Source organism: Dreissena polymorpha, chromosome 2, assembly GCF_020536995.1.
Source record: "Dreissena polymorpha isolate Duluth1 chromosome 2, UMN_Dpol_1.0, whole genome shotgun sequence".
NCBI lineage: Eukaryota > Metazoa > Mollusca > Bivalvia > Myida > Dreissenidae > Dreissena > Dreissena polymorpha.
In genome coordinates, this window is record NC_068356.1 from 149,474,933 (window position 1) to 149,619,111 (window position 144,179).

Genomic DNA, 144,179 nt, shown 5'->3' on the forward strand with positions numbered 1-144,179 from the left:
TCTACGAAATGGATCTATATTTTTTTTATATAAAAGTTGGTATTTGTCTTTTAAAAACTTTACTGCTTTATGCCTCGAGTGTTTGATATTCACATAATATGAAGACATTTGCAAACAGAAAGCTGAACTCAAACAAACATTAAGCGTACACATTTATCAGAGTTAATAAAAAACAACATGTAGCCTTAAAAGATAGAGCATCGTTCCGTGAAACCTGGAGTAAATGCATTAATATTGAATATATGCATATGTGTAAAGTGCCGCTCATTTCCCGCCTAAACAGGATTTTTGCAAGAAAATTCTGTCTTTAAACGAAACATACCCTCAAAGCGGAATGTTTAAATTAAATAAACGTCTGAAGCAGCTAAAAACAACAACATGGTTTCAACTCGATCATCTGCGTCTAATTCATACTTAAGTAGATAAAACAAAGCAAATAGTGAACACCGCTTAAAAATAAATAAAACAATATCAACTCGCGTCTCTGTCTCGTTTCAGAAACGCTGAGAATGCCAAGAATGAGATTTTCCTACCTAGTGAAATATTAGAAGGCCTGTCCAATCACCATAGCGTACACGATCTTCATGAGCACGAGTCCACGTCATATCCGGTTGCGCGCGTCGTAGGTGATGACGAAAACGATTTCGTTCTATTTTGAACATGTCGCCTTGTTCCTGATTGCATCGTTATTGGGAAAAGAAAACAGACATAAGTGATGTTGAACTGATGTAAGAGTTGCCATAATAAAGCACTTGTTATTTAATCACGTTTTATTAAACGCGTACATTTTTCTTGAAAACGTTATGTATCATATTTAATCAAGTGTTGGTGTCAACATTTAAATTTGGTACGTACTTATGTCACTCTATGTAAATTGGTTAAGTCATTTAATGTCTATAGGGCTCTTCTTTTTTCGCTTAATTCAGTGCTCTAAAATCATTTCTAAATCAATATTTGGTATTGGTTAAAAGTTCGAAATTTCAGCTGCACAAATGTTTTATCCAATCATAATTATTTTCCGTTTAGTTAAGAAATGTTTCTACAATTGTTAATATCATCTCATTTAGTAATGTTTCAACAATTGTTAATATCATCTCATTAAATTATCTCTGTATTAACATTTAGTGATATTTCGTAATAGTTAATGGTTTTAATAAAAGTTTTCTTTTGTAAAAAGCTGCTATACATATATATCATTCTAGTATGTTAAATAGGTTTGTACCGCGCAACCACGCACCAATCTAAGATCGTTGCGCTTCACGAAAGCCAATGTCATTTTATAGAGCCTCGTTCTGAGAAAACTAAGCCTCGTGCATGTGCGTAAAATGTCGTCCGCACAGGCTTATAAGGGACGACACTTTCAGTTTTAATGGAACATTGAAAGTCTATTCTTAACGAAAATCTAGTTTAGGCGGAAAGTGTCGTCCCTAATTAGCCTGTGCGTAGTGCCAAGCCTAATCAGAAAACGCACTTAACGCACATGCATTAAGTCCAGTTTTACCAAGAACGAGGTTCAATTTTAGCATAGACTCGCAGTCGTTGCCTAGTCCTGACAACACAAGTTTGGAATAATACCCGTTGATAAAAGTTGAAGCCTATGTGCGTAAGCAAACATTTGCATTAGAACCTTTACATAGAATCGACGAGTGATTAAACTACGCCCGCGCAAAATCAATGCTGGATACATTTGTGAATTTATTGATTACGACTACAGTAAGGAAAAATCGAAAACAACAACAACACACCGTGTCCTATAAATACGTGTGGCTAGAGCTTAAGAAAACAAATTGTACAACTTAGTAAACAAAAGGTTACTTCTATTATCTTGTTTCATGACGCTAACATGCATACAATAACGTATTTACGACAAGATCTATATGCCTCTATGATCGTGTTTTATAACGCTAACATGCATAAAATAACGTATTTACGACGAGATATATGTACATGTACAGTGTTTTGCACATATGAACATATTGTGTATATACGTTAGTATTAGATTTTCCAGTTGTATGTGTTTGATCGTTTTCATTTAATTACAATACAATAACTACCGTCTTGAGTTTGTTATTTTCTTCAATACAAAACAATCATATACTCGAATATCTATGAATTGATAAAAATCCTTGAAATGGAAACCATAAGTTACACTGTTTATTAAAGCATGCACAGACAGTTGAGATAATGATAATACAATTTCATACCAGCTTGACGTCGATCGTTTTAAAGATGAGATTAAATGTTTAACACGAATAATTCATAAACTGGAGACACTATATGGATAAGACAAAGAGTTTTAGAAGCAACTTCTCTGGCTCCGTTCTCATCTTGTATGGCATGTATAACGAGCAATACAATGGTATTACATACAATGTATGACTAGGTTTGAAAAAACCCTTAATTTGAGCCTTTTTATTGCTTAATTCATGTGCGTAAAGTGTCTTCCCATACTAATTTATCCGCACAGGGTAATCAGACATGACACTTTCCGCATAATATTAACTTCGCTCAAAAAAGACTTTCTTTGAACGAAAAATAACATAGAAGCCGTAAGTTGCGTTCCTATATAGCCTGCACAGGCTAATCGGGGACAACATATCAATTATATCCATTAAGCCCCGTTTTTGCTGAGATAGGCTCATATAGATCGTATATCAGGTTTTCCACAGGCGGCACCGCTTGTGCAAAAGCAGTGTTGTCGCGACGCATGATTTTCTAAAAATGGTTATACAACGCTTGAATTTTCACAAGCGCTTCAAGCTGTGATCCGACTGTAATTTGCATTCTGCTAACGAGCAATATAATCACTAAAGCGCCACTCAGCTATTGAAGTGTAGGCGCTTATAAAAGACGTGTGTTAGAGAAATGGATTGCCTCACAACTAAATCCAAATTTGGTCAAGATTTTCGCTCCTTTATCGTATATCACATTCACGCTTGTATAGTGCGACATAAAATAACCGGACTTTTTTAACATCAACGATAAACCGTTTAACATCATTGCGCGTGCCATCCTTGACAACGTCATCTCTTTGAATTTGATATGATGATAGGTGTCAATCTATTCTGCTCAAGTATGTTTTCATCCGTCAGTGCCCAGGCAGACGTATACACGCTTTCCACACAAAGGTGTATACAATAACTGCACTTGTCACAGATCTACACTGACCTATCTCATGTTAGCAGTGCAGATACAGCATAAACAACTTGATTTAATTGAGAAAAAAATGTTTGCAATATTATGTTTAAATGCTCTACGAATGTCGAACCAAAAGTAAAGATCCCAACGTTTCCTGCGCTAAGTTTTAACTCAGCAATCAAATCTTAAAGCACACGCTTTCCATGAGGAGGGAGTGACTTTGTACATGAAGTATAATTGTTTGCATGCTTTTTATGACGACAGAAAATGTACATGAATTACATGGCAACAGTTTATTTGCAGGAAGAATTTGTAAAAGCCGTTCGAGTTGATATTTCTCACAACAATATTGTTTTCTCAGCTGACCAGAATTGATCAGTATTCGTCAGATACATTATACTGATTTTCGCAAAAATTGTGCTAAAATGCCAAAAGCATCAAAAATACGAAACCTTATCATGTACAAAACGGAATCCTCAAGACTATTATTAACCTGTGACGTATGCACGCTTTTTCCACGTGATTTCAACTTCCGCGCGTTTCAAAACAAAGAGGAACTACTTAATAACAACAAACGAATTATGTCTACGGATAGCCACAGGTGTTGGGCGCGTGGCCAAGTCACTTTAACACTATCAATATGTCATACAACAACATTTTTCATCATTTTGACAAAATAAAACTTATATATATACAAAGTAGGTATCTCTTGACACAGGAAAATCACCTACATCAACATTTTTCAGCCATTTGCGAAAACTATGTACCATTTTGTTTGGAAAGGTTGCCTCGTGACGAAAAATGACGACGAACGGCTATTTGCCAACATAAACTACAAGAAAACACTTCTTGAACTCGTAGACATGCTAGGTCGGCTCTCGTCTGACCGAACGTTCAGTGCCGATTTTTACAAGAGTAAAACTATCGAAATATTTGTTTATACCACATTTATATAGCTCCCGTTTCATACTCGAGATGTGCGTTCAGAGGGGGTTTACATTTTTCCCTGATCACGGGGTGATATGTCGTCCGTTAATATTCTGGCGCTGTATGCAGATGCAGCCACGGCACATTGGCTTATTTCCCTCACAGGAACCCATTTATACACCTGGGGGGAGAGGAGCAGATGTGGGATAAATTTCTTGCTCAAGGAAATTCCAGTGGTCAGGGCGGAATTCGAACCCGGGACCTCTCGATCCCTAAGCCATCGCCCTACCATTAGACCACTGAAATATCCCAGCTACCGAACATAATCCACATTATTAAAAATCGTTGTAAATCGGGAATTGTTAATCGGCAATTTCGAGTCCAGTTCTATGTCGATCAGACGCTCAAGGTAAATACGGTTCTCGGTATCAGGTATTCGGTAACTCTGAGGCGCGGTACCAATAATTGGATAAATAGCGTAAAGTGAAGGACGGATCATCGTACACGATTGAAATAAACATTCAAACATAACGATTATATAAGAGTTTGGTGTGGACAAAAAGACAAATACGTGTTGCTAGTTGATAAACTCCTATATTTGTCTATTGTACTAATGCGGCTATAATCTGATCATATCTGCGATATGACACGCGCCCGACACCTGTTGTTTACGAGCTGATTGTGATAATGTTTAAGGCCTACCTAGACCACAAGTGTTGGGGTCGTAGTCAAGTCACTGTAACACTATCAATATGTCATAAAAGAACATTTTTCATCATTTTTGTAAAATAATATCTGATATAATGGCGTTTTAAACAATGATGCAATGGGCACGCGGTTTTACATGTGACCCGCGCGCATTTAAATTTAGGTCATTTCTGTCCATGGACAGAATGCCGATACGGGCATTTCTTGACCGATTTTGACCAATTTGTTTGCACATCTTACATATATACCATCACATTTTGACATATAGTCACTTTTTGCCACAGATCACAAAAATGGGAAAATATATCAACATCAACTCGGCCGGCTTTAACGTCACATGAACAGTACACTTCAGCAATGCGTTTCGGAATTAAAAAAATATATGCATTTGAAAACACTCACATTGTCGATTCGAAGAATACTTACCATGTGGACATAACAATAAATGCAACACCAAAAAGGTAGGTAAATAACTTGTTTGAGATCGCATAACTATGCTCAGGCAAACATTTCTATCAAATCGCGAAACTTTTCGTTCGAGGCATGACCTATATTGAACATTATTTTAACTACAGTACCAAACGTTCACAGAACGTCAAGAATTATATTACTTGCCTGGTTCTGATTTCTAAAAGTATCACACGTTAGTTATCTGTATTCCAAAATGCTAGAAAGAAAAATTGAACTATGACAAAATGTCAAACGTGGCACCCAGTTACCTAATTAATAAAATTACATCGACAACACAGATATGCACATTTAAAAAAGGACTCTAAATAGAGCATACAAATATAAAAAACAACACTCAAGAACAAAACTGGGAAATTCTTTTTAATAAGAAATTGAATTGGGAATCATTATTTACTAATTATGTTCAAATCACAATCAATTGTTCATCAGGAACAGTTCATTATCTGATGAATATTGTTCCCAACAACGAAACTCTTTATAAATATGGCAGTGTAAGATTTAGTCTCTGTGCTTTATGTTCAATGTCTGTTGAAACAAATATGCATTTGTTTCGAAATTATGCAAGTGTTCAATTGTTTTTCACCAAGATTAAAAAATATATAGCAACACAACATAGCATTTCTACGGATTTCAAATTGTCTTATGAATGTGTTTCACTTTGTTATATTTTTATTAACAATAGGAACTGCTCAAACTGTGTAAATTTTATTAAATATTGGCAAGATATTTCAATTTAAATGCAAATATCAACGATGTCCACCAATGTTTGATAGATTTGTGGAATTTTTACAAACTAAAAATCGAAGTGATCATCGCAGTGTAAAACTGATAAACATACGCATACATGGGATAATATTGCAATATAATTCTGTATTGTACAATTTCAGAAAAAAAGGAAAATATGTTAAAATTTCTACTTAATATGTTTTTACTTGTATATGATTGTGTCCTTTAATGTTCAAACATAGATACGACCATTTTCATTCATGATTCATTACCATCGCATCATGCTTACCATTTATTATTCATTATTTAATGTATTATAATTTGTATTTACAGTATTTAAGTGTTATATGTATTTCCATGTTAACATATCAATAAATATTATCGCTATAAATGCCATGTCTGAAAATAAACAGTTAATAAAAAAGTTATATCTCATAGCGATGTAACGAAAATGTGTATGTGAATTTTATGAAATCCATAGAAGAAAAATAACGGTACTAAAAGGAGTTTGATTAAATAATCTGAAAACGGTCAGATAATGATATAGCACATTTTTTATATTTGACTCGCAAAAGGCTGTTCTAGTAGTGTTCTTGGGCGTAGATTGCAATCGGGCAAAACGGTCGAAACGACCCTTTGACATTCCGATCAAGTTCACCACAGTGCTATTTACCGTGACCACTTTGAAAGAGTCTGATGGTGAGGTTTTGGAGTTCACGTCTGGTGCCACCCTTGATGTCAATGTCAGCAGAAAACCTCAAGTTATTGATGGGTCTGCCACCGATGGAGGTGTGGAGGTGTAGGAAAACACCCAGCAGTATCTTATAAAGAACGAAGGAGAGGGACGACAACTGATACCATGAATAAATCACCCATATGTTCACTGAGAAGTACTGCGTTGCTGACGTTTCCGTAGAGGTATTGGATGACTTGCACCCGCCCTTCCTAACTGTTTAACCGTCTCCAAACATGCCATTAATATTTATACCACTCGTGGTCGAAAGCTTTCATAACGTCGATGAAGTTGTGGAATAGCTCACGTTGGTATTGCAGGTGTCTCTCAATGGTGAATTTGCAGTTAAAGAAATGTTCTTAGACGCCCTTTCCAGCATTGAAGCCAGTCTACTCCTCCACAGGTAGTTTATCGGCCTTTCGTTTCTATCGGTTTAGGATTATGCATTTGCATCACTGTCCTTGATTGGCTTATAAGGCTGATTTTGCGGTAGTTTTTATAAAGTTTGAATTGGCCCTTTTTCGAAAGGTGGATGACCAGAGACTGGGTCAACGTCTTTGGCCTCTTCTTTCCTCCAAAATCCCTGGCATAGTGCCGTTATTGTTGCAGATGTTTTTTTTACTCAATATAATACATACAATGTATACATGTATATGGTCATTAAACAAAGTGATACCGTGTAGCAGCAATACTTTTCAAACATGTTATACAAGATATGCTAATATATACTTTTTGACATTGTGGTTTCCTTTTGATTAAAAAAAAGAAGGTTAATATGTTTTTTTTTCTTTGGTTGTTTGTGATAGGTGTTTAAAAAAGAGAAAAAGAACAGAATTGTTATGAATAAGGATGAGTTGCATAATGTGGGTAGAAAACAGATATTTTGGTAGGGTTTTTAATTTGAAGTGTGTAAAATATTTTGTTAGTTGTTTTTTTGCTATTATGTTTTCTACAAATGTTTTTTGAGTACATGGTGTGTTATTTATATTGATAACAGCTTTAATATATATGGGTATACTTTTGATCAATATGTAATACATCAGGAAATTACTTGTAGGTATTCCAAATATGTAGCATAAGTTATCGAAAGAATAGAAGTCGTTTATTCTGTAGTTGTACAATTGATCTACATATTTTATGTTTTGTTCGAACCAATGTCTATAGAAAAACGTTTTATTGTTAGTAGGTATGTCTTTATTGTTCTATAAAATGATTTTACTGTTTATTTTGATTTCTAAATTATGAGTAACTTTACACCATGCCGATAGAACATTCGATAGAAATATGTTTTGGGTTGAAATTTCATATAAGATATTAATGTCAATATTACATTCAAAAAGTAAAGAGTCGCCATATGTTTTAAGGATTTTTTAGTAGAATAATTTCCATTTACTCGTGTTGGTATTATCTAAATACCTTTTAACCCAACTGCATTTGATTGCATTCAGGAATGAATCTATATCTGTTAGTTTGATACCTCCATATTCTACCGATTGAATTAATTGAGTTCGCTTAATTTCATCAGGTTTACCGTCCCATATGAAATTAAATATTTCTGATTTTATATCTCCAATGATATCATTTGTTGGGTTTGGAAGAACTATTAGCGTATAAATTAATTTAGGGAGTGGAAACGTTTTCAATACGTTTTTTTCCCCGATTAATGTAAGTTTACAATGCTGCCATGATTTTAAACAAGTTTTAAATTTTTCGGCGTAAGCTGTATTAAGCCAGCTTTTCACCTCTCCTGACCTTTGTAAGTGTCCAATAAAATTCAAATAAAATTTCCCGCGGCTAGGTACGAATGAATACACTTCATTTATTCCATTGGCTGATTTGAGAATTCCACCAGAACATTGGAAACATATCCGCGTCTTTGTAACACTGTTTTACTGCATGAAACAATTTTATTTCTGATGAAAAGGCTTAATAGATAGAACAGTTTTACACTGAATTCTCGACATCAATACAGTTTGTGCGTGCATCTTTTATTTTCAGAGAATTACCAGCGCAACGCGTTTATATTTAAAGGCTATGTTCTCATACTTAGTACTTACTTCCATATTCTTGTCAACATGTTAACATGTAAAAGTATAAAGAGCAGTGGAAGCGAGGCCTAACTTTAATACATTGCATTTCAACTCGGGTCAATTCGCGGCCAGTGTATGAATGTCCGAGTTTATATACAGGTCATCACCGGAGTTCGCGGCCAGTAAAATAATAGTTTTATAATAAATACGCTATCAGTGAACTAGGTGACCTGGAATTTTCTTTAGACCAGAAATATGTAGATTCTTAATGTGTTTTCAACAATACACTGATAAATATTATTTTTGATTAATTTAACAATAATTATTCCACCATATTGACCAATGTATTAAGCATGAGCGCGATGATTATCGATACTGTTAATAATCGAATCAAATAGCAATGCCCGACAAACCACTAAAACAGGTTTGTTCGAAGAACGCGCCTATAAATACGGATACTTCTCGTGTGGCCGGTTGACTCGTATGTTTTAATTTCACTTCCATTCTTCTTTTGGTTTTCTGTTTTGTAGCTATAGGTTTATGACCAGCAATATGTAATAATTGTAAAATAAGCCGCGAAAACTCCGCGTAACATCCCGTACTGCGTGTGATGCAGCTAAGAACTGCACAGAAAAAAGACATTCGCTATCCTTGATCTCATTCATTGAACTATCAACGCCGTTTATCTTTTTTAAAGATATTTCTTGTTGTAATTTAGGCAATATGTTTTTTATAATTGTTTCATTTTCATTGTTTTTAAGATGAATATTACTTTGTTTAAATTTACCTACTCTCCGCACAGTGCATTTACTTTTGTTTAGTTTAAGACCCGATGCCATTCAAAAAAAGGTTAGCGATTCTATAAAGATTATTGAATGAGTCACTACGGTAATGTTTATTTAATGTATTACATGTAAATATCATCCGAATTCATTCCTCATCCGAATATCGGTGCACATTACTTCTGTTGTTCCCATTGTGTCTATACAGTGCACTGCATTTGGCAAGATAATGTTCTCCAAAATCTAATATATTTATATATTTGTATTTACCTTGTGTTTAGTCCATTATATGTTGTTTATTGTGAGAATAATCCAGCATATTCGAAATTCCTGCACTGTCGAAATCGTGCAGCAATGTATATTGATGACGTCATACGTAGGAATATGGTGGAGTGTTATTGCATGCATTTGACTTTAAAATAGGCTGTAAAATTATAATATTCACTTATCTATTTGTATAAAAAAAGATATTTATTATAACTTGCAAACTCTTCATTTATATTAATTGTTAAAACATAATAGTTTGCAGGGAACTATTTGAGACGCTGACTGCGTAAGAATTTCTTAACTTTTCATGTTGCAGCATTTAACATTGTTTTGTTATACATGCATATTTAAAAATGTCTACTGTTTCAAGTCATCAAACTTATTGCCTTAATTCTTTGATTAAGATGTGATATTTATGATGATTGTCGATTTATTATAACTAGAAGTATATTCTTGTTTACATGTAACCGCATAACTTCCATATATGGTGCTGGATGCTTCAGGATTGTGATTGGCTGCAGCTGAATCTTTGGCGGCTGAAGCAAAATCTGCAGCATCCGAATGGTATATAAGGAGGTTCTCCGCACAGTTTTGGCAACAGTTGCTAACAACAAACATCACTGTTCGATCAATTGAAAACCCTTTCAAAAAGTAAGAAACAAACAGTAATACTTTATAAAACATTTTCATTTCACGAATTAAAAGTAATAATCAGAATGTGTTTGTTATATTAACTACTAACTACTGGTACATAAGTAAAACGAACGTTTTTAGTATTTCATCAGTACTATTTTATGATATTGACAACCTTAAAGCAGAGCAACTGTTAACCAAACGTCCATCCTGTTTAAGTAAACTCTAACAGTTTAGAGATATTATTGTATTATATAATGTTTAATGCTTGTCTGAATAAAGATGCATTATGTAAAACGTTAAACGGTCTTGCTTAGAGTTTGTTGCTGGACTCAAACTCAAACTACAATTGAGCGCATAGAGATAAGCAATTGTATCTTACATGTAAGGTAGTTTACACTACTGTCTTTTAAAAAATAAGTTGCATCGTCAGCAAAAAGGGACTGTTTAATTTCTAAGTCAGGTTCTAGTGTTATTCCCTTTATATGTTTATTTGATTGGATATAGTGTGATAGATACTCGATGCATATAATAAATAGCGAGGATGAAAGTGGACATCCTTGTCTTACTCCTCGTTCGATGTTTAAACTGTTTGAGAAAAGCCATTGTTAATAATTATACTGTTAATATCGGTATAAAATAGTTTAAACCATTTAATTAGACTTTCACCGAAATTCTAATTTTCTAAGCAAGAGACCATAAACGAATGGTTTAGTGAGTCGAAGTCTGCAAAGAAAATGAGACCAGAATTGTTTGGTTGGTTGAAATAATGTTTGCATTCTTGTATTAGACGTACGTTTTCACCAATGTAACGTCCTTTAATAAAACCAGATTGAGACCTTGAAATGTTTGATGGTAATATATTTTTAATTCTGTTTGATAAACTTTTAGTTGCAATTTTATAATCATTGTTCAGTAAACTAATCGGACGCCAGTTTGATGAGGATTCTAAGTTCTTTCCAGGTTTTGGAATGGGTGATATTATACCTTGTTTTTGTAACGTAGTTAAGTTTTCATTGCAAAATGAATAGTTGAGTGAAATAATCAAATGTGTTTTTATATCATTCCAGAATATTTTATAAAATTCGATTGTGATGCCATCAGATCCGGACTTTTGTTATTTTACATTTCTTTAAGTGCTACATGTAATCCACATTCATATTCATTAAGTTATCAGTCGAACAGTACTTTTTCCTCTTGATTTAAAGTATGATGTGTTTTTTTGAAAAAGGGTGTTATTTTCAACATGTTTTCGTTTATAGAGGGTTTCGAAAAATAAACATTGTTCTTCTAGTATTTGAGTTCTGTTTGTTATATCTTCGCCATTAACTACTAATTTTTGTACATTTTTTTGTTCACTTCTACGTTTTTCGATTTTTGCGAAGTATTTTGTATTTTTTTCATTGTGTTTTACATGCTGTGCACGTGCTCGTAGTCAAATTCCATTGAGTAGTGTATGATAGATTCCCTTTAATGTTTGTTTTTTTGGAGCAATTCGTCTTCAATGGCGGTGGTATCATTTGTGTTTGTTTAATGCAATTGGTTTTCAAGTGTTTCAATGATTTTGATGGTTTCAATTTCATGTTTTTTGTTTCTTCTTGTTTAAATGATGTGTATCTTATTGTTGTGATGCGTATATTACCTTTAATAATTTCCTATAAGGTATTGGGGTTTGCATCTTTGTTATTTTGAACTGTATTGGTTATTTCCTGTTTCAATTGCGTTGGGTATTGTGTATCTAATAAGATGCTGTGATACAGTTTAAAGTATCCTGGGCCTTTTTGAGGTTGTATTTTGTGTAGTTTAAGTTCAACTAGAGAGCGGTCAGTCATAAATCCTGGTTTTATGTTGCATGTATCAATAATATTGCAGAGCGACTCAGATATTAAAAAATAGTCTAATCTGAAATAAATAATGTTGGTTTTGTGTTTGAGTGCCAGGTGAATTTGCTCTCATTCGGATTAACTGTACGCCAGATGTCTATCAAATTGAAGTTTTCAATTATGTTATTCAGAATGTTTCTCTTTTTTGAGGGAATATAAAGGTTTCCATTCCTTTTATCTAATAATGGGTTAAGACAAATATAGAAATCACCTCCGACTATAATGTTTTTATCTTGGTTTTTTATTATAAAGGGTTAAAATATTTCGTAAAAAATAGATTCATTGATGTTAGGACCGTAAACGTTTATTAATGTTAATAGTGTTTCGTGTATTTTTATATTTATACTTGCTTGCCTACCAGTTATTATTTCTTTAAAGTTTTCAACTGTGATCCCTATATTTTTATTATTCATTAGAAAGGCAATGCCTTGTTTATTAGTTTGTTGTCCACTGAGATAGATGTCTCCATCCCATTCATCTTTTATAGTTTGTGATAAAGTATGTGTCAAGTAACTTTCTTGTAAAAGGCATATACTATATTTTTTCATCTAACCATTTGAAGATGTGTATGCGTTTGTCTTTATTGTTTAGCCCTTTTACATTCTTAGTAAAAAACTTTAATACTCATATGAAAAGATGGTTGTGTACATGATATTTCTTTGTGTGCGTCCAGTTGTTTTTTTATTATGAGACATAGGTCAATGAAAGTTTTCCATGTTGTGGTGTACGATGTAAAAGTGATGTGTATGTAAAAATATAGGAAACATTTCATCGTGGCATATACAATGGTATACATAGAAAAAAGACACTAGCAGAAAAAGAACAAAATAAACAAAAACAACAAACAATTTAAACAAAGAGATGCAAAAATGGATAAAGGTATACGGTAATGGTATGGGGTGTAATACAGTAATGAAATATCTGTCCGATTTACTGTTTAAATATCTAGGACGAGAAAAAATTATGTAAAACGTTTACCTATGATGTTATGAGTCAAGGTATATATATATATATATATATATATATATATATATATATATATATATATATATATATATAAATAATATATATACACACACACACACACACACACACACATACTTGTAAAACCTTCCAACCGGGGAAATGTGTTCTAAACCTACCAACCGGGGACCACCATTTCCACATATTCTAGAAAGCTTAAAGTGATAAAGAACATACAAGTTTCGAACCTAAAATACGATTTTGACATAAAAATTATGATAAATAGGGTAATAAATCAAAGAAAATTTTACATGCACACCGGGGAATTATGTGCGTACCAAATGAGGAACTGCGATGTGTGCCAACTGGGGAACGGTGTATACCAACAGGGGTACTAAGTGCGTACCAACTGTGGAACTTCAATGTGTACCAACAGGGGAACTTAGTGCGTTCCAACTGTGGCACTTCAATGTGTTCCAACTGGGGAACGGTGTATACCAGCAGGGGTGCTATGTGCGTACCAACCGTTGAACTTTAATGTGTGCCAACAGGGGAATTGTGTTAACCAAGAGAGGAACTTAAGCGCGCTATCACCGTGGAGCTTCAATAATGTCCAACGGGGAATTTGCGTTTACCAACAGGGGTAATTGTGTGTAATCTTGGTACCGTTGTTAATAGGACAATGGCGTGCACGTTCATGGATAATATTTAAGTTAGTACAAAAATTGAAAAGAATATGTATGAAACAATATTTAAATTAAATATGTTTATCATATGACCTTATATAAGTTATACAAAAATGCCTTATTTGATTGACTCAAATATTATTCACATCAAAATAAGAATAAGAGACAAAACGCAAATCAAACAATACATTAATGACTTCATTAGCTATAAGCCGACTACAAGCATGCAAGTGCTGCATTATACCATAACAATCATGGTGCAATTAATCAACAAATGAATACAATTCGTTCTTAAAACTAAAAAATAATGTTATTTTTTTCAGGCCACGCTATTTGTCAAACCGAATGAAGGAGAGGGGAGGCGGCTTATTTGTTTAATTCCTTTTTTCCATCAGAAAAAAGCATTCACGATTTTCACCTACTATGAAGTTTTTTATCCTAAAAGTAGAACTGCCCATATGCATATAGATTGAGTAGTGTAAATTTTCTTTGTCCTTACTCTGAGATTATAAAATAACTCATGCATTTAAATTAAATTAATCCCCTGAAACAGGTAAACATCAGAAAATTCATTCACACGCATGGCAACTTCCACTTCACTTAAATTGTTTTAAATACATTTATTGCATTTTTAAAAATAATAAAATCTGTAACTTTAAACAATCATGAACGTTTCACAACGAATGTGGCGAGGCCTGAGAAACTAAATAGTTAAGTAAACTAGCAAAACGACTTGATAACAATGCATTTTGACGCGACAGTAACTTAGTCTACGGCGGTAGGTCAATCTGAATAATGATCAGTAGTTATTGTTATAATATATGTATTCCAATTCTACAACTGTGATACCATTACACATGTGCTGTATTAAAAAATACAGTATGTATGCACTTGTTTGAGTAGAGAATGCCAAAAACGGGTTAACGTTAATAATGAACTTACATTTAATTCTACCTGTCGAAATAACAGATTATATTTTAAGGAAAATAGTCACTGGCAATCGCTTTGTTTTCCCTTGCAAACCAAACACCTTTTTTAAGATTTGAATTCACGTATTTTTTTCAAACTACCTTAATGTTAACCAACTTATGTACCTAATTTTTGCATAAAATATAATAGAAAGAGTGTATTTTAAGCACTGAAAAATTATGCCGATGTGTCATCCATATGTTATTTGTTGAAAACAATATAAAAGTAATAATTAATGTTGTTATACACGTATAATCACCGCTGACTTTGACAGCATTATCATTATATAAAAACACTAATAATTAAATATGAACCAAAGCAAACACTTATCAAACACGTAGTTTAATATTATTTTGAATCACTTACATTATAGTATATATACTTACTGGGAGTGCACATGTGGATCAATTGTTAAACCCTTGTTGGTGCCAACTTAAAAATAATATGTACCAACAGGAAAATTATAACAGTGTGACTCAATTCTGAATATACAGAACCAAATCGAACAAGATCAATTTCGCATACATGTCAAAACACTTAATTACATTTCAGATGGCAGATAACATGGTTAACATAATGACTAATCACTTAAAACAACCGACAGTATAGCATCATATCGCAAAGTGTATAAACATTATTAATTATTAGCTTTGTGCCTGCATTTACACATCACATATAAATATATGTTTCAAATATGTTGTGTTCTAGGTAATCTAAGTGTGTGTATATGAAGAGTATTCGAAAAAACAAGTAAATAGCTTGTGTTAGAATGCATAAAAGAGGTCAGTCGCAAACGCGATAAATTGTTTTAACAATATCTTAGTCTGGGAAATGGGTATGTTAATTGATCTTTAACCATAAATGAGAAAAAAAACATAACTAAATCTGGCATCTTAGTAATTTTCATCGTCGTTGAATTATAAACTTCAATAAAAACATGGGAAAAAATGCATAACTCCTCGCGAATTTTTGTAGATCAAGCAATTTTGATATGAAAATATATATAAACATACCAATTATATACACAAAGCAAATATGTGAATTGATAGCTAATGTGAATATCTACACGCAAAACAAATGCACAAAAATCTGTGTAGGAAATTATTGTAATATTTAACAACTATTTAATCAATTCTAGTGCGATATTTACGCAATAAGTTACATTTTGGTAAATGTTTACTTTAAAATAACTATTAAGTACTCAACTACAAGTCAGACACCTGTCATTCAAAACAAATTTTGTAAAATTGACAAAATATTCATTTGTATTCTTCATATTATAGCAGTAGTTTAGCAGTAGTTTTTTTATTTTATTTAAAATGTAAATTTTATCCGACTGAATTTTTTGTGTGCCTTCTCTGAACGTTTAGCCTTCTAGATTGATTTGTTATCATGTTTGCTATATTCATTCATATTCAACAAATTTAGGGTAAAAAATAACTTGTATAGTGAGTAACTCGTAGAAACTCGTAATAGAAAGTACAAAGAAACACTCATTGGCCGAACTATATACCAATCCTAATTTGTTCGGCGATAAGATTATGAACAAATATCGTTTTTGGCAGAACCGTATTAATAAAACATTCAAATACAATAAGCACACATATATCGTTTTCGAAAAGAGTATATAGAACAAGAAAACACAAAAAAATGTGGCAACTTCATCCTTTAACGTATTCTCCTAAACGTGCATTATATGTGTAATATTTTTTTAAGTTAAAAGTCCCCGTCGCTTTTTTGTTTCAATAAAATTTCTGCAAAAGTCTTTGACATTTTTCCAACTTCTGTTGCGAAGGTCATTCTCACTTTCAATTCATGCAAGTATTTCTTTTTTCTCTGGTAATTTACCCATTATCAAAAAACGATCAAAGTGTCTGTGAACAGCTCCTTTTTCGTTTTCACTCCATTGATTGTTGGCTGCTTGTTATGTTCTCCTGGTATTTGAAGTACTCTTTTCTGTACATGGATAATAAAACACAATATGACGTCGCTAACTGCCATTTGTAAGATATTCATATTAAATATATATACTTCAGTACAATTTTTCATAGCAAAATTACGACAAAAGCGTCCAGGTACTTACGGCACCTGATAATGACATAGATGTCACACGACAAATTTGGAAACATTATTTTGCCTAATGAATCAAACAATTACTTTTTTAAAAATTGGCTGAATACACCGACGTAGCATGTCATTACATATACCAGGTTGTTCCAAACATGTTATCAAATTTCGAAAAAGTATACAATGAATATTTTTTACAGATACTAATAAGACAAAATGTATGCACGGTTTAATGAAAGGTATTGTACTTCTCTGGACAAATGTGTTGGAAGAAAAAAGAACTGGTGAACGGACTGTGGTTCACGGTAAATCATGTATGTATTGTGCGGTGGTGGGTATAAAATGAACTATCTTTTCTTACCCATGTCAGAATGTATCGTATAGTAAAATATCGAGTAGACGCTATTGTTTTTTTGTTGTTAAGATAAAATATCAACCAATGTCCATATGTAACACGCAAGTTAAATTTCCTAATGTCTCAGAGTTTCATACACAGTAATTGGCAGCGTATAAGTCTTATACTGAAAATTAAAATTAATGATATTACACTTCTTGGATAAGCGATGATTAACGTTTTTGTGATTATGATGAAGTCGATGTTTATAGACTACAGTGGTTAATACACATGCTCACCAGTTTCATTGACAAGTGTAAATTCTAAATTCTTTGTGTATATGAAGATTTTGAAAGACAAGTAGTTCATAGTCACTACAACTGGTAAACAATATTTTATTCTTTTAAAATTCGCATAACGTGTGCTATAACATGTTAATATAATGATCATCGACGTACGTGTTATGTTAAGCCCAAATACTAATTAGCATCACCCGGAATAAATATTGGCACAATATAATTTAAGGCAAAATTACGCCCATTTCACTGAAGACTAAACCAAACCAGAAAATACCCCTTAGTAGCTTCGACATAGTGAAATATTACAAACCGTCTCATCGACTTCTTCCGTGTGCACGGGGGTTGTTTGTCCTGGTTCCTGGCTGTCCGTAGATCTAGTAGTCATTGTGTTGCCTATTCAAAACAACAATAAAAAATGGTATAACACATAATTTACTCAGGGTTAAAATGTTCGTTATTCATGAAACCATTTAGTACAACACATTGGCATTAATTCTTTGTACAACAATTACAATAATTTCATGATGTTCATAATATGATTTTAAGAATGTGTAGTAATAACAAAATCACTGTGAAACATACCCTTTTTTGTTCCGTACATTTCTGAAAATGCAAAAAAAAATACACATTATCAGACAGAACGCATTTCAAGTAGAGCTTGACGACGTTCAATGATAAACCATTTTAATTCACGGCTGAAAGGTATTTAACGAGAAAATACGCCTTAGTAAGGTAAAATTACGCCCATTTCACTGAAGACAAAACCAACCAGAAAATACGCCTTAGTAGCTTCGACCTTGCGAAATATTACAAACCGTCTCATTGACTTCTTCCGTGTGTATTGATGTTGTTTGTCCTGGTTCCTGGCTGTCCGTAGATCTAGTAGTCATTGTGTTGCCTATTCAAAACAACAATAAAAATTGGTATTACACATAATCTAGTCAGTGTTAGAAAGTTCGTTAGTTATGAAACCATTAAGTACAACGCATTTGTATCAATGCATGTGTAGTAATAACAAATCACTGTGAAACATACCCATTTTTTTGCTCCGTGCATTTCTGACAATTCAAATAACAAATACACATTATCAGACAGACCGCATTAAAGTAGAGCTTGACGACGTTCAATGATTAAACATTTTAATTCACGGCAAAAAGATATTTGAATATCTGTATTTAAAAAGAATAACTCATGAATGAACATGAATGCAATCATGAAACTGATTGGCTATATTTATAAAAATAATAATTCAAAAGACATTTAAAGCTAATTTAAAATGTGATAAATATCAGTGATAAATTCATCACAGATGACGTCTTAACAATAGAATGTACCTTTCTCCATGGAAGTGTTGGTACTCCATAATCATATCGGAGTTCCTCGCCAATTGCAATGTCTCTGTCGGCGAAAGTGCATAGATGGGGAGTTTGGTTGACTTCAACTATTTTCATTACACAATTTTGTTTTGCGTCTCCATTTTCGGCATCATTTATCATTCGACCCTCGTGGAATATATCGTTGGTAGCGTCAATGCTGAATAAGACATTTAAATAAACACTTCTGGTGCTTTAAACTAAAATAACGCGCATGCCAAATTTAATTATTATGGTGAAAAAACTAAAGATTATTCTTCTTCTAATGGCGTGATTTAAACGTTTGATGTGCAAAGTAAAGCTAATTTGTAGTTACCAGCAAGATTTGTCTCTGTATTTAAAAAAGTAAATGAAGCTGCCTTGACCCTCCTGTTCATACTCCTTTTCTAATTGCATGTTTTACTCGTGTTATCAGATCCCCTTTGTATTCGAGAAGAAAGTCTCCTTTTTTAAAAGGCTAAGTGGCAAAGACTCCTTCGCCTGAAATATTTATATTTGTAGACATTTTATATTAATAATCACTTTGGTCAAATAATTGAAGGCTAGATATAGGCGCCAATAGTGTTTTATTCATAAATAATCAATAAATCTTTATGCTACTTCCATACTTCTGCCCAGTATTAAGTAACCCAATAGTCCATGTTTGTTTTCTTCTTTTTAATGGAAAGGGGCTACGATGTTCTTTTATTATTTCTAAACGTGTTTAAACATAACCATATACAAAAATATTTGTACCTATGACATCATTGACGGTTTTTACTTCAAAACCTGGTGGATCAACGTAATTCTGACAGTACGTTCTTGCGAGATCAAGGGGACTTGGACCCTTTTGGCTACTAAATGTTAAAATGGAAATGTCGATGAGAAAAACAACAAGAGCTGTCAGAAAACAGCGCGCTCGACTATTCAAGTGCTTGACAGTATAAAGTAAGCCACCATGGGGAAATTGTTCATATTCAATAAGGTCAAGGTACTATAGTCATATTCTAACTGGAAGAGGACCATAATTGAAACATATGGATCCTATGTCAATGCCATGTTACTTGTGAATATGTTACTATGTCGTAATAAATAAGTTTAAGCCAAACATATTGATCGCTTATGTTTTAAAGAAATGGTTAATTATAGACGATTCTGAGTTCAGGTTTCCACAAAACATATGTATTGAACATTTGTAAAGATATAAAACAAACTAATAAGATTGTATTTCAAGTTGGGGTCATGTTGGTCAAGAAGTATGCAAAATATGAAAGCAGCATGTCAAGGGACAATTAAAATATTTGAGGTGGTAAGCAAACTTTAACAAAGAATTATTAATAATATGCATATTCTAAGTGAAAAAAGGGGCCATAATTCTTACAAAATGTTGTTTACAGTAGTCTGCTCTTGTTTATAGATTGGGGTCATGTTGGTAAAGAAGTATGCAAAATATGAATGCAATATGTCAAGGGACAAAGAAAATATTTAAGGTGGTACGCAAACTTTAACATAGAATAACCAATAGTATGCATATTCTAAGTGAAAAAAGGGGCCATAATTCTTACAAAATGCTTTTTACAGTTGTCTGCTCTTGTTTATAGATTGGGGTCATGTTGGTAAAGAAGTATGCAAAATATGAAACCTTATGTCAAGGGACAAAGAAAATATTTGAGGTGGTACGCAACTTTAATAAAGATTTATCAATAATATGCATATTCTAAGTGGAAAAGGGGCCATGATTCTTACAAAATGCTTGTTACAGTTGTCTGCTCTTGTTTATCGATTGGGGTTATGTTGGTAAAGAAGTATGCAAAATATAAAAGCAATATGTCAAGGGACATAGAAAGTAATTGCGGTGGTACGTAAACTTTAACAAAGATTTATCAATAATATGCATATTTTAAGTGGGAAAAGGGGCCATAATTCTTACAAAATGCTTGTTACAGTTGTCTGCTCTTGTTTATAGATTGGGGTCATGTTGGTAAAGAAGTATGCTAAATATAAAAGCAATATGTCAAGGGACATAGACAATATTTGAGGTGGTACGCAAACTTTAACATTCCAACGCTCACGCTCACGCTAACGCCGACGCCGGGGTGAGTAGGATAGCTCCACTATATATATATATATAACGTAAAACACTGTAGAGCTCTAGGCAGTTTTCGTTATATATATATAACGAAAAACTGTCTAGAGCTCTACATTGTTTTACGTTTATTTAAAAAATATATTCGTGAAATATGTACCGTAAAACAAGCTTTGTAATCAAATGATATTAATATAAATCGATCTTTAGAATTCGTCTTCCAGTATTACTTTAAAGTTTACATAAAAACGCTTTTTAATAGCAATTGAAAGTTGTAAACATAATTAAAAAGCTTACCTTAGTTTAATGCGTTTGTTCGCTCGAAACTCCATTTTTCCAACTTACTTTCACTAAATGATATAAATACCGAGTGTATGATTTTTAAACAGCGCAACCGGGGAACTGTTATAAGCCTGGATACACACTCGATTGTAATTTGGTCAATATTTGTGTATATTTTGTGCATGCCACAAACCCGCTAATCGGGGAAGGCGTTGGATTTCTAATTTAAATTGACAGTTTGGTATTTCATACACGTAGATTAGAGATTTTCGCCTAAAACCAACCGGGGAATTCCCCGGTTGGTAGGTGTTCCCCGGTTTGTTGGTGTGTATTCATACGATTTTCCCCGGTTGGTAGGTTTTACAAACTCACACACACACACACACACACACACACACACAAACACACACACACACACACACACACACACACACACACACACACACACACACGCACGCACGCACGCACGCACGCACGCACGCACGCACGCACGCACGCACGTACGCACGCACGCACGCACGCACGCACGCACGCACGCACGCACACACACACACACACACACACACACACACACACACACACACACACACACACACACACACACACACACACACACACACACACACACACACACACACACACACACACACACACACACACACACACACACACACACACACACACACACACACACACACACACACACACACACACACACACACACACACACACACACACACACACACACACACACACACACACACACACACACACACATATAACAAGCAGATCTATTGCCTATTACAACACATCTCTTTTGAAAAAGGAGAAATAAGAGCTTGACTTAAAAACCATACATGTAATGTCAAATATATTATTTAAATACAAATTTGCTGAAGTATGTTTATGTTTTATTTTAACATTCATGTTGGTAACTGATATAAATATAGACTCTCCGTTATATCGAAATTCCCTTCATAAAAAGAGCAAACACAAAGACAGCATTAAGGCCTCTGAGGAAGCATCTCTTACGAAAAGCGAAACATAAGAGATCGTTTCAACGGTAATAGTCTATAATATATTCACAAATACGTTTACTGTGCTTATTTGTATATGTATAACTATACATCTGCTATGCATAGAAAAAATTGTTATGGTTGTTGAAAAGATTTATTGCGAAGAAGATTTTTACTTAGGTTTGTAAGACACAAACACTTTTGTAAATTGAATCCAAAATTACGTAAATTTGCACTATACGTAAGCCACAATTAAGATGACCTATAGATATAGAGAATAATAGGTTGATGACGTGGATGGAGAGTGGATGGAATATCCTCCGACTTGCCAGATAACCATTCTCCATCTTCGTCACCAACCTATTATTCTATTTATCTTGTCACATTAACAACATTCGTTGAAATGTTTCTAAAATATCTAGTTTTCGAATATTTTGTGTTTAAATATTTAATATGGTAAACATCACGCGCGAAAAAAAAACATTGTGACGTCACGTTAAGCAAAGCGCTTAGGCTAGCTTCCATCTGGTTAAAACACACAGAAATCGAGTTACTTGTTATTAATTCAATACACAAAGACTAAATTATGCTGCTTAAAAAATAATAAAAAAAAAACTGTTTTTAACATGCATTTGGTATTTTATTAATAGAAAAAAGTATATTTTATTAAAAGAAAATAGTAAATGCATGCGCATGCGCGGATAGCAACTGACGGATATTCGAGGTCACGTGGTCATCTAGCCTAATATCTTTTGGGATATTAGGTTACCTGGTTATCGGGCTGATTAACCCCCCGTTCACACATAGCTGCGACTTTACGACGATCATCCCGAGAAAGCCACGATCGGAAAAAAAATGATCGAGGCCGATCGGAGTCTTAATCGAGCAATTTGGAAAATTATGGTCTTCATTTCGACCGTTCTACGATGCCCCTACGTCAAACGCTTACTGCATTTACTGCCGCGACATTCAAGATCATACTACGACGCTACTCAGAGCTTTTACTGCGCTTTTACTACGACCATGAAGATCAATCCATGATGCTTCCGCGCTGCCTGTACTATTACGGCGCTTCTACTACGCTCTTTTTACGACTCTACACTGAGTATTGTTGTATATATATATATATATATATATATATATAAATTCTACATTTCTCGTTGCTTAGAAATAGCATTTTATTTAGAAGGAAAGCAGCAACAAATATATAAAAGATTGGACTACAGTGTCTTATTGATTAATGCATATTTATATTGTATATATATATATATATATATATATATATATATATATATATATATATATATATATATATATATATTTATAAATTATATATTTCTCGTTGCTAAGAGATAGCATTTTTCTGAGAAAGAAAACAGCCCAAAAATACTATATATATGGCTGTTTTCATATGCAAGTAATCTTCCAATGATTAAAAAGATGCCTAGATATGATTTGTTACAAAATATTGCATAAACTTTTAATTGTCAAATGAATATATGTGTGTGTGAGTGATTAGACATGCCATTATCATATTAAGATAAGGTATGCTTACAAAGACAAACAAAAACACACAACGACGTTAGCCATAGCCTAAGCGTATCATTAGATCTATTTTATTACCTGACAGCAGTGATGTTGCCATAACATATTTTCAATGACTTTTGGTTTTAGTGAAGTAGCATTGCAAACAGTCTATTTAAAAACTCTGGAAAATAATACCGCGTGCAATGATAGGTTTAATTTTCATAATTTAAATATATTTAAACATTATTTTTGGTCTTTCTTATGTTATCGACGGTACAAAAAGTCATACATGGGGTATTTTACACTCAACCATACTGACAGACTACAAAATAGTACGTGCGCATAGTGTGTGAGGCAAACAAAGTGTTACTCAAGCGAGACTATTATATTAGTGCAATACAATGAGTTTTGGTTTTATTATAGCATTGCAAACAGTCTATTTTAAAAACACTGGAAAAAATAATACCGCGTGCCATTATATGTTTAATTTTAATAATTTAAATGTATTCAAGTTATATTTTGTCTTTTTATATATAATTATCGACGATACAAAATGTCATGCATGGGGTATTTTACAGTCAACCATACTGACAGAGAACAAAACAGTACGTGCGCATAGTGCCTGAGGCAAAACACAATGTAACTCAAGCGAGACTAATATTAATAGTGCAATACACTGTGGTAAGGAAAGAGTTACAACGAAACAGGGTGATTTATGCTCTACGTGTTGAGCTGTTTGGCCATGGCAAAATCATCCAGTGATCGTATTCTTCAAATTTTACCATTTCAGTTTTGTTCATGTGGTTCTTGTATAGGATCTTCCCGTTAGAATACCAAGCATCTGTCATCTTCTTTTTGACACACATGAGCACATGAAGATTTAATTTTGTCAAGTCATCGTTTATGTACACGTTGCTCCCTTTCAGTTTCTTTCTGTTAGATATAATGTCACGCTTAGTTTGCCGGCTTCTCAGTCGTTCAATAATGTCTCTATTCTAGTTGTTCTTGTTGGGAAGTCGATGCGCAATGTCGATATCTGCCATGGACTGATAATATATGTTGTTTTCACGTAGCGTTTTTATAACTTTCTCCGCAGATTCTCGTGAGGTTTCTATAAGGTTTGTATCTGCGATTCCTCGGATTTTCATATTGTTGGATCGTAAGTTTTGTTCACATTCATTTTCGTATTTCTGCCATTTTGCATCGACATTCTTCAGTTCCTGAAGTACCTTGTCATTTTATCTTTCTGGTTTGTTAATTCAGAGTCCAGGGTTTTTGTCTGAACTTTGAGCTTTTCTACTTCCTGTTCATTTTCGAAAAGCCTTCCCTCAAGGATTTCCACGCTTTTAATGACGGACTTCAAAAGATCTTCCTTAATTTCCATGAGCCTTTCCTTTATTGCCTCTTGTAGCGACCAGCCGCCTTTCACCAAAACGTTTTCAAGTTTTTTGTTAAACGTGTTAAACTTTTCATCGAGTTTATCTAGCCTTAAGATGATTTTCTTCATTTGCGTGATTACATCACGATTATCTTCAAAAGTGTTCGCCATCTCACCCCTATTGTTATCGCTTTGCTTTTGCTTTGATTTCTTTTTCTTCTGTTTCTCTACATTTGGTGTTGCACTCATATTGCTATCTAGCTCACTTACACTGGACGCTTCCCTTTTTCGTTTTAACTCCTCATCTATAGGCGATTCTATATTCATGATTGTTTATGATTGTTCAACACGGTATCTTTTTTGAACAGTATACATTTGAATTTTGAAAAAAGGCTTGAGGAGTTTGTCATGTTTCACAGTTTCACGTGTAATTTAATTTTTTATTGCATATCAGAACATGAAAAGAACTCCTTACTTTACATTCCCATCCATTCATCCAACCTTTTACCACTCTGCAGATGTTTCCTTCATCCATGCTTAATAATCTCAGAATGGATTTTATCAACTCCTTTCCCAGCCTTCAAACAACAAACTATCTGCTCCACCTCTGCCTTAAGAATGGACGAACTTTAGACATCCGCTTCTGGTCTGGGATTGTTCTTAAGGAGTTTGGTGTCTGGTCGGAGCACGAAGTTATAAAGGTCGCTGCAGTTTTCGGTCCATCTGTTTCGGAATGCAGAACTCTCGGTCAGGAGGTTCCCGTCCGCATCTGATATAACACTGGCCTTGTGCTGCCTGGTCATCGTGAGGGTCATGTAGGTTTTCTTACTGATGCCTATGGTAATCTCTGTGTCAATGTGGCTCCTAAATTTACGCATACTTGGCCTCTTACATCTCCTGCTTCAACTCAATCCTCACTTTCTGGTTCTGTGTCTGGGAATATTTATCGTGCATCAGCTGTCCTCGTTTGGTCAATGATCATATGGCGTTTTCTTCCCTCTATTTCCCACGAACTTCTTCCGTCGATGAAAGCATGGCTTCCTTGATGTAGTTGGTGATGGTGTAGATGTCACTGTCTTGGATGTTCAGGGCTGCACACTTGCCACAATTCTGTGCTTGAAATGCCTCTCTATGGGTTTTCCATTTCATCCGAGTCAAGTTTAATGCTAGTGTTCTTGGTTCTGCGCATGTTCTTTATCTTGAGCTTGATGGTGGTGAGAACTAAGTCGTGGTCTCTGCCGATGTCTGCACCAGAAAACCATCCTTTATTCGCCTGGGCGATTCTGCTTTGAACCGTTTTGGCGCCAGAAAGAACTTGATCTTGAAGTGTACTTGACCGTTTGGAGCATGCAAGGTAGCTGTTATGGACGGGTTAGGCGTTGGCCAAAGGTGGTTGGTGGCTTCTGACAAACTCAAAAAGTCTCAGTTCTCTGTCGTTGGTCTTTCCATTCCACATCTTTCTATTATCCCTCAGTCTTGTTTTGCGTCTGTTTTATCTTTTCGGCGGTCCATTCGAATGTCACGGATATATTTTCTCGGAACCTTGGCTTACTTTTCATATAACTGTTCAATCCCCTCTTCTTCGTAGTCTGTTGTTGGTGCGTAGACATGGATGATGATGAACTGAGGTCTCGATGGAAATGAGCTTGCTCGAAACTGATATGTAACTGATGCCGCTATTGACTAACTTCTTCATTAGAATGAAAGTAACCCGGCCCGTCGCGATGTTTGAAATCTTCCTTCGTCTGTTGGTTCTTTTCCGAAACCTAGTCACCTAACTCAGTTAGTCCGATGATGTCCCATCGGTAGCGCTTCAACTAGTGCATCAGTTCGTCGATCTTGCCGCAAGCATTGGCACTTCTTTAGAAAGTCTCGGCATTTGTTGATAGGCTCTTATTTCGTGTATTACTCTACGTAAGTCATCACCATGTCCGACATTGTTTTGGTTTCTTTCAGGCGTCAAAAGAAATATAACTTACAAGTCTTCCAGCATATCAAATTTATGTTGCGAGAATAGACCATTGCACCTATCTATTATTAAGTATACAGTTATCTTGAATATCACCAAATTGTTATAATTAAACCTATCTAAATGTAAATATTTGTATTTTGATCGGTCCTTTTTCCTGTAGAAACGATTTTTGCGTGATTTTATGATATTAGTGGACGGAGAAATTGTATTCAATACGTTATAACAAGAGTTCACACTGACTACATTTCATTCACCTTTCGTAATGGGATCACACTGAAGCAAAATATTCTGTATGTTTATGCTATTGTTCTTAACCCTACACCAACATTGTTATAAATGCATTCGTTCCACTTTGACATGATGCACAGCATTCCAACTTTAGTCATATGCACGTATACCCTCCATACCTGTGCACGGTTTCTGTAACCGTCGTTTTTTCGAACTCGGTTTATTATTTTTTGTGGCATTAATATATAAAAGAGTAAAACAAATAATAATAAAAATGTATCGTCTGTTGTAAAATTAAAACCGCATATTTGGTTGTGTTTAAAAAGTTATCTCAGTTGGTAGAGCGCTGGACTTAAAATCCGAGTAGAGCAATCTCGATCCCTTGCCACATAACTTTTGTATTATTGGTCATATTATCCTTTCTAGGGCCCCTCGCCCCCAACCTATGAGTCAGGGCAATTATCAGTTACTAGAATAAGTATGTGCGCTTCAGATATCGGCAAACTTGGACGTTTTCTTCTCAGAAACCGGGTCAATATATGACAAATACCCTATCAACCACCACAGCATTGCCCCAAAAGGTATTTTAACTGATTCTGGCAGTGCAGAAGGATCTTTATAACAACAAAAGTTTACCGAAATAGAACTTCCGGAAAGTTTTTTTCAATATGGCTGCTCAAACCTATTAATGATCATAACTATGTAACTATTTATTCTCGTTTGATGATTTTGTTGTCTAAACCTAGGTTTCTGGGGGCAGAGAACATATTTAGATAATCAGACACAGTGTAAGTTAATTATGTTACACATAAATCCAACATGGCGTCCAAAATTTCCAAAATGTCAAGCGACACAATTAGAAAGACCACATATCCACAATCTGCAGCAAATGAGCAAGCTAGAGGAATCTGAAGTATATACAAAAATTCGTTGATGGATTTAACGTTGTTTATAGGAGAAATATTGGCCAAGCAGTGATCTAGTCATTGAGCACACATTGATTAAGTCTCTAAAGAGAACAAATGGTCCAACTCCCGTTCGGGATAACCTAGGAAATGCAAAACATTTTGACCCTGTCTCCACCTATGACATCCGTGTACTACAGTGCGATGCAGGATTTCACATACTTGACCTATACTACAAGTCCACATCACAAAAACTCAACTCAGGCGCGCATCAAAAGAGATGCTTCTGATCTGTAGAAAATGCTCACTCTACACAGCCTAGAATCATTGTCAATCCGATAGTGCCTGGGTCAGATGTATATGTTCATGCATTTGAGGTGGTTGGTAACAGGATCATAGGTGATATAATAGGAAAATCGGCCTTTGCTTATAATTCAAGAGAAAATACAGACCCACAACTCTTGGAAATAACTTTGCTGTTAATATCGCCTTTGACCGTGCTATTGGCCCTGCCCTTGTGTTCCAGCGTGGTGGTGTCAACATTTGGAGAACTTTCCTTTGAAGACGCATTGCCGTATAAACTGAGCCGCCATCCCCATGCCCTCTTTGAAGCCAAGAACATACTAAGTATAGCAGAGAAGCCTCCGATCGCTCATGCAATTAGAGACCATGCTGCAGACGCATCAATTGAGGCTGTGATGAACTGTATTCCTGAAACAGCTTGTTACATGGCTTTGTGCGTCATCGTTTACCATGGAAAAAGGGCGACTCATATAAAGCACTAGCAGAGTCGTATGCAGAGTTCACAGCAAGGCACTACGGGCAAGAGATAGCGGTGTTCGATAGCTACAAAGACAGTCCTTTTATAAATGACAACACACCAGAAACGTGGACAAAACGTGAACCCTTTTGTGAGTTTCAACAAAGAAACTGAATGCTCATGCAAAAACTAGGACTTTTTGTCTCGTGGCAAAAAACAAGGAATTCATGATTGCTCTGATAAGCACAGCTCTGACTAAAATGAAATGTTGTCATTCTTTCACCAGGGAATGCAGATGTTGATATTGTAAAAGCAAAAGTAAAACGATCTCATGGTAGCACCAGAAGATTGGCGGCGAGGATACAGATTTGCCCATCTTACTGATGCGTTATTCGAAAGGGAAAATAAAACCATTTTCTTCCGCTCTGATGTAAACAAACAGTCGAAGGAAAACAAAGTGTCTACTATTTACCTGTTCATATAATTTTTAGGAGACGGATGTGTGCAATGAATTGTTCTTTGTTCATACTTACTCAGTTTGTTATTCAACTTCAAGCATTTCGGCATCGGGAAAAGTCAGTCGTTCGGAAATAAGTTAAACCTGTTCCGATCATGAAGTCTTCTGCTATTCATTCCTCCTTCCCAACAAGTCTCAAGAGGACATATCATACCTTGGCAAATGCTTAATGGTGGATCTATTGGTCCTTAGAATCACTTCGTCATAACACCTTCAAAAAGAAAATGGCTGCTACTCCCAACATCACATACAGCAGTAGTCCATAGCCAACACGTACATTATTAAATCATGGTATGGTTGGTGTTGGCAAATAATAAGAAACCGACTGAATGGGGATTGAAACAGGACAACGACCAATTAATTCCAATCATGGCCCAAAACAATGCTACTCTTGAAGAACTGAAAAATCATCGATTGTAACTGTTCTATATGATATAAATCCTCTCGATGCATCTGAAGACGCTTTGGAAAAATCTCCTTCACTGCTGTGTGTGGCCCTTGCCAAACAGAAAACTGTGACAATACAAATAATTCCCAAGATTTCGGTACTTATGAGAATGCGGACAACACAGTCAATTTAACGCTCTAAGACAAATGGTTTAGACACAGATGATTGTGTATCATGTGATAGTCGACAGCTGAATGTCATAAATGGGTTTTCTTGATTATTCAACTCCTAAGTGATATCTGCTTTTCAATTAAAGTGGTAATTGTCAACCAAACTATGGCGTTTGACATAGCAATTCCACGTTTGAGTAAAACGTTCTTGACTTATGGTCCTACGTATGTTGGTGGCCATTTTGGATACCATGTTCAATTTCTGTGTAAATTAATAAACTTACACTATGTCTGACAATTTTATTTGCCCCTTGAAATCTGGGTATTGGCACCAAAATCATTAAATTGGAGTGGTTAGTTAAATAGTTATTATCATTAATAGGTGTTGGTGGCCTTCTTGAAAATATAAAATTTAAGGTCCGATTTGAGTAAACTGTTTATACAGTACCTTAAACCCGACCAGGATCAGTTAAAATACCTTTTGTAGCAATCGTTGTGGATCAAAATGTGTCTTGACCTGAGTACAGGAAAATATATTTAAGTTACAGAAGTTGTCTTTGTTGTGCTTTTATTATAAAAACAAGAGCACCGCCTTGCGGGTGCAGACCACTCATCTATTTTTCTTTTTTTAAGGTGAAGGGACCTATCTCAATTTCAATCACAAATGAGGGAGGGGTGGAGTGGAGAGGGTGTATAGTGTGGGGGTGTGGTCATTTATTACATTATCTTCCAAAAATGAAACAAAATGCTTTTTTTTTGCTTTTTTGGGGGGATGGGGGGATTCTTGACGGTATTTCAAAAATAAAATAATAAAAACAAATATTTGTGTTTTTTAACCGTTTCAAAAAATATAGTGAGAGGGTGTGGTGGTCATTTATTAGATGATCTTTTAAAAAAATTGGGGGGAGGGGGGATTCGGGGGGGCATGGGGGATGGTTTGGGTGGAGTTTATTGTGGTATGTCAGGTAAGAGTTGTTTTGTCAAAGTATCAATCAAATCTAATCATAAATAAAGAAGTTATAGCAATTTTAGCAAAATTTAATAATTTGACCTTGATAGTCAAGGTCATTCAAAGGTCAAGGTAAAATTCAACTTGCCAGGTACAGTACCCTCATGATAGCATGAAAGTATTTGACGTTTGAAAGCAATAGCCGTGATACTTTACAAGTAAAGTAGATCTAAACACAAAATGTAACCATATATTTAAAGTAACTAAGTCAAAAAAGGGCCATAATTCTGTAAAAATGACAACCGGAGTTATGCAACTTGTCCTTTGCTGTCCCCTTATGATAGTTTGTGAGTGTTCCAAGTATAAAAGCAATATCTATGATACTTTAGGGGAAAAGTGGACCAAAACACAAAACTTAACCAAATTTTCAATTTTCTACGTATAAAGGGCCCATAATTCCGTCAAAATGCCAGTCAGAGTTACATAACTTTGCCTGCAAAGTCCCCTTATGATAGTTAGTTAGTAAGTGTTGCAAGTATGAAAGCAATAGCTTTGATACTTTAGGAATAGTGGACCTAAACACAAAACTTACCCAAATTTTCAATTTTCTAAGTATTAAAAGGGCACATAATTCTGTCAAAATGCCAGTAAGAGTTATATAACTTTGCCTGCACAGTCCCTTTATGATAGTTAGTAAGTGTTGCAAGTATGGAGGCAATAGCTTTGATACTTAAGGAATAAAATGGACCTAAACACAAAACTTAACCAAAATTTTCAATTTTCTAAGTATAAAAAGGCCACATAATTCTGTCAAAATGCACGTCAGAGTTATCTACCTTTGCCTGCCCAGTCCCCTCATGATAGTAAGTAAGTGTACCAAGTTTGAATGCAATAGCATTGATACTTTCTGAGAAAAGTGGACCTAAACGCAAAACTTAACCGGACGCCGACGCAGACGCCGACGCAAAGGTGATGACAATAGCTCATATTTTTTTTCAAAAAATAGATGCGCTAATAACCTTTTTTTATAATGGGCATACTGCACATTGTTCTCTAATGAAAGGGCCCACAGTACACATTTCCTCAATACATAAAAGCAGATGTGATTTATTGTCCCTGATAAACAAGGGGATTAGCTCTCGCCAGTGGAGATAAGCCCCTAGGCAATGTTTTCTTATCGCTTTGTACACACATCCCTGATCCCCTTGTGATCCTGAATGCTTCATCTATCGATGGTTGATGTAACACGTCTTTTGATTGGCGAAGGAAAGAGAAGCAGCTAATGGAAGCAACTGATACAGGAGGTCGTAAAACAAATAATGTTAGAAATGAGAGTTGATAATTGATAATCGTCATTATTTGAACCGGTAGGTTTCTTTGTTCGAGTCCAAGGCCCATAAATTCGTCAAAAATCAATGGACCGGATCGAAACTCATACTCCATCTGTAAGTAGACTCACACACCAAATAGCAGGTCAATTTAGGCGTTTTGAAAATAATTCTGGGAAATGAAATGCCAGTCCGACCGCTATATGCCTTTCTAACGGGAGCATCAAAACAAGCTCAATATCTGAGAGTTGCGTAAAAAAACTTCCGTAAAAACGTTTCTTATACAAATACAATTTTTAAGTACAAGGCCCATAACTTCGACAAAAATCAATTTACCGGAACACATTTCACACTTTATCTGTAGGACATGTAGGTAGAGTCAGATACCAAAAATCATCTCAATATCTAAAAGCGTTGCGTATAAAACCCATCAAAACGTTTATTATATTGAACATTTCTAAGTCCAATCTAATGTCGTAGTAGCAGTTGATTGTGATTGTTCATCTGTGTTGATGAAAGTGAAAGTTTAAATGTGTAGTAATGATAAATATTTTATTAGAAATATACTTTAAACTTTAAAGGAGGTTTAAATGCAAAGAGAAAATACTATTGCGGTTATATGTCAGTCATACTTTATGATAAATTTCTTCATAAAAGTTCTTTATTGTCAAAGTTTGCTTTCCATCTTCACCAAACATCATACAATTATGAAATCTAAAGCTTTAAACATTGTTGTGAAATTCACACCAATGTTTAAAGATTTAGACCTTAAGACTTCAGAAAGGTGAAGATTGACTTATTATATAAATTTATATCACAAAATAAGTTTTTTAAAGCAATAAAATTCTTATTGAAATGTGCTAAATTAAAGAAACTAGAGCTTTGTCACAGGCGTGACGTATACCCCCACATGCTGCATTGACACAGAAAATTGTGCATGCTGTCTTCACAACAAGAGCTCATTTATGGCGATTTTTAAGAAATATTATGCCATTATCATTTATGGCCATTTGACCTTTGAACTCTTTAATTCTTTGGCATGACACGCCGCCCAATGACTGTGAACGAAATTAATGTACAGAGTCATTTTAAAATCTAACAATAAATAAAATTATTGTTAAATAGTTATTGCCCGGACAAGCTTAATTAAGGTCATTTTTTACTTTTGAACTCCAAGTGTGACCTTGACCTTGAAGATATCGACGTTATTTTTTCGCATGACACACCGTCTAATGATTGTGAACAAATGTACCGAGTAATTTTAAAATGTCGTAATGAATGAGATAGTTATGGACTGGACAAAACACTGTATTATGTGAATTGGGAATAAGACATCAAACTGGGAATGGACATCATTTTCGTGATTTTCTCAAACAAAACTATTCATTTCATGATCTACATATATTTTTGTAATAAATTATCTATAATTTAAGCTTAATAAGAAATTTTGCCATGACTTTTTCATTAACAGTGACTGAATTTGTATCATTTAAAGTGTATTTGTAAACCGTGTCCATGCACGGCATGGACACAGTTTCATTTCATGAGGATTGTTTCTTTTAATTAATAAAAAATCCAGTTTTGAAGTAAAATCAATTTAAATGATGCTATTATATATGCAAGTGTATGTTTTAATTATACTTTGTAAAACTAGATACATGCAACATATAAAACTGCATATTATGCACTTTTGATAAAATACAATTTATTCCCAAATTGATGTCTTATTCCCAATTCACATAATACAGTGTTACAAGGTCATTCATGGCCATTTTTGACCTTTGAACTCAAACTGTGACCTTAACCTTGGCGATAAAGACGTCATTCTTTCGCATGACACACCGTCCAATGATAGTGAACACATGTACCGAGTAATTTTAAATGTCACAATGAATGCTATAATTAAGGCCCGGATTAGCTCATTTATGGCCATTTTTGGCCTTTGAACTCAAAGTGTGACCTTGACCTTGGAGATATTGACGTAATTCTTTAGCCTGACACACCCCACAATGATGTGAACAAATGTGCAGAATGATTTTAAAATCTCACAATGAATGACATAATTATGGCCTGGACAAGCTCATTTATGGCCATTTTTGACCTTTGAACTCAAAGTGTGACCTTGGAGATGTCGACGTTACTCTTTTGCTCTATACACCGTCCAATTATGGTGAACAAATGATTTTAAAATCTCACAATGAACGACATAGTCAGGGTCTGGACAAGCTCATTTATGCCATTTTTTACCTTTGAACTCAAAGTGTGACCTTGACCTTGGAGATATCAAGGTTATTCTTTCTCACGACACACCGTCCAATGATGGTGAACAAATGTGCCAAATGATTTTAAAGTCTCACAATAAATGACAAAGGTATGGCCAGGACAAGCATTTGACCTTTGAACTCCAAGTGTGACCTTGACCATGGAGATATTGACATACTTCTTTCGCATGGCAAACCGGCCAATGATGGTGAACAAATGTACTTAGTCATTTTAAAATATAACGATAAATGACATATTTATGGTCTCGACAAGCATTTTGACCTTTGAAATCCAAGTGTGACCTTGACCATGGAGATATTGACTTACTCCTTTTGCATGACACAACGTCCCATGATGGTGAACAAATATGCCAAAAGATTTTTTAAAGTCTCACAATAAATGACAAAGTTATGGCCCAAACAAGCTTTTTTATGGGCATTTTGATCTTTGAACTCCAAGTGTGACCTTGACCTAGGGGATATCAATGTACTTATTTTGCATAACACACCCTCCCATTATGGTGAACAAATGTACCAAGCCATTTTAAAATCTAACGATGAATAACATAGTTATGGTCCGGACAAGCATTTTCACCTTTGAACTCCAAGTGTGACCTTTACCTTGGAGATACTGACATACTTCTTTCGCATGAAACATCGTCCCATGATGGTGATCAAATGTACCAACTCATTTTAAATCCAATGATAAATGACATAGTTATGGTCCGGAAAAACTTTCGATTTAATACCCACTAAGTGACCACGGGACCTTGTTTTTGACCCATATTCAAACTTGACCTAGACATCATCTATATACAAATTCTGACCAAGTTTGGTGAAGATCAGATTAAATTTTCGGGACAGACCGACTCCATTATGAATGGTAATCGGGGTATCAAAATGGGTGGGAGGACACTTCCCGCACCCTTCCCAGTTGCCACCCACCCCCCTAGTAAAAATTTCCTGTACAGCCCCATGTCAAATGAAACAAATATTCAACATTGGAAACATTGTCCAAATGATATTTTATTGTCTTTATACAGTCTTGATAAATCGTTTTAAAATCAATGTATTGCAACCTGAGTGATGCAATTTACTTCAAAGTAAACAACAAGCAAGCAACAACAAACACTGCCATTTAAGCTAATGATTTTATTCGAGCATATATAAGATGCTCCAACAAAGGTTAGGATTGATGTAATGCTAAGAATGTTGAGTAAATTACATTGTGAATTTACGAGTCGTTTTTATGTAATTAAGTTTTCTTTTTCATTAACAAATTTATTATAAAAGTTTAATATAGAAATCATTTAATCCAAGTTAAGTGTTGAAAGAGCTGTTTAAGAAGAGTATTAACTGTGTTCACTAAGTACTGGTAAACTATCTTTCCCAGGAAAAAAAATAAAATTTCCAATGATGCCGTAGCTACAAAAAAAAAACTTAAACAAAATTTGTAATATCAAGTATACAAAATATTAAATACCAAAAACGAAAACATAAACAAATGTATTTAGGGACAGAACGATGCATAAATTATATATGTAATATTTAATATTTAGAGCTTTAAAAAAAATAAGAAAAATAATAACTTCTTTATTATAAATTTAACTAAAAAGTTCCCTATTAAAATGTTTAAACCCTATTTCCTAAATAATGTTCTTGGGCACTGTTTAACAGGTTAATAATAAAAAACAATAATCTGGGGTGTCAATTGGCCAAAATCTAAAATCCTGAAAATAAGCCTATCGTTTGGGGGCCAGAGCAAAAAAGGGTTAATAATTCATGTAACTTTGTTAACTAGTGTTTATAACTTTGTAAACAATATGTCAAAGTAAAATAATTTTTGTTTAAGATAACATAATAAAACAATAACCTTAAAATTCCAGAAAAAAATCTTCTGATTTACAGTCGACTCTCGTTATCTCGAAGTCGGCGGGAACAAGAAAAAATATCGAGATAACGAGAGTTCGAGATATCCGATTAGGTGTTTTCAAAGAAAAAAAAATAGACAAAAAAATACCTTGTTGTTAACATCTAAATACCTGCTAAGTGGTATTACTAAAGCCGTCATCGTGTGGCATAAAAAAATACTTAAATCACCTATTAGACAATGCATAAACCCTGTGTCCTAGACTAGGGTTAGTTTCCAATTCCTGTGTCCTAGACTAGGGTTAGTTCTTCATTAGTTATATAAAGCTATGATTGACATTAACATCTTCGCAACAATTATCAAGGATAATATCGACTCACAGACGACGATTAATTAATTAGTACTTATTAATACTGGCTTTAGACAGTATTACTTATAGGATTCCGGTACTACCTCAACACATCAGTACATTAGTACTTTAATGGTACAAAACAAGAACAATAAATAAATTGTACACTACGACATTTTATTCGGGCACACTACGATACAGTTTAAGCATAGCATGGTAAATAATTAAACAAAATGTCCGTAATCTGTGTTCACTAAGTACTGGTAAACTATCTTTCCCAGGAAAAAAAATAAAATTTCCAATGATGCCGTAGCTACAAAAAAAAACCTTAAACAAAATTTGTCATATCAAGTATACAAAATATTAAATACCAAAAACGAAAACATAAAAAAATGTATTTAGGGACAGAACGATGCATAAATTATATATGTAATATTTAATATTTAGAGCTTTAAAAAAAATAAAATAAGAAAAATAATAACTTCTTTATTATAAATTTAACTAAAAAGTTCCCTATTAAAATGTTTAAACCCTATTTCCTAAATAATGTTCTTGGGCACTGTTTAACAGGTTAATAATAAAAAACAATAATCTGGGGTGTCAATTGGCCAAAATCTAAAATCCTGAAAATAAAAAGCCTATCGTTTGGGGGCCAGAGCAAAAAAGGGTTAATAATTCATGTAACTTTGTTAACTAGTGTTTATAACTTTGTAAACAATATGTCAAAGTAAAATAATTTTTGTTTAAGATAACATAATAAAACAATAACCTTAAAATTCCAGAAAAAAATCTTCTGATTTATATCAATATCAAAATTGGTCCTTAAGGGCCAAAATTCTGATTTCAGGAATAATCCTGAACTTTGACACCTTTGAATAATGTAAGAGTAAGTAAGGTCAGAATAAAGCTTCACTTGGTCCCAATTGTATACTTCCATGTACCGACCTAGTGCTTAAATTGAATTAGTTTTGACTTCCGTGTTGTTATTTGTTGTCTAGTTTAAGTTGTTGTTTCGCTTTCATAATTGGGATGGATGTCACATGTTCGACTAAGATGTGGTAGAGACGTTTTCGCTATATCTGCTTCAGGTATAAATACAGGTGGCTGCAGAAGTAATGTTTCACCATTTTCTTCACACTGAAAACCGTGTAAATAGATTCATTATGTATGTAATGCGTGTGGGTTCATATTAAATAATACGCTTTGTCAATTAATATTTGTATTGATCGACAGTAACCATAACGGATATCAAATCAGTAAATAGAGCCAATCATTCAACAGTTTTCAGTACTGGTAGTTCAAACACACCCACTGTCCATCATATTTTCAAAGAGCAAACATTTTATTTTTGGTATATGTAAAAGGGTAAACCTTTAGTGCGTAGCAGTATTTCCCGATTTGAATAACCCCTATACTAACATTATTGTTTACACGTTTTTAATGAAGAGAAAACTCAAATGTCAAGACTAAACTTCGGAATTGTAAATGTCATTATTAACTCTGAACTATGTACCAAAGAACTCGGGATGTTCTGGAACACTCAGCACATATAGTAAGCATAAGAGTTGAGTGACATTCCAGCTGCATTTCCCGATCTGTTTACAGTTTATATAAAATGCCTTTCACCCTCCTATTAGTTTGAAGATACCAAGTACTTTGCATCCAGAGATCGACAGTAAACCATACGTGTTTGCCATAAATTTGAAACACCTACAAACAACATGGCTGACTACATATGTTGCCTTCATATAATCCAAGATATCTCTCAAGTAAGGTAAGTTCATCCTTTAACATTTTACAGTCTGGATTTGAATGCATGCCAAAAGTTAACAGTTATATGCATAATGCCAATTGCATCAGCCGTTAAAGACACTTCTTAATGCAGCTTAAATGTTTGTTCAAAACTGTGTCAGTCATTAAAGATACTTCATAATGCAGGAAGAATGTTTGTAAAACTTAATTCATTTATTACCTCGATAATTATAATAAAATAATTACATTAATGATATTGTTATACAAGACCACTATGTTACACCATGTTTATTATTTTGAAATCCGATCATCAGTTTTGATTTATTGTGGTTGCTATTGCACACATTTTTTAGATTTAAAGAATTTTTTTTTGGGACTACATATTTAGTTTTTGTTAGGATTAAATTGTCTATTTGTATTTTTTTATTATTATCTTTTTTTATTGAACCATTATTAATTGAATAATTGGGTAAATAAAATGAAAGCTTTGAAACATCTTGCAACAGTTTTAAGAACAATGTTTAAATTTTGTAAAAAATGTAGTGTTTTTTTTTAATTTTCAGCTGTGATCTCTGGCCCAAATAAACTTCAAATTATAAATAACTGTAAGTCAAAAAAATATTTCTTAGATTTACTATTACATTTGTATTCACAACAGGCATTCAAAAAATGTAATGCCTCATTTTTTCTTGATAACATTAGATTATTATTTATTTAAACAAGAGGGCCTGAAAGTCCTAAAGTCACTTAAATGACCTGCTCAGTGTAGCACCAAGATATCATTAGAATAAATGTTCTGATCAAGTCTCATGAAGAGTGAACTAAAAATGTAACTTTTAGAGTGCTTACAAGGTTTAAATATAGCCATATTAGGATCAATTCCCCGACCCCTGGTGGCCATGATTTTCAACAAACCAATACCATTTTGGATCTTGTCTAATATATCATTGAGGAAAATTTTCTGACCAAGTTTCATGAAGATCGGACAATAAATGTGGCCTCTAGAGTGTAAACAAGGTTTTACTATAGCCATATATTGTCCTGTAAGGAAAAAAAACCCCTTCCCCTGGAGGCAATGTTTTTCAACCAACTGGAACCATTTTTCAAACTCGTCCCAGATGTCATTAAAACTAATCTTTTGACCAAGTTTTATTATAATCGGACAATAAATGTTGCTTCTAGAGTGTTTACAAGGTTTTACTATAGCCATATATTGCCATATAAGGAAAATGCCCCGCCCCCTGGCGGCAATGTTTTTTTAACCAACTAAAACAATTTTCAAAGTCGTCCAAGATATAATTGGTACAAATCATCTGACCAAATTTCTTAAAAATAAATGTGGCCTCCAGCGTGATAACAAGGCAAATGTTGCAACACACAACGAACGACTGATAAAAGGGGATTACAAAAAGGTCACAATGAGAAAATTATGCTCAGGTGAGCTAAAAATGCCCCGCCCCTTTGTGGCCATGTTTTTTTAGCAACCATAACCATTTTCCAACTCATCCAAGACATTATTAGGACAAATCTTCTGACCTCCAGGCCTCTAGAGTTAACAAGGTTTTACTATAGCCATATAAGGAAAAATGCCCCGCCCCCTGGTGGCCATGTTTTTCAAGCAACTGGAAACATTTTCAAAGTTGTCCAAGATATAGTTTGGAAAAAAATTCTCACAATGTTTTGTGATGATCTGACAATGAATGTGTCCTCTAGAGTGTTAAAAAGGTTTTACTATAGCCAGGAAAAATGCACTGCGATCACAAAAGCTCACTATGAGCACATTGTGCTCAGGTGAGCTAAAAAATCAAAATAGCCCATATGAATATTCAGGAGCACAACCTCCTATTGGCATGTTTCAGACTGGTCAGTCATTAAGATATTTCACCATTTTGACTTCCAAAAAGATGAAACCAAACCAATCCCACATGCTAAAGCGCCCGATCGTAGCAGATAAAATATTTTATCATAAGCATGCACAGAATGTAGTGTTATGATCGCATGTACAATTTTAAATTAAAATCTTTACTCATTACTGAGATATTAAAGTTTGAAAAGTATAGTGTTAGAAAATTCTCCAAGGATATGGATGTTTCACATACCTGTTGATCATGGTTGTCATCTGCTGGAAAATTGGTAATGCCAGACGAACAAGGAAAGTTTAAACTGTGGAGATTCTGGAAAAAACACAACATAAATAAATTTATCTTGTAAAGTTATGATCAACAAGTAATTGTTAGCAAAACATTTACATTCATCCTATCGGTAGCTCCTATCTATTCATTTCAAATGGACCAAAAATTCCAAGGTCACTCACCAGACACCGAAAGGAACCAAAACTGTTCTGGTAAGCTTTTGTTATTATTACATTACATATCTAAGCTAACATATCAAAAGAACATCAGTTCTGAGTAAGTTTCTTGATGGATGGCAAAAATATGATATCTAGAAGGTCAAGATGCCCGAGTTTTTAAACCTGAGACATGTTGAAACTAAACTGTTATGTGCAGATTTGGTAATGTTTGTCTATAAATGTGTTTTAAAAGGTTTCTGATTCCTCTTTAGTACTCGTTGATTTACGTTGTTGAAAATAGTCTACCCCGTTTATGCAAACAGACATTTTGAATACATAAATTAAAAACATTGATAATTAAAATATTTAACTGCCATAAGTTATGACGAACATTTGCATAGTTTACATAGTATCCATTTGTTTTTTTTAAATAACTATTTAATATATCATTTTATAAATTGTTTACTACTAATAGGCTGTTATATAAACTATGATCCATGTGTTTTGTAATATTATGTGTTATATAAATTTTCCAATTAACAAAATTACGTACAGTGTTCTAGATAAGCTGTGTATCAGCGTAAAATACACATTAGAAATATCAAGATACATGTACGCTCAATTTATCATTTCCGTGCGTACATTTTAGCAAGCCAATCTGGACTTACGATGTCAATTCTCTGTGTACAACATAATCAAAAAATGTAAACAGCTGATTGTCTTTCGACAAAATATGAGGCTGGTTATCGTAAAAATTAGAGCTAATTTGTGTGCTGGATTGAAAAAATAGTTAGCCAGTCGGTATGTATACTCTGTAAATTAAGTATTGATTTTTTTAACAGACAGTCAAGCGCTTATAATTGATTGGCCGAAAATTCTTATTAAGGATTGCAAGTAGGTCAATCCGTTTATAAATAGATTTTCCCACGGCTGACTTTGTACTTTAAGAAAAAGTAAACAATAATAGTTTATATGCAAAAATATAAATGAAAGAAAAAGATGATAAATCCAAAAGAACTTGGACTTGTTTTATAGTTATAAATTACTATGTTTCTGTTATGTTACTGTGCTTATTATTAATTATTATCATTAATATGATGTTGTTATTGTATGTTATTATTTGTTTTGTTTTTTAAGGAGGAGAGAGAGAAAGAATAGCCCAATTTTTATAAGTAAAGATGGTGAAAACACACATACTGTTGTATGTGGCATCATCATTACCAGACCCACTGTTCAGTATATACTGCAATGGGTTTGTTGGGAGTCTTTAGACTTTGTGATCTGTGTTTTAAATGTTAGAGTCCATATAGGACTATTTTAATATAAGTCTTATAGAAAAAGGGATACACAGATGTGTAATATGTTTGAGTAATACAATAATAATACTTGAGGGTTTTCCAGATCACAAAGTGGTTGAACATTGCCACAATATGTTTACATACATAGTCAAGTACCATTTTTATGTGTATATTTAAAGTTTAAACTAAATGCCACACAACAAGATCTAATCATTGGTGAGATATGTTTATATCTATGAACATTAATTAATAGGGATGCCAGAGCCTGATTTAACAGCTCTCAAATGTAAAGTGAAGTTGCATTTGTACATGCAATTATATGAAAAGGAAAGGAAAAAAGACAATATATGATAACACATAGGGAGTATAACTCTCAATTATATATTAATGTTGCAATTGAGTATTGAGTTGTTAAAAAATAATGAGTACAAGTTTATGTATGTGGCTCAATGTTGAAAACTTGCAGACAGGGAATATAGCCGTAATGCTCCAACATAAGACCCTGTCTGTATGGAACTTAAGGAGGATTGGGCTATGGAGAAGAGAGGTCCCCCCAGAGTGGCATTAAAACAATATTTAAAAGTGGGTTTAGTAAAAAACCCTAATATGTTAAGGGCAATAACTTACGTGTCTCCAAACGGTCACCTTCATAGGGCCACATAAAAATTAAGGGTAAGACAATGTGCTTTACAGTAAAAAAAATGAGACAACAAGGGACAAAATTGTCACAAAACCAGGTTTTCATTGTGAAAAAAAAATCTGATAAAGGGAGAAAACTCAAACTGAACTTTTGAAATGACCAAAAAAAATTAACCCCCTTTGTAATTTTTTTTTTCTTTTAAATCTATTTTTAGTCGTGGCGACCTTGACATTGGAGATATTGACGTGATTCTTTCGTTGGACACACCGTCCCATGATGGTGAACAAATGTGCCAAATGATTTTAAAATCTCACAATGAATGACATAGTTATGGCCAGGACAAGCTCATTTATGGCCATTTTTGACCTTTGAACTCAAAGTGTGACCTTGACCTTGGAGATATCGACGTAATTATTTCGCGCGACACACCGTCCAATGATGGTGAACAAATGTGCCAAATGATTTTAAAATCTGACGATGAACAACATAGTTATGGCTCGGACAAGCTCATTTATGGCCATTTTTGACCTTTGAACTCAAAGTGTGACCTTGACCTTGGAGATATCGACATAATTATTTCGCGCGACACACTGTCCAATGATGGTGAACAAATGTGCCGAATGATTTTAAAATCTGACAATGAACGACATAGTTATGGCCCGGACAAGCTTATTCCGCCAGCCCGCCAGCCCGCCAGCCAGCCCGCCCGCATTCGCCAATCTAATAACCAGTTTTTTCCTTCGGAAAACCTGGTTAAAAACAGCTAAATTTGTACAAAAGGTACATTATTTACAATATGTACAGAACTATATGCATTTATATATTTAAAATACATGTTGCCACCCTGGAGGGTTGAAAGAAGGAGAGATTTTTGGAAGTGTAGGCCGATGTGAGTGGGGGAAAAGAAGAGCCAGCAGAGGTGGTGTCACTCAGTTGTACTAAGGGAGGTAATTGTGGTGATGGAGTCTACAATGGTTGTTTCCCCTGGACCAGAGGGAGTGCACGGTAAATGAAAAATAGTTTGTATACTATTGAAGGAAAATTGATAATGGTAAGATGTAAAAATGGTAAAAAGACCAAATACTACCTAGATGCATTAAAATAAACCCAAAAAGCTCTAATCTAACCAATATTATTAATATATTGGTGACAACAATGGAGGAAATAGTACTAAAGCACCTTGTATGGTATGCAAAATGACAATTAAACAGAAAAACCAAGGCAATTTGCTATATAAAATAGCAATTTAATATAAAAATAAGGTTATTTGCTATAAAAGTAGCAATTTTAACATGAGTTAATGCGATACAAAGTAAAATGGTTGCTATGGTGTAGGAATAGCAATATTGAGATAAAAATTAAGGCAATTTGCTATATAAAATAGCAGTTTTTCACAAAAATAAGGAAATTGCTACACAAAATAGCAGTTATAACAATATTTAATGTACTCCAAGGAACAAAATTAGCAGTTTCAACAAAGTCGACAATACTTTGTCCTGGATAGGGCTAAATAGGTGTTAATCATGGTATAAGGCCCTGTACCGTGCACTCCAGTCCGACATGGTTCTTCGAGTTTGAAGGGGAAAGGGTGGGGTGTCAAAGAGGAAGGGAGGGGTTGCAATGCAGCCAACAATCCCAGGTTACTGGACAGCCTCGTCCTTTCTTGTAGTAAGAAATGCCATAAAATATGATAATATTAAAAAAACTGAAAAATGTAAATGGTGGACTAACGTCATACTCTCATAAAAAATGTATTAAAATAAAGAAGACCAGGTCAATGCTTTAGAAAGGGCGGGGTAGAACAATAAACCCATTAAAAGCTAAAATAAAGGTTGTGTAAAAGCGACACAAATCCAACACAATTATTAGATTACATCAGGTTTGTGCAGAGATTACACATTTTAAAAGAGTCAGTCACAAGACTGTATAATTAGGTGGGTGTTGGCTGCTCTCCCTCCTCCAATGACCTAGATTTTGTCAGTTATTTGACAATCTAGTAAGTATTTGGCGAGGGCAGAGAAGACCGGGCCCCTAGCTGCTCCCTTGGGGTCTAGCACGTTGGAAAGGTTAAAAACTAGTCCATGGGAGTGCAATGCAGCTTCTAGGTGGTCCCTCTGCGCCTTATGGTTAGGACAGTGCAGCAGCATGTGGGGCGCAGTGAGAGGTTACTGGCACCTAGGACATGCAGGGTCTATACCGAGGACATACTTTCCTGCGCCACCGGGTAATAGGGTGGTTCCCATCCTCAGGCGCGTGATGGCTCTGTCAAGCACAATGCTTGCTGAGTATCTGTCAGGCGGCCTGAGGGTTTTCGCAGGTCTGGTAAAAGTATGTCGACGGGAAGACAAATTGTCGGTCCGGAGATTCCACTCGCCCAAAACAAATTTCTTTGTCAGGGAGTAGATCTCAGAAGGTGCCAGGGGTTCCCCAACATCTACGGCCCCCCTCAAGAGGCCCTCTTTGGCCCCCCTGTCGGCCTGCTCATTCCCACTGATGTCGGCTTGCTCATTCCCACTGATGTTGACATGTGCTGGACACCATACTAATGTGACCTTTAAAGATTTATCTAGGCACTGTTGATGAAGTTCCAAAATGCTAGCTAAAATATCAGGCCTAGATCTGCTATTTCTGTTTTTTATGGACTCGAGAGATGACATTGAGTCTGATAAAATAGCAGTTTTAGTAGGTTTATCGACCAATATCCAGTACAGAGAGAATTAAATTGCCAAAAGTTCTGCTGTAAAAATAGAGAGATTGTTGCTGAGCCTGTGCGTTTTACTAATGTTTTTTGAAGGAATTACAAAAGAGTTGGCTACCAAACCAGAGTTAGGGCATTTGGAGCCGTCAGTGTAGATTTTTAGATGCTCAGCATACATATTATCTATAAGAGAGAGAGCTTCTGACTTGATGAGTTGTGGCAAGTCAGTTTTCGTTATTTTATTAGAGAGTGATAGGTCAACATCAATGGGTCCAAGTGTCCAGGGGGGGGCCTTGGAGGGCCTCAGGTCTGCTTTATGTACCTTGTCGAGACCGGCATCCTCAACCAGGGTCCTAATACTCGCACCAAAGGGTAGGGCGACATGCTTACGCTTAAGTATTTTCCCCTTGATGAAGGTGCCAGTCCCGACAAGTTTGTTAACGGGGTTTGAACCATGCCGAGACTTAGCCCTGGCCCAGAAATTGAGGGACTGTTGTTTTCTACGCAAGTCAAGAGGTAACACACTGGCCTCCTCCTCTAGCAGTGCACCCGGTGTACAGTTTAGGGCTCTCAGAGCTATCCTTAGGGCCTTATGTTGAATGGCATCAACCATTTTTAGGGCGTTTGGCTTTGCACATGCATAGATTTGGGCTCCATAATCTAGCTTTGGACGTATAAGGGACTTGTAGAGTGTTAAGAGGCTATTTTTATTTGATCCGAAACCTGTGCCTCTTAACATTCTCATTAAATTTAGGTCCCTTTCGCACCTTTCTGCCAAATATTTGAAGTGGTGAGTAAAAGTTAACTGTTTATCTAGGTACATACCTAGAAATTTCACCACTTTTTCAAAGATAATTTTGGTGCCCGCCTAAATTTAAGTCCAAAGAGTGCTGAAATTGTTCGCCAAATAGTACTCCTACTGTTTTTGTTGGAGAAATTTTGAATCCCCATTCAATTGCCCATTTCCATATGGAGTCTAAGCCTGCTTGAGCCCTCTTTTGCAGGCGTAACATGTTAGACCCCTTTAACCAAGTGCCTGAGTCATCGGCAAACTGGGAGATAACCATTCCTGAGTCTTTTACGGCATCAGGTAGACCGTTTACGATGAGGGAGAACAGAGTTGGGGATATTACGGACCCTTGAGGTGTTCCGCGGTCAGTTATGGCTACCTCTGATAACTCCTCATCGACCCTGACCTGGATTTTACGGCCCTCTAGGAAAGCTCTGAGGTAGTGGAAACAGTATCCAGTGATTCCATAGTCAGCTAGCTTTTTTAATATGCCAAAGGTCCATGTTAAATCAAAGCGGCCTGAAGGTCCAAAAAAATTGCTAATACTGATTGCCCTTGATTTTTTGCAGAAAGAATATCATGTTGTAGTCTAGCTAGCTGATCAAGAGTAGATCGCCCCTTCCTAAAGCCAGACTGGAAGGGGTTTAGTATATTATTTGATTCCAATAAGTGTTCTAATCTATTTTTGACCATTATTTCTAATAATTTACCTGCATGTGATGTTAGACTTATTGGACGATATGAGTTTGGATCATTTTTGTCTTTACCGGGTTAAGGAATTGGAATCACTGTGGCCTGCTTCCACCCGGGTGGTATCCTGCCTGTCCTATACACCTGATTGAATAGGTTAAGCCAGATTTTGAGAGTTATGGCTGGCATATTTTTAAACATTAAATATGCTATTTTGTCAGGCCCCGTGGCAGTGTTGCTCCTGCTGTTAATGGCACTTAATAATTCTGTAATAGTGAATGGTAAATTGAGAGGCGTGCTGTTATCCCCAGGCTCATTTAAAATATTTCGGTGCTCAGTCTCAAACCGCTTTTGATAATTCAAAGTTTCAACGGGAAGGTTTGAGTCACTGGAGACAGATTGGAAATGTCACCCCAAAAATTGAGCCTTTTCCCTTGGGGTAGTGGCAGTTTCGCCTTTGTATATAAGTAGCGGTACAGGGGTGAATGAATTTCCTTTAATTCTGTGAATTTTTTGCCAAAAATCCCTAGTATTTTTCTTATTAATGATAGCTGAATCACAGAATTCTTTCCAATTTTTAGTTTTTGCGTCCAAAATAACCCACTTTGCCTGGTTTTCAAGGGACCTATAATTAAGAAGATTATGCTCAGCGGGGTTCTTTTTAAGAATTTTTAAAGCATTTTTACGGTCCTGTACCGCATTGGAGCACGCCTCATTCCAGACCCTATTTCTGGCTTTAACCTTGCCGGAGGAGACCGGTATGCTACATTCCGCTATGGACAGTATCTTGCTGGTTAAGTTAATACAAATCAGATTAGGATCCTGGGAGTGAACATCTGTAAGGGAGAGATCTGAGCAGAGGTCCCTAAACTGAGCCCAATTAGCTTTTTCCAATAGAAACTTTTGCTCTCCTGAGCATTGGGCCTCAGTTCCCTATGCAATATAGTTGAGCAGGGTAACCTGTTGTGGGAGGTGATCAGATCCCATGGTAACAGTTGCCCATGCAGACGCACTTGCTATCCTGGCATTAACAGCAGTAAGGTCAATGTGGGAGTTTAAACCAGTGGGGTTAAGTCTGGTTGGAGAACCGTCATTGAGCAGTATAAGATCTTGCTCGTCCAACCATTCTATTACCGCCCGACCTTCTGCATCTGAATTGATGGAACCACAAGCAGGGTGATGTGCATTAAAGTCGCCTGTGAATATTACATCAAAGGGTCCTTTAATGGTCCTTAATTCCTTAAAGAGGCCGTTCAGAGTTTCAAGATCACATCTTCTTGAATATAAATTGACCAGGATAAGAGGCCGGTTCTTGTCAATAACCAATTTAATTGCTAATGCCTCAATAGCAGTGCTACCATCAGATTTAAATTGGTTGTTCACCCCCAGGTGTTCATAATTAATTGTGTTTTTAATATAAATGGCAAGGCCACCGGCTATATTATGATTTAAAGTAACAAAATTTTTAAATTCACAGTTATACGCAGGTATTTGTTTAACAGAACTATTAGAAAATTTGGTCTCCTGTAAACATAAGATATGGGTATTAGGGTTGCAGTCAATAAAATATTTTAATTCTGTAAATTTGTTGGCGGAAAGACCACCAACATTGAATGAAATGATTTGCAGGTTACTGTCCATAGTGGTGCAAAATTAATTTGCGTTTAATCTGATTTAATGAGTGGTGAGGAGATTTAACTCCTAGTTTGTGGCCTGCACAGGCCCCTTTGAGTTTCGCGGGGGTCCTGGCAAGCCGAACATGTTTCTTTTTAATGGGGAGGGAACCGCTGGCCGGGGGGGGGGGGGGGGGGGGGGAGGGGGGGGGGCATCCTTGGTCTGCTACTATTGGAGGATCCCCAGTTCCAGAATGGATTTTATTAGTTAGGGATTTATCAGGGGAGATGACCTTTGTTATTGATTCTCTGCAATTTTTGAATCAAGAATCAATTTTGTTATAGATGTAAGATATAGCTCGACTCCCAGTGGGCCTTTTCTGGTCCTTTATTATCTCAGCAACCAGATCCCGCCAGTTCACTGAGATATATTTTCCTATATGTGGGACCTGTTGCTGGCGGATCCTTGATTTTAATAAATGAGTCCCCAGTAAACGAGTTACGTCTGCTGGTGTTGTCGGTGGGAGAGCTCATTGGGGATGTCTGGGAGTCGACCATTCTGGGACGGTTAGGGGGGACACTAACTCGGGGTTCCTCCTCTATTTCACAGACACCAGAGATAGAAAGGTTCTCCAATATACTGGAGTGCACTGACACCAGAGAGTCTCTCCCCGTGATATCAAACATAGAGTCATCCGACAGTGTAGGACCACTACAGGTGGTATCACTAGCACTGTCGATCAACGTGGTGGACGGGGAGGACCCCCTGGTAGCCACAGGAGGGCGTCTCTGAGTGGGTGGATCCCCCTGGATAGGCGATACAGGGGGGGTGGTGCATAAATCGGGTGTGTGTTTGGTTACCGGTTCCACAAAGGTAACCTTGGGGGGGGATTCCCTATTTATAGGTTGAGGGGGGGTACTCTTACCCACTAGCCCCTCAACTTTGGTGCATGTCCTCCCGGCTTGGGGCGAGATAGAACCGGGAGCATGTTTAGGTGAAGAAGCGGAACCGGTTGTGATGATGGTGTTTAGGGCGCCCACGCTGTGGCTCACAGTGTCAGGTGCAAGTAGCCTGCTCTCCGCCTCGGACCAGGTGACCCCATAAAAATTGGCATAGGTGGCTATATGGATAGCCTTCTTATAGGAGGGGCACCCCTGGTAGGATGCGGAGTGCTGGCAGCCACAGTTGGCGCACAAACGAAATTTGTTTGTGCACCTTCTTTGGCAAGTAGCGCCGGCGCAGCGGCAGCAAGAGGTGGTATTAGAGCATTTACCCCTGCTGGCTATATGACCAAAGCCCTGGCAATTGAAGCAACGGGCAGGTGTGACAGGGCAGGGACGAATGTCAAGGGTGATACTGGTGTCCTTGACTAAGATTTTATTTGGGACTGGTATGGACGCTAAGAAAGAGATTTTGACCAGTCTCGGAAAGCCAGGTGGGGCAGGGCGATAAGGCTCAACCCTTTCCAAATTAGTGATGAGGATATCAGAGATAGAGATCGCAGGTTTAAAAGAAAGAGATGTCTGAAGTTCCATCAAGTCCTGGCTTTCCGGGATCCCTGCTATATAACCATGAACCGTCCTCATGTTCGACGGGGATAAGGCCCGGACCGCGACTTTGCCAAGATAGAAAGTAACCCTAGAAAGGAGGGTGGCAAGCGCTTGAGCGGACTTGAGCTGCAATAGCACGCAGCCAGACGCCAGGGGCACCGCCCGCTCAACTAGTCCGGGGAGTACCCCCGCCAAACCTGAGGCCAATTGAAAAATGGTGAGAAGGGACATGATGGGGGCTACACTTCCAGCTGACTGGAGGAGGCACTTAAAGGGCATGGTGTTATGAGATAGGTGATGCCTATCCGACCCTGAACGTGCCTCCCCTAGTAAAAGGGTCAGGTTTTGACACTGCCCCTTAGATGGGTAGATGGATGCTCTTTTGTGGGACGACATATTGTAGAAATGAAATAAGAAAGGAACGACGCTAGTTTTGTGGAAATCTTAGATGTTATGTGTGTGTAAATCACAGTGGTTTTTATTTGGCACAGCTCTTAATACGTGTAAAGCACTAAATGCAAGCACCGCACCGGTAAACAACCCAATATAGTTTATATAAGTAAATAAAGGTGGTTAATTAGTCATTTGGTAATGTTTAATTTATACGATGAAGAAGCCAAAAATAATTCGGAATACCAAATGACGTCCAAAATGCTACAAGTTTTAGAAATTTACGAAAAAAGAAAAGAAAAAAAGAAAGAATCAATGGACGGGCAAGGGACAGTGCAGCGTAGTGGGTAGATGTTGTGGTATTGTTGTGCCTCTCTGGTTCGTCTGTTCTCTTTGTTTTTCTTTGAAGTGGGGGTTAATCTTTATTTACAAAATTTATCTCTGCTCAAAATGGCTGCCGGAAACACGATGCTTTCACTGGGTCTTTTTGCGGCTATTTTGATTGGATGAAAACTGCGACCTCTTTTGTCTACACAAGGTTTTTCTATTATTTCACCTAGTGACCTAGTTTTTGACCTAGTGACCTAGTTTTTGACCCCAGATGACCCAAATACAATCCCAACCCAGATTTTATCAAGATAAACATTCTGACCAAATTTCATAAAGATTGGATGAAAACAGTGACCTTTACTGTCTACACAAACAAATTGTTGACGGGTGTTCTATTATTTGACCTAGTGACCTAGTTTTTGACCTCAATTGACCAAAATACAATCCCAACCCAGATTTCATCAAGAGAAACATTCTGACCAAATTTCATAAAGATTGGATGAAAAGTGCGACCTCTGTTGTCTACACAAGGTTTTTCTATTATTTGACCTAGTTTTTGACCTAGTGACCTAGTTTTTTACCCCAGATGACCGAAATACATTCCTAAGCCAGATTTCATCAAGATAAACATTTTGACCAAATTTCATATAGATTGGATGAAAACTGCGACCTCTTTTGTCTACACAAGGTTTTTCTATTATTTGACCTAGTTTTTGACCTAGTGACCTAGTTTTTGACCCCAGATGACCCAAATACAATCCCAACCCAGATTTCATCAAGATAAACATTCTGACCAAATTTCATAAACATTGGATGAAAACTGTGACCTCTACTGTCTACACAAACAAATTGTTGATGATTTTTCAATTATTTGACTTAGTGACCTAGTTTTTTTACCCCAGATGACCCAAATACAATCCCAACCCAGATTTCATCAAGATAAACATTCTGACCAAATTTCATAAACATTGGATGAAAACTGTGACCTCTACTGTCTACACAAACAAATTGTTGATGATTTTTCAATTATTTGACTTAGTGACCTAGTTTTTTACCCCAGATGACCCAAATACAATCCCAACCCAGATTTCATCTAGATAAACATTCTGACTAAATTTCATAAAGTTTGGATGAAAACTGCGACCTCTATTGTCTACACAAGGTTTTTCTATTATTTGACCTATTATGTGACCTAGTTTTTGACCTAGTGACCTAGTTTTTGACCCCAGGTGACCAAAATACAATCCCAACCCAGATTTCATCAAGATAAACATTCTGACCAAATTTCATAAAGATTGGATGAAAACTGTGACCTCTACTGTCTACACAAGCAAATTGTTGACGGACGCATGCACACACGCACGCACACAAAACGGATGCCGGACATCACACGGTCACATAAGCTCACCATGTCACTTCGTGACAGGTGAGCTAAAAACTATGGTAGATAGAGTTATGGTTCTTGGTCACTGCACTTCTCCTAGTTGCCATCTGTTTATATTTCAAGTTTTAAGTAAATCCCTTCAGTAGATTTAGAGTTATGCTCCTGACAAAAATTAACTTTAATTTATATAAAAGGGGAGACAATTCAAAAACTAAGGTAGATAGAGTTATGGTTCTTGGTCACTGAACTTCTCCTAGTTGCCATCTGTTTATATTGTAAGTTTAAAGTAAATCCATTGAATAGATTTGGAGTTATGCTCTGGACAAAGTTTCGGACGGACACACAGAAGCTCAGACAGGACCAATATATCCCCTCCGAATTTTTTTTCGGTGGGGATAATAAAAACATGGCTGAGTACTGCAGCATATGATGCCTTCATATAATCAAAGATATCTCTCAAGTAAGATAAGTTCAACCTTTAACATTTCACTGTCTGGATTTGAATGCATGCCAATAGTTAACAGTCATATGCATCGCCAATTGCATCAGCTGTTAAAGATACTTCTTAATGCAGCTTAAGTGTTTGTACAAAACTGTGTCAGTCTTAAAAGATACTCCAAAATGCAGGAAAAATGTTTGTAAAATGTTACTCATTTATTACCTCAATAATTATCATAAATTAATTACATTAATTATATATTTTTATACAAGGCCACTATGTTACACCATGTTTATTATTTTGAAATCCGATCATCTGACAACAGTTTCGATTTATTGCGCTTGTGGTTTCTATTGCACACATTTTTGAGACGTAAAGAATGTTTTTTTGACTACATATTTAGTTTTTGTTAGGATTAAATTGTCTATTTGATTATTTTCTATCTATAATTGAACAGTTATTTATTATATAATTGGATAAATAAAATGCAAGCTTTTAAACATTTTGTAACAGTTTTAAGAACGTTTCAATTTTGTTAAAAAATGTAGGAATTTATTTATAATTTTCAATTATAATCTCTGGCTCAAATTAACTTGAAATTACACATACCGGTAAGCCAACAAATAATTTCTTAAAGTTACCATTAAAATTGTTTCCACAGCAGGCATTCTAAAAATTCAATGCATCATTTTTTCTTGATAACATAAGATTACTATTTAATTAGAACAGAGGGCCTAAAAGGCCCAAGGTCACTCACCTGAGATAAAAAAAGAACTGACCTGCACAGTGCAGCCCCAAAATATCGGTAGAACAAAATTTGTTCTGACCAAGTTAAATGAAGAGTTAACTAACAAGAGCTGTCAGAGGATCAACTATTCGGAAATTGTTCATATTCAATAATTTAATAGACGATCTTTCAAAAAAAAATTTTAGGGGGGGTAGTTGTGGGGGGGGGGGGGGGTTGAAAGGGGGGTATAATGTGGGGTGTGGTCATTTATAAGATGATCTTTCAAAAATAAAAAAAGGAAAAAACAAATTGTGGGGGAGGGCAGGGATTCTGGGTTGGGGCGTGGGGTATTGTTTGGGTGGAATCCATTGTGGTATTCAGGTAAGTGTTGTTTTGTCAAAGTATAAATAAAATCTGATCATAAATAAAGAAGTTAAGGCAATGTAACTTAAGTAAAATGCATATTATAATGGAAAAAGGGCCATAATTCTTACAAAATGCTTGATTGAGTATTACAAAATATTCGAGGTGGTACGCAAACTTTAACATAGATTTATCAATAATATGCATATTCTTAGTGGAAAAGGGGCCATAATTATTACAAAATGCTTGATAGAGTTGTCTGCTCTTGTGTATAGGTTGGGGTCATGTTGGTAAAGAAGTATGCAAATTATGAAAGCAATATGTCAAGGGACATTGAGAATATTTTGGGTAGTACGCAAACTTTAACATTTGCTGCATATTCTAAGTGGAAAAGGGGCCATAATTATTACAATCTGCTTGATAGAGTTGTCTGCTCTTGTTTATAGGTTGGGGTCATGTTGGTAAAGAAGTATGCAAAATATGAAAGCAATATGTCAAGGGACATTGAAAATATTTTGGGGTAGTACGCAAACTTTAACATTTGCATGCTTACGCCAACGCCGACACCGGGTTGAGTAGGATAGCTCCACTATATGTATTTCATATATTATAGTCGAGCTAAAAAAGTAACTTTTAGAGTGCTACCAAGGTTTTACTGTAGCCATATTAGGATAAATTCCCCGACCCCTGGCGGCTTTTTTTAAAAACAGACCAGAACTATTTTCTAACTGATCCAAGATATCATTACAACAAATGTTCTGACCAAATGTCACGAAGATTTGAGAATAAATGTGATAATTAGAGTGTAATTGAGTTTTTACTATAGCCATATAAGGAAAATTACCCCACCCCCTAGCGGCCATGTTCTTTAACCAACAGGAACGTTTACAAATTCCTCCAAGATATCATTGTGACAAATTTTCTGACCTAGTTTCATAAAGTTCAGACAATAAATGTGGCCTCTAGAGTATTAACAAGGTTTTACTATAGTAGTATATAGCCATATAAGGAAAAATGCCCCGCCCATTGCGACCATATTTTTCAAGCAACTGGACCATTTTAAAACTCTTTCAAGATATCATCAAAACAACTGTTTAGACCAAAGTGTCATGAAAATTGGACAATAAATATGACTTTCAGAGTATTAACAAGTTTTCACTAAAGCCATATAAAGAAGATTGCCCGGCTCCCTGGCGGCCATGTTTTTCCACAAACCAAAACATTTTCAAACTCTGCCAAGATATATCATTTAAACAAATCTTCTCACCAAGTTTCATGAAGATAGGACAATAAATGTGGCCTCCAAAGTATTAACAATGTTTTACTACAGCCATATTCATAGCCATATAAGAAAAATTGCCCCATCCCCTGGTGGCCATGTTTTTCTTTCACACCAGAACCATTTTCAAACTAAGCCAAGATGTCATTAAAACGTATGTTCTGACCAAGTTTCCTAAAGATCGGACCATAAATTAAAAATGACCTGCCCAAAGGCGGCCGTATTTTTCAACCAATCGCAACCATTTTCGAACTCGTTCAAGACAAGATATAATGGGACAAATCTTCGATCAAAGTTTTGTTAAGATCAGAGAAAAAATGTTGCCTCTAGAGTATTAACAAGGTTTTACTAAAGTAATATATAGCCAAATAAGGAAACATGCCCAGACCCCTGGCAGCCATGTTTTTCAAAAGACCAGAACCATTTTCAAACTCATCCAAGATATCATTTATACAAATATTCTGTTTCATGAAGATTGGACCATAATTTAAATGTGGCTTTAAGAGTGTTAACAAGTTTTTATTTAAGCCATATAAGGTAACATGCCCCGCCCCACCTCTCGGCCATGTTTTTCATCCAACTGGAACCATTTTCAAACTCGTCCGATATTACATTGGGACAAATCTGCTCACAAAGTTTAATGAAGATTTGACAATAAATGTGGCATCTAGAGTGTTAGCAAGGCAAATGTTGACGACGTGCTACGGATGATGGACAAAAGGCGATCACAAAAGCTCACCATGAGCACACTGTGCTCAGGTGAGCTTAAAAAAATGTAAAAAGCCTTAAAGGACTGTCAACCACGACGTCGAAAAAAAGAAAAGTTTTAATATACCGTACTTTTTTACAATTATTAGTTTATATTGATTAAAATATCACGACTGGTATATTACATTACTTGAAAAAAGTTGTTAAGTTTTCATATTTTCAGTATATTTGGTAATAAATTTTACTGGGTATGTCTACCAGGTAACTACCAGTTAACTATAAATAACGCTAGTAGATTGATCATAATCGTCAGGTGGTAAACCCAGGAATGCAAATTGTGCATGCGTAGTGAATTGTATATGTTTTATGTATAAAATTATCAATCTACTTGAGTTATTTATTGTGTGTATATCGTTATGTCACCTATTTTCGCAATGTACTTTCGATTTCACATCGCAAAATTTTATTACCAAATATACTGAAAATATTAACTTTTTTCAAGTAATCTGATATACCAGTCGTGATATTTTAATCAATATAAACTAATAATTGTAAAAAACTACGGTATTTTAGAACTTTTCTTTTTCGTCTTTCGTGGTTGACAGTTCCTTTAACATTTAGTTTATCTCGCATCAAGCTCTATACGAAGAAGTTAATGTAAGTATAATTAGTGAATGTAGTTAAAATCACTTTTATTTTCAAACTTAAAGAATTTGTAAGCCCCCCAAAAAACATTTCCCAATCCAAACAGACCTGGCCGGAAAGTGTCTGTTCCTTCTCAGACATTTGCTTTACAAGGTCACGGATGCGGTCGTCCCTCATGTCTAGCTCTCTCTTCATCTTGTGCAGCTGCGCGTACAGAGATTTCTCACTCTTCTCATAGTTGGCAACCTTCATATGAATAACAATTTATAATAAGAGCCACATTCTGGGAAATCTTGTTTAATACTTATGCATTGTGTCATCACAGATTAGCCTGTAAAGTACACAAAGGCTAATCTGGGATGACACTTTCTGCCTAAACTGGGTTTTTGTTTAGAAGAGACTGCCTTTAAATCCAATAAAGTGTAAAGTATCGTTCCTGATATGCCTGCGCAGATTTCATACACTACGCACACACATTAAGCCCCCTTTACCAAGCAAAAGCGAGGCTTGCTTGCTAACCTGCTCCCGTAGTTGGCGTATAACATTCTGTTCATCGATCGTGTTCTTGTTCTTGTCATCTAATTCGAACTCACAGACGCTCTTCTGCAAGGTACAAACATTTTAATAGAGTATACAGAGTACAGAATAAATGAGATGCTGGCCAACAAGCAAATCGCAGGAAGGAAAATAGTATGATATTTGTACTAAAACAAGAGATGTGTTCGTTAGAAACACAATGCCCCCTATTGCGCCGCTTTGAATTTTTTTTTATTTTTTTACCTTTGACCTTGAAGGATGACCTTGACCTTGTACTTCCACCACTCAAAGTGTGCAGCTTCATGAGAATGCCGCTTTGAAATTATTATTTTTTGACCTTTGACCTTGAAGGATGACCTTGAAGGATAACCTTGAAGGATAACCTTGACCTTGAACTTCCACCACTCACAATGTGCAGCTTCATGAGAACGCCGCTTTGAATTATTATTTTTTTGACCTTTGACCTTGAAGGATGACCTTGACCTTGAACTTCCAACACTCAAAATGTGCAGCTTCATGAGATACACATGCATGCCAAATATCAAGTTGCTATCTTCAATATTGAAAAAGTTATGGCCAATGTTAAAGTTTTCGGACGGACAGACGCCATATATTTGACATTTGACCTTATAGGATGACCTTGACCTTCACCTTTTACCACTCAAAATGTTCAGCTCCATGAGATACACATACATGCCAAATATCAAGTTGCTATCTTCAATAGTGAAAAAGTTATGGCCAATGTTAAAGTTTTTGGACGGACGGACAGACGCCATATATTAGACATTTGACCTTGAAGGACGACCTTGACCTTCACCTTTCACCACTCAAAATGTGCAGCTCCGTGAGATGCACATGCATGCCATATATCAAGTTGCTATCTTGAATATTGAAAAAGTTATGGCCAATGTTAAAGTTTTTGGACGGACAGACGCCATTTATTTGACATTTGACCTTGAAGGATGACTTTGACCTTCACCTTTCACCACTCAAAATGTTCAGCTCCATGAGATACACATGCATGCCAAATATCAAGTTTCTATCTTCAATAGTGAAAAATTTATGGCCAATGTTAAAGTTTTTGGACGGATGGACAGACGCCATATATTAGACATTTGACCTTGAAGGATGACATTGACCATCACCTTTCACCGTTCAAAATGTGCAGCTCTGTGAGATGCACATGCATGCCAAATATCAAGTTTCTATCTTCAATAATGCAAAAGTTATGGCCAAAGTAAAAGTTTTTTTTCGGACGGACGGACAGACTGACAAACACACATACTGACATACACACATACTGACATACACACATACTGACATACTGACTGACCGACACTTTCTGCATAAACTGGGTTTTTGTTAAGAAGAGACTGCCTTTAAATCCAATAAAGCGGGAAGAGTTGTTCCTGATATGCCTGCGCAGATTTCACAGGCTCATCTGGGACAACCATACGCACACACATTAAGCCCCCTTTACCCAGAGCGAGGCTTGATTGCTCACCTGCTCCTGTAGTTGGCGTATATCATTCATTTCATCGATCGCGTTCTTGTACTTCTCATCTAATTCCAACTCACAGACACTCACCTGCAAGGTACAAACAATGTGCTCAACTTAAGGTAACACAAACTAAATTGAGCCATGCTTTGAGAATACCCAGGTTGCTCAACTGCAAAGTACAAACAATGTGCACAACTTAAGGTCACACAAACTTAATTCAGGAATTCCTTGAATCCAGAATAAAACTTGAATGCCTTAAAAGCAACAGACCCACGCGATGCCTGGCTATAAACTGTCACAAGTTTATAATAACCCTGATATTATAATTTACCAATCCGATGAATCAAACAATTTAAATGCGCTTGAAAAATAATTTAAGGTTGATAACAATCATTACTTGACATGAATCAGAATACTTGCATATAGCACTGTCAAGTAACGTAAAAACTAGTAAATTCATTTATTAACCAATTGACCGTAATAATATTTAGTCATTCAAGGCCACTTGTTACACCATGGAGATTATTTTGAAACAAATTTTTGGTTTCTGAGATTTTCAAATTTTGATTGTCTTTCACTTTTGGTTATTATTGCATACATTTTTATCCCCACGCTTTTTGAAAAGCGTGGGGATATTGTGGTAATCTCCGGTGTCTGTCCGTCTGTCTGTCCGTTCTGGCCACTATCTCCTCCTACACTATAAACACTAGAACCTTGAAACTTACACACATGGTAGCTATGAGCATATGTGTGACCCTGCACTATTTGGAATATTAATCTGACCCCTGGGTCAAAAGTTATGGGCGTTGGGGTGGGGCAGGGTCAGAGATTTTCCTGCGACCGCGATTCAAAAAAGGCTCATAACTACTGTTTCCCTTCAGATATTGCTTTCATATTCGGTATGCATGTGTATCTAGACAACACCTATCCATGCGCATACAATTATTTAACCCTGTGACCTTGACCTTGAACTTGGGGTCAGTTTTCAGGTTTCGAAATCTGCGACCGCGATTCAAAAAAGGCTCATAACTACTGTGTCCCTTCAGATATTGCTTTCATATTTGGTATGCATGTGTATCTAGACATTACCTATCCATGCGCACACAATTTTTTACCCCTATGACCTTGACCTTGGAGTCAGTTTTCAGGATTCGAAATCTGCGATCGCGATTCTAAAAAGGCTCATAACTACTGTGTCCCTTCAGATGTTACTTTCATATTTGGTATGCATGTGTATTTGGACAAGACCCTTCCATGCGCATAAATTGTTTTACCCCCGTGACCTTGACCTTGAACTCAGGCCAGTTTTCAGGTTTTGAAATCTGAGACCGCGATTCGAAAAAGGCTCATAACTACTGTGTCCCTTCAGATATTGCTCTCATATTTGGTATGCATGTGTATCTGGACAACACCTTTCCATGCGCAAACAATTTTTTACCCCTTTGACCTTGACCTTAATGTCAGTTTTCAGGTTTCGAAATCTGCGACCGCGATTCGAAAAAGGCTCAGAACTACTGTGTCCCTTCAGATTGCTTTCATATTTGGTATGCAAGTGTATCTAGACAACACCTTTCCATGCGCCAACAATTGTTTACCCTTATTACCTTGACCTTGAACTTGGGGTCAGTTTTAAGGTTTCGAAATCTGCGACCGCGATCGAAAAAGGCTCATATCTACTGTGTCCTTTCAGATATTGCTTTCATATTTGGTATGCATGTGTATCTGGACAACACCTTTCCATGGGCATACAAAATTTTCTCCTGTTACCTTGACCTTCAACTTGGGGCCAGTTTTCGGGTTTTGAAATCTGTGACCGCGTTTCGAAAAAGGCTCATAACTTCTGTGTCCCTTCATATATTGCTTTCATATTTGGTATGCATGTGTATCTGGACAACACCTTTCCATGTGCTTAAATTTGTTTACCCCTGTGACCTTGACCTTGAACTTGAGGTCAGCGTTCAGGTTTCGAAATCTGCGACTGCGATGCGAAAAAGGCTTATACCTGCCGTGTCCCTTCAGATATTGCTTTCATATTTGGTATGCATGTGTATCTGGACAAGACCTTTCCATGCGCATGAAATTTTTTACCACTGTGACCTTGACCTTGAACATAGGGTCCGCGTTTAGATTTTGGCCACTATCTCCTCCTACACTATTAGCACTAGAACCTTTAAACTTACACACATGGTAGCTATGAGCATACCGTATGTGCCACAGTGCACTATTTTGAATTTTGATCTGACCCTTGGGTCAAAAGTTATGGGAGTTGGGGTGGGGCCGGGTCAGAGATTTTCACTCATTTTTTTAGGTTATTTTACATTAACTTCTTCAGTTCTACGCCCATTTACTTCAAATTGATACTGAACATCTCTTATGACAATACGGTCAATCTCAACTATGCATGACTCCATTACCAACCCTGGAGCGCCCCTGGGTCAAACAAGCGGCGTGGGGATACGCGTCGGTCTCTGCTGCGCCATATCTAGTTAAAATATGCATTTCAATGGAAGGAACCACCCCAGGAATAGTAGCTGCAATAGTTTGTACACCAAGTGGTTTAAGACAAAAAATTATTTGAATTTTTTTTACTGATCATCTTTTGTCCTTTCCTTCTGTATAAAATATGTTATATATTAATATGAATCATCCTCATAAAAGCAGAATGTATGGATAGGCTTTCTCTTTGTTTATTTATTGTAGACAAACCTGCAGCATGTGGGATTTTATATTCTTTTAATCTGTACGACACAAACTTAATGTGGTCTGAGGAAGCATAAGTTTTTTACTATAACACTGTAAAAAACAACAGCTGGTCCAGTTTTGACGCCAGGGGCATGATTTGAAACATAGTAGAGGGCCAATATATGACGCAGCACACACAATATTAAATCCCTGACCTTATTGGTTTCAGAGATTTTAATTTTGGCATAGATAAAAAATGAGATGCTGGCCAACAATCAAATCACAGGAGAGAAAATAGTATGATATTTATACTAAAAAAAGTCATTTTTCTTGGCTACTTTTCTTCAAGTTAAAATAAATAATCAATATAAATGCATATTACACATCTAGCTCTTTTAATTTCAAATTATCCATTTCCTTAAATCCTTAATGAAAGCGCGTTGCTATTCCCCCAACATTTTTGGTAAAAAGTTGGACTTTCTGAGAAAACTTAATAATACATAGAAGGAAATAAAGTAACCCCCCAGGGCAGAGCCAAATTTGACCTCAAAGCAGGGGTTAATATTTGAACAAACTGTGTAGAGGAGGATACACCAAATATAAAACATAAACAAGATGTGTTTGTGAAACACAATGTCCCCCTATATGACGTTTGACCTTGAAGGATGTCCTTGACCTTGACCCTTCACCACTCAAAAATGTGCAGCTCCTTGAGATACACACGCATTTCAAATATAAAATTGCTAGCTTCAATATTGCAAAAGTGACATTACATGAGCAATTTTGACCCATATATTTGACCTTGAAGGATGACCTTGACCTTGACCTTTCACCACTCAAAATGTGCAGCTCCATGAGATACACATGCATGCCAAATATCAAGTTGCTATCTCCAATATTGCAAAAGTATTCATAAAATAAGCGATTTGGGCCACATATATTTGACCGCTGACCTTGAAGGATGACCTTGACCTTTCACCACTCAAAATGTGCAGCTCCATGAGATACACATGCATGCCAAATATCAAGTTGCTATCTTCAATATTGCAAAAGTATTCATAAAATGAGCGATTTTGGCCACATATATTTGACCTCTGACCTTGAAGGATGACCTTGACCTTTCACCACTCAAAATGTGCAGCTTCATGAGATACACATGCATGCCAAATATGAAGTTGCTATCTTCAATATAGCAAAAGTTATTGCAAAATGTTAATGTTGGCGCAAACCAACCAACAGACCAACCAACCAACCAACAGACAGGGCAAAAACAATATGTCCCCCACTACTATAGTGGGGGACATAAAAACCTGACCCAAGCAGTTTACTAGAAGATTTTCAAAATAAATTCATTGAGCAGAAACTTTTTTTCTTTTTTTAGTAACAGTTACTATCATAATATGAAATTGTCTGCATATTAGAAACCAACGCTCTAAACCAAATACTATTTACCCAAAGCAATATTTCAATTTTTAATTACAGTGACATTGACTTTGACTTAACTGGTACCCAAAAACAATGCCAAGCTAAGTCTGCATGTGAGCAATGTGCACACAAAATTCCAGTGCAAATACCTCCATCCAAACAAGTTATTAAGTGGAGGCTCTTTTTTCTATTTTAAGTAAAGATGACAATGACCCAACATCCTTCCAGTACAATTCCAGGCTAGATCTCAGTGCAAGTCTGGTATATGAAAATTTCATACAAATTTGGCAATATAAGGTTTTTACTATCGTTTGTCAATCTGATAAATAGGATTTTTCAAGCAAATATCCTTAATCTATGATTGCTACTGATACTTACTACTGTTAGTTGTGAACTACATACACAGCAAGATTTTATTTAGACAGTTTTTGCTCCGATATTGCATATTTAAATACTTTAAAACTTGAATTGTCCACCTTGTATTTGAATATATGGCACTTGACAAAAAAAGTGTCACACTTTTTTCCGTTGTTTTTTGGGTTTAGTTATTTATTCCGTTACAAAGCAGTGTTAATTATGTATCTATTTTTCACATACCTGTTGAACAGGGTTGTCGTTTGAAAAATTGGTATCGCTAGACGAAAACACCAAGGATGGAATGTCGAGATCCTGGAAAATAAAAAACATACAATATAAAATCTATTGCTTGAAAAAAACAACTAAATAAGTGTTAAAAAACCATTTACATTCATCCCATCTCCTATTCAAACCGAAATCCAAAGGAATCAAACTGTTCAGGGAAGATTTTGGGATGTTTCCATAACCATTTTTCAGCTAACATATCAATATTGAATAAAACATCAGTTCTGAGCAAGTTTCGCTATGGATGGCAAAAATATAGATATGACATCTAGAGGGCCTAGAGGCAAAACTTTGCTAACCTGCGACATGTAGAAACTTAACTGTTATGTGCAGATTTTGTGATGTGTGTGAAATAACTGTGTTTTTTAGGTTTCCGGTTTGTCTTTTGTACCTATTGATGTTGTTGAAAAGACACATAGTTAAATATATTAATAACTTGGTTTCTAAAATGTCTTAATAAAAATGTCTTATGGTATGTAGAACATACGCAAAGTTGACATATACATTTGATGTTAGACAATTACTATGTTTTTTTTATAAACTATATAATAGCCAATATGCTGTAGAATCAACTGCGATCCAACTTTGTTTTGTGTAATATTATGTATTATATTTTTTGTTTCGCCAAAGAACGTTACATAACTGTATAACATTACTCTCTGTGTTCATGTTTTTATCTATAGTACTGATGTAGGGCCGAAACATGTTTAAGATTTAAGAAATTAAAATAAATTAATGTTGCTGTTCGGAATATTTTATTTATTTATTTAAATATTTTAAAGATAAATTTTCTCACCAAGTTTTATCAAGCTCGAGTCATAAATGTTGACCCAAGAGTGGTAAGAATTTATTTAAAGAATTGACCTAGTCTGAAGACGCAAGTGATCCAGATTACAACTTGGCCTTAGTATTGTGAAGATTCTAACCAAGTTTCAAAAATATTCAGTTATAAATGTTGCCTCCAGAGTGACAACAAGGTTTTTCTACGTTTTGAACTGGTGACATAGTTAAGTATGCACATTACCCAGATTCCAACGTGCCCTAATGTTTTGTAAAGATAAACATTCTAACCAAGTTTATATAATCCCAAATTGTGTCGGTTGTTAAAGATACTTTACAATGCAGAAACCATGTTTGTACAATTAACAACAAGGGCTGTTTGTAAAACATGCAAGCCCCCCATATGGGCTGTCAGTTGTAGTGGCAGCCATTGTGTGAATACATTTTGTGTCACTGTGACCTTTGACCTAATGACCTGAAAATGAATAGGGGTCATCTGCCAGTCTTGATCAATGTACCTATGAAGTTTCATGATCCTAGGCCTAATTATTCTGGAGTTATCATCAGGAAACCATTTAACTCTTTCGAGTCACTGTGACCTTGACCTTTGACCTAGTGACCTGCAAATTAATAGGGGTCATCTGCCAGTCATTATCAATGTACCTATGAAGTAACACGATCCTAGGCGTAAGCATTCTTGAGTTATCATCCGGAAACCATTTAACTATTTCGTGTCACTGTGACCTTGACCTTTTACCTAGTGACCTGAAAATCAATAGGGGTCATCTGCCAGTCATTATCAATGTACCTATGAAGTTTCATGATCCTAGGCATAAGCATTCTTGAGTTATCATCCCGAAACCATTTTACAGTTTGTCACTGTGACCTTGACCTTTGACCTAGTGACCTGAAAATGAATAGGGGTCATCTGCCAGTCATGATCAATTTTCCTATGAAGTTTCATGATCCTAGGCCTAAGTGTTCTTGAGTTATCATCCGGAAACCATCTGGTGGACGGACCGACCGACAGACAGACCAACAGACCGACATGTGCAAAACAATATACCCCCTCTTCTTCGAAGGGGGGCATAATAATAATTATATAGTCATACCAGGTCCAAATGTTACACTGTGGAAATTACAAACTATTTTGAAATCTATGGCAACCATTTTTAAGATGTGCATTTTAATTGAAGGAACAACCACAGGAATAATGCTGGCAAGTTTTGTTCGACAAGTGGTTTAAGAGAAGAAATTATTTGAAATTTGTTAATGACCATCTTAAATTCGTTTCACATTTATGCAAGATGTTTTTTATTAATACTTTTAAATATAAATATACTCAAACGTACCCGGGAAATTTAACACTAAATAGGTCATTGTCAGCTATTGGTACTGGTTACTGGTATAAGCAGAATGATTGGTATTAATAATAAAAAAAAATATTATGTATTGATTGTATTTGTCTTTGCTTATTTTTTTGTATACAAACCTTCACCCTACTGGACAGCAAGTGTATGTCAATCTGATTATCTTTGTTTGCGGGCTCCTGAAATAAAAGGAATCACTCTTCATTCACAAAGATGTTCCTAAAACTGGCATGTGTAATTACCAACCCACAGCAACGCAATTATCTCATACAGGCGATTTCTTTTTTTGTTGTTATTATAACATTCAATTTCCTTTTTGTAATTATAAAATTATTCTTATTCATTGTTATTTATTATAATTATTATAACACGTTATAAATAAAATACCTTTAATTTGGCTAACATGAAAACTGTGCTTTCAGCGAAATGACATACCAAAAAAGTTTGCTTTCACACCAGAAATACAAAAAAGTACCTGTTTTATGCATTTCAAGTAACTTTCATTTTGGTTAATCTGCTCACACAGGATTTCCGTTTGTTTAACAAGTTTAACAAACATCTCTTTTTTACAGTTAATTGTATTTTGCAGCTCCTGTGCCTTTTCTTCTTTTGTTATATTTGTCTTAGTATGTATACATATCATGTCGGTATTCAAGGACTGTAGCGCATCTTCATACTGAGTGATGATTTCCTGAATCTAAGAAAAAATAAAACTGCAATTGAATAGTTTATTGACAATGTCATATGATAGAAACAATTATTTGGACACGAGTTTTATAATAGAATAAGAGAGACAATTACAAAAAAGTTCATATAAAAATAATAGAATCTACATAAAAAACAGAGTTTGCAGATTTTACTGAAATACTTTTTTATGAATTTTGACAAGTATCTCCATATTGCTATTTTATTTGATTGTTCAATTATTTTCCACTTACCTGGACTGGCAAATCTGTCTTTTCTGTAATTGATTCAGTGGTGGCTTTCTGCATCCAAAGGGAGAGGATGCTGTTTGGCATGATTATGTCCCACTTTTCTTTTACCTTAAAGACAACGATCAAAATAGCCATGGTTTAGTTACATTGGCATGGACATGTTTATTTGGACACATGTTTATTGGAAAAATTGAGGCAATTGAAAATCTAGCCCATAGAATTATATTCAAACCTACTGTTTAAGATTTATAAATTATTGTGGACACCGAACATTTATAATGCACCATAAAACAAAATATGTAATGCACACACATTATTAGCTCAATCATTCATGTTGTATAGGCATAAAAGGTCAAGAGTTGAGTCTTAATGCGAAAACAAGTTGTTATATCAACACTAAATAACATAGAAATGGCGTGGCAGAGGCCGACGCTTATCTCCACGCCACATGTTTGACCCAGGGGGCCCCCCAGGGTTGGTAATGGGGCCATGCATAGTTGAGATTGACCGTATTGTTATAAGAGATGTTCAGTATCAATTGGAAGTAAATCGGTGTAGAAATGAAGAAATAAATGTAAAATAACATAAAACTAGAGATGTGTTTGTCAGAAACACAATGCCCCCTACTGTGCCGCTTTGATTTATTAAAAAAAAATCATTTGGCAGGTTCATTAATTACCTCCCTTTAAAACTAATTACTTCCTTTGGATTTGTTTTTTTTTACCTTTGACCTTGAAGGATGACCTTGACCATGACCTTTTACCTCTCATAATGTGCAACTCCATGAGATACATGTGCATGCCTAATATCAAGTTGCTATCTTCAATATTGCAAAAGTTATGGCCAATAATAAAGTACATAAAATAAAAAAATGAGTGAAAATCTCTGATCCGGACCCACCCACCATAACTTTTGACCCAGGGGTCAGATCAAAATTCCAAATAGTGCAGGGTCGCACATATGCTCATAGCTACCATGTGTTTAAGTTTCAAGGTTCTAGTGCTTATAGTGTAGGAGGAGATAGTGGCCAGGACGGACGGACGGACGGAAGACGGAGATAACCACAATATCCCCACGCTTTTCGGAGATAACAAGAGCGTGTCACAGTAGTACCAAATCCCCGCCGATATGTGTTTGCTTGTATGACAACATTTGTTTTAGAGAGTAGAATAATATTTGTAAAACATGGCACCTGTGTCATGTATTTATATTTCAAGGATCAATTAGTTATATAGTGTTGTCCTGTAGAGAATCAACTATCTGGAAATGAAAGAAAGGGAGGTAATAAAAAGGAAGACTATAAACAGTTACTGTTCTTGATCACTGTATTTCTCCTTAAACTCATCTATTCATTTTACAGTGTATACTTCAGTGTTCAAATTAAAATATTATTGTAAAATAAGATAAAGGGAGATATTAAAAATGGAAAAGTTTAAATATTTACTATGAAATTAAATTAAATATAATTAAAAATTATAAATAAATAAAATAAAATAAAAAATAAAATAGACAAAAATAAAAATAAATAAAGAGAGATTATTAAAAACCTACAGCCGAAAGAGTTACATGTATGGTTCATGTTCACTGCACTTCTCCTAGTTGTCATCTGTTTATATTTCTAGTTTCAAGTAAATCCCTTCAGTAGATTTAGAGTTATGCTCCAGACAAAAATTCGCTTTGAAATTAAATAAAGGGAAATAATTCAAAAACTAATGTAGATAGAGTTATGATTCTTAGTCACTGCACTTCTCCTATTTGCCATCTGTTTATATTTCAAGTTTCAAGTTAATCCCTTCACTAGATTTAGAGTTATGCTCCGGACAAAAATTTACTTTGAAACTAAATAAAGGGAGATAATTCAAAAACTAAAGTAGATAAAGTTATGGTTCTTAGTCACTGCACTTCTCCAACTTGCCATCTGTTTATATTTCAAGGTTCAAGTAAATCCCTACAGTAGATTTAGATTTATGCTCCGGACAAAACTTTACTTTGAAATTAAATAGGGGAGATAATTCAAAAACTAGGTAAATAGAGTTATGGTTCTTAGTCACTACACATTTCCTTCTTCCCATCTGTTTATATTTCAAGTTTCAAGTAAATCCCTTCAGTAGATCTAGAGTTATGCTCCGGACAAGAATTAAGTTTGAAATTACATAAAGGGAGATAATTGAAAGACTAAGGTAGACAGAGTTATGGTTCTTGGTCACTGCACATCTCCTAGTTGCCATTTGTTTATATTCTAAATTTAAAGTAATCAGGGGCGTCGAAGCAAATTGACATTGGGGCGGCGGAGGGGATGGGTAAAGGAGGGGGTATCCTCCCGTTGGTGGGGTCCAGGGGCCTCTCATGATTTTTTTTTCAAATTTTAGCATCAAATGGCGTATTCTGGTGCGTTTTAATGCCTGATACCTGACCTTATACACGTCTATTCTTAATGAGAAAAGTTGTAACAGACAGACAGACGATGGAAAAGTGATCTCTATATGTTGCAGTTTGTACTTTGTAGCAGGCGACACAACAATGGGGATCATGCGAGTTGAAAGAACGTTCTTCGGGATTTTTTCCTGAAATTCCGTTTTGGAAATTTGAAATTCATTGGTTGGTTTGGAGTAGACATTGCAATGACACAAAAAAGTGGTAAAATACATTAAATATTTTTTTTTAGAATTATCGATTTACTTTGAGTTATTACAATTAATTCAGGTATCTTGAAGTATCTTTAATTTTGTGATAATTATGGACTATTGGATATCGGTACATTTGTTTCATGTCATAATTTCCTTTATATTAATAAAAAGAAGCAAGTTAAAGATTCCCAGGTTACTCAAGAATAAAGGGAATATCGTTATAAAAGAGACCGATCAATTAACAACATAATTGACACGTACATTACCGCGGGCTGGTGATGACAATCAACAATGCATGTGTGCGAAAGCGTGATGACCTTGCTTCGTGGTAAATATACGGGTATTGAAATGGAAAAAAATATGAAAAAGGTCTTTGCCGAAATTTAATTTTTGCCAAAAATATTGGGTCGCCACGATTAAAAATATATTTAATTTGGCACAAGGGGGTAATAAGCCGCCGCCCCTGCCGCCCCAGCTCCGACTCTCTGAGTAAATCCATCAAATAGATTTGGAGTTATGCTCTGGACAAAGTTTCGGATGGACAGACAGACGGGACCAATTACTATATCCCCTCTGAATTTTTTTTTCGGCCGGGATAAAAACAACAACAAGAGGGCCTGAAAGGCCCAAAGTCGCTCACCTGAGATAAAAAGAAATGACCTGTTCTTTGCAGCCCAAGATATCAATAGAACAAATGTTCTAACCAAGCTTCATGAAGAATGAACTACAAATGGCCCCCTGGCGGCCATGTTTTTCAACAGAAATGAACCATTTTTTAACTCGCCCAAGATATCATTTGGACAAATCTTCTGACAAAGTTGTATGAGGATCCGACAATAAATGTGGCCTCTACAGTGTTAACAAGGCAGATATTCATGACGCACAACGGAAGACAAGCAATTGACAAAAGGTGTTCACAAAAGTTCACCATGAGCAAAAAATAGTATGCTCATAAAGATTGTCACCATGTTTGACAAATGATATTATTAAAACTAATTGAGTAAACTAAATCAAGATATGATAAAAAAAAATTGTACTCAGAAAGCGTCATTCAGATTGAACTAAAAATGTGACTAAAAGTATTCACAATGTTTCACTATAAACAACTGTAGACATAAAACAAGATGTGTTTGTGAAACACAATGTCCCCCTATATGACGTTTGACCTTGAAGGATGACCCTGACCTTGACCCTTCACCACTCAAAATGTGCAGCTCCACGAGATACACATGCATTTCAAATATAAAATTGCTAGCTTCAATATTGCAAAAGTGACATTACATGAGCAATTTTGACCCATATATTTGACCTTGAAGGATGACCTTGACCTTTCACCACTCAAAATGTGCAGCTCCATGAGATACACATGCATGCCAAATATCAAGTTGCTATCTTCAATATTGCAAAAGTATTCAGAAAATAAGCGATTTGGGCCACATATATTTGACCTCTGACCTTGAAGGATGACCTTGATCTTTCACCACTCAAAATGTGCAGCTCCATGAGATACACATGCATGCCAAATATCAAGTTGCTATCTTCAATATTGCAAAAGTACTCATAAAATGAGCGATTTTGGCCACATATATTTGACCTCTGACCTTGAAGGATGACCTTGACCTTTCACCACTCAAACTGTGCAGCTCCATGAGATACACATGCATGCCAAATATCAAGTTGCTATCTTGAATATTGAAGTACTGCAAAAGTGTACATTAAATGACAGATTTTGACCCATATATTTGACCTTTGACCTTGAAGGATGACCTTGACCTTGACCTTTCACCACTCAAAATGTGCAGCTCCATGAGATACATATGCATGCCAAATATCAAGTTGCTATCTTCAATATTGCAAAAGTTATTGCAAATGTTAAAGTTGGCGCAAACCAACCAACAGACCAACCAACCAACAGACAGGGCAAAAACAATATGTCCCCCACTACTATAGTGGGGGGCATAAAAAACTACCACCCCCCTAAGAGCCTTGTTTTTAAACAATCATGAAATATTTTCAGACTAACCTTGCAATTACATTTCCAATTAAAAAATCAATAAATCCATTTTAAAACACAAATCTTTGATAATCACACAACAAAATGCAGACCTCATCAATAAACTATGTGCTTCAAAAATTATATCTTCTCTTATCTACGGTGCCAGACATCAAAGAAATAGCACAACAAGGTATCAAGTAGCTGATCTAAAAATAGAGCAGCAAGGTTCACTCACAGATGTGTATAGATTTGTGCTCAGGCAGCTGATAAGCGTCAGTTGGAGTAATTAAGTGTGCATTCATGATTGGAATTCAAACAATTCAAGCTATGAACAGTTTTTCTCCCTTAAGTTATTTTCTGCGAAATAAATATTACTACATTAAACTTCAGGAATATTTTACTAGAGTGTGAAAAAGGTTTTACTATAGCACCATAAGGAAAAATGCCCAGTCCCCTGGTGGCCATATTTTTCAACCAACCCAAACCATTTTCAAACTCGTCCAAGACATAATTAGGATGAATCTTCTAACAAAGTTTCATGAAGATCAAACAATAAATGTGGCCTCTAGAGTGTTAACAAGGTTGTACAAAAGCCATATATACAGTACACTCCATGCGTATTCCCCAATTTCCCTCCATACGCCGCGTGCAGTAACGCCAAGGGAGATTAAGAAAATTTTGCGATACGCGGCTTCGCATGATTTTGGCGGCTCTCGGCGTTGGCAACGCGGGGAAACTCCGTGTTTTACGAGAAAACAATCAATTTAGCTTTGTTTGACTTCCTAATTTTCAAATAAAATTACATTTATTACAAGTACATATATATATCTATTCATATATAATATACCATTAAAAAAAAAAACAACCAGGATAGATCGATCCCCACGTGGTTGTAGAAGTAGTTGTATAGAAAACTCGTTTATTTACGACAAACAAAACATCGTCTTTAAACTGATACTTACCAATTAATATAATCACAGTTTGCAACATTGTTTTTATTTTGATAATTTAATCCAAAGTTTTCATGTAAGCAGGTGTTTTTTCTATACTGAACATGTAAACAAATGACCAAGGACCCTAAAAGTCTCGCAAATCTGTGTGAATTGACAGTTTGACGTTATCAAAGGAAAGCTGCTTCCTGTCTGAAGGCATAACTTACTCAAGTAAACACGTTCAACGAAAATGCATAAGGAATGGTTTTAATTGTCAGAACAAAGTCGATTCTCTGCTCACTAATGCATTTATTTTCTCTTTGTAGGTAGGTTATTCCCATTGATGGCTAAAAGAAGGTGGTAATTATTGAGTTGATAGTTGAATTAAATATTCACAGTTGTATTATAATTGCGTCGACATTCAAAACAATGTTTACCAGTAATTATGGACCAAATCGGCAGAGTGACATTCACACATGTTAATCCCTTTTGTCAAAACACCGCAGACAGCAGTCTACGCAATAGGTCAGTAAACAAGCTTTGCGTGTTTTCATAACGTCAAACACTTAATCCAGTTCCGCCCAGATGTCTTCTTTAATCAGTTTACAGTACAATAACTGTTAAAATAATTACTCTACTTAAATACCGTAACGATAAAGATTCCGCATGTTCGATTTGAAATTATTTTGGAAGAAATATCAACTTATTCGCGATATAATTTTGTTTAAAAAGACCACAGAAACTTTTAACCGAAATCAACAGAATTAAGTGTTCTCTGCGCTACAAAGTTTGTATAAAAAAATCAATACACGCACGCTTTGCAGGAGTATACCTTGACCTTGTACATTGCAGCATAATTTTCGCGCGCTTTTGTCGGGAAATATTCATGATGACTGTATATTGGAAGCATTTGTAAACGTCGTGTTAACATTAAAAATCGTAGTGTGTTTCGGATTACTTATTATTATTCTCATTCGGAAATTTTATGGTACATTTATCCAGTATTTAAACAATTTTTAATAACAATGTTTTTATTTTTTGGCATGCCCAGTAGCAAACTGCTAACGCGGTGTTGCGCGGCGGTCGCTGATAAGAACAGAAATTGTCTGCATTTACCCACTAGGCTAAAGTAATACACTCCGCGGGTATTAGCGAACTCGGCGGAACGCCGCGTTTTACCTCGCTTTCAAACTCCGCGTAAACACTCGCTAGCAGGTAAAAAACGTGTAGTGAGCGCGTTTTTCGGGAAAACGCGTGGAGTGTACTGTAGCCATATAAGGAAAATTGCCCCCCCCCCCCCCCCACTGGTGGCCATGTTTTTCAAGCAACTGGAACCATTTTCGAACTCTTCCAAGATATCATTGGGACAAATCTTCAGACCAAGTATCATGATGATTGGAAATTAAATGTGGCCTCTATCGTGTTAACAAGGTTTAACTATAGCCATATAAGGAAAAATGCTCTGCCCCCTGGCGGCCATGTTTTTCAACCAAATGGCATCACTTTACAACTCGTCCAAGATATTATTGGGATGAATCTTCTGACCAAGTTTCATGAAAATTGGACAATAAATGTGGCCTCTAGAGTGTTAACAATGTTTTACTTTTGCCATATATAGCCATATACGGAAAAATGCCCCGCCCCTTGGCAGCCATGTTTTTCAAGCATACATAACCATTTTCAAACTCATCAAAGATATTATTGAGACACATCTTCTGATCAAATTTCATGAATATTTGAAAATAAATGTGGCCTCTAGAGTGATAACAAGGTTTTACTAAAGCCATATAAGGAAAAATGCTCCGCCCCCAGGCGGACATGTTTTTCAACCAACTGGTATTATTTTCGAACTCGTCCAAGATATTATTGGGATGAATCTTCTTACCAAGTTTCATGAAGATTGGACAATTAATGTGGCCTCTAGAGTGTTAACAAGGTTTTACTATAGCCATATATAGCCATATAAGGAAAAATGCCCCGCCCCTTGGCAGCCATGTTTTTCAAGCAAACTTAACCATTTTCGAACTCATGTAAGTTATCATTGAGACCAATCTTCTGACCAAATTTCATGATGATTGGACAATAATTGTTAAGAGTGCTAACAAGGCAAATGTTGACGACGCACTACGCACAATGGACGACGTACGACAGACGACGGACAAAAGGCGATCACAAAAGCTCACCATGAGCACATTGTGCTCAGGTGAGCTAATAATAAAGCTTTATTGTTGATAATGTATTTACTATGTATATTAAATTATACCACAAAAGTTTAATAAGTTCTTTGCAGAATCAAATGAATATTTAAATTTATATTGTATACCTCTTCCAGTATTTCTAATGTGTATTTTCCAATTCTGTTGCTTTTCATTATATCCTCTTCCATGATAGCTATATAGTTAGTTATGTCTGATAGCAGTTTGTCTCCATATAAAGGATCTTTTAAACGACCATAATTAAGATGAAACATGTCATTTCTAGAATTCCTAGCCTGAAAAACAAGAATAAATTTCATTTTTTGTATAACGCCCATAGAATAAAACAGATACATAAAAAATCATAAAGAATAAAACTAACATAATCTGCGTAGTATCTTTTGTTAATGGGGTAACAATGGCCGATGATTCAGTGTCATAAATCATAAACAACTCTGAGACTTTGCCACAGTAATGTTTTTGCAAAGTAGCATGATGGGCATTCAATCCAAAGAACTCTCATTATTGTATGTCGACATTAGTTCTCACCCAAACGGGCCGGAAGCAAAACTTGTCCATCAACAACTAGAAAAGTAATGGTAATGAACCATGATAAGTGCAATGACACAATCCAAGGTTTAAAGAACCTCCCGATAAATAATCACAATTGCTCTCATCAGCCATAATTTAATTTTGTGGTTCTGCTGTCAAGTAGATTTTTGAGTTTTTATTGTTGGTGGACAAGTAATTTTTTTTCCATGTTTCCACACCCATGTCTACGTGTAAAAAGATATGTGTCCATAGAGCACAGATGCCCCTTCATTCCACTTTTGCCTCAAAACTCCACATACGTAAACAAATCTCAAACTTGATCTTTAAGTCATGCATGTAAACTCACACACACAAACAATCCGAAAAGTGTTATTAAAGAGAACTATTACTCACCAATGAAGGTAAGTATCTGAAAGCTCTTCTTTAAAGTAAGTAAGAAAATATCTAAGTCCAAGGCCCGTAACTTTGTCAAAAATCAATGGAACCAACCGAAACTTTAATTTTATCTGTACGTCATGCTCACACACAAATCAGGTAAATATGCAAGCGTTTAGCAAAAAAGTACAGAAAACTGTTATTGTTGAGAAAAGTCCAAGGCCCATAACTTTGTCCAGCAAAACTCGATCTTGACCAACAACTCATGCAGGTAGACTCACATACCAAAAATCATGTAAATATCTCAAAATGTCAGAAAAATAAATTCTGGAAAGTATTATTTCAGGAAAATTATTATTTTAAAGAAAATTTCTAAGTTAAAGGCCTGGGTTCCAGGTAAATATCTCTAAGCGTTAAGGAAAACAACTCCAGAAATGGAATGACCAACGGACTGACAGAAAAACGGACAGTATCACTGCTATACAATTGTATGCTGTCCTTCTGTGGGAACAAGAGCTGTTTGTAAAACATGCATGCCCCCCATATGTGCTGTCAGTTGTAGTGGCAGCCATTGTGTGAATACATTTTGTGTCACTGTGACTTTGACTTTTGACCTAGTGACCTGAAAATCAATAGGGGTCATCTGCCAGTCATGATCAATGTGCGTGCATCATCCTCTTATCCATATATATACTCATACCAAAGTTTCAATGAAATCCGCCAAAGCACTTCCAAGTTATCATTCGGAAACCATTTTACTCTTTCGTGTCACTGTGACCTTGACCTTTGACCTAGTGACCTGAAAATCAATAGGGGTCATCTGCCAGTCATGATCAATGAACCTATGAAGTTTCATGATCCTAGGTTTAAGCGTTCTTGAGTTATCATCCGGAAACCATTTTACTGTTTGAGTCACTATGACCTTGACCTTTGACCTAGTGACCTGAAAATCAATAGGGGTCATCTGCCAGTCATTATCAATGTCCCTATGAAGTTTCATGATCCTTGGCCTAGGCATTCTTGAGTTATCATTCGGAAACCATTTGGTGGACGGACCGACCGACGGACGGACCGACCGACCGACATGTGCAAAAAAAATATACCCCCTCTTCTTCGAAGGGGGGCATAATGAAAATAGAAAAATATATACTCACTGTTTCCACTAAAGTTTTATCTTTAAACTTTTGAGAATGGATCTGCAGCCAGCCAATACATTCGATGTCATCCGTACAATCTATGTGTTTACTTCTATGTTTAATTAACCCTCTTAACTTCTTAATCTGCGTTGATGTTTCTTTACCTTTCTCGTCAGTTGAATAATATATATCACGTGAACATGGAAGAAGTAAATTGAAACAAAGTGTTACATTAGCCCAGTGATTTAAATTCCTGAAAACACAAACAATTAAAATTAGATTTACTAAGAATATAACAACAAATATGTCCTAACGTGCTCCACAAAAAGTGCACAAATTAATAGCGGTACATTTCTTGAATATTTATTTAAAGCTACAATCGATTTTCGCGATTATTAAATACAAATCAATATTATACCTATGGTTCATAAAATATTTGGTAGTAATGATTTAAAACAGATATTGCAATTATTGTATCATGCATGATTGCATGTTGCTTTGTGGTTGGATGTCAGAAACTCACATCTTGCCATCGCATTAATTTATTCAATGCATCAATGTTTCATTCCATTATGCACTGTATAAGTCTCTCTGCACAAACCAACATAACATACCCAGCATGAAATTGACGAACAAGATTGTTGCATCTGTACGCATGAATGATACCATTAAAATGTAAAAAGACATTTGTCATCAGGCATGATGTGTCATAAAGCATGAAAAAGTTTCTACATACAAATTGAAAGTAGTATCAAGAATCACTAAACAGTCATTAACAAGGTTGTAATTTTTACTTGACTACAACTTTACAGTCCACCATCGTGCAAAGCTCGTCTTTCTGAGGGGGAATGCTTTCTGTGCATTGTTTCTGAAATGAAGAGAGGATGCTTGTGTCAACATCTAAACTAGAGCTATCAATCAATGTAATGAATACACACAGCGCCTTGTAAGAGCAAAATCATAACAGTTAACTTATCAGATATATTGGCCATTTTGAATTTCAAAAGCAAACAAATTGCCACCAGTACATTTTGAAGTGAATCCTAAAACAAACTGACAGGCAAATGCAGAGTATGGTATTGCATATACGAATAAAATTTAATTCCACTTTGTTGAAAAGCCACAGAGATAAATGAAATTCAACTTGTATCTACAGATGCTAGACAAACGGACGGAGGGACTGACGGACAGACAGACAGCAGACAGACTAATTGAAACATATGAATCCTATAGAACCCCCATTTTCATCATATCCTGGGTTAAATGATAACACTGAAACCCTATCTCATCTTGATCATAATCTAATCACTTGATCTAAAACACGTGTACTATTTTTAGTTTTATTACAGTAAATGTTTTATATAACATTATATTTTTGTACATTTTAATTAAAGACAAACGATTACCCATGATATCATATCTGTTAATACAGTATTGCATGAGTATAACATACATTGAAATCCATAGTTAAATAAGTTACATTTGAAATTGTACACTGTATTCAAATAATTTGAAAATCGTTTTACAAAGTTCACTTCTAAGATATTATAAGATGCACATTATACTTTGAACACATTTTCACTGTATTATTATTTAATTGTTTTGAAAAATTAATTACCAGCTTCACAGATTTTGCTGACTCGACAGCCCGACTTATATGTGGTGACCTTTTGGTCTTTCGCTTTGCTGACTTCATGGATGGCTATTGTGTCTGCAAACATAAATGATATACCAAGGGTTAAACAAAATGAATTTAGAAATCCATTATTTTATATGAATTAATTTTCTATCTTTATCTTACTAATATCAGTTGAGATATATGATATAAATATGTTCTAAGACAGCTTACAGTTCAGTACAGGGGTAATCAAAAGAAGCATTATTGTTGAGATCCATGACTCATTTGAACAAGAGTTTGTCACAGTAGTGCCAAATCCCCGCCAAAATGTGCTTGTATGACAACATTTGTTTTAGAGAGTAGAATAATATTTGTAAAACAAATAAAGGGAGATAATAAAATAATATTTGTCAAACAAATAAAGGGAGATAATTAAAAAACTATGGCTGAAATAGTTATGGTTAATGTTCACTGCAATTCTCCTTGTTGCAATCTGTTTATATTTGTAGTTTCAAGTAAATCCCTTCAGTAGATTTAGATTTATGCTTCGGACAAAAATTTACTTTGTAATTAAAAAAGGGAGATAATTCAAAAACTTAGGTAGATAGTGTTATGGTTCTAAGTCACTGCACTTCTCCTACTTGCCATCTGTTTATATTTAAAGTTTCAAGTAAATCCCGTCAGTAGATTTAGAGTTATGCTCCGGACAAAAATTTACTTTGAAATTAAATAAAGGGAGATAATTCAAAAACTGAGGTAGATAGAGTTATGGTTCTTAGTCACTGCACTTCTCCTAGTTGCCATCTGTTTATATTTCAAGTTTCAAGTAAATCCCTTCAGTAGATCTAGAGTTATGCTCTGGACAAAAATTAACTTTGAAATTAAATAAAGGGAGATAATTCAAAAACCAAGGTAGATAGAGTTATGTTTCTTAGTCACTGCACTTCCTCCTAGTTGCCATCTGTTTATATTTCAAGTTTCAAGTAAATCCCTTCAGTAGTTTTAGAGTTATGCTCCGGACAAAGTTTAGGACGGACAGACGGACGGAGACTATTACTATATCTCCTCTGAAACATTTTCAGCGGGGATAATTAAGTGGAGCTAAACACAAAACTAAACCAAATTTTCAATTTTCTAAGTGAAAAAAGGGCCATAATCCTTACAAAATACTTGATACAGTTGTCTGCTCTTGTTTATTGATTGGGGTCATGCTGGTAAAGAAGTATGCAAAAAATGAAAGCAATATGTCTAGGGATATTTGAGGTGGTAAGCAAACTTTAACATAGATTTATCAATAATATGCATATTTTATGTGAAAGAAGGGCCATAATTCTTACAAAATGCTTGAAACAGTTGTCTGCTCTTGGTTTTAGATTGGGGTCATGTTGGGAAAAAAGTATGCAAAATATATGACAAGGTAGATAGAAAATATTTGAGGTGGTACGCAAACTTTAACATAGATTTATCAATAATATGCAAATTCTAAGTGGAAAAATGGCCATAATTCTTACAAAATGCTTGTTACAGTTGTCTGGTCTTGTATATAGGTTGGGGTCATGTTGGTAAAGAAGTATTCAAAATATAAAAGCAATATGTCAAGGGACATTGAAAATATTTGAGGTGGTACGCAAACTTTAACATTGACCAACGCTAATGCCGACGCAGGGGTGAGTAAGTAGGATAGCTGGACTATATATATATATATATTGAAGGTTTCCCTTCCCCCCAAAATTAAAAGCAATAAATTGTTATATATATAAAATGTAACATTTAGTTAGTTTCTCAATGCAGCTCTATGGCTTGAACCTAAGTAAATATAATATTGACAACTTGACAACACTTAATTATCAATTTTAAAGTATTTGGGAGCAAATAATCAAACACACACGATTTCCCAATATTAAGACTTCACAGCGCCAATTTTCCCAATTTCAGGGTTTTTCGCGCACAATATTCCGAACTGGGCTGGGACCGGTTCTTTTCCCAATTGGGCAAAAAAATCGCTGGATGTCATGGCAGAATCTCTGAGTTACGGAAAAAGGAAGCGATTTATAGATCTTGATAAATGAATTCGTAAACTATGAATAAGTCTTGATGTAGATATTTATCATTTTGCCAACTTTATTTTATTTAATCTTTTTTTTCTATTATTTGTTACAAGGACCGAATCAGGCGTCTCAAGGATACAATTCTGAACTTTATTTAGAAAACATTCAACAACATAACATGCTGATAGTAGATTGGCCTTCTATGACAGCTTATGCCTGAAACCTGTTCTGCCGATGATCCCCAGTGCTGTTACTGCAATATTAATTCATAGGTGCAAGCAGACAGTAAAGAAATTGATCTTTGTTATGAGTGCTTAAATATAAACAAGAGGGCCAAGATGGCCCTAGTTCGCTCACCTGAGAGGAGTCGGTTCATTTAATCTTTACCAAACGTCAAACTTGACCTAGATATTGTCCAGACAAACATCCTGGTCAAGTTTCATCATTATTGAACCAAAACTCTGGTGTATGGAGTGTTTTTGTAAGATTTTACCTGGTGACCTATATTTTTAGTTGACCCCCTTACCAAACATCAAACTTTGCTTACAAAAATAAATATTTTGACCGAGATTCATAAAATCTGAAACAAAATTGTGACCTCTAGAATGTTTACAAGGATTTTGTATTATATAATGAAAATTTGGACAATCTAAGGGCAATAATTATGGCATTAATTATGTGATTTTGCTCATTATCAAACTTGACTGAGATCTTTCAGCAACTTTCATAAAGAATGCTTGAGAAGTGTGAATGCTAGAATGTTTACAAACCAAATGTGGACGAACGGACGGCGGACAAAGACCAACTCTAAAACCTTACCTGAGCAATCAAGTTTTACGATGATTAGGCAAAAAATGAGACTTCTATAGTGTTCGATCACAAGGTTTTTCTCTAGTCACATAAGGAAAACAGCCCTTCCCACCTGGCAGCCATGTTTTTTTACCAATCGGGACCATTTGCGAACTCATCTGAGATATATATAAAACCAATCATTTCACCAAGTTTCATGATGATTGGGCAAAAAATGTGACTTCTAGAGTGTTCACAAGCTTTTTTTACTATATATATATAACAAAACTGCCCCCCCCCCCCCCCGGCAGCCATGTTATTCAACTGACCGGAACCATTTTTTAACTCAACTCTTGTATCAAGGAAACAAATGTTCTGACCAAATTTCATGAAAATTGGGCCAAAAATGTGACTTCTAGAGTGTTCACATAATATACATAAAGAGGAAAATGCCCCACCCACTGGCGGCCATGTTTTTCACCGATCTGGACCATTTTCGTACTCGTCCCAGATATCAATAAAACCAATCTTTTGTCCAACTTTCATGATGATTGGGCAAAAATTGTGACTTCTAGTGTGTTTACAAGGTTTCTCTATAGCCAAATAAGGAAAACTGCCCCGCCCACTGGCGGCCATGTTTTTCAACGGACCAGAACCACTTTTGAACTCATCCAACATATCATTAATACAAACATTTTGACAAAGTTACATGAAGATTGGGCAAGAAATGTGACTTCTACAGTGTTTACAAGGTTTTTCTTTTTTTGACCTAGTGACCTAGTTTTTGACCCAGCATGACCCAGTTTCTGACCAAGTTTCATGAAGATCGGAAAAGAAATGTGCCCTCTAGAAAATACACTGTATTATTATGAAAACATTAATAGTCAAAGGAGAGTAACTACTGTAAACTTAAATGCAATATTTAGAAGAGTTGTCTCGCATGTTACATGACCTTAATTCATGACTGTTTACAAGCCTTTTTCAGCGATTTTCCTTGTCCAATTGGGAAAAGTACCCGTACCGGTCCAATTGGGAAAAATCGAGTCGTGAAAACATCAAAATTGGGAAAAATCGAGTCGTGAAAACCTCAAATTGGGAAATTGGTGTATTTGATTTTTTGCTCCCAAATACTTTAAAATTGATAACCAAGTGTTTTCAAGCTGTTAATATTATATAAACCTAGGTTCAAGCTATAGAGCTGCAAAGGGAAACTAACTAAATGTTGCTTTAAAAAAAAAAAAAAAAAAAAAATTTTTTTTTTTTTTTTTTTTACCTTTAATTGGGAATTTAAGGACAGCAATTGGGAAATTTGTATTTTTTTCGTAATTGGGAAAGTGCCGTTTACCGGTACTTTATAAAGAAGGAGGAAAATCGCTGTTTTTACTATATAAATATAAGGAAAACTGCCCTTCCCCCTGGCAACCATGTTTTTCAACAAACCGGAACCATTTTCGAACTCAACTCTCATATCAAGGAAACAAATGTTCTGACCAAATTTCATGAAAATTGGGCAAAAAATGTGACTTCTAGAGTGTTCACATGTTTTCACTATCTACATATAGAGGAAAATGCCCCGCCTACTGGCGGCCATGTTTTTTCACAGATCTGGACCATTTTCGAACTCGTCCGATAAATCAATAATACCAATGCTTTGACCAACTTTCATGATTGGGCAAAAATTGTGACTTCTAGAGTGTTTACAAGGTTTCTCTATAGCCAAATAAGGAAAACTGCCCCGCCCACTGGCGACCATGTTTTTAAACGGACCGGAACCACTTAAACTCAACCAACATATCATTAAGACAAACATTTTGACCAAGTTACATGAAGATTGGGCATGAAATGTGACTTCTACAGTGTTTACAAGTTTTTTCCTTTTTTTTTGACCTAGTGACCTAGTTTTTGACCCGGCACGACCCAGTTTCAAACTTGGCCGAGATTTCATTGGGACGAAGCTTCTGACCAAGTTTCATGAAGATCGGACAATAAATGTGGCTTCTGGAGTGTTTACGAACAAATGTGGACGGACGGACAGACAACGGACAAAGAACGGTCACAAAAGCTCACCTGAGCAATCAGGTGAGCTAAAAAATATGCTGCCATCATGAAAACTACCAAGGTCAGAAAAAACAAACAAATGCATAAAAGTTAAAACAATACTGACATAGTACTTCTTCTTCTTCCGATACAGCACGCCTTCTTATTTTTTCCAGAGCCACTTGCCCTTTTCTTTAACCTTCACGCCCTGCATAAAAAAAAAAATCTATATGTATAGTAATGATCAACCAGAACATTTTTCTAAACTTAAACTATTATCTGACTTTGCCTCATTGTAATAAACAAACATCTATAGGTCAATACTATAGTTGTATTTACTTTGCAAAAAATACAATTAATCCATTAGAGTCAGAGTCTGCACTAGATGAAACCTCCATGGCAGCTGGCTTCTTTGGTCGTGGCCCTGTAATTTTGTGACCTGAGGTGTGTCTAGTTCTTTTAGCAGAATCCAACCTATTGCGAATCGCTGGTCCTGGATGAAACTCTTTCAGTTTTGAGCCATGGCAGTTGATTCTGACCAATGATGCCAGGAAATCATATCAAAGACTAGTTCTTTTATCAGTCTTTATCAAGTACATTCTACTAAAATCATGTTAACACTCTGTTGTGCTTGGTGATATGGTCAGCATGATTTTCTACAGGGCAGAAATGTTCTTAATGTAGGTGGTGTTGTTACTTTTCACGAGGTTTTCATACTGCGGCCCTTCTTGAACTGCAGATTCTTTTCAGTTTTTTCATTTCATTTCATAACCAATTTTTACTGAAACACACGCTTGATTGACAGTATGGTAACTTTTGGCTAAGGCTTCAGATCACGAATTATTCTGTTTATTTATAATTCATTTTTCTGTTTATTCATAATTAAATATAAGAAGTATTATAATAAACCAGTTATGTATTTTTTATTTTATTGATATTTACATTCAAATGAAATTTTACGCTTCATTGAATGACCAATATAATTATTTAACTCTCTTTTTCAATATTAATCCATTAGATAAGAGCACTGACATCTATGAAACGAGCGCAGCCGTTTTCGAGAATTACTTTTAATGTGCCTGTGAAGTCATTTACATTGTCAAAACAAAAGTGCACTTTCTATGTGTACTAAACCTATTTTTTGTTCGTTAGAAAAATAGTTCGCAATTTGTATCGATGTGGCAGGAGTTTTGGAACTAAATTTATATTTCTCAACCGGAAAAACAGCACTCGCCTGGTCGGTCAAGAATTTTACAAACGTTACTTGCCCGACCGTCAACTTCACTCGCAAATTCGAGCGGTAAAGTGTTTTTTTCAAAGCCTGAAGGTGCTCAGTGTGGTGTTTGTTTAAAATTATTTATATTGTAAGTGTTAACAAGTGGGTAAGGGGGACAATGACGGCCACAGGAGTAAGGGTTTTGAAAACTGCTACTGTGGCTGCCTCATGTATTCTTGTATGTGGGGAGGTAATGAATTATATTGTGTTACTGATCATGGGTAGAATGAGAATTTATGAGAGTAATTTGAGGTTTGTTTGTGTCTAAAGCAATGGTTACTGCTGAGTCTGGATCGGCGGTCAACAGGAACAACAGATTAACTGGAGGAGTGATGGCAACTATATGGTGGATACTTTTATATCAGATTAGACGGAATTTTGTTCTGCGTGTTTCAAGAGTGGGCCTATTCAGGGTGTCCAATAAATTATTAGTTGCTGTGTTGTGATATCTGTTTGTTATAAACTTGGCTGCGTGTCTTTGTACATTTTCCAGTTGAATTATTTTAGCTTTTGTATGTGGGGGAATATTCTAGTTTAGATTAAACACATTAGATATCAATTTGTGTGATTGTAATAGCAATAGTAATGTAAAATAATGATCATTGTCATTCAAACTGTTATTATCTTGGCTGTCAATGTCCATTCATGAAAAAGCTGGTGTCATTTATTGAGGCTGTCGTCGGTTTAGGCCGTAATGACCAGACTCATATCTGACATGCCGGCTAAGCAAAGCTTAGGTAAACAAGTATCAGCTTCTTTTAGTTTAGGAAAATGTTCTTAAGATATTACGAAGGAGAGATTCCTGGCAGAAAACAGATGGCCACACCTGATTCTTCTATATTTTTTTTTATATGTTTTAACTAAACAAGACTAGTACCATGTAAGGCTTGTATTATTATTAAACGTTAGATACAAATGTGTGACCTTGAAATTAAAAGCTTTTTAATCATATTTAATTTTATATCAAAAACACCTTGATCCCAGCAATGAAACCAAGTTATTTTACTATTATATTCTGCAGCTGGTAGGTCCCGTAAAAAAAGAGGAGGTCCAGTATTTTTTTCCTTTTTAGAGGACCTACAGTAACTGTCCTGTTAAAATTTACCTAGTTTGGATTTGACTTTACTATACAAACAATTGAAGGTGTTAGACTACGACTCATGAACAAACACAGAAATCATTGGGGACGATTGAACTTTACAGGTAGGCAAAAAAGAATGGAAAAGCGTACAATTTTATCGTTGCTAAGCGCGTAACACCTAACACCTAGGGCAACACCTAATAATCCTTTTTATCCTGTATATTTCCTTATTATTGAGGGCTACCGCCCACAAACCCCCGCTTTGTCGATAGTGGTAAACAACTGCCTACTGGTAAAGTTCAATCTAGCCAATCATTGTGTGCAGATTTTTTAGTCAGGGGTTTTTATTTGATTTTGGGGAAAGGGCCTGGCCTTTTTTGAGGGGAAAACAATCGCACGAAACGCCGGATTTTGGGGGAAAAATCACACAAAACGCCGGATTTTGGGGAAAATAAGGAAAGTCTTAAATAATCAATTAAGCATTCAAATTCAAGTTAACAGAAAATTTAATTATGCAATATTTTTCTTTTTTCTACACTTGATCAGGTTTAATAATATATTTAAAGGTAAAAAAAAAAAAAAAAAAAAAAAAAAAAAAATTTTTTTTTTTTGGGAGTGGAAAATGAAATCGAGGGGAAAATTTACCAGCTGAGGGGAACAATAAATCGGAGGGGAAAGGGCCAATTTTCGGCGGGTCACAAAGAAGGAAAAAAAAACCTGGAAGTGCATTTATTACATGATTTTTTATTATTATCCATGTACATGGTTATTTACACAATTACGCAATTGATATGGTCCCTAAGGCATTCACCAGCTAGGTTTTATGACCTTAATCTGGTCATAAAAATGCATTATGGAACTTTGAAGTGACACCAAATAAGCAAAAACAGGGAAAAAAATCTGGTAAAATAGTCATAAATTATTGACGAAAGCCTGTATGTTCGAAAATTTTGAGTCAAAAACAGTTGTCGAAAATCCCACTAGTCCGACAGCAAAAGACTAGTATTTTTTCTTTAGGGCTTGTAGGAAATCTAATATTACAAGCCCAACGTGCTTGTAAAATTCAGAAAACAGAAAAAGAGTTCCACTTTCATTTTCAATATTTGTAAACAAAGTTTTTAGCCACTTATATCAATAGCCGCTTATGTCTTTAACACATTGCCCACACATGCTGCACAACAGGGGTGGCGAAATCAAACGTCCGAGTTGCCCGAGTCGTACATTTGCTTGTCTGGGCAACTGACTTTTTCATTTAAGTTGTCCGTGGACAACAAGTTTTTTAAAAGTCGCGTCCAAGTATACAAAAATACATTGTATTAAAGCCGTAATTAAGTTTTACAAAACCGGATGTTGACACGCGATTACATTGTCAGTGCTATTTGCGGAGCAATCAAGCTAAAATACGTGCACTTTCCTGCGCAGTGATCTCTCTTATTCTGCAAGAGACCGGGAGCATGCCGCATTTTCAACATTCGGCCCGACTGTTAGACAGTGTACAGACTGGTTTCTTTATTTTTACAATCAGACGGAAATAAAAAGTATCAATCTAAGATCATCAAAACACGGTCTACCTTGTTATTTAAGACGACTTTAATGGTAAAGATGAAACTTTTTTTTAATCTCCAACAACGGAGCAGAAACCCAAAGCTTTGAGCAGCCCACTTCCCAAAAAACTAACAAAGATTTTGATAAAAAATATGATCTAAGTTAACGCACCAGAACTTTTCAAGAAACTTGGCCAACAGATTTTCAATGGTTACCAGTTTATATAATCAAATTGCTACTAGTAGCGGAGCCTCAGTGTGATGAGGTCCACATATTGGACTAGTTTAATTTGTTAAGATTACAATGTACTAATGTTCAGCACATGTTTTAATAACACTAGCTTCGCAAGATTTAAAGTTTGAGAAAGTCTTTATATTGTTTATAATATACTGCTATATAGTTGCAATAATCCAACTCCCAGCTATTGACCCTCCGGGTCTGGGAGTTGCAACTGGTTTCGCAATTTACCATAGCAAAATCTCCGCCGGGATTTCAGGCGGGGATTTATTGGTAAAATTAGCAACATAAACTATTTTCTGGCATGAATTAACACAAATAGATCGTCAATATATCTATAATGAGCAAATTAAGATAACTTACATGATGTGGTGTGCTCGCAGAAGAAAGATTTTAATCAAAGTTTCAAACACGTCAAGCGTAAATGTTAATGTCAACTTGTTTGCATATCGAACAGTTTTTATTAACCAAAAGAAAAATTAAAGGAACGCATGCGGTGTGTTTACAACATGTACTAATAAACGGTTTACCTATGCTTTTCTCCGAACATACAATTTATGTTTTTAAGAAAGGTTATTTTCAAATATTAAATATTTGTTTTAAATGGACAGAAATTTCATATATAATTTGTTCAAATTTTAATTAATACTTATGTTAATTGTATATGAATAGCGCTCAGACAACAGACATTAGGAAGAAACAAAAGGAACGATGACCCTTAGATCTGCCGTAAGGGAATTATAACACAACAGCATCTACAGCAGCAACATTTATTAGCTCTAAAGCATACAATTGCTTTTAGCCATAAACAAAATAGAAAATAACAAAAGTGTAGTGCATGGATTATAAGAATTATGAAAACTAGGAATTGATAGAAGTTACAAAAAGTAATCACTGATAAGTAACATAAGTTGTATGACTTTCAATTGATAATGACTTATTCATCAGATACTTTATAAGGTAAGACATAAATTAAAAATTCACTTCTTAGTAACATAAGACTTATCACTTTAATATTGATATTGAGTGTAATTCATTGACTTCTGAGATAGACATTATTATACATTATAACTATAAGTAAAACACTGGAGCATGATTTAAAAACAATGATTTATATAAAACAACCCATTCAAAGTGTAACTTGTATTCATACATATATTCGAACACCATATATTCATATGTATAGATACATATAATCAGGGATTTCCCCAGGCGATTTTAGCCCAGCGGACTAAAATGCGTGCGCTTGACATTTTCACAAGAGCTTGCAAGCTTTAATCCCAATGCTGTCTACATTCGGCCAACGTTCAATCAAAACATGCACGCTCTTATCAGCGCTCTTATCAGCGGTGTGTGCATAAGGGGCATAGGTAACACGTATGAACGATTTACGGGTCGTTAATGGGGATCGATTATGGTTGTAATATCATAATAATGGTCGATAATGATCTATTATTACCGGTACATGTGGAGTTCGAGCAATTAAAGATATGCTCAAATTGTTTGTTTGTTTTATTTTAATTAGTTTAAACCTATTTATTTTAGCTCGATTGCATCGAAAGCCGTATGCTTTTATAAACACTCTCGAATCTGTTTCCTGGGACTAGAACCAGTACTTGGTGTCTTTTGGGGGAGATCGAAGGAACGCTCACAGTGAGGTTTTAACCCGTGACTTCCTGATCGCTAGGCGGACACCATTTCCACTACGCCACGGCGATCTTTTAAATATTTTAATTGTTAAAGACTATTGCAGAAAATAAACAAGTATAAAGAACTTGCTTCAAAAATAAACCGTAACTGATGTGTGTTGCGGTTGTGCGTAATTTAAGTTATGAATACATTTAATTGGAATCAAACGTCTTATTTGATTGCTCCCGACCATTTAAATTTTTTTCACACTATTTTCTTAACGGCGACTATAACTTCACAGTACCAACATTTAATATATTCAGATACAATATATACATATATATAGTTTCTTTCATATTTACGGAATTCGCTATACACTGTAACTCCAATATAACGCGCTCCGTTATAACGCTGAATCCAATATAACGCGGGGGGTGCTTGGATCCCATTTTTTCTCCAACCTTCCATTTGATTTCTGATTCAAATCCGTATTATGCAACTTCATGTATTTTCAGACAATTCAAAGATGGCGGCAATCACATGTTGATTGCTTTATTCAACCGTCCGTTGAACCGATTATAATCGCCTCGAGGTTAAACAACACCGACAGCTAATTGGTGTTAATCTGTTGTGTAATGTCAATAAAGATGTGAAAAACTCGCGTGTCAGTGTTTATTACATGTATTCCTCATCAGAGCGGTTCAGTGCGATAATTTCCATAAGTTAAGTGCAAGCGGGATAGTTATACAATTAAAGTAATTCAAAACGATTGAAACATTCTTACTTTGATATGGTTGCAGTTTGACTATATTAAATGAGCGGCTGTGAAATATACTGCCCACTGTATAAAACAACTTTTTCTGTCATTTCATTATCATTCTAGTATTATGTCATTTAATCTTTCAGTTCGTGTATAAGAAATTAAATAATGCAGACGATTTATTTACATGCGAACGCAGTACACCGGTTATTGTTAACAGAGTTTCACTTTCATTTTCGCGCGGTATCAGAGAGTCCCCGGGAAACACGTTTTTTTGCATGCGTATGACGCAATAAAACAATTTTTTGTACATGAATCGTATTGCATTCATTTTAAATTTAAAGTCGCTGGTCCAATGAAAGCTCTGCCCCATAATGCACTGTACTCTTAACACTTCTGAAAATGGCATATATGCGTACGGTTGTGTTTACGAATTTCTTAAACATATATCGTCATTAATGTTCTAGATTATTATTTTTTAAGTGATGTTGCAATTTTATTGGATTATTGGATAAATGTGCACATAAGAAAAGCGGTATGTATACTGTTATCAATACGATTCGGTTTATATGCATGTATTTGCGTCAACACAGCATGGCAATATACATGACCTATATTATAGGCTATTCTATACCTGTTTTTTTTATAGCCCCCTGCAGTAAATGAGCACAAAACTTATAACGCGGATCCGTTATAACGCTGTTTCGCGGCTTGGACCCCATTGACCGCACTATATTGGAGTTACAGTGTATACCTAAAACACATTTTTCTTTAGTCTCTGTGCATGACAGAATACAATCTAATAAACGACAAGAAATTGGAAGCAAGATTTTCCATTGGTCACAGAATGTTTTTCAATCATTTTTTTGCTTTTTGTTTATTTTGGTTATTTAATTTTATAATATATGACTTGACTGAATTGAACTGAGGACAAATACATAAATATTATGAAATTTTGTGTTTTAGTAGCTCCAAAGTAGTGTGGATTTCGATTTATAACATTTAGAAAGTATATAAAGAAATCGACACCAACCGCCTGCCGCTGTGCCTGACCAAATTTCTGGGGAAATGCCAGTACATATATATTCTTCGCTTGTTATTCTTGTCTGTGTATCATTACATTCTCATCAGTGACAATTATCAAATGAAAAATCTCTCCAAAACACCTATCACACCAACACATCCGCATTTTGCACAGCACCTTGAACAACACTGACAAAGATCACACTCACATACAGAACAATTCTTTAAAACGCAACCTTCCCTAACGCATAACTCACTTTCACCAATCTCTTTAGTTAACAAAGTCTTTAATACTGACAGCCTCAAGCTTTAACACTCTTAAACGTCTCTCTCAGTCCACTGTCTCCCACTAACGAACGACCGTAGGGATAGACAACTGCAAGGGACGGTTTCCCATCCCGGCCTGCCCTCCCCACCTCCTGCCAGTATGACAAAGGATTTCTTGGTGCACCCCAGTGGACGACTAGACGAACATCCGCAATGTCAATCTGTAAATGACCAGATGTTAGATTTGTATTTTCAACACGGAACATAATGCCCACGTTATCGACACATAATAAGTTCACCAATGCATACATACGCATTGCCCTGTACGCCATGAATTAATCGCTCTGTACTCAATCAATTTATCAATAACTTTATAATTAATTCGATAAATGAAGAGACTTCGATTATCAACAAGGTTCATGTATTCAATGTACCACATCTCCATGCCGTAATATCTAGATCAAACAAACACGTTTCGTCAATCTATTTACAGAAAGCTCGAGTAGTTGGTCACATTATTAATTGTCCAGTAACTTACCCCCAATCCAAAGGCCACAGTCGCCACCACGATCTTCACACTTCCATCCCCGGAAAACTCGTTCAGGATTTGATTCTTTGATAAGTCGGTGGTCGAAGCATGGAACATCTATTTCAATTTGTATTTCAATACATGCATATACCAAAACACTCATATGGTAAACAAATGAACACATGCATTACCGCCTTTCAACTTTATGTACGTCTTCAATGCGGACTCGAAATATAAAATGATTTAATTAAACAATAGTAAATTATGCTCGATTGGTTATTGTCGGCTCAGATACTACTTCAAGTACCCAGTGTAAATAAAAAATATACTGCCAAGTATGTGGGGTACAGAAAATATATACCTGTTTTAAAAAGTATTCCGGAGTATGACCGGGTGCGTATTTTCCATATCCGGGGTACATTGTAGAATACTTCTGAGTACTCGGGGTACTTTTAAGTAGTACCTGAGCCAACAATGACCAATTGAGCGTAAATTATGTGTGGTGTCCCTCGATTGTGGTTAGGCTTTTGCTTTCAATAAGCACGATCACACACAGGGAAATATATGTAAATTTATCAGCTGTATGTGTGTATATGGTACCCCAGGTACTTTAAAGTTTACTACACTGTTCCCGGTGTACGGAAAATATACTAAAAACCCCGTCGTATTGCCGGGTGCCTTTAAACGTATTATTCGTACCCGGGGAACATTTAGTTTACCTAAGGGTACACGGGGTACTTTAAAGTAGTTCCTGAGCCGACAGTGACCAATTGATTATGTGTGGTGTCCTTCGATTGTGCTTAGGTTTTCGCTTTCTGTAAATCTTTTAGCTGTATGTGTTTATATTTCATTATAACAATGCATATTCATTTCTTTGTTCTTTCTTGTTTTGTTTGTTTAGTTTCTTTTATGGTGTTTCTTTTTTCCATTTCTTTATACTTTGTGTGTGTGTGTGTGTATGTCTGCAATATTTTATATGTATACATGTATATTAAATAATCTAGCCTAATAGCCGAAAACAAATGTGGAATATGTTCAATAAATATTTTAATTGGTGCAGAAAGTGTTTCATAGCATTTCAACCCTCATTCACTTAGTAAAATAGTAAATGTTACACCAACACCACATAGTATCTTTATTTTAATAACAACTTGTCAGTGGTTAACGTAAGAAATTGACATTCACTTGCCCGGGGGGCAAGTTACTTTGAACATCTACTTGCCCTCATTAAAAACTGGTTGCCCTATTTTGAAGTCAATTTTTTATTGTCATTTGATCTTTAAAGCATTGATTCACATGCATTATTATTCTAGATTTAGTTTCAGCTATAATCAATGTATCAACAATAAAATATTAATCGTTTTTATAATATAAAGTTGTCAACAAAACAAAATCTGGACAGTTTTATTTCATTGAATAGTCACTATTGAATACAATACATATGAAAAGTTTATTACTATTTAAATTTTAAAACGATATACTTGTTACTATATCTATACAAGTTATGGCATAGATTAAAAGGGGGGAGGGCTTAAAATAGTACTGTGAAAATGATTGTTCAGAGATTGAAAATCATCAAGATGTCTTTGATGAAGAGTTTCTCACAATTTTAAACTGTGAATGTGAATATGCAACATACAAGTTATTCACAGTTTACGCTTTCGTGATTCATTTTCATATTTTCTCTTCCTTTCTTTTTCGGTTGTTTTGGTTTGTTCCTTTGAGTGTTTCGATTTACTTTTATTAAAATTGAAAAGATCGGCTGGACGCTACCGTCCCCCATGTTGAAACGTCTGCCGAGCAGAACTTGTTTTGAGCGTTTAGATTGGCTTATACAATGAAAGCGACCAATCATGTCTCGTTTTATTTGTACTTGATAAACAAATATATTGACCCAAAGAAAATAAATAGATACAAGGGGAAAAGTCGAAAAAAATACTACAAGTATGCTAATACGAAATGGACTTGCCCGGCGGACTATCTACTTTGGAAAATCACTTGCCCACGACGATTTTAACCCGGCACGGGCAAGCGGGCGTCCGCTTAAAAAAAGCCCTGCTTGTTTACAATGCAAACATACGCCCGATATTATTCAACTTACTAACGGAACATGCCACTTATCCGATCGCAGCGAAATTACAGTCATAAGAATGTGTCCTAATTCAAACTACAATGTTATACACAATACAATTTCAACTGCTACCATAAGACCAGATCGTCAAATACCACTGTGTAAAAAATTTGTGCAGTGTAACCCTTTCTTTCCCTTTGCTCTAATCGACAATAACAACTTCTGCCATAAACGATTTGATATCAATTTTATGTTTTGAGCATTTCTCAACAAAGTAGAGGCAAATTGATGTCGATTGTAACAGGTATTGTGTTTGTAACAATGTATTAGGTTGATTTAACTCGATTTTATGGACATATGTGTGACATTATTTTTTTACATTGATTTTAATTTTACAAAGAAGAACTATGAGCTGTAAGTATGTACCGTAAATTTGCAGCCATAAGTCGACCTAAAAACGATGCCAAAATTGACTTAAAAAGTCAACTCGACTTATGGATGAGGTACTAAATAAAAAAAATAAAAAAACATATTTCTGTACCTTTTTTTTAAAAGTAATAAATCTCTGAAGCGGAGGAATGATGACTGTTTACGGGAAGGCCGACTCGTCTTTTACTTATATGTCCGCCGATAACAAAATATTCATGTTTACACTTTTTTTTTAATTCATTAATCTTCGTAATAAGTCCAAATAAAAACATGTAAAAATAACTTCGAAAATATTAAACATTTGTGACATACGGTAAAGTGGTGAAAATTATACATAGCAATTTGTCTATTGATACATCGCCCGCTGTCTGCTAAGAACAATAGTAAATCGACGGCTGACACTTGTACCCATTTAAAGTTAATCCGTGTAAATACAAACTGTCAACAGTTGCAGGTGTCTTTATGCCACCAATTATCGCTTCTCGGCCTTTGACTAAGATCAAAGTGTAAAGTATAGTGTTGGCATCCTTTCGATCATTTGTCTATATTGCGTCACGCCTAAAATAGTTATCCGTTAATGATATGCACAACGGTTCTGCTACAAACTACTTCTGACCAATCAAAAATAATTACTTGATCGTTGGATACGCCTTTAACCAATCGCTATTGTTCAACTTCACATGGTATATTTTTTGATTGGATGAAGGTGTGGTTTCGTTGATTTATTCACAACTGTCCCACAATTTATGCATAATCGTTTCGTAAATAAATAGATCTTATCTGATTAAAGATTTCATTCATTGAATGATTATAATAATATAACGCACTCACCCTGAATTATTAAAAAGTGTAAGTGGACATATCAAAAACACAATTACTTTGGATCATCTGCTTAGTATTATCAGATAAGACGTTTTTCCAGAATGCAAAAATTATTCCTCGGGTATCTCGTGATTTACGAATATGTATATAACAGTCGAATAGCGAGCGATGCGAGTGTTGGTAAATTCACGTGTTTCACGCATAATGGCGAAAGCGTTGTTGATTATTTGTGAGCAAGTTACAATTATTTTTACCATATAATGAATTTCTGCGTTCAAGATTTTACCGTTTTTTCACATCAATAGCACTAACATTTGAATACAAAAATATCTGCTCATAATATAAACACTGAAAGTTATTACGTTAAATGGGATACTAATTTTGATTTGTGAAATATATATTAAGTTCGAAATAATCAATGATATGTTATTATGATTTTGAACAATAAAATATATTTTTCGTTATAATAAATCATTGAAACGTTGAATGTTTCGTTTTAAATATATTCTTATTATTAATATCCCAAAAAATGTCAACTGCCGGTACAGAAGCCCTCAGAACCATGACTAAAACGTCACTTAAACATGTCCGAGATAAAGGAAATTTACCCCCCGACTTATGGCAGAGTCAAGGCAAAAAACCAAGTTTTTCTAGCCACATTATACCCCTCGACTTATGGCCGAGGTAGACTTATGGCCGCGAATGTACGGTACTCATAAAAGCTCAGAGCATTCAAGATGAACTATACTGCTATAATGAATGTACCATTGAAATACAATTATAAACAAAACAAGCAAATCATACTCATTTTGATATATTCCACATTATTTAACATTAATCAATAAATGCGTTTATAATTTATATAAACATTAACGGACATGTCTAGTTCAGCAACGGGCAAGTTAAGTTTCCTAAATGGTTGTCCGTGGACAAGTATAGTTTATTGAGATTTCGCCACCCCTGCACAATAAGGCAATATTCGGATTACTGCGTAAAAGCGCATGGTTTTGTGGTTCCCGGTTTACTATAATGTGAAATAAATGTTTTGTGTTGCATTTGGGACACAGAGAGTAATGGCGGAACAGTTGTCATTGAAGTATGTCGCGGGGGCGAAACCGGAAAGAGAGCTCCCATGGAAGTTGCTGGCTGGGTTTGATCTTCCCAATTATGCGACATGTTGCGTTACTCTTTTGCAAACATTTAGATATATAATTATAGTAGGTTTCTATTGTCAAACAAGGCATATTGTATTATTTTCTGTGAATTTTTTAAGATTTCTGTCCATTTTGGTTCCATTATAAATTGTTTGGGCTAGTAAAATTTGACTCGGGCTATAACAAATTTCCATATTACTGACCCGACTTGCTTGTAGATTTAAATCTGAATTTCAATGACTGCACGAAAATAATTATTTTGTCCAAAGCAGCGGGTGTCCGAAAATTTAGAGATTCCGAAAGCTTATAGTAATTACGGTAGATCAATTAAATAGCTCTTTCAAATGTAACTTATAACTGAAGTGTACTGTAGTGCTTTACGTACTATTTGGCTAACCCGAATAACTCTTCTGGCGTAGATCCAGTCTAGTGTGAACGTTAGGTATGTACGTAATTGTAATTGCACAACACTGCTAAATGTTCACGTTTCCGGTTTCTAGTGAAGCCATACAACTCGCCCCAAAGCCAACTCGCCCCCCCCCCCCCCCCCCAAAAAAAAAGTCGTCAACTCGCCCCAAATATATTGAACAACTCGTCCCAACCAAAAGACAACTCGCCCCAATGTTGTTTCTTATATATTTTATCTTGAATATTTTGTTTCTGAAATATTTGTTAAGTTTGATGTATATTTTTTCGTGATTATTGTAAAGGAAATGTAGTTGTATGATGTTATTTTTTCAGTTCATATTGTAAAACTTTTTAATTAATTAATTGTTTACATACCGGATTGCTTTTAATAATAAATTGTTTAAGCTTTTTTATAATTGTGTTTATTAAAATAAGCACCATTTAGTCCGTCTTGTTGTTCCATGAGCCAGATACATAGATATTACAAGTAACTACTGAGTATGTTCAAACTTACTCCTATAAATATGAGGTCGATTTACAAGCGGGGTAGCTTACGTCTAATTTTTTGGACTAGTTCAAACTCACATTTTAATGGTGGGGACCAGAACATTGGAGCGTGTTTGGTCGGAGTGTCAGGACAAATAATGAATGTGAAGGTTCTACTTATTGTTGACCCTTCTTTATGAAGAGGCTTTCCTTCTTCCACACGAGTGAAAATGTTCTCAGAAGGAAAACTATGCAGGCGACAACACAGGAAGAAGACGTCTCTCCACGGAAGAATCTTCAAGCTGAGGGAAGCCTACGAGAGGGGGAATTTTCTGTAAATGGTCTACTCAGGAAGTGCAGTGGCATTCACGGACAAAATGCCTGAGATATTTGAATGTGTGAAAGTTGCTACAATGCATTGTTATAAATGAATGCGAATTATATATTTTTTCTCATTATTAGAAATGTTTGAACCCTTGTTTTTGTGTGAACGTTTGTGTTTAATAATTACAGATGTTTGAAATGTTTGATAATATTCATCATGGCGCATTACAAGCTGTGTGTTTGTAATGTTTTATAATTATTACAGATTTTTGAAATGTTTGATAATATTCATCATGGCTCATTACAACCTGTGTGTTTTTTAATGTTTAACTTCACTTCTTTATATAAATAATTATTATAGATGTTTGATAGGTTTGATAATATTCATCATGGCTCGTTACAACCTGTGTGTTTGTAATGTTTTATAATTATTATAGATGTTGGAAATGTTTGATAATATTTTGAATTGTCTTTTAGCGTTATTCGATCTGAACAATGCCGCTCACACATAGATAAAGTTTCCATTTTATTTTGCCTCAATTTTTATTCATAAAGTTTCCAAAGTCCATATCCAAATCCAATAGTGAATCCACAAGATACAAGCGAACCCATAAACGGGGCATCGCCCAATACAACAAGAAATCGTGCAACTACATTCTTGCCTGTGTGCGTGGTACTCCTTATTAATGCAAAAACTGGCAGTTTATATACCCATTTAACACTAGACACTATAGTAAGTAATATAAGGAGAAGTCCAGCATATTAAGGAAAGAGTTTGATTAATACATGACATTTCGGCCTAAGCAATTGACAACATGGGGCACATTGCTGGGTAAATTAATACATTACTTGCAATAAGGCCGGCCACATCATGAAATTGTAAAATGATTTTCTCAAATGTTAACTAGCTTTAGGCTATTACGTGACAGTCTTTTCATTTTCTTCATACATCTTTGTTATTTATTTCATTTAATATGCCGTAATTGATGCTTTGTATGTTTTCAATAAAATGTATATTGAGTTTGTAATTGTAAAAAATTATGAATATAAATATGAATACATTTCTAGTTTTTTGTTTTTCCCATGTATTAATCGTTTTGTGTATTCGGCATTCCTTTTAAAGTCAAAATGTTATATACAGACAGACAGACAGACAGACAGACGGACGGACGGACGGACGGACGGACGGACGGACGGACGGACGGACGGACGGACGGACAGACAGACAGACAGACAGACAGACAGACAGAAAGACAGACAGACAGACAGACAGAGACAGACAGACAGACAGACAGACAGACAGACAGACAGACAGACAGACAGACAGACAGACTGACGTATACACATGTACATCGTCTTCTTTCAAACGTATACATATTATTTTCTGTCGCGTAACTAGGCATAGCAAAATAACATTAAATAACGTAAAACAGACCTTTACGAATACACATACTAATACACTTTCAAAGCGGTAATGAAATTATTGAACTGAATTATTTAGAATCGCATTTCTTATCACAAGAGCTTCTTTGATATATTTTCATACATTATAAATAGCTGTTTTGTCACATGAAACCAATAACTTGTGGAATTTATATACAGATGGGTTCGTATAAAATTTACGGCTTATACATTTTTTTCCGTAAATCAGTGTAACATCGGCATATACATATAAAATGGTTTTCATCTTCTAAATCCAAGTCATTACAACATAAACAATAACGTTCATTTCGTGGTATGTTTTTTTGGGCGTATCTTCCAGTTTGGATTCTCAAAGGATGTGCAGAGACTCTTAATCTTCCAAAAAAAATCGCAGTCGTCTAGGAAGTACATCTAAATATGTTTCATATTCCAAACAGCTTTAAACAACTTTAAACATATCTAATACAGTACTATTTTACCGTACCCTTCATGTTTAAAATTGTCAACAAGTCTACATTTGAACTTGCTAATAAAACTATTAACCTGTACAACGTTCGGTTTTTCAAAAACATAACCAAATCCAAAATTATTTAACATGTTCTTGACATTTAAGATCCAGTTTGTATAACCTTTATTACAATCGCTCAAGGCTTGTTTGTGCACAGTGTTCATTATGATATTATCATTGTTCAGAACTTTAAACCAATATTTATTAATTTTAACAAACCTGTTTACATACAATGGGTATCTTCCAAATTCTCCATAAACAGCAACATTACATGTATTTATTTTCACTTGTAGCAAGCGTTTGCAAAATTTCAAATGTATACGTTCTATATCATCGGACTTCGTGAAACCCCATACTTCTGAAGCATAATTTTATATAGAACCTACAAAAGAGTCAAATAACTGGCAAACTATTTTCGGTTCTATGTCAAATTCATTGCATTTAGACAATAATGTATTCATGGCTTTAAGGGCTTTACCAAACATTGGCAACCAAATGCCTTGGTTTAGTTTAAAACTTCCAGTATAATTCAACCCTTTGCCTAAATAGTTAAAGTTATAACCAACTTCAACATCATTACCATTATATACATATTTTTCGATTTCTTTTAATCCACCTCTCTTCCGAAATACCATTATTTTCGTTTTTGAAGTTTTCACATTTAACCCCCAAGAATTGCAATATAAGTATTAATTATCTAAATGTGTTTGAACTTCAGCAGGTGACTTGCCTAAAATAGCCATGTCATTAGCAAATGATAGTAAAATCAATACAATATCATCTATATTCAAACCAGAGTTAATGCTATCTTGTAGGTAATGATCAAGGTCTTCAACAAATAAAGTAAACAAAATCGGCGATATGACCTCCCCTTGCCTCAGCCAAACTAGCATAACTAAAATAATCTGAATAAGACGAACATGATTTGAAACGTGACTTAACATTTGCATACATATCTTTCACTATTCTAAGCAATTTACCTTGTATACATGACTTAAACATTTTCAGCCATAATGCATTACGGTAAATACTATCAAAACATATATAATATGTCGGGTAATTCCGACAGTCGTCTAATTTCGACACTTTTCACAATATTTATCAGACCTGTCTTAAATCATCATCTTCCCGTATGATTTCGTTGTAAAATGTGACGTAGTTGGTGTTGTGACGTCACCAGATAACATCTCTCTATCAAACGTCTCGCTGATTGCATGTAAGTGAGTCATTTAAAATACGTACATTGTATTACTTAGAGAATTTTTATAGCGTTATGAGCTTCGCTAAGGGAGATTACATAATTGTCAATTACGTCCCTTCAGGATTTCGCTGTATTTCTGGCATTTGTACAAGCTCTAGTATAAAATTTGTTTCACTTGACCTTGTATTTGTGTTTGAATAGTGCCAAGCGTTTGTTAAACTATGATTTGTGGGGTGTCGAAATTATCCTCCGATTTTATACGATGGTGGGTAATTTCGACACTCCAAATGTTTTCAAGCATTCCCAGCGAATATGGAAAGATAGATTTGTTAAATAGAATTACTCTTTAAATGGTTGACGCAGCTTATTGAATATTATATTTAGCTCTCTCTATATCTTGTCAAGCAGATTATATAAAATTAGAGCTTTTTAAAGATTGTGAAAGTAATTAATTAATGAAAATGTATTTTTTTAACTTAATTATATCGTTAATTGGATCAACTGTGATCACCGCGGATGCTGCGCAACCACCGTAAACACCTGTCTGCGAGGGTCATTCACGCGTTTTAAATGTACACGTAGAAAAGAAAATCATATACATGTGTACTACATGTAGATATTATATGTATGTGCACACGTATGCACTTAAATTTGTACAGTACATAACGTCGGAAACGTGAATAAAGCGTTTAGATGATCAATACTATTAACTCTTAATGGCAATACCAAATATTTCGCGAGATATTTTAACTTTAGTTGAAATTCACAACGAAACTTTTATGGGAAATCAAATGATCTCAATGTTGTACCCGCTACGAAATTTTTATTTACAAATAAATACGCGCTTTTTATCAGTACAAAGAAATTCATTTATTTTATCTAGAAGTTGCTTACCGAAAATAGCTGTACCCGGCGCGTGCAAACCGTGTAAGGTGATTTTCGCATGTTGTAATACAACTGTATTGTTTGGGGGCTTACACGTATTTCATCAAACCTTTAAATAGAATCATATACCGAAATTCATTTGGTACTTTCGAAAATTGCGAACGTTTATGTTTATGACATTCTTGAGCACTCTTATCGTCTATATTACCCTCACATAATTTGCTTTAAAAACGGAAATCGGGCGTATATGGGATTATCGAGTATAAATGGATAAAGATGGGAGAAGTTGCAGGTATTCGATAGATACAGTTGACACATATGTATCGGAGGCGTTTTATTGTCGCCAATATATTTTAAATACTTATCACATCCTTTCGACCAGCATGGACATAAAAATAGAATTTATTTATTCATTATCACTTTTAAATGAAAGGGATCAATTCAATACGTTTATGTTCAATTATATGTAGCGAACACGATGAACACCGCGGTAGATATTATATATTATATATTAACACTAGACATTAAAGAGATCGTGAAATTCTATTAATTGAGAGATACAATGTAAATAACTGATTAAAACAGCTGTTGAAAATTAATACAAAGACAAGTGTCGAAATTAGCCGCTAATTGTCGAAATTAGCCGCTTACTGTCGAAATTACACTCCGCTGCATTTAGTTAAATCGCTCGAAGTTTTGAGTTATGCCGGCAACGATAATAACGTTCGTTAGCAAATATCAACAAGTCAAAACGGTGTTTTTCGTTAAGTTTGGGCACTTGGAGGGTAATTTCGACACATCAGGACTAAATCAAATTTTACTCTTAAGGTGTCGAAATTACCCGACTTTGCTCTAATACATTTTTTTCCACAAAGAGTATTCTATATATGACAAAATATTTCGTTGCGTGATGTCATTTAATTTTGGGCTAGTTGTCTTCATTTTAGGCGAGTTGTCTTTCGATTGGAGCGAGTTGTCCAAAACATTTGGGGCGAGTTGACCAGATATTTGGGGCGAGTTGTCTTGAAGCGAGTTCACTTCGGGGCAAGTTTTCTGGTAACCGTTACTAGATGCTCGTAATTCCGTGTTGACAGAGTTGTCGTTCGTGCGGGATGGTATACCTACTTCCGGTGTCAATATGTCAATTTGAAAATAGATCTTGTCTATTTTGGATACCTAATAAATTGGCATAATGGAGACCAAATCGATACCTAACCCTAACCCTTTACGGCAAACCTTAGTGGTATCCAATGTTACAAAAACGGTCTACTTTCTAGACTCTACGGGGAAAATACTACTGCTGCATCTTTGAATGTCACAATTTTATCAGTCAGACATTTTCTGATTAAAGTTTATTACGAAAAAAATAATATATAAAAAAGACTGGGTAAGAGCAAATAGCCGGAATAATTAGATTCCAGCGTTTTATACACACGTTTGTTCGAAACACTTCCTAGGCGCAGGGCCTTCGTTGGCCGTCGGCCGGTCAGGCTATAGCCTGACCACTTTTTGACACAAAAGGAAAAGAAGGCTGAGCTAGGAGATGAATTGCTTAATCTCCTCTGGATCAGACATGTTTTATCATGCTTCCTTATTTAAAAAAACCGCCGATTTTCAAAACAAAACTGATGCCGTTGCACAGTTAAACAATCGAAAATCATGCGTGAAGCCTTTGACACCACCTACGAGATGTCTAAACTTGTCAAATTTTCTTCACAACGCGACAGTCTTTAAAAAAAAGAAGCACGATTTAAATGTGTCCAACACGTTGGTCTGTCAAGGCAAACAATCTCCAGAGTGTTGTAGACAACTATGAAGTCCTTCAAAGTTTATGGGAAGAGTCATAAGTTTTATCAAAAGACACATACATTAGAGCCAGAATTAAAGGTGTTGAAGCACAGATGAAATCTTATGACTTTTTATTTGGCATAATGCTTGGTCAGTCATTGATGCACCATACTGACAATCTGAGCAAAGGTTTGCATCACCAGGACCTGTCTGCATCAGAAGGCCAATCAATGGCCATGTTGACAATTGACACATTAAGAAACATTAAGAAATGAAAAGGCATCTAATCAGTTCTTCGATGATGTGAATCAAAAGGCAGAGAATCTTGATGTCGATGAACCATAAGCGCCAAGAAAACGAAAAGTACCCAAACGGTTTCAATTGGGAGATGCCGAACATTTTTTTCCCAGATTCCGTGGCTGACCACTACAGACACACCTACTTTGAAGCTCTTGATCTGGTTATACATTGTGTCCAGGACAGGTTTGATTAGCAAGGTCTAAAAGTACTCAGAAAGGTTAAAGATCTTATTATAAAGGCTCCATCGTATAGCTACGAGCATTACAGTGAAGAGTTTCTCTTTGTGACTGAATTTTCTAAACAACACAATTACCAGATCCGACTGTCACACGTACTTGAATATATGCACCTACATTGCGGGTGATCTACTCAGATCTTGTGGCACTTATACAATTCTTACTGACAATGCCAACTATAATTGTCACAAGCGAGAGGACGTTTATGCGCTTCGGAGAATTAAGACATATCTGAGAAGCACATGTCCCAAACTAGACTCAAATACTTTATTACTTTGCACGTGCATAAGCAAAGCTCTTGACTTAACTAAAATTGAGGGGAGCTCGTTGCTCGAGGAGAAATGCGCAGCTGTGTATATGGAAAATTTTAAAGGTGTTATAGCACTACAACTTAGCAAATTAACAAACTATTTTCAAACTATTTTCCCTAGTTTATCGCATTTGCAAATAATATGGAGCCTGGCGCGGCGCCGTATTACTTAGTAATATCGTTCACTTTTGCCTCATAACCTGTCACGATTTAGCCTTTATGTGTCAAAAAAAATTTAGCGGGGGGGGGGGGGGCGAGCATGCCCCCGGATTTCCCAAGTAGCTTCGCGCTTTCGGCGCTCGCAGGCCTCTGGCACTTAGAGCCTGACCACTTTGAAAAGTCCGACGACGGCCCTAAGGCGGTATCGACTATCGTGCACAATGTGATCTGTCGACCTTCAGAATCTACAAAATTAGAATTTCGCATGCGCAATCGAATAATTAAACAAAAGCATGAAAAAAAGAAGCGTTATTTTGTACAGCTCCTCCAGAACGTTAAAACATGGTCTGTCTTAGATCATGATGAATTATAACATGAATAGAGACAGACACTTGTTATTTCAACAAATAAACATCTTGTTTGGAAGAAGGATATGCCAATCTGCAAGTAAACAATTATTTTGATATTATTAGATCGCAACCCACTTAAACAGTCAACAATGTTGACGTTAGTAAAGAAGTGAAATAAAGTGTTGTAAAAAATATATTCTATTGTAGTTAAATAAGGTAACTTCCAGTTCCAACCACAGGGTCGAATTTCGATTGTTTTACTATATTACTAGTATATATAATATATAGTAAAAAAATCGAGACTCAACCCTGTGGTTCCAAAAGCCTTGCTGTTGCGCTAGCTGTTAAGTGACGCGGTTAGGATTTCTGGTTACCATTCGGAAGACCTTGGTTCAATCCACGGTTGGAGCTCAGGAATTTTCTCTTTACTATTATTAACAATCTTTATTCTAATCACGATAATGCAGTTTATGCTACTTCATTACGACAATGATGTTTTGTAGACTATTGAGATGTGTCAATGTAAATTATTGTTAAAATCATTATTATTATGGACAAACCCCAAGCAAAACGCTTGAAATATCCAAATTTGACTTATTCCTTATAATTTCCAATCTTTGATGGCACGAGGAGTATATAGAACGAGTTATAATAAGGTATTAGAGGATGACCTAATTTATTTCCATTTCATTTGTCATCTGTATCCGCTTAAAATTTGGGACTGTCAAAATGTGTCCTTTGGTTAAGGGTTACAGCATTTTGCAACAAGATGAACATGAACGTAACTTTTTTTAATGTATGCAAAAGATTGTTTTCTCTGTAGAATAATACATACATTCAAGCATAGCATATATCAATATGAATTTCATATATTAGTTTTGCATTGTATATACAATGTATTTCATGTACAGATTCTTGATTGGTATGGTACATAAATATACTTGTCTACATACATTATTGTACAATTCTAATTTTAAAGGATTGTACACAATAAACTACCTTTTACATACAAACTAAATTTAGTTTGAATATACCCTTCCCAAAATTAAATACGCTTTTACCAAAATACTCGTCAAAAAGTGTATTGTTTAGGCATTGTAAACAAAAAGTGTATTTATTCTGCTTTTTCATGAGTAAGTGCGCTTAAGTGTATTTTTTCTGTATTTTTATTTTCTTTAAGTGTATTTTCTGCACGTTTTCATTTCAGAAGTGCATTATTTGTCAAACTAAATTTTTTTCGAGTGTATTTTCAGTAGAAAAAAGTGTATCTTTTTATGCAAGAAGCGCGTGTTTTAATTAAATGCTTTTTTTTATGCATATAAGTATATCTTCTTATTTGCAAAACAAATCTTTATGTACAAGTTTTTTATATGCATCTTCGTAAAAATAAAAATGGCCCCTGTAGAAAATAATTGAAGTTAAAGGGATCTTTTCACGTTTTCGTAAATTGATAAAACTGAAAAAAGTTGCTTCAGATTCGCAAATTTTCGTTTTAGTTATGATATTTGTGAGGAAACAGTATTACTGAACATTTACCATGGTCTAATATAGCCATTATATGCATCTTTTGACGATTTTAAAACCGAAAAAATTATAAAGCGTTGCAATGCGAAACGATTGAATAATTTGGAGAGTTCTGTTGTTGTCGTTAAATTTTGTGACACTACGAAGATTGCTTTTATAAGGTATCAAATACGTCGTTTATGTATACTCGGCAGAATAGCCGAGAGGATAAAAGCATTTTTACTTCAGGACCACGGCAGGACTCCAGGGGTCACTGGTTCGAAACCTGCTCCAGGCAAAGTTTGTTTTCCTTTTTTTAAATTTTTTTCTTTATTTTTTACTGCAGCTTTTATGATCAAATGTTTACATTTATCAATAGAAAGCATTTAATGAATAACTTAAGAACATGCCAAAATCTGTGAAAAGGCCCCTTTAAAGGACAGGGATATAGTGTTTGATAGGAAGAAGGTATTGAATTCTTTTTCATAATTCACATAATATTAATGGTCTTACTGTTGCAATCTGTCTGCTCATAAAATATGTGAATCAGTAGAACAGCTGTAGAAAGGACAAGTACAACTTATACATTAATCAAGCTGCGGTTCACCACTTAAAATATTGAAAAATATTAAAAATATTGAAAGTGTAAACAATATTATGCATCAATTATATTTCCTCAAGATCAAAACATAAGTACTAAGTATGTGAACTTTCTTATTCCGATATTTAACCCAAACAAATAACTGTCTTCTATACAATATAAAGAAGTGAAACTCCAGCTGCTGGAGCAGTATTGAATTTTCATTAAAACAATTAATTGGTCCTTTATTTAAGGCAAGTGACCGATTGCCCACACAGTACAATACAGCACAATACAGCACAATACAAACCAACATAAACACAAAATATGAATAAAGCTGGGGTCACCGCCTTGGAACGGTCAATGCAAAGCATTGGGGGTTTAAACCTGGTTATAGAGCGGTCAACCTCACACTTGGCCCAGCAATATTCATAATACATTTAAGTGTAAATAAAATTTAACGTCATAGCATTGTAACTCAAATTAAACAATAATAAAAGGGAATTAAAACGCATTCAATTTAATTACTATTTAATTATTCAATTGCATTAAAGACACAAGAGTAACAGAGTTACAACTTTTTGACGAACGATCAAATAAAACTATTAACAATTGTCAACTACATTCCTTCTTTATAGAAAAAGATTTGAGAATGTAGCATCATGGAGTTAATATCTCAGATAATCATCGCGCAAATACAGGAAGAAGCAGCAATAATGGGTGTACAAATTCCATATTACATAGCTTGGTTGTTTATGTGACTGCTAAAAAAAATAAAAATAATTAAATCAAACAAGAAACGTCTATCAGAGAAAAAATATAAATAAAATGGAACGTTATAAACCCAATGTGCATGTAGATTACAACTGGGAAAGTCGGTCGTATGACGTCACAAAAATCCATAATGACATAATGACGTGAACAAATTGCAGGGACAGTACTAAATAAAAATATTAATGGGGCTGTGCTACTAATAAAACAAGTTTAGGTGATTTAATATTAAAAAGCAAATGAATAAAAATGGTAATTCCATTAAAGCGACATTATTGAAATCAAACAGTATATAGGTGTTTTGACAACTGAAGACAGAAATGATTTGATGTACGATTTGAGTCCAAATGTGGTTTTCATGCAGATTCGTTCATACGACACAATGACACAATTTAATTCAACAGTGAAAAATGCCTATAATGTAGTTTTCATGCAGATTTGTTCATACGACACAATGACACAATTTAATTCAACAGTGAAAAATGCCTATAATATCACTAATGTTTCCAAATTTTAAGGGAAGAAAGATATAGTGAATCGAAAACTATCAAACACGTGTTTTTATGTACATTAGTATCGTATCCTTTTGATAAAAACAAGTTAATTAAATTGAAAAGTTTAATATGAACATTTGGTTTAACATATTTTAATTTGCGGACACGCTTCAAAACATCTCCGTAAAATGATGGATGGGAGATTCAATTATTTAAATGCCATTTTAAAGAAACATTATATTTTGAAATTAAATCACCATACTTAGAGTAAAATCTAGCAAATTTATTTCTAAGGTTATGATACAAAAAGCCTCGTTTTAGCAATTTTTTTAGTTAATATTAGATTACGATCATTAAAATCTTTAATACAAGAACATGCTCTGGCATAACGTACCAACTGTGAAATGTAAATACCATAGGAAGGTCCTTCAGGGATGTTGCCATTTAGAAACGGAAAATTCACAATTTCAAAGTTAAAATCGTCCCGTTTGTCGTATAAACTAGTTTTGATCAAATTATTATTAATAGTTAAATGTAAGTCTAAATACGCAGCGTCTGTATTGGATATACACGATCTATTTAAGACTAGTTCTTTTAGGTAGATTTTGTGAATATATTGTTCAAATAATGGATTATCTAAATTAAGTATGTCATCAATGTACCTACTAGTAAGGTTAAAACAATTAATCAAATCTACTTGCTTAGTTTTAGATAATTCTAACATAAATTCGCTTTCATAACAATACAAAAAAGGTCAGCTAGAAGTGGCGCACAATTAGTACCCATAGGAACGCCAATAATTTGTTGAAATATTTTACCATTAAATTCAACAAACAAGTTATCCAAAAGAAAAGTAAGTGCTGCACAAAAGTAAAGACCAGTCCAAATGATGTAATTGTCTAATATCTGATTAGTAAAAAAAGCTGTTTTAGTGTTTAAAGCTAGATACAAACACTTCTCTCTAGCAAAAGTTTTTTCAATCAAAGAAACAAGTTTGGATTTTATTAAAGCGTGAGGAAGCGTTGTATATAGTGTAGAAAAATCATAAGTACTTACCTGTGACACCTTATACTTTTTATTTTCAATTTTATCGATTACTTCTAAGGTGTTTTTATTGACCAAAATAGGTTGATATTACTATTTTCATAAACTTTATTACAAAATTTAGCTATATGATATCTAATAGCACTCAATGCAGATGTAAGATACACTGATAATTGTTTGGTGGTACAAGACACTGAATTAGCGATAAAACGACTTTTATATGGCGTCTTATGTAATTTAGGTATCCAGTAAAGTGATGGCAATTTCTTGTCAGTAATATTGACTATTACATTTAACTTTATGCATTGGGCAATATGGTCGGTAATAATTTCATTAGGTTGCTTATTGTACTCACAATATGATGTAGTTTGTGAAAGTTCTTGTGAAATAGGCTATTAATAGACATTTTAATAGGCAACTATAATAATATTTATTATATTATTATTATCTGGTAACACCATTCAGGATGTTATATTGAAATATTCACAATAAAATTACGTTACCAGTGTTGTGTATTATGGCTATTTGGGTGTTGAAATATGCCTTATCAGTGGGTTTATCTCTAGTTGATTATGGCAGAAACAGCATGGTATCAGATAAGAGATTAGCCCTCCCGCAATTAAATCAACTTCACATCATAAATATTAATCCCTATCAAAGCTCCATCGAGGCCTAACAAAGGGGGAAACACTCTTAACACACCACTGTCCCCCTTGGACCAACACCATTCCCTTGTTTTTATATCATCGCATTATTATAAAGGAAGTTGTATTTCGTCGGCTCCACGCAAAACTATCGTAACTCTACTTTTTCAGAAAATGACTTTTTGGCATTTTAATAGTTTTTGGCCTGGGGCGAAGCCCCTAGGCCAAAGTACTAATACCGTTTTTAGCATAGGTGCGTTTACGCACCTATGCTTATGGTATATACCACATTTTGAAAATCCACATCGATTGGTTACCCTTTATGAAGCCTTACCTGATCAAAAATCAGACGAACTATCTATTTAATTTAGTATATGGTCATTCTTACAAAAAAAAATTTGGAAACGTTTTTCTAACGTTTTCTTCAAAGAATATTGCTGACACCGTTTTTAGTGAATTTTTCTAAGATCGTTTTATGTCAAAAAATCTTCTTATAACCTAAAACAAATTTCGTTCGTAAAACAATTCTATCTGCACTATAAATCTCAATCTCCTACGCAGTGGCCTTCCTTATACTAGAAGTTACTGACCGGGCGAAGCAAGGGAAGTAACTGCTGTGAGGAGTTTCTATAAAAATCTGCATTCAGAAATCTGTATTCAGAACTCAATCTGTTGTGCACGTCTGCATCTAACGCTTACCACAAGTTTTACGACAAATTCTTGACGCAGACGAATAGGGTAGCGTCTATTTTCATTTGTGAAAAGAATAGTTCGATACAGATCTGTTCGTGCTTAAATTTTGAAAGGCTTGGGTAATTATTTTTCATAAGCGTTTCAAACACTGATGTAAATGGAAAGATTATCTATTTAAATAGTCGGTAATTGTTTGAAATTATTGATTTGAGAAATTCGCGGATGGCGATATCGAACTACATTATACCACGTGACGCCATTCTTCCCTGTATCTTGCACCTATGCTTTTAACGCAATCGGCGCTCTCGTTTTTCGGCGTAAGCTGAATAAGCCAGCTTTTCACCCTGACTTGACCTTTGTAAGTGTCCAATAATACTCAAATAAAATTTCCCGCGGCTAGGTACGAATGAATACACTTCATTTATTCCATTGGCTGATTTGAGTATAACACCAGAACATTGGAAACATATCCGCGTCTTTGTAACACTGTTTTACTGCATGAAACAATTTTATCTCTAATGAAAAGACCCAATAGATAGAACAGTTTTACAATCAATTTTCGACATAAATACAGTTTGTGCGTTCACCTTTTATTTTCAGAGAATTACCAGCGCAAAAGCGTTTAACTAAAGGCTATGTTGTCATATTTAGTACTTACTTGCATTGCATTTCAACCCGCGAGGTTTCGGGTCAATACGCGGTCATTTTGTGAAAGTCAGAGTTTATATACAGTTCATCACCGGAGTTCGCAAAAGGGGTTGCGATCATTGTGTCTTACTGACAATAACGTAGTGACTGCAATGCATTGCATTCCAATCCGCAAGGTATCAAGGTCAGTTTGCGGTCAGTTGCAGAAATCTTTATATAAACGCCGTCTCGTAAACTTTGTGCACTTGAAGTCTGTTTTGATCAGAAAGATACTAAATAAAGATATTCGGCGATATTATTGTGGTATGTCAATCATCGATTTTTAATATAGTTTCAAAATTTGCATGATAAGGACCAATTTTGATAAAATTAATTAAAAATATTTATCCATTTAGACCAGTTTATTAAGCATGACCACAATAATTCGCTATACTATAATTATGCAATTAAATAAGATTCGAGTATTGCCGGCTAACCTATATGCACTCGTTTATTTTCATGTTTCTTGTGTTTTTCTATTCTGTAAATATAGATATCTGAGTAATAATATCACATAAAGCAAAATAAGCCACGAAATCTGGCGCAACACCCCGTAATTGATTTGCTTATGATGTAGCTAACAACTGCGCAGAAAAAAGGCATCCGCTACTTTTTATCTCATAGAGATAACTTTTGATCGTTCATAAACATCGACCACAATCAACGCCGTATATCTTTTTTAAAGATATTTCTTGTTTTAATTACTTAAACATTAAACTGAAATACACATGTAGCGTTACATATGTGCGTGTGTATCATATCACATAACTTTTAAAAAATGTTTCAAATATACACACATAATTAAGTAATTTACAATTTAAGAAGTGTGCCGGTTTGTACTGTACTTATCCAAATTCGAATGCCTCATGTTGCTATCATACAATAGTGTTATAATAACGGCAAACTTTAACAATACTAAATTATATATTCACTGCAGATAAACAAAATAAACGTATTTATTCTGAGTTATTAAGCCGGATTTATTTAGGTTGTGTACATGTACTTTATGAGCAATATACATGTCTTGTAAACTGTATTATGACTCTTAATATGACATTGTTAATTCTTTTACTAAAGAAATAAATTGGCAATTGTCTAAATATGAAAATCTTTCATTCTCTCTAATCAGACGAGGATATAATTAAGCATCAAAAGATGAAGAAACGAACATGTCTAAAAAATCGATGATAATAGATTATTTTGACAAAATGAGTAATGCATACGGAATAATCACGACATACATGTACCGCTAATTCTGAAGCTGTCTGTTTAATTATGGTATATAAAACACCAATCACACAATTGTTTATTCATATTCATGTAAAGTGTGTAAATTATAAATTATATTACGTACCTTTGTACACCAAATCACCGATTGTCTAACTTTTTGTAACAGACTTAAGAAGCAGAGAGAGCAGCAATCGTGTGATACAAATCTCGACTATTAATCACTGTCAAAATGAAATCTTTCCCAATATGTGTTCGTTGTGTTATACATGGCTGGATCAAAGTTTGCCCGTACAATGAAGTGACTGATACGAGTTAAGGTCGTACAAGATAACCGCTTACATTATGCGTCCAAGTATTAGAGCTGACTACTTTTGTTAAAATTATTGATAACACCTTCATTTGTATGAGTTACATATGTAACAGAAAAGTTCTTCATTTAAATGTATGGAAATCAATTATGCCTAAGCGGTATATTTATTAAACATGTTCAATTGATTTTATTAAAAACGCATTGGAAAACAATAGGTGCATGTATTAAACTGTAACTTTAGAAAGCTATGGGTGTGACTATTCGTTGTAATGTCGTCAATATTGATACATTGAATAGGTTTCAATTTATCCGATGTTACCATAGTGAAGTAAGTTGCATGTGCATTAAAAAAATAACATGTATTTTCATGATTAGAAATGAAGAAGACATCGAAATTGAAGTTGTAAACAGTTCTTTTTTATAAAAAAATCCGTGATATTATATATGTATGGTCTGTTTAGATCCAGAAATGCAGAACAACCACAAGTAGTATAGGAGGGACCGGTGTGGTTGGACTAGTATGACATATATAAAGACACAAGATGGATTATGCTGAATATGGGCATTTATTTATGCCAAAACTGAGACATCCTAAGTATGTATAATATAAAACATTATTTTCTTATATGTGATGTAAACATAAACCATAATATGTCAAATATGAAAAAAAACATATTTTTATATGTGACATATCTGGGTGGCAAAAAACCGCAGATCAAGTTACATGTATAATGAATGTTACAACACAGTTCAAAGTTGTGACGAAAATGCAACTTGGCATGTTGTATCAACAACGTTAAACTGTAACACTACGGAAATATGAGGTAAACATAAGTGGCTTCATTAAGTGAGTTCTTGACAAACTATAATTTTGACATAAATTCGAACAATACAATACAAAATGTATTAAGTTGTTAAGGTTAATTATACATTATAATACAGGTACATCACAGTAAAAAAACAAAACAACAAAAACAAAAAACAACCAAACTCTGCCCCTTGGCATGTTGTATTGATCAACAACGTTAAACGGTAGCACTAGTATGGACACATGAGGTAAACATAAGTGGCATCATTAAGCGAGTTCTTGACAAACCATAATTTTGACATAAAATCGAACAATACAATACAAAATATATTAAGTTGTTATGGTTAACTTTACAGGTACATCACAGTGAAAAAACCAAACTCAAGGCGGCAGGTGGGGAGGAGGAGGTTAGCTGTTGATAGAAACAAGCCTTTCCTCCTTCAACGATAAAACAAAATGGCCAAGCTGCCTATTGATTGGTTGAACCGTGCTATTGACATGACGCGTTATCTATGATCGCTCCGCCCACTAGAATTGATCCACCAATCAGCGATCGATTAATCGGGCGCACTCGTTAGCAACGACCTGTCCGCCATTTTCTAGACAAGCTACATGTTTAGGTTCACTTTTATTCAAACGAGTTTCTTTTGTTTTTCTCTTAAAAAAACGATTAAAAATGGTTAAACGGTGTCAATGGGGATTATGTAACTCGGACAATCGATATCTTGAAAGATTAGTTGGTGACATTTAATTTATATCGTTTCCAAAGCCGATAAGAGATCTTGAGAAGTGTAAGAGATGTATAAATACATGCGGTCGAACAACTGAACGTCAACACTGTCAAAGACAATTATAATATATTTTTATCGGATATACTAGCAGGTTTAAATAGTTTATGTTATCGATCTGATTATCACATATTTAATTTTTCGGCGTAAGCTGCATAAGCCAGCTTTTCACCCTGACTTGACCTTTGTAAGTGTCCAATAAAATTCAAATAAAATTTCCCGCGGCTAGGTACGAATGAATACACTTCATTTATTCCATTGGCTGATTTGAGTATACCACCAGAACATTGGAAACATATCCGCGTCTTTGTACCACTGTTTTACTGTATGAAACAATTTTATCTCTAATGAAAAGGCTTAATAGATAGAACAGTTTTACACTCAATTCTCGACATCAATACAGTTTGTGCGTACACCTTTTATTTTCAGAGTATTACCAGCGCAAAAGCGTTTATACTTAAAAGGCTATGTTCTCATATTTAGTACTTACTTCCATATTCCTGTCAACATGTTAACATGTAAAAGTATAAAGAGCAGTGGAAGCGAGGCCTCACTTTAAAGAATTGCATTTCAACCCGCGAGGTTTCGGTTCAAGTCGCGGACATTCAGAGTTTATATACAGGTCATCACCGGAGTTCGCGGTCAGTAAAATAATCGTTATATAATAAAGACGCTATCCGTGAACTAGGTTACCTGGAATTTTCTTTAGACCAGAAATATGTTAAAAGAAGATATTCAGCAATATAATTATGGTATGTCAATAATAGATTCTTAATATGTTTTCAACAATACAATGATAAATATTATTTTTAATAAATTTAACAATAATTATTCCACCATATTGCCTAATGTACTAAAGTGATATTATGAGCATGTAACAGTTTATAGGTGTCTATCGCAACCGTTGATTATTTTTGATGTTTCTACTTCATATACACTTATAGTAATTAATGCAGCATCAACATACTAAAACAATATACCAGAAAGAGAAAAATAATGCATTTGAATATTAACCGTACTTTTGTTTGACAACTGATCATGCGTTTACGAGTTGAACCTAAATTTAGTTTTAGTGCAGATTTGTTCATACGACACAAAGACACAATATTGTTTTACGGATCATTTCGGCTTACAGGACTGGGTGGGTCACGTAAGAATATCGAATATAAAATATATTTTTATAAACAACTGGTAGCAAGGTGAGTTGCAGATAATTGATCAGTAACCACATTTTAACTAACTATTTTGACCTGTTAATTCTTTTCAGCTCAATTCAACAGTGCAAAATGCCCATAATATCACTTTAAGCATGAGCACGATGATTCTCGATACTGTTAATAATCGAATCAAATAGCAATGCCCGACAGACCACTAAAACAGGTTTGTTCTCGTGTGGCCGGTTGACTCATATGTTTAAATTTCACTTCCATTCTTCTTTTGGTTTTCTGTTTTGTATCTATAGGTTTATGACCAGCAATATGTTATAATGTAAAATAAGCCGCGAAAACTCCCCGTAACATCCCGTACTGCGTGTGATGCAGCTAAGAACTGCACAGAAAAAGACATTCGCTATCCTTGATCTCATTCATTAAACTATTTACGCCGTATATCTTTTTTAAAGATATTTCTTGTTTGGAATAAGCTGACGTGGCTGGCTGCCAAAACAACCGCGAATGAATGAATTTGGAAAAGTCCGATTTACCACTTGGCGGTCATTCATGCGCAATCAAAGAAGACGGACCTATACAAACAAATAGGTCCCTCCAAAGAAGTTCTCAATTACCCGCATTGTGAATACAGAACATAACTATATAACATGAAAGTGTCATAAAACGTGTAATAAAATATTATTGTAGCAAAATTCCTAAGCATTGGATACGGCATAGGTTTTATTATTGTTTGCATATTCATGCGAGAATCTCACTTCCGTTTTATCAAGGAAATTCCATTTTGATGACGATGTTCTACGTTTCTAATCACGTGACCAATTAGTGGCATTTGATTGGTTTACTTTTAATGAAACGCAAAACAACCGTACAACTGTTAGCAATTATTGTATGCTTTTTCTTTTACGATGATTTAAGAAATGTCTGCAAAAGTGACGACGGTTGGGGTTTTTTGGTTGTGTAATTTGAATGTATTGGATTACGGCGAAATGTGTAAAAAGAGTGTGACTAGTGTCCACTTCTCGAAGAAGTTGACACTGGCTCGATTCGCTATATTCCAGTAGACCATAACTCCTTGCGGCTAGACGAGTTGGTGACTTCCGGTCAAATGTAAACAGATTTGTCTGTTGCAACAACGAAAACAATCAACTTCGGTTGATAAAGTATGTTTACAAAATGTTTTTGTTTGTTTGATACTGATGGTATTTTACGATATTTATATTTGATTTTGTGTATTTGCACTCAAGTAATTGTCTCTAGATGTGTGTGCAGATTCTGATTTTGAACAATAATTATCAGTAACAGGATCAGTATCTTGGGTACTTTATGACATCTCGTTCCAAATTGCTTGTGTAATACTGTCTTCAGCAGGGTTATTGTTGTCATGGTGTAAGACCACAATTTCCTGTTTATTGGGCTCTATTGGACAATCAAACTCAAAGACACGGTTGATCAGCTGCACAAAGGCGTAAAACCTCTTGTATCTTGATCATTTTGGTGAGAAGTAAGTAAAATCCTTTCTTTCCTATTTCTTTGGTATCGGGGGCTTCCGCCCCAAAACCCCGCGTTTTGATGGACTAAATGAATAAAAATAGCGGACGAATTTCCTCTCAATATTTAGCTTGGAAACCTGAACATTTTCAAATATCTTGGGCCATCACTAAACATATTTTCTTCAAACTTGCACTTGTTGTTTATACTGACAACACATATTTGTTAAACATGTTACACAAAATAGTGGGCAGTATTTTCACAGTTATGCCCCTTTTCAACTCAGCAAATTTCTTTAAAAATGCAATATTTTCAAATATCTCCTTCAATATAAGGACATTTTTTTCAAACTTGCAATAGGTCTTTATACAGACGAGGCATATTTGTATGAAAAGTTACATAAATATACTGGGCAATATTTTTCAGTTATGCTAGGACAACAAACAACTGCAGTCAAGCGTTGGCACCCACAAGCAGTACTCTTGTTTGATAAATTACATTTGTTCTACTTATATCTTTGCAGATGTCAACCTTAGAAGAAATCATGAACATGGACCAAAGCATGCCCTATGACAAGTCTGCAAGGGGCAGAGTTGTGTTTGCAAGCAGTCCAGAGACATATACTGATGCCAATGGTGAGACAAAGCAGGCAAAGTCTGTTGCTATAGCAGATGACAAAAAAGCTGTGAAAGTTGTGTCGTATGACCCAACCCAATTCAACAAACTTGTTGAAGGTAAAACAATAATGTTGAGAAATTTCATCCGAAGGGATGGGAATATCATTCTAACCTGAACATCTAGACTGTTCCCAACACAAGAAATTGAAGTCCCTGACAGCAGAGTACAAGAGGGTAAGGCTCTTGTCAATCCACCAGCGGCTCCTGTGGTTTCATTGAGAGAAGCACTAAGATCACCTCCAAAAACCAAAATGCCTGTTTGCGGGAAAGTCATTCAGGTATTTATATTACTTTTTTTCATTGGCTTATAATTTAATTATACCCCCACAAACGAAGTTAAAGGGGGTATATAGGAGTCTTGTCTGTCTGACCATCTGATCTGTATTGGTTGTCCGCTCTCTGACTCGAATTGTTTTCATCCGATCTTCAACAAACTTGGTCAGAAATTTTATCTAGATGTCTAGGTCAAGTTCGAATATGGGTCATGCCGGGTTAAAAAACGAGGTCGCGGGGTCACGTACAGCATGTTGTATGCTCTCAAATTCAAGTAGTTTTCATCCAATCTTCACCAAACTTAATCATAAGTTGTATCTATATGATGTCTAGGCCAAGTTCCAGTCTTGGCATTATTTTTTTGAGGCACTAGCTTGATCAGACTACCAGCTTGAAAATTTCAATAGCCCGAATCAATTCTTACTAGCCCGAATTAGAGTTATAATTCTGTAACATTTGTAAATATGTTAGTCTTGGACCTAATCCACTCCATCCGGTAATAATACTAGTGAAAGTGTCTAGACTAAGAGAGATCAACTTACTACACTGTTCAATAAGCATCTACTCAATGAGTGCCCAGTGGAGATTACCGATTTACTTCTGAATAGGCTTCTATAGCAGGGGTGTCAATTATCCCAAATGTGAAATCTGGAAAATAAGACTGAGGGTCAAGTGTCGCACGTCCCCAACCACAATAAAAGGCAGAGCCTTTTATCTTTCTAGTTGCAATTACTGGTTAACCCTTTCAGTGCGGGAACCGAATTTTGAAGGCCTTTGCAAACAGTTTGGATCCAGATGAGACGCCACAGAACGTGGCGTCTCATCAGGATCCAAACTATTTGCTATTCTGATAATATTCTTTGAAAAAAATCAAAGAAAATGCTAATTTTAGAAATTCAGCAAGAGAACATTTTAGCAGACGACAAATTTCCCATCATGCAAAGGGTTAATATGTATTCTTTAATCTGATATTGTCAACTATTTGTTACACATCAACTGAAACTGGTAACTCAAGGATACAATGCAAAATAGTATAAACCAGACCATTCGTATCACCGCATCTGTATTCGTCATTGTATAGAAAATGTTATAAAGAAAGTCAAAAATAAAAAATAAAATAATTAACATCGACGAAAAACACTGAATCCAAAAAAAAGAATGCCCGAAAGATGTATGTGTTTTGCACATGAAGTAAATGTGCATATCGTTTAATTTCAGACAATGAAAACAAGTTTCTTAGAAAATCCGTAATAAATAGATAATTTTGTTAGCATTTGCTTTACAATATGTTAAGCTGATAGTGCAGTGCTTTACTTTGCAAATCGATCACTTAAAATATTTTAAGATGGTGGACATTGTAAGATTTTAGGAAAGTAGCAAGGACATTTTGTCAGTTATCGTTCATGTATGGCCATCACCAGCCAATCAAAAATCAATAAATAAAAACCTGGGCACAATCGGTACCGAACAAACAATTTCCGGAATGCCGAGGAAGCTGTAACAATAGGAAGCTATTTCGGCCATGTAACTAAGTTCAAACACGAAAAAAGCACTTATACGATCGGGCTACTGGCTTGGAATCTTAACTCGACAGACGCAAAAATCATAACTCGGTCATCAGTCGAGTGGAATCCAAGACTGAAGTTCGAATGTGGGTCATGCCTGGTCAAAAACTAGGTCACAGGGTCACTTAGTGCGTTTTTCAACATTCATCAAGGTGCTTTTGTGAAGGCAACATGCAAAACATTCTGTGTCCATACAGCATGTGGGGGTATTCATCACATCTGTGACAAAGCTCTAGTTTTCTCAGTTGTAAACCTAATTTAATTATACTTCCTAATAACACAGTATTTTGTGGAGTTGGAATAGGACATCAATATGGGACTATATTGTTTTTTCAACAGTGCATAATATGCAGTTTTACATGTTGTATTGATTTAGTTTGACAAATAATAATTAAAATAGATTCTTTCATATATAATAGCATCATTTAAAATGTTTTTTTTACAAAACTGTTTGTTATGTCTCCCACTTAAGTAGTGGGGGACATATTGTTTTGGCCCTGTCTGTTGGTCTGTCTGTTTGTCTGTCTGCGCCAACTTTAACATTTTGCAATAACTTTTTCTATATTGAAGATAGCAACTTCATATTTGGCATGCATGTGTATCTCATGAAGCTGCACATTTGAGTGGTGAAAGGTCAAGGTCATCCTTCAAGGTCAAAGGTCAAATATATATGGCCAAAATTGCTCATTTTATGAATACTTTTGCAATATTGAAGATAGCAACTTGATATTTGGCATGCATGCGTATCTCATGGAGCTGCACATTTTGAGTGGTGAAAGGTCAAGGTCATCCTTCAAGGTCAGAGGTCAAATATATGTGGCCCAAATCGCTTATTTTATGAATACTTTTGCAGTATTGAAGATAGCAACTTGATATTTGGCATGCATGTGCATCTCATGGAGCTGCACATTTTGAGTGGTGAAAGGTCAAGGTCATCCTTCAAGGTCAGAGGTCAAATATATGTGGCCCAAATCGCTTATTTTATGAATACTTTTGCAATATTGAATATAGCAACTTGATATTTGGCATGCATGTGTATCTCATGGAGCTGCACATTTTGAGTGGTGAAAGGTCAAGGTCAAGGTCATCCTTCACAAGGTCAAGGTCATCCTTCAAAGTCAAACGTCATATAGGGGGACATTGTGTTTCACAAACGCATCTTTTTTAAAATATAATTTTCATAAAATGAAACTGTCAATGCCACACACAGTTGAAAACTACAATTAAAATGAACTTAAAGCTTAATAAGCAATATCCTATTACTTATTAAGCTTGAAGTTTAAATAAATCATAACAAACATAAATTCAATACATGAAAGGAACAGTTTTGTTTTAGAATATCAACAACACAATGTCCATTCCCAGTTTGATGTCTAATTCCAAATTCACATAATACAGTGTACTTATAATACCTTTGGAATTAGTTGCAAAACATGTCTACATGTAATTATTGCGACGGCGCTCATTTCATTTAAGTCCCCTTATGTGTTCCATACAAAATTACATAGTAGCTTACTGTATAAATATGCACCAACATGTTAAACCTGTTCAAACATGGTTACAAAATAGTCATCTGCCATATTTTGGATGGTGATTTTATGCATTTGTAACTAGCACATTTACCTTACACCGAACACAAAAACATGTTTGTTTTCGGTTACACACTCAAAACAATGAGGGTCAGTAGGTTCGGATATATTTTTAGCCGGATTTTTTTCGAAAAAATCTCGGCTTATAGATTGATGTTGTCGGGCGGGCGGGCGGGGGGGCGGGCGGGCGGGCGGGGCGGGCGGCGTGCTCGAAAATGTTAAAGTTCTTATTTCATGGTATAACTTTGGTATGCTTGGACCTAGAGTCTTCAAACTTGACATGAAGGTTGGCCAGGATTAACAGATGACCACTGGTAATTTCAAGGTCATTCATTTGAAGGTCAAGGTCACTGTGACCTTCAATATAAAAAATGTTAAAGTTGTTATAACTTTGGTATGCTTGGACCTAGAGTCTTGAAACTTGACATGAAGGTTGGCCATAACTAGTTAGTAACCACTGGTCATTTCAAGGTCATTCATTTGAAGGTCAAGGTCACTGTGACCTTGAATGTAAAAATGTTAAAGTTCTTATTTCATGGTATAACTTTGGTATGCTTGGACCTAGAGTCTTCAAACTTGACATGAAGGTTGGCCAGGATTAACAGATGACCACTGGTCATTTCAAGGTCATTCATTTGAAGGTCAAGGTCACTGTGACCTTCAATATAAAAAATGTTAAAGTTGTTATAACTTTGGTATGCTTGGACCTAGAGTCTTGAAACTTGACATGAAGGTTGGCCATAACTAGTTAGTAACCACTGGTCATTTCAAGGTCATTCATTTGAAGGTCAAGGTCACTGTGACCTTGAATGTAAAAATGTTAAAGTTCTTATTTCATGGTATAACTTTGGTATGCTTGGACCTAGAGTCTTCAAACTTGACATGAAGGTTGGCCAGGATTAACAGATGACCACTGGTCATTTCAAGGTCATTCATTTGAAGGTGAAGGTCACTGTGACCTTCAATATAAAAATGTTAAAGTTGTTATAACTTTGGTATGCTTGGACCTAGAGTCTTGAAACTTGACATGAAGGTTGGCCAGAACTAGTAAGTAACCACTGGACATTTCAAGGTCATTCATTTGAAGGTCAAGGTCACTGTGACCTTGAATGTAAAAATGTTAAAGTTGTTATAACTTTGGTATGCTTGGACCTAGAGTCTTGAAACTTGACATGAAGGTTGGCCAGAACTAGTAAGTAACCACTGGACATTTCAAGGTCATTCATTTGAAGGTCAAGGTCACTGTGACCTTGAATGTAAAAATGTTAAAGTTCTTATTTCATGTTATAACTTTGGTATGCTTGTACCTAGAGTCTTCAAACTTGAAATAAAGATTGGCCAGTACTAGAAGATGACCACTGGTCATTTCAATGTCATTCATTTGAAGGTCAAGGTCACTGTGACCTTAAATGTTAAAATGTTAAAATTGTTATAACTTTGGTATGCTTCATTTTGACCTTTGAACAATATTTCAGTAATATAAGTATTGCATTGACAAAAACACGAAAGGTACTTTCCTGTCATTTAAATCAAAAATCCGGCTTCAATGCGGTCATCTCCGACCGCGGAACTCTTGTTTTTTATTTGGTTCGAAAATGTTCGGAATTATTAGATGTTGGTACTCATATTGTACCAACATGATTCAAATAATTTAAATCAAAGTTACGCACAAAACAAATCAAGATATTACAGATGCTGACCATCTTTTGATAATCAAGTACTGTTTCACACTGGAGGTTACCGCACAAAACAAATCAAGATATTACAGAAACTGACCTTCTTGTGATAATCAAGTACTGCTTCACACTGGAGGTTACGATTTCATTTAATAAAACACGGAAACATTTACATTTAAATGAATGCAAAGCTGTCAAACTTCGCATCGAGGGAACGATTGGTTTTTATAATTAAATAATGAAAAAAACTACCGAAAATTAAATTACAATAATTTGAAATAATGTTTAAAATGTATTAACATTTTAAAACAAGTCGGGTTGTATTAGATATAAACATGACTGTGCCTTGTCATTGGATTTTTTTCCCCTACCCTGAATTCCAAAATAGTGGAAGATAATGGCAGCTCTGCCTTCTTGTCAAGCCACTACGCTTGAGCAGTCGGCCATTTTCAAAGATAGCGGGGTGGTTAAAAGTTCAGGCCTTTAAAGATCTACATAGGGACCAAATAGTGTCAAACAATATCGTTGTTGTCCACTCGCGATTTTTTGATAAAAGAATTGCAGTCACGGGTAAACTCTGACGGTCGATCGGGTAACCGGAAATAAACATAATTTTTCGTTAGGCCTTATACAATTAACGCTCCATAAAAACAGCTCGTAATGACTAATCTTAACCCTTTTACACTCCATTTTTAGCTCATCTGAGCACAACATACTCATGGTGAGCTATTGTGATCGCCATTTGCCTGTCATGCATCATGCAGCGTCAACATTAACCTTGTTTACACTCTAGAGGCTACATTTATTGTCCATTCTTAATGAAACTTGTCTGTGGGTGTGTCTGTCCAAAAATGCTGCGTCGCGTGAACCTCCAAAATGCTTGAGCTAAAAACATACAACTTAACAGGAATATTGGTCAGCATTTTGTATATCCTTCAAGTCATGCACACCATTACTGACAGCTGTTGTCATTTTGCTAATAACTCAATATGTATGTAATCATGTTATACAGGATGAAGAAGAGCGCGACATCCTGGTAGGAAAGTCGAAAAGTCCGACAAAGATGAGAACAATTTACATACAGGATGAAACGGTGGACAGAGTAAAAGTGGCTTTGTGGAGAAACACTAACAAAAACGTCAGAACTGGGGATTTTGTCAAAATCACTTATTTGACAATACACACTTACCAAACAAAGTACACAACTGAAACCAGCTTCAATTCTACCTACACAACTTCAGTTACTGTAAGTAAACATTTTGACTGCATACTTTAAGGATTTTTCAAATAATTTAGCTAAGATGCACTAATGGTGGGCAGAACACCATGACAAGTTGCCTATTTTTGTGCCCCCCCCCAAAAAAAAACCATGTCCGTCTGTTTGCTGTTCTTCCGTGCGTCTGAAAAAAGTTTGTGATATGAATATCTACACAAGTATAAGACCTTCACCCTTGAAACTTAATAAAATTATTGCTTAACATGTGAATTTGTACACCTGTGGTTTTCCATTTGATTTCAATATCTGAAAGCAGAGTAATGGCTCTCGACTTAGTAAAATTATACTTAATAAAGTTTGCGCATATCTATTAAAGTATAAGGCGTACAGTCTTGACACTTCAAGAAAGAAAAGACCTACAGTCACTGTCTTGAAACTTCTTAGCATTATTGCTCACTATGTGAAGTTGTGCATCTGAGATTTATTTAGTTTTGTTTCAATTGGTAAAGCAGAGTTGTAACCCCTGACTTAGTAGAATTATACTTAAAAGAGTTTATTCCTACAGTCCCGAAACTTAATAGGCTTGTTGCTCATCATGTGAAGATTCGCACCATGTAACATTTGGCCCTTGGTTAATTTATGTTGCTTTTAATATGAGAGACTTAAGACTTGTAAGATTTTTGCTAATCATGTAAATAATAAGCTGTGAAGGGAGGCACCCGTGTCCTATGGACACTTTTCTAGTCTATGTCAAGTCAATGCTAAACGTCACCTGTTGTTATTGTATAAAACTTTAAAAGCCAATGTAAAAGGCCTACTAAAGGTATCTTGTTCCTGAGTAAAAGTATGTTCTATTTAGGTTTTTCCCAAATTCTAGATTTCACAACACATTCCTTCCCATTTGAAAGAATCCATCCAGTACCTTCCCCAAAATATTTTGAAATCCCCGAGTTGCTCTGTCTAGACATAAAAATTAATTAGTATTTTTATAAAAAATCAATCTGATTCTACACAAGATTATCACGATTTAATTTAATTCAATTTAAGAAGCGTTCGACATTGTGTGGCTGACTTTAGATCACTTGCCTCTCACAGATGTAGGTTCCATCCTCGCTCTGGGAGTTGAATTTTTATGCCCCCCTTCTAAGAAGAGGGGGTACATTGTATATTGCTTTGCACATGTCGGTCGGTCGGTCGGTCGGTCCGTCCACCAGGTGGTTTCCGAATGATAACTCAAGAACACTTGAATCTAGGATCATGAAACTTCATAGGTACATTGATCTTGACTCGCAGATGACCCCTATTGATTTTGAGGTCACTAGGTCAAAGGTCAAGGTCACAGTGACCAGAAATAGTAAAATGGTTTCCACATGATAACTCAAAAACGCTTAGGCCTAGGATCATGAAACTTGATAGGTAGATTGATCATGACTCGGAAATGACCCCTATTGATATTCAGGTCACTAGGTCAAAGGTCAAGGTCACAGTGACCCGAAATAGTATAATGGTTTCCGGATGATAACTCAAGAACACTATGGCCTAGGATCATGAAACTTAATAGGTAGATTGATCATAACTTGCAGATGACCCCTATTGATTTTCAGGTCACTAGGTCAAAGGTCAAGGTCACAGTGACCCGAAATGGTTAAATGGTTTCCAGATGATAACTCAAGAAGGCTTATACCTAGAATCATGAAACTTAGTAGGTAGATTGATAATGGCTGGCCGATGACCCCTATTGATTTTCAGGTCACTAGGTCAAAGGTCATGGTCATGGTGACCTAAAATAGTGAAATGGTTTTCGAATGATAACTCAAGAACGCTTATGCCTAGGATCATGAAACTTCATAGGTACATTGATCATGACTCGCAGATGACCCTTATTGATTTTCAGGTCACTAGGTCAAAGGTCAAGGTCACGGTGACCCCAATAGTAAAATGGTGTCCGGATGATAACTGAAGAACGCTTATTCTTAGGATCATGAAACTTGATAGGTAGATAGATCATGACTTACAGATGACCCCTATTGATTCCGGATGACAACTCAAGAACACTTATGGCTAGGATCATGAAACTTCATAGGTACATTGATCATGACTGGCAGATGACCCCTATTGATTTTCAGGTCACTAGGTCAAAGGTCAAGGTCACAGTGACAAAAAACTTCCACCCAAGTGCCCGCTCATGATTAAAAATGCTCAAGGGGGAACCTTGGGTCTTTCTCCACCATGACAAGCGGAAAAAGGCGCCATATAGCCATTAAACATGTCAATGCGACGTTAAAACAAACAAACAACTTCTATTGTTTTGTTAATGTCTGATGCTGCCTTATCCTTGAAAGGTAATGTTTGTATTGCCAAATGAAGTATTTCCTTATTTTTCCAGAAAGTCGAACAACCAACTGTACATGTGACACTTACAGTAATTGGTGCCTGTGTACAAGATGACGTTACAGAACTTCTCCTCAGTGATGACTCTGTGAGGGCAATTCCTTCACAATTATTAATGGCTGCCCTTCCACAAGAACTTGAAGAAGACTTCAGAATCTTTCTTTGCAGAGCGAAAAACAAACTTAAGGCTGCAATTAAAAGGATCGGAAGTACTTTCAGTGAAACTTCAGTAAACTGTTATACATATACATGACATTATTCAGCATTCCTAGTTTACCTTGTTTTCCCTAGTGTTTTTTTTTTTATAAATCTCCTACTTTTTCATACTTTTTACAACAAGCTCCTACTTCTCCTAGTTATGCCCCCTTTCAAAGAAGGGGGATATTGCTTTGCACATGTTGGTGTGTTGGTCTGTCCGTCCGTCCACCACATGATTGTCTGATGATAACTCAAGAACGCATAGGCCTAGGATCATGAAACTTCATACGTACATTGATCATGACTGGCAGATGACTAACTATTGATTTTGAGGTCAATGGTCACAGGTGAAGGTCATAGTGACTGGAAATAGGAAAATGGTTTTTAAATGATAACTCCAGAATGCTTACGCCTAGGATCATGAAACTTAATAGGGACATTGGTCATGACCAGCAGATGACCCCAACTGATTTTCAGGTCAATAGGTCAAAGGTCAAGGTCACAGTGACCTGAAACAGTATAATGGTTGAATGGAAATAGCAAAATGGTTTCCAAAAGATAACTCAAGAAAGCTTACGCCTGGGATCATGAAAATTCATAGGGGCATTGATCATAACTGGCAGATGACTCTTATTGATTTTCAGGTCACTAAATCAAAGGTCACAGTGAAACGAGACAGTAAAGTGGTTTACTGGAAATAGGAAAATGGTTTCCAGATGATAACTCAAGAAGGCTTACGCCTGGTATCATGAAACCATCACCACCTCCACCACCACCTCAGTGACAAAAAACGTATTCACACAATAGCTGCCATTACAACTGACAGCCCATATGGGGGGCATGCATTTTTTATAAACAGCCCTTGTTCTTTTTCAAGTAACAAGTCTTAAAAACTTTTAATGGGCAAAAAAATAATTTGATTTTGTTAATTTGATGTCACCTGGATATGTATACATGTATTCATAGGGTTTTAAATATAGTTGTGTTTGCTGTAGGTATAATGGCATTTAACGTACCTGAAATTACGCATATAATTGCTTGATTTTGACATTTGCACAGATTGCCAATATACAACATGAAGAAGTGATAAGGCAAAATTATTTTTACAATACTTGAGGCTGGACCCTACACATTCAGTTTAATTGGGTCTAGCCACTCATTAGTTATCAATAAGAAAGCAGGGAAATTTAATATTTGAGTTTCATCTACAGATCATGTGATGTAGCATTTATAGGTACAGGAAAAGACTCGACCTTGTATAAATGCAAAGGATCTTTCAGTTATAAAATTAGAAGTTTTAAAATTAAAAACAAGCTTGATCTTGTAAACAGAAAATCATTCATTGAGTACACGACTTTCCATTGATTAAATCTGGAACTCCTAACTAAAATTCTTCTAATTCATCATGTATGCTACTGGTTTCTCTTATATGATTCATAAGAATACTTGTAACATAATCAATGACTTGGTGCATATTTGAGGATGTTGATTGCAATCCACAGTCAATAAATTTGTTTGGTAGCATGTTATATTTAATACCTGACATACAGTTGTCCATTCTTATAAATGGTTAGTTTATTCATGTGATCAGCAAGAAAATTGACATGATCCATTGTTGTAGTGCCGAAAAGTCCTTTTGAAAGTTTATCTATGAAAAGCAAAAGTGCACTGTTACTTCCAGATTAGATTATGGTTGATTAAAGAATAAGACTCAATACTCGAAATTGTACACTTGTATTTTGCTCCTGTTCATTGTCTGAGGCTTTTTATTCGAGTCATCATGTGAGATAACATGTGACACGATTGATTGTTCACTTAACAAGCTTGAAGTGCAGACACATCAAATTATTTTGTGTTCCCTTCAATTAAAGCATGATGTCTATTTATTAAAAGGGTGTTATTTTCAACTGCTAATATGTAAAGGTGATTTTCCTGTAAAAGACTATTTTTCGTCTTAACCATTTGAAAATTTAAGTGCGTTTGCCTTTGTTATTTAGCCCTTTTACATTTATAGTACATATGTTAATACTCATTCAAAAGACAGAGAATTACATGATACTATTCTTGTTCCAAACATTTAAAAATCATTTTGTAGAACTAGATTATTAGTTAATACTTCATTATGCAAAGTTATATAAAGCTTTGATGTTTAAAACCATCAACTTCCATGTTCTACAAGTTGTTAATGCATTGTGTTCATTAAATTCATCTCAGCACTAAATACTTGTTCATTTTTATGCCCCCCTTCGAAGAAGAGGGGGTATATTGCTTTACTCATGTCGGTCGGTCTGTCGGTATGTCGGTCTGTCGGTCCGTCCACCAGGTGGTTGTCAGACGATAACTCAAGAACGCTTGGGCCTAGGATAATGAAACTTCATAGGTACATTGATCATGACTCGCAGATGACCCCTATTGATTTTGAGGTCACTAGGTCAAAGGTCATGCTGACCCGAAATAGTAAAATGGTTTTTAAATGATAACTCAAGAACGCATTCGCCTAGGATCATGAAACTTTATGGGTAGATTGATCATGACTCGCAGATGACCCTATTGATTTTTAGGTCAAAGGTCAAGGTCACGGTGACCCGAAATAGTAAAATGGTTTCCGGATGATAACTCAAGAATGCATACGCCTAGGATCATGAAACTTCATGGGTAGATTGATCATGACTCGCAGATGACCCCTATTGATTTTGAGGTCACTAGGTCAAAGGTCAAGGTCACGGTGACCCGAAATAGTAAAATGGTTTTCGGATGATAACTCAAGACCGCATATGCCTAGGATCATGAAACTTCACAGGTAGATTGATCATGACTCGCAGATGACCCCTATTGATTTTGAGGTCACAAGGTCAAGGTCACGGTGACCCGAAATAGTAAAATGATTTTCAGATGATAACTCAAGAACGCTTTTGCCTAGTTTTCGATGTGTTGGTAACTCTGCCCTGCCTTCATTTAGATTGATCTCGGTACAATTTATAAACATTTCATTATCATTAGCATTTTGCGTTTTGAGTGGTTACTCCTCCGTTGTTATATGAATAATTTAGTGAAAATGTTAAATGTGTTAAAATATTGTTCCAAAATATTTTATAACACTCAATAGTGATGCCATCAGATTCCGGACTTTTGTTATTTGGCATTTCTTAACGAGCTTGTCAATATTCATATTCAGTTTGTAATCCTTCACATACTTGTTATTCCACTTCCTTTAAAGCATGATGTGTTATTTTAAAGAGGTTGTTATTTTCGACATTCTTTCGTTTATAGTGTTTCGCAAAATAGGCTTCTTCTATTATTTGACTTTTATTTGTTATGTCTTTGCCATTAACTACTAGTCGGTGTATAGTTTTGTGTTTGCTACTACGTTTTAAAATGTTTGCACAGTATTTTGTATTGTTTTCATTGTGTTCAACATGCTGTGCCCGTACTCAAAGTAATATGCCATTGAGGTGTGTGTGATAAATTCCTTCTATTATTTTTTTGTGTGTGAAAATTTCCTTCTTCAATGGAGGTGGTATAATTTGTGTTTCTTTTATGCATATGTTTTTCAAGTGCTTCAATGACTTTTATGGCTTCATTTTCAAGTTTGTGTATTTCTTTTTTTTTTTTAGCTTACCTGAGCACAACGTGCTCATGGTGAGCTATTGTGATGGCCTTTTGTGTGTCGTCTGTCGTGCAGCATCAACATTTACCTTGTTAACACTTTAGAGGTCACATTTATTGTCCAATCTTCATGAAACTTGGTCAGAACATGTGGCCCATTAATATCTTGGACAAGTTTGAAAATGCTTCTTGTCGTTGAAAAACCTGCGTGCCAGGGGACGTGGCAGTTTTCCTAATATGGCTATTATAAAACCTTGTTAAAGACTCTAGAAGTTATATTTTTTGTCCAATCATCATGAAACTTGGTCGGAACATGTGTTCCAATTAAATCTTTGACAAGTTCAAAAATGATTCCGGTTGGAAGAAAAACATGGCCGCCAGGGGGCGGGGCAGTTTTCCTATTATGGCTATAGTAAAACTTGTTCACACTGTAGAAGTCAAATTTAATGTCCAATCTTCATGAAACTTAGTCAGAACATTTGTTCTAATGATATCTTAAACGCGTTCGAATATGGTTCCAATATGTTGAAAAACATGGCTGCCAGGTGGCGAGGCAGTTATTCCTTATATGGCTACAGTAAAACCTTCTTAACACTCTAGAAGTCACTTTTTTAGTCCCTCACAACATGTTTCCCAGTAAAATCTTAAACGAGTTCGAAAATGGTTCCAGTTGAATGAAAAACATGGCCGCCAGTGGTCGTGGCAGTTTTCCTTATATAGCTTTAGTGTAAAGTAAATTTTCAACATTCTTTCGTTTATAGTGTTTCGAAAAATAGGCTTCTTCTATTATTTGACTTTGATTTGTTATGTCTTTGCCATTAACTACTAGTCAGTGTATAGTTTTGTGTTTGTTTCTACGTTTTAAAATGTTGTACAGTATTTTGTATTGTTTTCATTGTGTTTAACATGCTGTGCCCGTGCTCAAAGTATTATGCCATTGAGGTGTGTGTGATAAATACCTACTATTATAATTTTTATGTCCCCCACTATAGTAGTGGGGGACATATTGTTTTTGCCCTGTCTGTTGGTCAGTTGGTTTGTTTACGCGAACTTTAACATTTTGCAATAACTTTTGCTGTATTAAAGATAGCAACTTCATATTTGGCATGCATGTGTATCTCATGAAGCTGCACATTTTGAGTGGTGAAAGGTCAAGGTCTTCCTTCAAGGTCAGAGGTCAAATATATGTGGCCAAAATCGCTCATTTTATGAATACTTTTGCAATATTGCAGATAGCAACTTGATATTTGGCATGCATGTGTATCTCATGGAGCTGCACATTTTGAGTGGTGAAAAGTCAAGGTCATCCTTCAAGGTCAGAGGTCAAATATATGTAGCCCAAATGGCTTATTTTATAAATAATTTTGCAATATTAAAGATAGCAACTTGATATTTGGCATGCATGTGTACCTCATGAAGCTGCACATTTTGAGTGGTGACAGGTCAAGGTCATCCTTCAAGGTCAGAGGTCAAATATATGTGGCCCCAATCGCTTATTTTATGAATACTCTTGCAATATTGAAGATAGCAACTTGATATTTGTCATGCATGTGTATCTCAAGGAGCTGCACATTTCATTTTTGTAAGAATTTCCTTCTACAATGGAGGTGGTATAATTTGTGTTTCTTCTGTTTTTCAAGACCTTCAATGACTTTTATGGCTTCATTTTCAAGTTTGTGTGTTACTTTTTTTATTAGCTTACCTGAGCACAACTTTCTCATGGTGAGCTTTTGTGATCGCCTATTGTGCGTCGTCTGTCATGCAGCGTCAACATTAACCTTGTTAACACTTTAGAGGTCACATTTATTGTCCAATCTTCATGAAACTTGGTCAAAACATGTGTCCCATTAATATCTTGGAGGAGTTTGAAAATGCTTCTTGTCGTTGAAAAACCTGCGTGCCAGGGGACGTGGCAGTTTTCCTAATATGGCTATTATAAAACCTTGTTAAGACTCTAGAAGTTACATTTTTTGTCCAATCATCATGAAACTTGGTCAGAACATGTGTCCCAATGAAATCTTTGACAAGCTCAAAAATGGTTCCGGTTGGAAGAAAAACATTGCCGCCAGGGGGCAGGGCAGTTTTCCTATTATGGCTATAGTAAATCTTGTTCACACTGTAAAAGTCAAATTTATTGTCCAATCTTCATGAAACTTAGTCAGAAAATTTGTTCTAATGATATCTTGGACGAAATCAATTATGGTTTCAATTGGTTGAAAAACATTGCTGCCAGGTGGCGTGCCAGTTTTTCCTTAAATGGCTACAGTAAAACCTTGTTAACACTCTAGAAGTCACATTTTTTGTCCGTCAAAACATGTTTCTCAAGAAAATCTTCAATGCGTTCGAAAATGGTTCCAGTTGAATGAAAAACATAACCGCCAGTGGTCGTGGCAGTTTTCCTTATATCGCTTTAGTGTATAGTAAAACCTTTTTAACACTCTAGAAGTCACATTTATTGTCCAATCTTCATGAAACTTAGTCCATTTCTACAACCCATATCTCAGATGAGTTTGAAAATGGTTCTGGTCTGTTGAAAAACATGGCTGCCAGGTGGCGGGCCAGTTTTCCTTACATGGCTATAGTAAAACCTTGTTATAACGCTAAAAGTCACATTTGTGGTCCAATGCTTATGAAACTTGGTCAGAATATTTGTACTTATGATATCTGGGCTCAGATTGAAAATGGTTTATGTCCGTTTAAAACATGGCCGCAAGGGGGCGTGGCATTTTTCCTAATATGGCTATTTAGTAATGTTAACACTAGAAGTCGCAATAATTATCCAATCTTCATGAAACTTGATCAGAACATTTATTCTAACGATAGCTCTGCTGAGTTTGAAAATGGTTAAAATACGTTGAAAAATATCGCCGCCCGGAAGGGGGGGGGGACAGTTGTCCTTATATGGCTTTATTGAAAACTTGTTGACGCTATATTAGCCACATTTATTGGCCAATCTACATGAAACTTGGTCAAAACATTATTTTGTCCCAATGAAATCTTAGCGAAGATTGAAAATGGGTCATATGAGATTAAAAACTAGGTCACTAGGTCAAATATAAAAAAAACATGTTGAAAGTCACTTTTTTGGTCTTATCTTCATGAATCAGCTTGCATTTGTCCAGAATAGTCTAGTACCTTTTGCTCTCAGGTGAGCGCCTTAGGGCCTAACAGCCCTCTTGTTTTAAATGACTTGCATCTTATTGTTGTGTTAAGTATCTTGCTTTAATTATTTCCCATAAGGTGTGTGGATTTGCATCTTTGTTATCTTAAACTGTATAGGTTATTACCTGTTATATTTGTGTTTGATATTGTGTATCTTTTCAAAAGCTATTATTTACTTTAAAAAAAAAGAACATTTTGAATAACATAATTGAAAACTACAATTACATAAACATATGGCATACAGTTAATCATAATGAAAAAAAATACACCTGGCACTCAAACACAAAACCAGCAATATTTTGGAGATAAGATTTGTTTAAATATGCGAGTCTATTGCAACATTATCGAAACATGCAACATAAAACCAGGATTTATGAATGATCACTCGATAGTTGAACTTTAACTGCATGAAATACAACCTGAAATAGCCCAAGGTACTTTAAAGATTTCCATTTCTTATATCTCTAATAATGGGTTAAGAACAATATTGAAATCCTCTCAGACTATGTTCGGACCGTAAACGTTCATTAATGTTAATTGTGTTTCGTGTATTTTTATATCTATACTTGCTTGTCTGCCAATCATTATTACGTTCAAGTAATCCACTGTTATTCCTGTATGACTTTTACTCAGACAAGCGATGCCTTGTTTATTTGTATGTTGTCCGCTAAGATAAATATCTCCGTCCCAACCACTTTTTAATGTTTTTGCTAAGGTATGTTTTAGGTGACTTTCCTGTATAAAAAAGACTTATAATACCTTTTTTGTTTAACCATTTGAAACTTTTAGTGCATTTATCTTTGTTATTTAGCCCTTGTACATTTACAGTACATATGTTAATACTCACACAAAAGAACGAACATTGCATGATACCATTCTTGTTCCAAACATTTTAAAATCATTTTGTAGAGCTAGATTATAAGTTAGTTCATTATGTCAAGTTATATTAAGCTTTGATATTAAAAACAATTACCTTCCATGTTCTACAGGTTGTTGAAACATTGTATTCATTAAATTGATCTCAGCACTAAGTACTTGTTCATTTATTACGATGGTATTGTTAACTTTGCCCTGCCTTCAGATTGATCTCAAAACCATTTTCAAACATTTCATTATCATTAGCACTTACCTTTCAAAATGCCATGATTGTCATTATATTGACTGAAAATAGTCTACCAGTCACACATAACTTAATTAATATCTACCTTTTTAGCTCGACTTATAGAACAAAACCACCGCTATTGTCATAGCCAGGTAGACGGCGTCCGCGTTTGTTTAGTTGTCTGTAAATGTCAATTTCCGCAAAGACTATCAAAGATATCCTCTTCAAACTTACAATACTTTCTCAATTTCGCCTGTTTAGTCCTTCCTGACAAGGCTGGACCATGCTCTAACTTTGTGGTTCATGATTGGATATACTTTATTTTTGTCCAAAACTCCCCTTTGGACCAGACCTTCCCACTGACCTATTTTATGATGACCTTGACCATTGAATGACCTTACCTTAAAGGTCGAAGTGTTTAAAACTAGATAAACATATTAAGCACGAGTATCATATAAAACCTTCAACTTCATAACATCAGCATACATGTACACTGTATCTGGCAGCAAAATAGCGTGGATCCGTTTACATTTACTACAGTTTAGTCACTACACTTCTTACCAAGCACCCTAAATCTAGCCCCAGGCCTTCAGCGCCTACGGCGCTTTGATTTAATGATATAGATATACTGTAAAATTACTAGCACTATATTTCAAATCTTTATAGTTGAAATGCTTACAGCGCAGAAATATCGTAACTAAAAAAGATATGGTTTTTTTCCTTCAAGATTATCGTAACTTAAGTAACGATAGTCTTGCATACAAAAAATGTATTACATTATGATAATTATTACATGCAAAACTATCGTAACTTGTGTTTTTACTGGAAAATGTTAAAACTTCGTACATGGATTTTTTTTATTTTTTTTCAGCATTGTTATAGTCATGGTTTTTCAAATTAGTAAACAAACTGCATTTCATTTCCTTTTGTTGATTTTTTTTCTGTTTTCTGTTCAGAACGATCATTGCACTTTAGACTCTGCATCCATCATTACTGTTTGAAATCTGTTTTTTCCTAGATGTCTTACTCAGGTTTTCTCCTTAATTGAGCTTTACTAAGAAACATTAAAATGTTGGAGAGTTTTCCGGCCAGTAGGCCCAGTTGAATAACTGAAATTTTCCCATTTTAACAAATACCTTAACTACCGGTAAGCAAAATAAAAAAACGTTCTGTATTGTCTTCAAAAAGAGTTGAATTATAATCTGAAAACTGTTAGACAATCTTTGTACTTAAAGATATAGGAATTGGGGAAATCCTTACTTTTTCTGTAGATTTGTTTATACAAAATGTAGGAACATTTTTAGTTTTGCAACTGTTATGAATAAATGTGTCGGTATGGGTTTGGAGCTTTGTTTAAATTAGGGTTATATTGTAGAAATGTCAACATCGAAGCATAATTTACTTTTTTGCCAGTTTACAAAACAAATGTTTTTAGGTCTGTAAATATAGGATCTGGCACAAGTTGTCATATCATGCCATATTTTATAAAGCGAGTTCAGGAATTTTGTTAATAAGCGAGATCTTTTTTATCACATGCTTTTAAATGAGCAAATTAATTAAATATTTACGCAAACAAAATGATAAATCCAAAATGTTGTTTACATTTCGTGAAGTCATTTGACGTTGCAATGTCATTTAAGCAAAATAACAAAATGCGATTGGTCAATGAACGAAAACTAAGCCAATAAAAACGCTTAAAAATGTTGTATTACACATGTGTAATAAAAAAATGTGTAATGGTTATATAACATAGGAAACAGGGTATTGAATGTGATAAAGAAACGTACTAAATAAAAAAAATCATTTGCAAAATTCATTCAAAATCCGCATTAAAAACAAGGCAAACGCGACATAAAGACCCTATAGCGATGTATTATGGCCAACACTGTCATATGTCCCACAAGATTGGTAACTAGGTTCATACTCATTGAAATGTATGTAGGTGAAAGGATGCAGAAAATTGTAAGGAAAAAACATCAGCGATATACAATTATTACCGGTACTATTTTATTTTAAAGGTGATTTTTTTCAACCATAAAAATGAAGTGATATAAAGGCTATACATGGCAAGTGCCAAATTTCATATAAACACAGAAGAAAATCGTCAATGGGTTATTCTGCAATAATCATGGGCGGAGCTTATACACTGAAAGCACGCGCTGTAACTAAACAAAACATGCCGATACATTTTCCACCAGCTTAATAATCCAGTTTGGCTGTTATTGAGGCCGAAGATATGATCGACAGAACAGCCGAAAGATATCTTTATGGGCGAAACTTCACATAAAATAGTACACAAGAAAAATAAGATAATTGTATAAATTTTTAGTAAGAACCGTGTTAGAATTGAAATAATTCGTGTACGTTATAGTTTGTTGTCGAATATCCCACGGCCTGAAGTGAAGATGCGTGGTTTTTAATCACTCGTTCTTCGCACTCGTGATTTAATCCCTACGCATCTAAACTTCCGGCCGTGGGTTATTCGACAACAAACTATAACGTACACGAATTATTTCTTACACATAAGCTGTCATTGTTAGCTCAAGGATATAGTCTTAAAGTTATAAGATGACTGGGTATGATTTAATAATATTATGTAAATTCGGCTTCATTAATCTTTAATAACAACACAGCAAATTTAACTATATTACTTTTAAATGAAAACTAAATAACATTTTAAAATTATAACTTAAAATATATCTAAATGATATATCAACTTTCATAAAATTATCAATTAATCATATTTGATATTGGGTGCATAACAGTGAATATACCTGTAAAGTTTGTTTGAAACAAAATGCATGTTACTTTGTACCGGACATTTTAGGTGTATCAGGTGAAATATATGGCCTAAAAGAAATAATTAAGGATATAGACCTAGAAAACTTGGACAAAAGCGATTTTTTCTACAATTGAATAAATATTGATATTTTCCCAGCATGAAACTTTCAATTTTCTGATAATACCAAAGATCATAGAGTTGTTGATACCAATTACTCTTAAATTGACAAATATAATGATAATGCTTATGCTGTTGATAATGAAAATCATGATGATTAGGAGAATGAACAAGGTGATTGCTTCGATCACAATCATTTAAAAGATCCAGAGAATGTATTGATATCGTCAATGATTATTGACGATGATATTACTTTGATAAATCTGAAATTCAAATGCAAAAGTTGACTTAACATTAGAGCAGTTGAGGTAAGGAGACAAAGTGATAGTGAAGTGGACATTGGTAGTCCAATGAAAAGCGAAGTTGGAGTCGTTACTCTATGAACAGTGAACATGAGATCAGTAACTAAAGGCATAGTTAATATGAGGTAGACAGGCAATGGAATATTGAAGTGGATGTTGGTAGTTTGATTAATGAAGGAATAAAAGTTGGTAATAGGCAATACTGAGGTCAATGTAGATAGGGAAAATAATAGAAAATTGAGGTTGGTAGTCTTGGGAATAGTAAGGCAAGAAGTCTAGGGAATAGTGAAGTTGAGGTCATTAGAATAATGAATATTGAGGCAGCAATTCAAAAGAATAGTGAAGTTGAGGTTGATAGTCAATGGGGTGGTGAGGCAAAATGTCTACAGAATAGTGAAGTTGAGGTCAAACGTTTAGCGAAAGTGAGACAACTAGTTTATAGAATAGTAAAGTTGAAGTCAGTTGTCTGGGGAATAGTGCAGTAAAGGAAGGTTGTGAAGGGAATAGTGAGGCAGCTTGTCAAGGGAATAGTAAAGTTGAGGTCAGTATTCTAGGAAATAGTCAAGTTTAGGCCAGTTGTCTAGAGAATAGTGAAGTTGAGGTCAGTTGTCTAAGGAATAGTGCAGTTAAGGTCTGTTGTGCAGGGAATGGTGAGGCAGCTTGTCAAGGGAATAGTGAAGATGAGGTCAGTTGTCTAGGGAATAGTTAAGTTAAGGTCAGTTTTCTAGGGAATAGTGAAGTTGTGGTCAGTTGTCAAGGGAATATTGAAGTTGGGGTTAGTTGTTTAGGGAATAGTGAAGATGAGGTCTATTGTCTATGGAATAGTGAAGTTAAGGTTATTTGTCTAGGGAATAGTGAGGCAGCTTGTCAATGGAATAGTGATATTGAAGTCTGTTGTCTAGGGAATAGTGAAGATGAGATCAGTTGTCTAAGGAATAGTGAAGTTGAGATCAGTTGTATAGGGAATAGTGAAGTTGAGGTAGGCTGTATAGGGGATAGTGAAGTTGAGGTAGGCTGTTTAGGGAATAGTGAAGATGAAGTTTGTAGTGTAGGGAATAGTGAGTCACAGCCTTTCAAGGGAATAGTGATGTTGAAGTAAGTTTTCAAATACATAGTCAAAGTGAGATCAATAGTCTTATGAATTGTGAGACAAGTTGACAAAATTGATTGATAGTCTTGGGAATGGTGTTGCATGTTTTCTAGGGAATAGTAAAGTTGAATAGACGTCCTATGATAACTTCTATGACTGTAAGGCGTGTTTATAGAATACATTTGTATTTCAATGGTACAGTCGAGCGGGAAAAGGAAGATTGATTTTCATTTTTAAACCATAAAAATGGACATCAGTTATCGTAATCAATTTAAGATGTGTTATGAAGGTGATGAATCAACTGTAAATCTCTGTGTCTTTACACAATACAGAGACATACCAAGACCCAGCACAATGCTCATAATGAGGGATGAGTTGCATTCTAATTAGCACTTAAAAATTAAAGAGACATTATAGGTCTTTGAGCAGACTACCTTCTTGAAAGAGCGCACCATTGATTTTTTCTTCTTCTGCCTCATGAGTAGGGTAACAGTCTCTTCATATACAGGTGTAAGCTCGCCATTTTGTAATTTTGATATTTGTAATTGATTAACTTACCGTCTCTGGTAATTTCATGAAACGCTGTCACTATGGATTACACTTATTCCAATCCTTAAAAATTATATTCAATTAATATCGAAACTTGTAAAAAAGTCATAAGAATAAGAAATGTAAGATTGTTTTTATATACTGGAAATAGTGCAGTACTGTTGATGTTAGTTAACTATCGCTAGTGTAGAATGGGAATAAATTTTTACTTAAAAGGATTTCAAAAGGATATTTGTCCCATAACATTCTAAAATAAGCCAAATTTCAGGAATCATCAAAGCATTATCATTTTAACCATCAAATAATTATGATAATAGCCTTGACAATATTGTATATTAATACTGATTCAAAATTTTAGTTTAAATAACTATATATTTAAAAATACATCCCATTTATGTATTAGATTTATGTGAATATATACATATTATAATCTTTCAGAAATAAGTATGCAAAATAAATAAATACTTGTACAAGTATTTTAGTACAACATCAACTAAAAGCGAGCTGAATATTTAATTACTGATACATTTCCAAAATATTTCCATTATTATTTATTTGTATCAATTGTTAAGTGAAAAACACTATTTAAAATAATCAATATTGTTTGAATAAATGTTTCATACTGTTAAAGATTTATTGAATAAAAGTGGCAAAATATTAAATATTAACAGTTTCTGTTTAGATTTTCCTGAACTTACTGTAAGTTTGGCCATTAAAAATGATTATAACAGTTGCCAAAATTAAAGCAGACAAATCTTTTTTAATTATAGCAGCTGAAAACTTCAACAACATAAAAATCACACACGATAGTTTTGGTATTAAAAAATTGTTCCCATTTTGATTTTTTTTGTGCATGCAAAAGTGTCGTTACTCCATTTACGATACTTTGTCGTGGAAAACCAACCAACAAATTTAGCATTTTTCCAGCAAAAGTATCTTATCTCAAAAATAGTTCAAAATATAATAATTATTAAAGTTAAGGTTGATTTAACTATTGTTAACTTCTGTCTTGAACAAAAGTAGTAAGAAACATTAAACGTTTTTTGCTTCTCCTGTATTTTTTTTTAAAAAGTGAGTTGCGATAGTCTTCGTGGAGCCCACGATTTGAAGCTGCAATAAATTAATCAAAATTTTCACACTGAAACTAGATTTATGTATTATGAATACAGTAATTTAAATGAAAAAACAGAATCTGTTAATTATTATTGAATGCTCATAAAGAAATTCCTTTCCTTTAGAACTAGTGCAAATATCAGTTCTGTGTCTGTAATTATGAGCTGAATATGAAAGCGTTGTGTTATAGATATATTGTATATCTATAACACTTTGGACTTAATTCATGTTCTTTGGAGAGTTAAATAGACTAACAGTGTCTTGTTTGTTTGTTTGTTCTTGTTATTTTTGTTGTTGTTGTTTTGTTTTGTTTTTTTTTTTGGGGGGGGGGGGGGTGAGAGGGCTGGCTCTTTTATTAAAAGCTGGATGGTTTTTTTCCAAAGCAGGTGAAGGCAGTTTTGCGGAAAATATCAAAAGCTTCAAAACATACTCAAGTGGTATTGAAGTTCTTAACTGAATTTAATAAATATATTTATCACATGCTATACCTTGTTTCCCATGTAATATAACCATTACATCTATTTTTATCTCACACATGCGTCATATAACCTTCGATCAATTCTATTGGCTTTCCGGATTACAAATTTACATATGTCATGTATTCCTCCACATTGTTTGTCAATAATATGGCGTCGAAAATCTTAGCGATACCGTTAGGCGCATCTGTCAAAATCGACGGAAGGGGTTAAGGCATTGTAATCGCACAAAAAACGTAGAACAAGATGTACTGTCCACAGTTTCGATCGATGGCAGCGATTACGAGGTTGATCTACCCGTATCCAGGCTGAGTTTGATTAGTGAGGAAACGAATTCTGACAGCTCGAACAGGTTTGCAACAATCGCCGATGATGATGTAAATGATTTTGTAGTCAAGCAAAAGAACAAAAATACCCAATCTAAAACGTTTTCTAACATGAAATTACTTTCTGCCTTTCTACAAACACAACATATCACGAACGATATATCCGAAATGCCACCAAATGAGTTATGCGAAGTATTATGCAAATTTTTGCTTAGTGTGAAAACATCAGACGGTTCCAACAACGAACCAACAACACTCCGCGCATTCCTTGGCAGTTTTGAACGATATTTGCGGGATCAGAACTACAAATATTCTCTGATTCATGGTTCGGAAAATGTGAAATTAAAGGATGTGTTGCAGGCCAAACAAAAACAGCTGAAACGTGAGGGTCTATGAAATAATCCCCAGCGAGCAGATTAAATCACTTATAATGAAATCGACCTGCTATGGAACACTTACCAACTAGGAAAATCCACCCCGGAGAGCATTATAAATTCCTTGTGGTTCTTAACACTATATATTTTGGCTTACGGGGCAGCGATGAGCAAAATCGACCTGCTATGGACCACTTACCAACTAGGAAAATCCACCCCGGAGAGCATTATAAATTCCTTGTGGTTCTTAACACTTTATATTTTGGCTTTCGGGGCAGCGATGAGCACAGAAGTATGTGTTGGTGCGACCTGGGGCAAATGATATTGTGGGCGAAAAATGTCCTGTTACAATTTACAAGGAGTTTGTGAGTAGAAGACCAGCTGATTATTGTAAACCATCTGACCCATTTTATATTGCAACCCACAAGATGCAGTCAAACATGAAACCTTGTAATCAATGGTTTAAAAGTCAACCTATCGGACAAAATAAAACTACCTCTATATTGAAGAGAATGGCGAAAGCAGCGGGTCTCCCTGAAGAAAAACGTCTGACGAACCATAGTGCTAGAAAGCATCATGTCCAGAAACTTTCTGAGAACAACGTTCCGCAAAACCACATCATGCAGATCACTGGCCATCGAAACTTGCAGTCCATCAATAACTACAGCCACATCAGCCACATCAGTGAACAGCAACACAAAAGCATCTCCAATATCTTGGCGAACACCAGCAATCTCCAGCAAATGCCGTTTTCTCAGTTGAACCAGATGTCAGTCGCAAAAAGTGCACATGCTTCTCAGTACACGTTTCATGGTGGTTTGAATAACAAAATCGCTGGAAGCATTTTGGAGGAACTTTTAACATCAACATCAATTCAGCTCCGAGCAACGAATGTCCATCGCCATTTCCAAGTTGTGAGAGGCAGGAAACACCACAAAAACGCCGCAGAATTATTGTAGAAAGCGATAGCGACTGATATTTTATTTTGTGTAATATTCAAAACTTCGATTGACTATAGTAACCTACATTCGCGAAATCGCAGTACTCTTTAATATGACGTCATAGGAATGGCGTTGTTTAATGCTTGTATTTCTTCTTCACTTCTTTATATTGTAGATGTTATTGAATGATTTATCCGTTTATTGCTTGTTATTTTAAATCAACTTCGATGCATGTCTATTTCCTTCATTGATATACAAAAATTATTCACTTGATGATTAAAACATGCGATATGGTTGGCATTTTTGATATTTGTTTCGGAACTATTTCAAGCGGGCAACATTGACATTCCAGTGGTAGGCAATGCGATTGTCAAAATATCTGGGTCAAAATATTTGTTAAGAAGTATTGAACTCGTAAATTGCTCTCTGGTTAAGAATGTGATATAATAGATCGTCCAGGAAATTCGTTAGTAAGCTCGCCAAAGGCTCGCTTACTAACAAAATTCCTGAACTCGTTTAATAAAAGATGGTATGATATGACAGCTCATGTCAGATCCTATATTTATAATAAAATATGTTTACATTTCGATATCGCCCATCTCACGTTTGTGCCATTACAGTAAAATGGTGACGGGTGACAGACATAATAAATAAACAATGTGAACATGAATCTGATTATTCCCGGGGGGGGGGGGGGGGGGTAACTTCCCAAATTTTAGAGTTGGGGAGTCCCACTGAAACTTCCGAAAAATAACTAATTTTTATAACGGAACTCTGATAAAGTAGACCCATTTTGATAAAAGATTTTTGAAAAGCAGACCCATTTGCATACGATATCATTGAGAAAGTGGACCCATTTCAATACAAGAATTTTGATAAAGTCGACCCATTTCATACTAGAATTTTAATCTATATCATATCAATAACATGATAGTTATTGAATTTGCTATTATATATATTATTTGTAAATGTCATATAAGTATCATACAACTTTGCAATTCAAAAATATGTCTATATTGTAGTCATACAACACAATAATTGGCTAATGTTCAAAGGTCAACTTTGTCCTCATAAGTATATTGTGATTTTCAAAACACATTTAATATATCACGTAGCTTTGTACTTTTATGTGGTTATTAATTTAGGGATGCAAGAGGTTACAAAAATCATTAACCGGTTAACCTTTTCCCGTAACCGGTTATTAACCGGTTAACCGAAACGCCTTAAGTAGTGAAATGGATTTAGAGTACGTACAAAATTTCATACCGCTCGAACAGCTCTGTAGAAACAAAAGTTATTTCAAATTTGAAATCGCTTGCGTTGATAACATGCCAGTTTCGTAATAAAATGTAGTGTACAATTTATTTTAATAATTTTGTAAATGTATTCTATAAATTTTATTTAGTTTTCCTGCGTACATGCACAGGGGTAAAACATTTAAAAACTACACAATGATCATTTTCACGTGTTATTAACTTATTTTTGGTTGGGCCGCTTATTTTACGTTCGCGTCGTATCGCTCACAAACATGATGTGTTCATTCTGTTTTAATTTTTGAAACTCAAATCTCAAATTGGCTTAATATAGAAACGTTTTTTTCCCTTTCTATTTGACGTAAAGGGGGTCATGTGTGTCCAACGAATTCGCATCTCTTCTTATTCGATACTTACATATTTTGTTGTTTGCATTTTAGCGTTTGTAGCCGAAGTAGTATCGTTTGATTTTCATTATACAATTAAAAAATGTGGGTAAAATAAAGAACACGAATGCAAATTAAATTAATTTTGCACGATATGTAAGTTGAATGTTTAATATAATCAGTACATTTATTTAATATCGAAGTAACTAAGTATAATGATCTCAAATACTGATAGTTACGTATGTTTGTTAACGTACCATAGCGAGAAAATTTTAAGCAATTACACAAATACTAAATTCAACGGTTTTATTTTGTATCTATTTTTAATTGATGTTTAATTATTTAATAAGTTAATAGTTTGCTTTCTTTCATAACACTTTCATCGGACGGTAATGGTGGAATCATTAGACGTAATATTATCATAATTATATTAATTTTTGATAAACAAAAGAACGTTAACTTTTCAAGATTTCAACTACGGATGCAATTCTTGATAAAAAAAAATTCTTATAAACACGGTATTTTTGCGAGCAATCAGTGTTGGGTATTGGTAAACAAAACATCAAAATAAGCCGTCTAATGTCTCAACTGTTTTTATCGCGAGTTCAATAAACGTGTCAATTACGTCTTCGCTAATAGCTCCCACTCACCGCAGTTCGCTAGTTAACTTTCAGCGAGTCAAAAAAAACAATAGTGTCAGTAATCAAAACGTACCGCCTATTTTTTTTATCACAAAGGTATTGATTAATTGTTTTATTACTTTGATTGTTGACACGTTATTTATTACCGTCGATCATGCGGCATGTTGTTCTAACTAGTCGCCAGCGCAATTTGGCAGTATGTCACGCGAAAACAGTAAAATCGTACGTATTATTCCATGAACAAAAA

The 144,179-nt window shown here is 35.2% G+C and overlaps 3 protein-coding genes and 2 long non-coding RNA genes across 13 annotated transcripts in view; 2 read left to right on the forward strand and 3 right to left on the reverse strand.

Moving 5' to 3' along the window:
• Positions 1-15,242: 15,242 nt before the first annotated feature.
• LOC127869407 (uncharacterized) lies at positions 15,243-21,720 on the reverse strand. Of its 4 annotated transcripts, none has more exons than XR_008044548.1 (8): positions 21,352-21,720; positions 19,725-19,822; positions 19,306-19,469; positions 18,951-19,149; positions 18,432-18,514; positions 18,199-18,219; positions 17,927-18,009; positions 15,243-16,872 (listed from the first exon to the last, which is right to left on the reverse strand). It is a non-coding gene; the product is annotated as an uncharacterized LOC127869407 (long non-coding RNA). The 4 variants fall into 4 exon arrangements; XR_008044547.1 differs by having other exon boundaries at positions 19,725-19,825; XR_008044549.1 differs by lacking the exon at positions 19,306-19,469 and having other exon boundaries at positions 19,725-19,825.
• A 15,390-nt stretch (positions 21,721-37,110) lies between these two features.
• On the reverse strand, positions 37,111-111,861 carry LOC127869409 (uncharacterized). Of its 3 annotated transcripts, none has more exons than XM_052411953.1 (15): positions 111,689-111,859; positions 82,846-82,926; positions 77,845-77,937; positions 77,021-77,094; positions 76,245-76,479; positions 74,292-74,459; positions 66,417-66,521; positions 65,954-66,175; positions 65,601-65,657; positions 63,284-63,355; positions 58,583-58,666; positions 57,061-57,144; positions 56,650-56,787; positions 40,806-40,880; positions 37,111-38,091 (listed from the first exon to the last, which is right to left on the reverse strand). In XM_052411953.1, the coding sequence occupies exons 3-15, from the start codon at positions 77,920-77,922 to the stop codon at positions 37,954-37,956; spliced, it is 1,530 nt and encodes a 509-aa protein (XP_052267913.1). In that variant the 5' UTR covers positions 77,923-77,937; positions 82,846-82,926; positions 111,689-111,859; the 3' UTR covers positions 37,111-37,953. The 3 variants fall into 3 exon arrangements, with proteins under 3 accessions (XP_052267913.1, XP_052267914.1, XP_052267915.1); XM_052411954.1 differs by lacking the exon at positions 111,689-111,859 and adding an exon at positions 95,927-96,065; XM_052411955.1 differs by lacking the exon at positions 57,061-57,144 and having other exon boundaries at positions 111,689-111,861.
• LOC127869408 (uncharacterized) lies at positions 49,005-53,418 on the reverse strand. Of its 4 annotated transcripts, none has more exons than XM_052411949.1 (2): positions 51,983-53,418; positions 49,005-51,823 (listed from the first exon to the last, which is right to left on the reverse strand). In XM_052411949.1, exon 2 carries the CDS (start codon positions 50,670-50,672, stop codon positions 49,122-49,124), a length of 1,551 nt encoding a protein of 516 aa, XP_052267909.1. In that variant the 5' UTR covers positions 50,673-51,823; positions 51,983-53,418; the 3' UTR covers positions 49,005-49,121. The 4 variants fall into 4 exon arrangements, with proteins under 4 accessions (XP_052267909.1, XP_052267912.1, XP_052267911.1 ...); XM_052411952.1 differs by having other exon boundaries at positions 49,005-51,557; positions 51,894-53,418; XM_052411951.1 differs by having other exon boundaries at positions 49,005-51,714; positions 51,894-53,418.
• A 130-nt stretch (positions 111,862-111,991) lies between the features above and the next one.
• Positions 111,992-113,335, forward strand: LOC127870472 (uncharacterized). Its single transcript, XR_008044837.1, has 3 exons — positions 111,992-112,202; positions 112,336-112,469; positions 113,039-113,335. It is a non-coding gene; the product is annotated as an uncharacterized LOC127870472 (long non-coding RNA).
• A 2,163-nt stretch (positions 113,336-115,498) lies between these two features.
• The window catches only part of LOC127869415 (uncharacterized), a 470,973-nt gene continuing 442,292 nt past the window's right edge, over positions 115,499-144,179 (forward strand). Inside the window, exons 1-5 of the mRNA XM_052411970.1 lie at positions 115,499-116,140; positions 116,651-117,082; positions 122,920-123,153; positions 125,510-128,143; positions 128,274-130,468. The gene's annotated coding sequence lies outside the window, so the exon portion shown is untranslated. The remainder of the gene's footprint in view (positions 116,141-116,650; positions 117,083-122,919; positions 123,154-125,509; positions 128,144-128,273; positions 130,469-144,179) is intronic.

Coding starts and splice junctions, on each gene's coding strand:
- LOC127869408 (XM_052411949.1), bottom strand. CDS start 50,672: ATGTCGTCCCACAAAAGAGCATCCATCTACCCATCTAAGGGGCAGTGT.
- LOC127869409 (XM_052411953.1), bottom strand. CDS start 77,922: ATGAAGTCAGCAAAGCGAAAGACCAAAAGGTCACCACATATAAGTCGG. Junction 63,356..65,600: donor TGCTGTCCAGTAGGGTGAAG/GTTTGTATACAA, acceptor TTTATTTTCCAG/GATCTCGACATTCCATCCTT. Junction 57,145..58,582: donor TACGCCAACTACAGGAGCAG/GTGAGCAATCAA, acceptor TGTACCTTGCAG/AAGAGCGTCTGTGAGTTCGA.